The sequence below is a fragment of the Grampus griseus genome (assembly GCF_964374135.1).
Source record: "Grampus griseus genome assembly, chromosome: 6".
Classification (NCBI taxonomy): domain Eukaryota; kingdom Metazoa; phylum Chordata; class Mammalia; order Artiodactyla; family Delphinidae; genus Grampus; species Grampus griseus.
Genome location: NC_139000.1, coordinates 47,237,378 through 47,381,556, shown reverse-complemented (window position 1 = coordinate 47,381,556; position 144,179 = coordinate 47,237,378). Strand labels below are relative to the sequence as shown.

Here is a 144,179-nt window from a genome sequence, read left to right as displayed (position 1 = left end):
ATTGGACATGATAGTGACAAGGGAATGTCCTTGCATGCCCTCTTACTTTATTCACCAACTGAGCTGAAGCATGGCAATAGGAGAAAATGTAGTCTCGGTACTGTTCCTACCACATGCTTTTTAAAACATACTCTTTGAGGGGCCCAAATTTTAATCAGTTAATTAACTAATTTATTTTTAACATTGATTTATTTATTTGGTTGTACCGGGTCTTAGTTGCAGGAGGCGGGCTCCTTAGTTGCAGCAGGCATCCTCCTCAGTTGCGGCAGGCAGCCTCCTTAGTTGTGGCATGCATGTGGGATCTAGTTCCCTGACCAGGGATCAAACCCCGGCCTGCTGCATTGGGAGCACAGGGTCTTATCCACTGCACCACCAGGGAAGTCCCTTAATCAGTTAATTTAAATAAACAAAGCTGGCTAGCCCTGCCCTACCAACACAGCTGTGTCAGAACAGGTTGGACTCTGTTTAACCTCACGATGAATCAACAAATCAGTTAGTTATTTCCTGATACAAGAGATTTCACTTTTCACCATGAGATAATAAACATGGATTATTTGGTGGTTAGTGTTTATTTTTATTTTCCAAGTTAGAATGATATAACAACTTGGTAAAATTTTCTGTTGTTGACTTAGAAGATTTTAAATGAGATTCAAATGAAAGAGAAAGAGAGGAAAGTGAAGGAATAAAGGGAGAGATAAGAGGTAAAATTAAAAATAAGACATATTTTTTCATGTGTTTCAAGGGGAAAGAAAACAGCTATAGAGAATAATATAGTACCTAAGTCAAAACTTTTTTGATACAAATTTAGAGTTTCTAGCAGCAAAAATATGTTTCTCTTTTTTTCTGATTAAAAAGCATCAATGAATCTTTTTTAACATGCATTTGAAATAGCTGAATAATCCAAATACAAAACAAATCAACACACTTGCTTGTAACATAGAGGTGAAAACATTAAAAAGGCTATCTGCAAAATAATTTGTAAAAGCCCCATTCCTTCCTGCTTCCTCTCCAATCACGATGTAAACTAGGTTCTGTAAACACCTATCTCTGTCTCTAAAACAGAGGGAGTGATTTGGGGCAAAAGCTTATTTTTCAGATTTGCATCTGCGTTTTCCTGCATGATTTATGGTAGAAATTTGACTATTTTCTTGTAAACTTTGAGAATGAACTCTTTAGGAGAAATTCAATCTTCTCCGAATTACCCACTTTGGGGTAATTACTCAAGATTACCCTTGTCTGGATTATTCCCACTTTTTCTATGGATGTCCTGTAGCGGATGATAAATCAGATCATTGTTTTCCTGCCTTCATGTGCTATTAGATGCTATGTCCTCATGGTGCACTATCAGCCTCAAGTGAAGTGGCATTAGGAAGGTAAATCATTTGCCCAATTTATATCTTTATAGTTTTAATTTTCTTCTCGTTTTATTTGTTTTTCTTTAAATTCTTGAACATATTTACAGTAACTTTTATATCCCTTGTTAGCTATTTCCATCATTTCTGTTATTTTTGGCTTATGATTTTTCTCCTGGTAACGGGCCAGATTTTTTTTTACATGTCTAGTAATGTTTGATTGGATGCTGGACATTATAAATGTTATATTGTTGCTGTTGAGACTGTGTTGTTCTTTTTAACAAACGTATAAATTTGTTCTGGCTGGTAGTTAATTTACTAGCAGCTCACCTTGATTCTATTGAGACTTGGTTTAAAGCTTTGTTACAGTGGGTCTAGCACTGCCTTTATTCTGGGGCCACTGTAGCCTTACTACTAAAGTGTGACCCTTCTCAGCTTTACTTTGATGGCCCCAGATGTTCAAAAAGGTCTCTCTGGACAACCCTCAGAATGGGAGAAAATATTTTCAAATGAAGCAACTGACAAGGATTAATCTCCAAAATATACAAAGAGCTCATGCAACTCACTATCAAAAAAACAAACAACTCAATCAAAAAATGGGCAGAAGACCTAAATAGACATTTCTCCAAAGAAGACATACAGATGTCCAACAAACACATGAAAAAATGCTCAACGTCACTAATTATTAGAGAAATGCAAATAAAAACTACAATGAGGTATCACTTCACACCGGTGAGAATGGCCATCATCACAAAACCTACAAACAATAAATGCTGGAGAGGGTGTGGAGAAAAGGGAACCCTCTTGCACTGTTGGTGGGAATGTAAATAATACAGCCACTATGGAGAACAGTATGTAGGTTCCTTAAAAAACTAAAAATTGAATTACCATATGACCCAGCAATCCCACTACTGGGCATATACCCAGAGAAAACCATAATTCAAAAAGACACATGCACCCTAATGTTCATTGCAGCACTATTTACAGTAGCTAGTTCATGGAAGCAGCCTAAATGCCCATTCACAGATGAATGGATAAAGAAGATGTGGTACATATATACAATGGAATATTACTCAGCCATAAAAAGGAACGAAATTGGGTCATTTGTAGAGATGTGGATGGATCTAGAGACTGTCATACAGAGTGAAGTAAGTCAGAAAGAGAAAAACAAATATCGTATATTAACACATATATGTGGAACCTAGAAACATGGTACAGATGAACTGGTTTGCAGGGCAGAAATAGAGACACAGATGTAGAGAACAAATGCGTGGACACCAACGGGGGAAAGTGGCGGAGGGGTGGTGGTGGTGTGATGAATTGGGAGATTGGGATTGACATGTACACACTGCTGTGTATAAAATGGATAACTAATAAGAACCTACCGTATAAAAAAATAAAATAAAATTCAAAAATTAAAAAAAATAATAAAAGATACATGCGCCACAATGTTCACCGCAGCACTATTTACAATAGCCAGGACATGGAAGCAACGTAAATGTCAATCAACAGAGGAATGGATAAAGAATATGTGGCACATATATACAGTGGAATATTACTCAGCCATAATAAGGAACAAAACTGGGTCATTTGTAGAGACGTGGATGGACCTAGAGACTGTCATACAGAGTGAAGTAAGTCAGAAAGAGAAAAATGAATATCATATATTTTTATGTATTTATTTTTAATTTTTAAAATTTTATTTATTTTTGGCTGCGTTGGCTCTTCATTGCTGTGCATGGGCTTTCTCTAGTTGTGGTGAGTGGGGTCTACTCTTCATTGTGGTGCACAGGCTTCTCATTGCGGTGGCTTCTCTTGTTGTGGAGCATGGGCTCTAGGTGTGCAGGCTTCAGTAGTTGTGGCACGCGGGCTCAGTAGTTGTGGCCCATGGGCTTAGTTGCTCTGCAGCATGTGGGATCTTCCCGGACCAGGGCTTGAACCCATATCCCCTGCATTGGCAGGCGGATTTTTAACTACTGAGCCACCAGGGAAGCCCCGAATATCATATATTAATACATGCATGTAGAATCTGGAAAAACTTGTATAGATGATCTTATTTACAATGCAGAAATAGAGACACAGACGTAGAGAACAAAGGTATGGATATCAAGGGGGAAGAGGGGGTGGGCTGAACTGGGAGATTGGGATTAACATATACACTATTGATACTATGTATAAAATAGATAACTAAGGAGAACCTACTGTGCTACTGTATAGCACAGGGAACTCTACTCAGTGCTCTGTGGTAACCTAAATGGGAAGGAAATCCAAAAAAAGGGGATATATGTATACCTATACCTGATTCACTTTGCTGTACAGTAGAAACTAACACAACATTGTAAAGCAACTATACTCCAACAAAAATTAAAAAAATAAAAAAGTCTCTCTGACCTGGATGGTTGGAATTCCAATGTTCCCAAGTCCTGTGTTAACTCCTCAGTCTGTTCTTCGCCTGGCCTTGTAGAATTTCGCTCTATGCGTACAAAGAGTAGTATTCAGCCAAGGAACCCAGGGAACCCTTGTGAAAATGTCTGGGGTGCTTTCCTTGTGCAGTTTGCTCCCTACACTATTCTGCCCTGCAAATTCCAGCCACCTCAGCCTCACCAAACTAGATTTCTGTCTCCTCATTCTAGTGAAATTAGCATGCTCCACTTGAGTTTTCTCCCTCTTTATTGTGGTTTAAAAATTGCCTCCAGGGGACTTCCCTGGTGGTCCAGTGGTTAAGACTCCTTGCTTCCACCACACGGGGCGCGGGTCAGATCCATGGTCCAGGAACTAAGATTCCATGTGTGGCGCGCCAAAATGTAAAAAAAAAAAAAAAATTGCCTCCAGGTAGGGTTGCTGGATTTAACAAATAAAATCCAATATTACATTTTTATACATATTTATACTAAGAAATTATTCTTTATGTATCTGAAATTCAAATTTAACTAGACATTCCATACTTTACCTGGCAACCTTACATCCAGGCAGAAAGCCAGGAGAAGTGAGGGCTCACTTCAATTGTTTCTCTTCTCTTGGAACCACAATCTTGAGTACACTGTGGTCCCAATGTCTGAAAACAGTTGTTTCATATATGTTGTCCAGTTTTCTAGCTGTTTACAGTGGGAGGGCCATTCTGTACCAGTTACTCCTTCTTGGCGAGAAATGGACACTCATAGTGCATCTTTAAGCAAGCAGGCAAACAAACAAATAGGACGGCTGCCCTATCTGGAATTGTTCAAGGGAATCATTAAGAAACAGTAATAGAATCTAAACAACAACAACAAAATAACAAAAAAAAATGGTCATGAAGAACCTAGGGGCAAGACGGGAATAAAGACGCAGACCTACTAGAGAATGGACTTGAGGATATGGGGAGGGGGAAGGATAAGCTGGGACAAAGTGAGAGAGTGGCATGGACATATATACACTACCAAACGTAAAATAGATAGCTAGTGGGAAGCAGCCGCATAGCACAGGGAGATCAGCTCGGTGCTTTGCGACCACCTAGAGGGGTGGGATAGGGAGGGTGGGAGGGAGGGAGACGCAAGAGGAAAGAGGTATGGGGACATGTATGTGTATAACTGATTCACTTTGTTATAAAGCAGAAACTAACACACCATTGTAAAGCAGTTATACTCCAATAAAGATGTTAAAAAAAAAAAAAAGAAAGAAACAGTAAATAAACGTGTCACTTTTACCCATCCTGGAGTATGTTACAGAGAGTTGCTTACGTGAGAAAGAACTCAATTATAATTCAGAGCATCTGCCTTTCATTCAAGATTCTTATTTGAAATTCCCATTTCTCTTCTGCTTTATGGTCTCCACAGGCTTTTTTTTTTTTTTAATATTTATTTTTTTGGTTGCACCAGGTAGCACATGGGCTCCTTACTTGTGACATGTGAACGCTTAGTTGCGGCATGTGAACTCTTAGTTGCGGCATGCATGTGGGATCTAGTTCCCTGACCAGGGATCGAACTCAGGCCCCCTGCATTGGGACCAGGGAGTCTCATCCACTGCGCCACCAGGGAAGTCCCTCCACAGGCTTTAAATTTACCTCAGTCTTAGCTGCTCCAGACCATGTCAACCTATCCCTTTGGGACATCACAAGGGTCCTGTAAGGTGAATTCTGGGCACTTCACACATTCTGTATTCTTAGAAAGACCATTTCAAATATAGCCTCAAAAGCAGTGAGAGGCTATGCAGCCATCGTCATATGAGAGAGTTCATTTTATTTACACAGATTACAACGACTGTCATTTCTTGGGAAGTTCAAAGAGATAGTGTTCATGAAACCGTAGTTACACAGATAGTAGAAGGAACTTGTGCCTTGTGAGGATGAGAGGGCAACTAATACTTATTGAGTGTCTATTATATGCCAAGTGTTCCGTATTCAGTGGTTTGCTGGAGCCAGCCTGTGACAGCTCATATGCGCTTGTGAGAGGCAATTGTTAAATATTCAGGAATCTTGCCAGCCAGTTTTTAAACTGTTGAAATCTTGAGATTGACAACAGGAGGAATATTTATACCATGGAAATCATCAAATGCTACAAATTCTGGCTCCTCCATCAACTCCAAGAGTTAACCGTTACGCATTTACCAGCACAGCACTGTAATCTCATTTTTCATTTCATCTTATCTTTGGAACAACTCTGTAAGGTATTTATTAGAATGTGAAGTTTAAAGATGGAAAGAAGACTGAGGTTACATAAATAATAATGTCCCAATTTTCCCAGAAAACAAGTACAAAACCAATTCTGCATAACTTTACGTCCTCTGCTTACAGCTCCACAGCTCTGAGCCAGGAGACTTAAACAGAGTTGTTGCCTTAACACTAATTGACTTTATGATCTTGGACCAGTACCTGACCTCTCTGGATTACCACTTGTTCATCTGTGAGGTTGGGAGCATTGACCTAATTAATACCCAAGGTCTCTTTTGGATGTAATTGTGTCTGTCGTCTACTAATTCTACCCCTGCCCAATTGTGTCAGAAACACTAAAAACTCCTACCAAATGGCTGCCAGAAAAAGAAAAAAAAACGCTTGTATCACTAGGGGCTTCCTGAGACTTAAAGCGATGATACTACCACATTTTCTTTGCTCAAATGTCTACCATCAAGGAAATGTAATAAAGAAAATGTGTTTAGCAAGTTCATTTATTAAAAATTTGGTAGGGCAAAGTAACCTACTGTAAAAGTACCTGTCTTGTTTTTCTTAGCCTTTGATTATTACCTGCCAGTGTCACTGGCAAAGCCCATTAACAATTCCTGGGAAATATTGAATCTGGGTGATAAAATAAAGTCCTACCTTTTTTTTTCCTTTGTGCTTAGTCTAGTTTCACTTGCTCATGGGATACTGTGTGCAGAAGCCTTGCACCTGGCACTTCAGACCAGAGTTCCTAGTGCAAAATGGCTGCACTCATCCCCCTTCCCTGCTGACAAGAACCCTAAAAAGCAGCCCCACCAATGGCCTGTAGGACAGAGTGTGTACTCTAGAGCGCAAGCTTGCACCTCTCCATTCATTGCTCAAAGAATAAAGATTTCCTTTGCTTGTGAACTGAACTTGGTCTTGTTCTATTGGCTCAAAAGACACCAGGCAGAAGGACCCTTGTTGAGGACCGACTCAGGAGGGTCGGTAGCAAAATTTGGTGACTACAAAAGGGTGGACCTTCTGCCTGCACCCACCCACAGGGCTCCAGGTTCACTCTGGCTCCAGGGGGAGGACACCAGAAGGTTAGGGAGGTTTGAAGGTTAGGTGAGAATGATTGACTCTCACCTTTGAGTACACTCTGATGGGGTAGAACGGCAGCAGCTTTGATCCAAATCCAAAGCAATTCTGCCAAGCAACCTGAAGACCCTGTGTGGTGCACACGCAGCATAGCCCCCAGAGTAATCTGGACTGCACCCCATTGAAGGAATTACTGTGACATCATTGGGGATCGAGGGCTGTAACTAACACATCTCTACCCACTGCCTCCGGCTGGCCTTCTTGCAGTACTGGATACCCGAGGATGGTGGCGTACTGTGGACAAGACAGAGCCAGTACCATCCTCTTGACCCCTGTACAAGGCAGTAACAGCTGCACCAGGGCTTTTTGCCTTCCTCCCCGACCAACAGTAGCATTCTCCATAGTCACTTTCGGTTTAGTAAAGGAAAGTGGCCAGCCCCGTGGGCCAAGAGGCGAGACCAGGAAAAAACCCAGGTAATAAGGACCTCCTTGACAAAACGGAATGAGGATACTCAATCCAAGTTCAGGAAAAGGCACTGGGGAAGCCCAAGTGCAGAAGGATCCCAAGGTAGGTACGCAACTGGTGACCTGACCTCTTCCAGTCAGCGCTAGTTGCTCTGAAGTGTTACGGGGGGCCGTGTGAGCCACTCACAAGACCAGGAACCTGAGTGGCAGGAAGATGTGTGAGCTGTTGGCAAGAACACGCAACACCCACTGCCTGATCCTTCCTCCTTCCTCTGCTTGTGCGGTGAAGCCTGGGTGAGTCTTCATCGACTGAGATTCCACGGGCTCTCCACAGCAAACTGGTGAGTATCCCATGGGGATCCCTCATGCTTTTAGCTCTCACCCACCACGAAATCCAAAAACTTCTCCTTTTTGGCCAAAAGGAGGAAAGAGAAGATTCCCACCTCACAGAGCTGTGCCTCTCCCTAATGGACCAAGTTGGTCAGGAACTAACGTGGCTAAGCTGCTCTGGCCCGGAGGTGGTCCTGTCCAACCTCCTGTGGGATGGTCTGACTGAGGAGAGACTGTCTCAAGCATGGCTGTTACAAATTCAAGGGGACCCCCCCAGTTATATCAGAGCCCACGCCATTTGGACACCTCCTATTTTGGTCTTTTGAGGAATCCATTAACACTTTAGTGCTGGTTCCAAATTTCCTGAACGGGAAACCTTATTTGGGTAAAATCTTGTGCATTTGCGTGCCAATGAATCACTCCAATCACCCCCCTCAGTAGTTTGAAACAAGTCCAAAACAGAACATCTAAGGTATGGGAAATCAAACATTCACCATACCAAACGAGCCCATTAGTGTACATTCTGCAGAACCGGAAGTTTTTCAGGTATCACCTCCAACCCTAAAACATTTAATCTTCCTATGTAATACAGCCTAGCTCCAACACCAGCTGGGACATTGGGAAAGTTGGCCAGTTAATGGGTCTCTAAATTAAAACACCATTTTACAATTGGGCCTGCTATGCTGGAGACAAAAGAAATGGGATGAAATTCCCTCTGTTCAGTTTTTTGTGGCAATACATTAGAACAAAGGCCTTCAAAATGGTTGTGGTAATCCAAGGACCCTCCAGGAAAAGTACTCCCTTTGAGGCAGGTCCCTGGATAAAGGAGGGCTCATCCAGGTACATGTCCCATTTGCACTTCTGATCTATATAACTGGAAAAATCATGGTAAGGGGTTGAGGGAAGATCCAAAGGGGTTCCTGAATTAGGGGAACATTTCAGACCCATGACCCCATCTGGGCTGACATCCAGAGCCTCCTCGATGTACACTTAACAGGGGAGGAAAAGTCAAAAGCCTGGGAGGAAGCAGACAAAGAGAACAGAAACAATGCAGGTCATGCTATTTTCGGAACAAGGAATCAAGTGGTCCCAGATTACAAACCCAACTGGGATCACCAGGACCATGGGTAAGGGGTGGGAAGACAGAGGCTGACCAATTATAAAAATATCATCCTAAAGGGAATCCAGGCAGCAGGAAACAAACCTGCCAATTGGCATAAGATAAAGGAAATCTATCAGAAGCCAAAAGAAAACTGTTCAGCATTCCTACAGCCTCAGGGAATGCCTCCAAATCTATATTAGCCCTGACCCTGAGTCACTGGAAGGGAATGCAGTCCTGAGTTCATTTTCAATTCCTAAAGTGCTCCCGACATTAGGTATAAACTCAGAAACTGGAAATAAAACCAGATACCCCTACCTATCTCTTGCCTGGTCAAGGTTGTCTACTGGTGTTTAATAACCGAGATATAGAGGAAAAGTCAGAGGATAAAACGGCCCAGAGGCAAACCTACCTACTAGCTGTTGCCCTCCAATGTCAAACAGTTGGCAAAGGGATCTGTACTAACTGCCCACAGAGACTCGCTTCATTCTCACAGAAAGTCAGAGAAACCTACCCCAGGAAAGGGAAGAAGCCATTTGCAGCCTCACCCCTCCTAAAACTGCAAGACAGTTTAGGGGGTTTCCCGGGGATGGCTGGGTTTTGCCACTTCTGGATGCCTACCTATGGTCTAATAGGTAGGCCCCTATATGAAAAGTTGAAAGGAAAGGATGATGATCCTTTTGAATGGAATTCAGAATGCAAAAGGGCCTTTCAAGAATTGAAAAAGCAATTACTTCAGGTCCCTGCCCTGGCCCCCCCAGATCTAGCTAAACCCTTTGATCTTTACATTCAGGAGAGAAGGGGAATTGCCCTTGGTATATTAGCTCAAAAGCCGAGACCACTTACTCAGGTGATTGCTTATTTCTCTCAACAATTAGATCAAACTGCTAAGGAGTTGGCTTCTTGCCTGCAGGCAGTAGCAGCTACTGCAGTCCTGCTAAAAGAGGCCAAACAGACAACATTTGGTCAGCCAATCACTATATGGACTCCACACCAGGTTCAGGCTTTAGTAAGTTCTAATAGATATCAGAATAACTGTCCCCTGGAAGGTCGATTCAAGTTTAGGCTATGCTTTTAGACAACCCAGTGGCTGCCATAAAAACCTGCCATATGCTAAATCCTACCACCCTGCTCCCCACAGAAATGGCGTCCCTGGAGCATGACTGTATAGAAACCATAGACATGATCTATTCCAGTCGCCCTGACCTAGGAAGTGAGCCTCTCCCAAATGCTGAAGAGGAATGGTTCACAGATGGGAGAGGGGAAAAGGCTAGTGGGATACATAGTGAGGTCTCAGACTCAAGTCACTGAAGCAAGAAGCCTACCCCCAGGGACTTCTTCCCCAAAGATGAAACTGACAGCCCTCACCCCAGCCTTGAAGGTCAGGGAAGATCTTAAATGTTTGCACAGATTCCTTATGCATATGCCCTCCTACACGCAGAGAGAGGTATGCTGACTGCAGAGAATAAACAGGTGAAACATGGCTTAAACATGTTGAGGCTCTTAGGAACAGTACAGCTTCCAAAAAGACTGGCAGTGATTCATTGTAAGGGTCACCAAAAGGGGGATGCAGAGGAAATAAAGGGAAACAACAAGGTGGACACAACTGCCAAAAGGACACGGCCTTAGAACAAGTAACTTGGATACTACTCCTCATAGCCTGAAGGCAGATCCATCTAATAATTCTCCAATATACACAAAGGAAGAATTAGACAAAGCCCCAAAATGGGGCTTCAGTAGAGATCTAGGAGGCCATGGGTGGCTAGCTGATGAACATTCTCCCCAAACTGCAGCTTGTTAAGCCCATCAGGGAGGCTCATTAAGGAACTCACTACAGGAGAGAAGCCCTATATAATTGATTAGTTGAGGTCATGGTAACTCCTGGCATGAAAAGTGTAATCAGTCAGGTAGTTGAGACATGCCCCAACTGCACAATGAACAACCCCCAAACCAGACCCTTCAGAGGCCCCCAGAGAAGGCCCATGTAGACCAGAGAGATATATCCTGGAGAAGACTGTTAGACTGATTTCACTGTCCTACCGAAAGTACTGGGCAATTTCAGATATCTCTTGGTACTAGTAGACACATTTTCTGGGTGGATAGAAGCATTCCCAGCTAGAACTGAAATAGCAGCTGAAGTAGCTAAGGCATTACTAAAAGAAATAAGCCCCAGGTTTGAGCTCCCAGGATCCTACAAAGCGTTAATGGTCCAGCATTTGTGTCTCAAGTGATAAAGGGGATAACAAGTACCCTGGGCATAAAACGGACCTTGCTCTCAGCCTGGAGACCTCAACCATCCATCGGGGAAAGTGGAGAGATCCAATCAGACCTTGAAATGGGCCTTAGCCAAGCTATGTCAGGAAACTCAAGAACATTGGATTAAGTTGCTTCTGACTGCCCTTTTCTGCAAGCGGTTAGCCCTAAGGGATAAGTTAAAGTTAAGTGCATTTGAACTCGTGTATGGTAGACCCATTCCCCAAGCCTGAGAAAAGGGACACCTTAACCCACTTGAAATGGAACAACTCAACTATGCCCTCCAGGCAGGAGAAACGTTGAAAGCTCTCACGGAACATGGTGACCAGGTGCTGCCTGCACCCACGACCTGGCCCTATACCCCTTCTGGCCAGGAGACTGAGTGAACCTAAAAACATGGAAAACTGGCAGCCCGAAAGACCAGCGCATCCCTAAGTGGAATGGAACAGAAGTAGTAACAGAAGACGGACCTGAGCCCCTCAGTGCCCTTCAAGAATGAGGAGCAACACAGAGGAGGGATTTGTCTCTGGCAAAGCCCATTAACAATTCCAGGGGAATAAAAATAGAATATGGGTAATAAAGTCTAACCTTTTTTTCTTTTCCTTTGTGCTTAGTCTAGTTTCAGTTGCTCACAGGGTGCTGCATACAGAGGCTTCACACTTGGCACTTCAGACCAGAGCTCCTGGTGCAAAACAGCTGCGGCCAACACCTCACCTCAGCCGACTGTGCGCAGAAGTGCTGGGCACGACACTGCAATTCAAGATGGCGGCGGCAGGCCAGGAGTCACGCCGATGCAGCCTCTGGCATCGCGATAGCCTGAGCCGCACAAATGTGCCTGCCCAGGGAGAACTCGGCCCCCTCCCCTCCCCACTGAGGAGATCCCTGTAAAGGAGCCCCGCCCACAGCCTGTCCGGGGAGTGTGTGCTCTAGAGTGAGAACTCCTACCTCTCCATTCTTTGATCAGAGAATAACGCTTTCCTTTGCTTCTGAACTGAATTCGGTCTCGAAGGACACCAGGCAGGAGGCCGCTTGTTGGGGACTGACTCAGGAGGGTCCGTAACACCAGCACCCTCTGATTCCAGGACAGCCAAGCCTTTGTGCCATTGATGGGCTTATCCCTGAGGACAGCTACATGGATCTTTGTTTTTAAAGAATTCATTAAGGAGACTAAATGTGGGAGAAAATGAAGGAAGTGTACTTCAAAGGTAGAAGAGGAAAATAATCTTATTTTAGAAGATGGATATAGTCCTAAAAACTGGGAGAAGAATTGCAGGTTTGTAAGGTTCAGAAGACTAAGTTTATGGGTTGTTTATGGGAAGGACTGCTGGGTTGTCCATAGGAGCTAGGCACTAAGAACCTTGGCCTAAGGGCTCCAGCAAAGTTTCTAATAATTGGGCACCAGCAGAATGAGCCTCTAGAACCACCACTAGCTCTTTTTTTTTTTTTAATTATTTATCTGTTTACTTTTGGCCGTGCCGCGTGGCATGTGGGATCTTAGTTCCCTGATCAGGGATCGAACCTTTGCCCCCTGCAGTGGAAGTGTGGAGTCTTAACCACTGGACCACCAGGGAAGTCCCAAGAACCACCACTAGCTTTGCATGGCCCGAAAAACGACTTCTGAAGCAAGTATAGACAGAAGCTGCTAATTTAGCTTCGGAGAGAGGAGTAAGGTCTGAAGATTGGCTGTTACTTGACTTTGGTGATTGGGCATTAAACTGGGTTTAATCTGGTTGTCATGGACAAATGAAATCTGTTATATACAAATACATATAATTCATAATATCCAAATATCATCAGCTGTTGGAGGATGTCATCAAGAAAGTGTGACTGCCAGTTTGACCTGATTGGTCGACTTTACCCCCTTCCATGTCCTTGGAACGTGTACTCTGATTGCCTTCCCCGTCCTAGAAGCTGCCCAAGGACACAGCCTGACAAAAATGATGTGGTATTGAAACCATCAGGACTGGGTCCATGACTGAATACAGTTAAAGTTTCTACAGAAACTTTCAAGATTTGGAGGGCGGGTGCAGAGATCTCATCTTTCAGTGGCCCAAGACAGGCCTGGTAAATAAGTTCCCTTGCTTATTGAAACTGCCGCCTTCCAATCAAGAGTGGTCGGCCTCTTTCTTCAGTCTCTTCCTGCCCTCTGCATATGGGGGGGTGGTTTCAGATTTTACCCAGGAAGCTCTGGAGGGGGTTCATGAACCAACATCAGCAAAGAGATTCCAGGATTATACCTATGTAGCAGAATGGAGAAAAATGATGATCTTAAATGCTGGTACCATACATAGTTCTTTTTAAGGAGTATCTTAGTTCAGGTCTTCCAAGAAGCAGATGAAATTACATGTGCAATAGATTTACTGGGGAGAAAGACATGAAGTATAAGGGGGAGATGGTCAGAGTAGGCAAGGAGAGCCTTCAGATTGTGATGATCTGATAACTGTGAGAGGAGACCAGAAGGAATAATTTGTAGGATGAGCCTCCTACTGCAGCACAGTTCCGAGAAAGTCTTGGCCAGGTCAACGGGGGCATTCCTTAGCAAATTTCTTGGGAATTGAGAAGTCCCATGTCAGGCAAGAATCGCTCGCTCTAATAGCCTCACTGTGCACTCACTGGCTGGGGGCATCTTAGGGGAAGCATAGCCTCAGTGTGTGTAGGGTGTCTGTGTGTGTGTGTGTGTGTGTGTGTGTGTGTGTGTGTAAATCAAGGAAAAAAGCTGACTTCCATCTCTGGATCAACAAGATGTGAAACAGAGGTGCTGTGCATGGCAAAGAAAGACAATCTATAACTGAGTCAATTCTGAAGAAAGAGGAGTTCAGAGCCAGGGTGGTCACTAGAGAGCATAATCTCCCAGAATTCACAGAAACCTTGAGGCAAGCATTGGAAATTCCACAGATTGTGCAGTGAGAGCACTGGATGAATATTGTCTAGCTCTACCACGGTCAAGGAACATTGACTGCAAAGGTAAGGTCCTCATGCTTAGCCACTGCCAGAACAAGTATGAGATGTGAAAGACTGGTAAGATTAAAGAAGAGAAGCCAGGACTTCCCTGGTGGCCCAGTGGTTAAGAATCCACGTGCCAATGCAGGGGACATGGGTTTGAGCCCTGGTCCGGGAAGATCCCACATGCAGTGGAGCAACTAAGCCTGTGCGCCACAACTACTGAGCCTGTGCTCTAGAGCCCGTGAGCCACAACTACTGAGCCCACGTGCCACAACTACTGAAGCCTGTACACCTAGAGCCCGTGCTCCGCACGCACCTAGAGCCTGTGCTCTGCACACAACAAGAGAAGCCACCGCAATGAGAAGCCTGTGCACTGCAACAAAGAGTAGCCCCCACTCGCCGCAACTAGAGCAAGCCCGTGCGCAGCAATGAAGATCCAGTGCAGCCAAAAATGAATAAATAAAATAAATTTATTAAAAAAAAATAAAGTACTGTACATTATTTTTCCCAGTCTGCCAACAAGTTCTTTGTTTTAAATCTAGCTGGTCTGTTAGCACTATCCCACAAGGAACCACCTGCCACAGACCTGGATTGCCTTCTTTCCTCACTTATTCCAATTTCAACTGGTGTTTTGAAGTTTTCCTGAATTAAAAATTACAACAATAATAATCTTTGTATGAATATCTATCTATCTATCTATCTATCCATCTCTCCATCTATCTATCCTTTCATGTGTATTATCTTATTAGATTCTTGAGAAGACCCAGTAAAGAAAGCTGGTCAGCAGTTATGTTGCAACCACTTACAGATGAGGACATTGAGGTTTAGAGAGGATTGCACAAAGTCACACAGCTAGTAAAATCATTTTAATGTGGCTATTTCTTTGTCCAAAGTCCTCCTCCTTTCCATCGTACAACTTTTCTATAGTTCCTTCCATGTAGGTGATTTCCAAGATTCAGTGACTCTAGGAGCTACAAGTATATTTTGAGCAATGGCAGTATCTTTTTAGGAATACCTAAAAGTAGAAGTAGACTCTGAGACAAAAAATTGAGTGCAAGTAGTTTATTTTGGGGGATGAAGGAGACCCTGGAGGGGAATAAGGAAGTGAGACAGGGGGGAAAATATAGCCAATAAAGTCTATGAAATCATGCCAGCTAGGACTGTGGTGACTGGAGTTTAATCCCTTAATCCCTCTGTGGAAATTCTGGGAGCCTGTGTAGGACACACAGCTCAGAGTTATCCTACCTGGAGGGCAAGGCAACTGGAGTGTGCCCAAGCTCTGGTTAGTCTTTGGGTTGAGGGCTGCTTCTAGCCAATTGGATAGCAACCTTGGCTCAGGTAGCAAGAGAAAGCCCTCAAGGAAATAAATACAAGTGCTGGTAGTTGGCAATTGAGCCTGTGTGCACTGAAGTGGTAGGGTGAGATCATATGGGTGAGGCATCAACAGCATCTTATTGGAAGCATCAATGGAGTATTTTATACACAGTCATCATACTCACTTTTCTCTAATCATCATCATCAGAATGGATATAGCACAATAAACTTAAAAGCTCTTTCACATATTATCAAATACTTCTTTGATGTAAGCAGCATTGTGCAGATGGAAAATCTAGGTATAAAAAGTAACTTTGTCAATTCTATTGAACACCTTAGGATGAATACATTTTATCTCCTTCTTGAGAATTTCTCATAATTTAAAAAATGCTTCTTTTCTTATACCGAGTTGATTATTCCAAGTTCCAGTTTTCCTTATTTTGTGAATTTGCACAGCTTTTTTTGATGGGACAGGCATGGAAGCAGGAAAATTCAGGAGGTGTGGGGGATGGAGAACATTTTTGGACGCCCCAGTCTAAAAACCTCTGAGAAATAAGCTAGAACAGCACATTAGAACCTCATTTAAAACAAACAAATAAACAAAAAAAAGATATCAATTGTAATTGGAAAAGATAAGCCATGTATAGAGTTTAAATCAAATAAAATTTGTTCATTTATGCTATGTCACATTATGTAATAGAAGAAATATTTGCTTCATTAAATAGTTTAAATCAAAGTGTTCCTCCTTCCCCCTTCTACAAGTTCTGGTGAGATGAGCTTATTTCAAAGAAGTCACCACTGAGAAGCATTGGGAGAACTCTAGGGCAGCCGAAAGAAGATTTTGTATTTATTAGCTTGTGTTTCAGGGTAGCTAAGTGAACAGTAACTCTGCCTGGACAACCCTTTTAATGGGATTGTCACTTCTGGGTTGAACTGCTCTTTCAAAAAATTATTGCATTCAAATCCACTTGTTCTTGGATAATGCAAAGGAGTGACCCTGCTGCCAACACATTATAATGAGAAAGCAAAGGACACAGATTATAAGATCTGTGTCTAAGAACTTGCAGGGACTTCCCTGGTGACGCAGTGGTTAAGAACCCGCCTGCCAATGCAGGGAACACGGGTTCGAGCCCTGGGTCCGGGGAGATCCCACATGCCACGGAGTAACTAAGCCCGTGCACCACAACTACTGAGCCTGCGCTCTAGAGCCCACGAGCCACAACTACTGAGCCTCTGTTCTGCAACTACTGAAGCCTGTGCACCTAGAGCCTGTGCTCCACAGCAAGAGAAGCCACCGCAATGAGAAGCCCGTGCACTGCAATGAAGAGTAGCCCCCGCTTGCAGCAACTAGAGAAAGCCCGCGTGCAGCAACAAAGACCCAATGCAGACAAAAATAAATAAGTAAATAAATTAAAAAAAAAAAAGAACTTGCAGAGTTTCTTGTAAGTCATATTTTTGTTTCCTTATAAAGGGAAATATAATATTATGTTTAGAAATTAGAGGGTTTATATTTCAATCCTCCATAAAAGAGATTAAATCTTATTGTTTATTAACATGCTAGTAATTTATTAAATCTTTAAAGTTAAACATCAAACCACTAGCAAATTAAATTTGAATAATTTTTATATCAGTGGAGAAGCACTGTGATTAAAAAGATGTATCAGGATTTTTTTTTTTTAAAGTGAGCACTAAGAATTTACCATTATGGAGTAAATCTTTTCCAAAATCATGAGATTTCTATTTCAGCTGACCCAGTGTTATTTGTCTTGCCTCCAGCCTTTCTAGTTTAACTCTCAAAACTAAGAACACAAAGGCAGCATGTTTGGGGACAATAGGACACTTTGGAGCCAAAGTGTCACAAGAGCAGGGAAGGATTGGAGGAGACAAAAGGTACATTTGCTCCCGTTTGCTATGGTTCATCCAGCTGTTGCTGCCTTCCTGGTAGGACCATTATTTTAAGGCGCAACAGACAGTAATTTTGGTTGCTTTAGATTCTGTCATATAAATATGACCAAAGTAAGACATGAGCCAGCTTTTATCACAGAGTTGCACAGACTCAGATTGCTCGCTGCAAATTCATTTGTAAATTGGCATATTATCAAGAATAAAAACTCCCTAAAAATTATCTAAAAGTAGTTCATGGCCTGACCCTCTTCATTTCTAGATAGAGATCCACTTTTAGAACATAACCTTTTATACTTTTATATTCCTCTAGAGCACTAAAAATATTCCCACTTAGGATTATCATTTAATCTTCACAGTAAACCTCCAAGGTCAACAGAGTGAATACTATTAATATCCCCTTTAACTGATGATGAAACTGTGGCTCCAAGAGATTCATTAGTATGTCTGAGTTTTCAAAACCTACCTACCCTCTCTTCTCCCCTTGTACTGTTAATTTTGCTATTTTCTTCTCTAATATAATAATTTAAAGAAACAGAAAATATGAAGTCACAGCTCTGAATTATGAGGCTATTCTATAAAACTTTCAAATGAAGAAAAGGAAAAGTCTTACCTCCTTGGAACATTTTCTTCCTTTATATTAATTTAGGTGTCAGGGAGCTTTTAGTTACCAAGAAAGGTAAAGATATATAAAAAGGGGAAGATACATTCTCTGCCTTTCAGAGATTTTCAATCTAACAGATTAAGAAGGTAGCAGATAGCTTCTTGGAAGGCACATCTGTCTCTCTGGGAATCTTTTTTTTTTTTTATGCGGTACACGGGCCTCTCACTGTTGTGGCCTCTCCCGTTGTGGAGCACAGGCTCCGGACGCGCAGGCCCAGCGGCCATGGCTCACGGGCCCAGCCGCTCTGTGGCATGTGGGATCTTCCCTGAGAGGGCACGAACCCATGTCCCCTGCATCAGCAGGCACACCCTCAACCACTGCGCCACCAGGGAAGCCCAATCTTCTTTTTTTTTAAACAATGCTCTGCATAACACCCCGTTTAGAGAACTACCTAGAACTGGTAGGATCAAAAGGGATAGTACAGTGTCCAATAGCTCTTCTGTCTTACTCTAAGCGTTCTTGGAGAGGGGCTTCGAGTAGACGACTTCTGGGAAACATTGGAAAGGATCTGAAACAATGGTGCAGCCACAACAGCTACTGTTAGCTTTCCTTACGAGTCCTTTTACATTCTTTTAATCATTATTTTTGCTTATTTCTCTTAGGCTCTGAAGCACAAAAATACAGAGACAAAATGTGACCAAAATAAGGGCTTAATGAGTGCTAAGGAGGCAAAACGAATTCCTAATCACACTCCCCCCCATTTTAGCCTGTTTCCAGCATCTTGAAACCAGTTCTACACTATTTACTCATATTCAAATTAACTTTTTTTTTTTTTTTAATTCAAGACCCATTTATTTTCTAGTTCTGCCCACATGGAGACACCCTCCTTGAAAAGGCGTTGAATCCTTCCGTTCACTTTAACACCTTGTGCTGAAAACATGTGTTCCGAGGTTTCAACTATGAGATCCACATTCTTAAAGCACTAATTCTTAAACCTCATCTAGATTTCTCCCCTTGGATGGGGGGAGATGACCCAAACACAGAGAAGAACAGCTCAGGACTGTGGGCTCTGCTCACCCAGAAGACTTTGCAGCTCCCCTGACCACCCGGCTGGAGCCAGGATTAGGGCCCTGAGACAAGGGGCACCTGCTGGGCTGCCACCTGCTGGGCTGCTGCCACTGCCACCAGCCCCCTAACTCCTGTCCTCTTCACTAGGCTGGCTGTCACCTCTAGTTTCCCTGGAGTTTGGGGATTCCAGACGGTCTCTGCTCACACTTCTGTATCACGCCTGCTGCCTCAGAACTGCCGATCCACACCAAGGGGGAAAAGCACACAGAACTGCTTTTCAGCACACCAACGTTCCACACAAAAGTTATTCTATAAACCTGCAGGTTCTTTTTCATCAGAGGACATTCCCAAGGCCATGACTTCCCCCGGCTCCCCACTGCCCTTACCAGCAGACTGGACTTGCGTGGCCGCCGTGCTGAGTCGGGCACACACACCCCGCACCCCCCCCCCACCCCCCACCGCCACCCCGGCTCCACTCCAGCACACTCTCCTGGAGAACTGAGGACGGTGCCCTGGCCTCATCAGCAGGATCTGTCCCGAAGCCAGTCCTAGAGTGTCAAGAGCCACACCTGCAGGTCTATTCCACTGACCAGCCGCACAGGACCGAGCTGGGCCTACGGACCTTGGTCTGGGTTGTGTTGGCTGGTCGTTCTTGCCTAGGTTCACAGGCCAACAGCCGCCGTCCTTCCTTCCCTGCTCATCACCGCACCAGCGGCTCACTCCTACCTGCTGCCGTCACACGCCTGGCAACCTCGTGTTCGGGGCCAGCCAAGAACTGAGACCCCAGCAGGCCCCTAGTTCCCAGCAGGCAAACTCCCCATTAAACTACTGCTGCCTAGCCGTGTTCTGGAGGCTTCAGAGCCGGGAAAGTGCGGAGAGCATAGCAGGCCGCGGCGGCCCTGCCCCGGACCCGTGATGCTCCGCGGAGGTGCCGGATCCTCGCCGCACCACCACCCGCAACACAAGCGACCTCTGCGCCCGCCTGTCCCGCGGCCCCGGGCGCACCTCTGGCCACCGCGACCCTGGACGGGGACGCGGGCGCAGGGCTCGGACGGCGACGGGCGCTGGGTTGGGCGGGGACACGGGCAACGGCCCAGAGGCCGCGCGGACCCGCCAGGCCCTCCCCCGTCCCCGCCGCCCGGAAAAGCTGAAATTAACTATTAACCGAGTCTTTTTCTTTCTTTTTTTCAACGTTGTTCTTTAAGTATCTCATGAATTGCAAAATATTCCTTAATTGGCAAGGTGTTTGGACTCATACTTACCCTGCCTTGCTCTGATTATGTAGCTTTGTTTGGAAGGATACCGGACTCTTAATCGCCCTGCCCACCATGTTGCGCTGGTTACGAAATTCCTGAGCCCACTTGGGCGACGCCCACCTGGGCCATGGGACCTGTCCCAAATTAGAAAAGGCATCTGGCCAGTCCCACTCCCACCCTATAGAAGGAAGGTATATGTGCCTCAACTAATCAGTAAACGAAATTTTCACCTCGGACCATTCCTTTGTTTTCTGGCTATAAAAACTGATCAATAGCACATGTTTGGGCTCACTCTCCCAGACTACTAGGAAATCTGCCCGCAGTTCTGGCAGCGACCTTTCCCTCTAATAAATTCTATCTTCTTTACATTCTGCCTTGTGTCTGGAAATTCTTTTCCAACTCGCGTTAGGACCACGACAGTTCTATTCCATGTTCGTTGATGTTTGCAATAGCTCAACCTTTCGTCTTCAGGATTCTAAAGAGAGCACTTTCAAATCCATCATTCCAGTCAATGATGGCTATTAATTAGTGCTAAGCTCAAGGCTGGTTGATGCATGCTACCACTTCACATGTTCTCTTCGGTTTCTCAGGTTGGTAGTAAGTCATTTAGAAGCTACTGTTTCAACATTGGCAAAAGTTGGAAATGGTATGTTGCTCTGTTTCTTGAAAATTCATGACTTTAAAAAAAAAAGAAACATAGAAGATAACAGCAGTAACATTCACCAGAGAGCAAGCTCCTAGCAGCCAGCCCTAGAAATCCAGATCTTCTGGATAGAATCCGATCCGTTGGGCAGCCAGAAACTAATTCTTATCTCAGGGTGGGGGTAGCTTTGGTCTTGGCTGTCTGGCTGTAGGTCATAGCAGAGTCAGGGCCTTAAGCGGAGCCACGTTGCTCTTAATTTAGACATAATTTAATAAGTTCAGTTTTCTGGTATCCTAGATCATCTGAATAGAAACACAGAAACAGCAAGTTAGAGCAGAAAAAACAAGCTCACAGTAGCATGTAGTGACAGTTAAGACAGTGAAAGGACAACAGAGGAAATTGGAAAGCAAACATAAAAATCTAAAAAGTAAAGCAGCCTGGGGCTCGTTAACATAAGAGCAGATGACTAATTCTGTAATCTTTGCAGCCCTGGAACTGAGAGTACCAGGAGAGGACAGAAAGAAAAAAAACTTTTGAAAAATGGCAAAAACTTCTCAAATTTATTGAAGAACAATAACCTACACATCCAGGAAACTCAACAAGCTCCAAGTATAAATGCAAAGAGATCACAAATAGGCACATCATAATACAAAACACTAAAAGGCAAAGACAAGGAGAAAATCTTGAAAAAACCTAGAGAAAAACATTGCATCACTTAAAAGGAAACAGCTCACTTCTGGCTTATTAAGAAAATCATAAGGAAGAGAAAATACATGTACAGTACTGTACTGTCTTTATTGATACCACAGGTTTATATTGTCAGTTTACAAGATGAATCATCTCTCTGCCAATACTTATATCAGTATTGTCTTATATGACACAAAACACTGTAGATGTTATATGTATTACTAACACTAAATATCAAAACTGAAAAGATAATGTGAGAAAGAAATTTGTATTTATTTACAGGTATAACGATTCATGCATTGATAACAAAGAAGCAGCAATATGTTTGCTTTATGGTAGCCTAGTGTAATCGCTACAGTTGCTTCAAGGTAGACTAGCCTATACACAAATGAGTGAACTGTTATCAAAATTGTTATGGTATACAGTATTATGGTCCTATTCATAATACAGTATTGGAAACAGTTATATTAAAAAAAACCCACTTACCTGTGATGATAAGCTGATATGTATTTTCTCCAAATATGAGAGAGAGAAGCATACTGTACAGTAGTGTAATTCTTTGAAAGCAAAGTCATAAAACAGTAAGAAAACTAACACATTATTAATTTTATATTAAATATTACTCACCTTATGCCTATGTAAGGATAGGCTATCCACTTCAATACAAGTCTTGCACACGATGTTCTATATGATGGATACTCAGGCAATGATAATGATGACAAAAAAACGTCTCATACAGTTCTTGTCATACAGTTATTAGACTTTCACATGAAGACACTCATACACAACAGATAAGTTTTTTAACTATATGGCGTAATGATTATTTACGATTCACTAAGAGGAAGTGAATCATCATAAAGATCTTCATCTGCATCTTCTTCATTTTGGGTAGGCTGAGGAGGAAGAGGAGAGGTTGGTCTTGTTTTTTCAGGGGTGACAGAGGCAAAAGAGGTGGAGGAGGTGTGAGGGGAGGCAGGAAAGGGAGGCGCACTTGGTGTAACTTTCTGCAAATACACTGTAATTTCTTTCTGATTTTTGCTTTTTCATTTCTTTAAAAATGTTTCCATATGGTACCAATCCTTCCTCCACCATTTGCTTTAGTTTCAGTGCCCATATCATAGAAGGTCCATGTCATAAAAGAAGTCAAAAGCAGTCATGAATAATCAGAACCCTTCTGCCAGTTGTCTAGTGTCAGTTTGTTTTCTGGCACTGCTTCCTCTACATCTTCTTCCTCATTGTCTGGTACTGGTTCGGAAGCACTCTGCCTGCCCTATCAAATTGTCTTCTGTTAATTCCCCGGGTGTGGTGTCTATTAGCTCTTGAATTTTTCTAATATCCATATCTTGAAATTCTTCACCCTCACTTTTTTGCCATATTCACAGTGTCTTTCATGATTTCCTTGACTGCTTCTGTCGTAAATTCTGTGAAGTCATGCACAACATCTGAACAGTTTTCTCCAGCAGGAACTTATTGTTTTGGGCTTGATGACTTTCACAGCTTTTTCCATAATGATGGCATCTTTAATGGTGTAATCTTTCCAGACTTTCATGATGCGCTCTCTATCAGGGTTCTCTTCCATAGTGTTGACAATCCTTTTCCATAGAGTACCATGTGTAATGAGCATTAAAAGTCCTTACGACTCTCTGATCTAAAGGCTGAATAAGACGTTGTGTTTGGGGGCAAGTAGACCACTTTGACACCTTCAAGCGTTGAAATCATTGGGTTCTGGATGGCCAGGGGCATTGTCCAATATCAAAAGAATTTTAAAAGGCAGTTCCTTACTGGCAAGGTACTCCCTGAATTCAGGGACGAAGCATCAATAAAACCAGTCTAGAAAAACAGTTCTCATTGTTCAGGCTTTCTTGTAGTGCAATCAAAGGACTGGCAGCTGGTATCTATATTTTCCCTTCAAGGCTTGGGGGTTAGCAGCTTTATAGACAAAGGCAGTCTGGAACATAAACCCAACTGCATTTGCACAAAACAGTAACCTATCCCTTCTTGTCTTAAATCCTGGTGCTCATTTTTCCTCCTTACTAATAAATGTCCTTTGTGGCATTTTTTCTTTCTCCTCAATGATATTGGTATTCTTTCTCCTCAATGATTTTCTTAATGGCATCTGGGAACTTGTTTGCTGCCTCTTGGTTGGGAGGAGCTGCTTCTCCTGTTATCTTGGCATTTTTAAAGCCAAACTTCTTTCTAAAAATTATCAAACTATCCCTGGTGGCGCAGTGGTTCAGAGTCCACCTGCCGATGCAGGGGACACGGGCTCGTGCCCCGGTCCAGGAAGATCCCACACGCCGCGGAACGGCTGGGCCCGTGAGCCCCGCGTACCGCAAACAGACAAACAAAAACATAGCAACATAAAAAGTTACCTTTCTAAGGAAAGGAAAAAACTCACCCACAATCCTATTACCTTCAACACAATAATTTTTCTTTGTATTTATTCCAGAGGAATTTACATTTTATTTTATGTAGGTATAACCCTTTATATTTTTATTTTTTCAGTTGATATTACACTGGATACTTCAGTAAGTTTAATTATCATTTTTGATAGCATCACATATATTCAGAGATATATAAGCTATTTTCTCATGTCTCGCTCCCATCTGCCCATTCTATTTTCTATTGGAGGACTTAGAAGGCTCAAGATTTTCAGATTCAAACAAGCTAGGAAAATATAGCAAAATGTAAAACTTCGGTGAAGTAATATAGCCTCTTACTTTACCAAAGCTTTAAAACTGAACTTACACAATTTGAAATTAAGTGTTTAAATATAAATACAAGTTTTATCTGAATAAGATGTTTTTTCATCTAATATTTATAATGTAAAATGCTATTAGAAGTTGAAAGTTTTGATTTATAGTCTATGAATCCACCATACTCTGCAGGTAATCTGAAAAAGAGCAGTACATTTAAAATGTTTGATTCAGATAGCCCTATATTCATAAAGCTACCTGCTACCTTTATTACCTCAACTAATATACTGCATTAAGCAGTAATTTTGGAAAAAGAAAGTTCAACTCTGAATTAATCAAGTAGTACAATAGTTGACATTTGCATTTTTATCAGCACGTACAAAATATCACAAATTATTTTAAAACAGCTTTTCTCCCAATTTTTCTAATATAAGTATGTCATTTCTTAAAGCATACTATTAAATTTTTTTTCTAGGAGTGTTATAGTTGTATTATGCAAGTTCAGTACGTGGCCTACAGGAGGAAATAGAGGGAGAAAAATAATTTAAGGTCCATCTGGCTTCTAATGTGATAACCAGTTTAACAGACTGTAGCTCACTGATATTTATAAAAGACTCTATGCTTTACTTCCTGTTCTCCCCCCATCCCACCCCGGCCAAACTCTGTCAAGTGGGTCACTTCCAGGATAGAGGTATTTGCTTCCTTCCTTAGCATTACTCAACCAATTCAGCCAGAGGCATAACCATTTATAGATGCAGTAGAGACCTCTCCGTTCTGCAAATTATAACTCAGTTCCAGCTATCATATGCATAATTCCTTTTTTGGTTACTGGACATTTGGGATATACATTATTGTTAGAACGCAACATGCTGTCATGTATTTAAACATACTGCCTGTTTTAAACCAAAACAACACACTTAAAGCCCATCCATCACCAACTAGTAACAACCGCTTTGATGCTTTTTTTCAACATAACTGCTTATTCTTGGCATGCTATAATTTGTAGTAAATGTGCTGCTGAAGTAAACATTTGATTGTTTATTCATGTGACTATAGTTACCATCTTCACTAGGTTTTAACACACCAAATAGCTGTTACTGAGTCTTGTAAAATGGATTAGTGTTAAATACTTTAAATATAGAAATAATTTGAGAAATGTTAAAGATACAACCTATCAATTTGCTATTCAATGAATAACTAGCTGATACGGAGAACTCTAGGAGCCATTTAAAAAATACTTATGATTAATGTTGGAGAGCAAATAAGTTTATGCTGTATTATAGCTCAAAATGATCATTGATATATTAGTCCAGATAAATTTGGTTAAGAGAAGATAATGAGAGATAGTACAACTCTTGACAATTAGATTGTAGACCTTGGCAAAGTAACTTCTCGTTTGGGCTTCCTCACTTGTAAAATGAAGGGATTAGGCTTCATTGTCTAAAGTTTTTACGATTTAAGAGTTTATCTGACTTCCCATAATAGCTGTTTTTGAAGTTAAGTTTTTGCCATATAGAATGTCTGCTTGCACCAAGAACATCCTATTTACATGACAATTGATCTCAGTTTACAATTAAAAATTCATTTTCATTTATTAAGCTTTCTTAAAGTGAGCAAAACGTATATATTTATAGAAATCACCAAGAAAAAAACTACTGTGGAATATATTCTTAGCTGGAATATAGAACTGGTGATTTTTATTAAGTTAGAAGTCTGGGGAAAGTGTGAAGATGATAAATCAATTTATTTAAGTTCTTATTCTGCTCATTTTAAGATATTGTAGGAGTTATGTACACTGCTGACCCTTATCCCAGGATTAACATTGCTATTCAAATTGCACAATGATGGTATGCACAAAAGCCACATATTGAAAAATATTATTGGGGCTACTCTAGTCAAGGAAGGTTAAAAACTAATGAGTCATTACATATGAGTGGGGCTGAGATTTTCACATTACATTAAAAATGTAAGGGATTAATCAGTTCCATCTTTTCATTTCTAGTAGGAAGTTGTGGTCCAAAGAAGTGAATTGCCAAGGTCACAGATCTAATTACTGTCAGTTGAGAAGAGTGCCCAGATCCGATTGCCAGTTCTACATCATACTGTCCTTCTCCTAGATGCCAGAGCAGGCAATCCTTTGATTAGGTATAACTCCAAATGGAATATAAAATCTTAAAGGCACTTTAAAGATGGTCCATGTAGCTCAACTTCTCATTTAAATCTGAAATTTCTTCTGTAGCACCGTGTCAGATGTCATTCAGCTTCTACTCCAGCAGTTAACATACTCATTTATCCTTCAGAGGTGATCCCTTTCCTTGATGGACAAAGAGCCATAAATTCTCTTTGAGCTCTAATCTGCCATTTTGCAACTTTCACCTAGTTCCACCAAGCCAAAAAGGGTAAATTGTACATACCTGTCAAATATGTGAAAACAGCTATCATTCCTTAGTGATAATAAGCCTTCAGTTATTCTTTGGGTTTCAGTTTATGGGATTCTTCCCAACTTGGTAAAACATCCCAGGATTTGCTCTAATTTGTGAATATCCTGTCACTGCATCCTGAAATTATTGCAGATGTGGTTTGACCAGCACTTTGTATATAAGATTTATTTCCCCATGATCAATTTTTCATCACCATCATCTTACTTCAGGTTGTAAACAATTGGCTCAAATATTATTTCCAGCAAGTTAAAATCTCTAGATATTTTTCTTCTTTTTTCCTTAAATTATGCTTTTGCTCCATAGTTTTTTAAAAAAAAATTGATTAACTTATTTTTGGCTGTGTTGGGTCTTCATTGCTGCGTGCAGGTTTTCTCTAGTTGTAGCAAGCGGGGTCTACTCTTCCTTGTGCTGGGCGGGATTCTCATTGCGGTGGCTTCTGTTGTTGCAGAGAACGGGCTCTAGGCGCACACACTTCAGTAGTTGTGGCTCATGGGCTTAGTTGCTCCATGGCATGTGGGACCTTCCTGGACCAGGTATCGAACCTGTGTCCCCTGCATTGCAGGTGGATTCTTAACCCCTGCACCACCAGGGAAGTCCCCAGATATTTTTCATCTATAAGCTCTTGACAAGTGTAGTTTCATATTTTTTTCAACGGTTTTCTACTATTTCTAGAATGATGATACCATATGTGATTGTGCCGCTAACTAGCTTGTCAGCCACCACCCTCATCCCTCTGCCATCATTTCCCCTTGACCTCTGACCAGTGTTCTTAATTTCAAACGCACCATCCTTCCTCTAGGCTTCCACATACTGTTCCTCTCAGACCACCCAGGCCCAGTGTTTTCTTAGTCATCCTTCAAAGCTCAGTTCAAATACCACTTCTTTGTGGGACTCCTCCTTGCCCTTCTTCCCGTGTTCCCTCAAGAGCACCTTTTACCTATTATAATACCCTACAAAGCTCCTTCAGCCTTATACAAACAGTAATAATACTTGTGCAATAAGGTGTCTGTCTCAGTTATACTGTGAAGGCTGTGAGGACAAGGTTGATGTCTATCTTTATCTGGCATAGGGTTTTGAATGATTTAAACATTCAATAAGTATCTGTTGAATGAATGAGTGAATACTGAATTAGTGTGATCAATATTTTGATTTTCCCAGGTGATCAAAGAAAACAGTTAAACTCTAGGGTGTATGTTGTACAAAGAAGGAAACGTATAGGCTTTAAGACAATCTTGAGAAGGAAAAACGTCTCTAAAAGAAAGAAGGAATAATAAAATTTAGGAAACTATAGATCTATGTACTATAAAGATGAATGGTATATTTTTTTTTTAGTCCTTGTACTAAGTAGGGAGTGAGGAGCATGGAAGAAGAAAAACAAGCACAGCTGAGTGGCATATTTTTGTTTTACTGTTAATTTGACACATCTGAACCAAAGCATTCACAATACTTGATATACTTTGAAGAGAGTCATACACTATAGTCTTAGACATAACCACAGAACAAGCAGAACAATTAAAACTACATAAGGCCTTAAAATATATCCACAGTGTGTATTATTTCAATATTCATTCATTTACAAATTAGACTACATACCATTAATTTTATTTTTATTTTTCTTTCATTGTTTTATTCAAGCAGGATTCATTCAAGGAAAGGCAACTTAGTTTTTGTGTGAGCTTTATTTTTTTCACTACATTCGTTAATATAAAAGTTATGATGTTTTCTTATCTCCTGCATCCAGGAGTAAATCCATGAAATTCTCAGACAGTAATCCAAAACAACAGGTCCTATTCTTAAAAATAGTCAAAGTGAAAAGGGATCAAATAGCCAGTCTGTTTGTGGTCTTAAAGAACATCTAATGGACTTTCAGGTTTTCTAACAGTGACAGTATTGCATTTCTACGAGATTAGTCAAAATTTAAAACAACATTGCGTACAAAATTATTCTTGAAGCTCTAAATGCCTTTTAAATTACTAAAATGAAAATTTTAAGTAGTTGCCTCACAGTACCAAACTTATAAATCAAAACTCGTTAAAATTCAGTGCTATTGTGACTTTATCATTTACAAGGTAACTAGTGGGTAAATTAACAAATGGCATAAAGATTAAGACTTACATCTTTTTTTTTAAAGGAGAAAATGTATGATAACCAGGGAATACAGAAAATTCAATGTATTTTACAATAAAATAACCTTTAAATCTCTATCCCTGTACAACAGGGTTTAGGTCATCTTTAGTGAACTTGCATGTTTTCATATGGTTTATTCTGAGTACTTTAATTGTTCAAGATATACAGCTTTTTATTGAAAGAATATTACATTTGTATACCAGGATAAGATTTAGTACATTGAGATGTTTTAAAAATATTTATAAATTTGTTTCTGATATGCAAAAGCATTTGGCAATACTTTCATAGCGTTTGATCTTACAGAATTAAAATTTCATACAGTACTCATCTTGATGTTTAAAAAAAAAATTCACAGAAAAAATATAAATTACATAGCCTGACTGCATGATATTGTTATTTCCAGTTTCTAGTTTGGTAATTAAAACCTTCATTAAGTCTGTTAACAAATCATTACCTGTACATTTATGAAGGCAACTGACATGATTTGCAAACAAAACCTTCAGGTTTTATGTTATTTACCAAAGAGTGCAGTTCAGCAAGAAAGAAAACCCAGTATGCAAATTTTCAGAATATTTTACAAATTTACCAGTTCCTGTGACACAAACTGTTTCAATCTTTCAAGATACTGTCCATAAAGTTCCACATCATTGTGACCTGCCCCTTCAACCCACAGAGGCTCCACAGGTCTTTGGCAACGCTCAAACAATGCGAGGCCGTGTGAGAAGTCAATGACTTCATCTTCAGTCCCATGAATTATTAATACTGGAGAGGTAATCTTAGAGATTTTGTCAATGCTGTAGGGAAAGAGGAGGAAAGAAGTCAACAAATTAAGTATGAAAAGGAAACAAAAAAAATTTTCTTGTGCTATATTAGATAATTTAAATATCAGAACCATCTTTGAATCAATTCAGAAGAGATAGATACCTCTTGGATTTCAAATATGATTCAAAAGTCATCTTTACATTACTCCCTACCTTAAGATTATCTGAGAACGTTAACTTCATGCACTTCTGTTTTGAGGGAATCACTCAATCATTATAGTCATCCTACTTCGCCTTTCTACAATGTTGATATTTTAGCACAGAAACTTAGGTTGCAAGGAGAGGAAGAAACCAAGGACCATTTCAGCTATGTGCTAACTTCATACCTCTCTGCATTCATATTTTTTTCTCCCTCCCAATATCCTACTAAAATGATAAGCAAAATATTTTTTTTGTTTTGGGTATTTACTACAAAAATAGGAAGAATAAAATAAAACATAACATTTTGGAGCTGGAAAGCAGATGAATATGTGAGATAACAGATTAAAAGTATAGGAGAAAACATAATTTTTAAGAGGACAGAAGGGTAAAGTGAAGAACCAATCCAATTTATATCATGGAATACCCCCAGAAGGCTAGGAACTGACATGCAGATAAAGGCGGGTGATTCAAATCTACAGAATTTGTTCAAAGTCTGTTTAAGAAATAGTGTCCTGCACCCCTGCCCCACCCCCCCAGTTCTTTTCTTTCCTCCCTTTTGCAGCTGGGTAAATGCCCTCTACCTAAAACTGGAGGGTTTGTGGACTAGGGGATTGCCGGACAGTTTAAGGCAGAGGTACCAAATAGCAAGTAAACATATACATGTTGTCTGCTATGAACCCATTTTCCCTACTGGGCTCCCAGAATGCTGGCAGCCAAGCCTCCACCTTTTAAGAGATAGTTGTAGTCAGAGTCTTCTTTGGAGACTATCTATCTGCCTTAAGAGGAAAGATAAATACTGACATCGGGGTGGGATCCCCAACTAACTGGCTTGGCCAGATCACTGGATAGTGAAACTCACAGTCAACAAGTCTTAATTCCCCACACTTCAGCTCAGCTCTTTAGTTCCTTACTCTTCCATATGAGCACACAAATAAGAATTATCAGACATCAGAGGAGATGTCACTTTACATATAAGACAAGGATCAAAATAAACAGTAAAAAAGGGCAACTTGGAAGAGACAATACAAAGAAAAAACCTTACGAAGAACAAGTTTTAAAAATTTTCTGATAGAAAGAGGCACAAGGCATAACTACAAAATGAGGACAGAATCTTGAAAAAGAAGAAAATCATCAATGAAATAATTCAAGGCAGCATTTGGTAAGGAAAAAATGCTTGGGTATATTATTTGCTGTCAACTCTTCAATAGTAGAGGAATTAAATAAAAAAGGAAACGTATGATCTTTTTCAAACAGTTTACTGTTAGTGCTGCATACTCTGTTGGTGCAGCTGAAATGAAAGAGGGAGCTAAACAGAGATGTAACTTGGCAATAGTTTACCCCAATTGTCTCCCTATCATTCCTACCATTCAGCTACAAAGTATAATGCACATACCTTCCAATCTACCATTTTCTAAAACAAAAACAAACCCCCAATAGATTTAAAAACCAAAAACCTCCCACAGCCTGCTCTGGTGATAATAGCATATGCTCCCATACGCTTCCCTAAGAAAGTAACCCCTTACTGGCTAAAGAAGAAAAAATTTGTTTTTGAAATGACCCTTCCTGTTCTTATAAAGAATCACGTGGTGACTTGGCCTTTGGCCTATCATTCACAAAGAATCTTTGTATTGCTACCAATTTGGGAAAGGAAATAACGACTGAAATTTGCTACCCTGTCACTTCTTCCCTTCCTTTCTTTGAGAAAAACAGGCCGTCAATTTTTTTTTAACAATGAAGAAGAGCTAGTGGGAACTACCATCCTGTGTTGAGAAGCATGAGGAAAAGTAGCCCTTCTTTTAAATTTGTCTAACACTTACGTTTGCAGACTTTGTGGGGGCAGTAATTATTCTGGCTCATTTAAGACTCAACATTTTCACAATTCACTTCTTTTGTAAATCAGATATCACTAATTAGACATCATTCATTCATTTCTGGCTCATTTAAGACTCAACATTTTCACAATTCACTTCTTTTGTAAATCAGATATCACTAATTAGACATCATTCATTCATTTTTACAGAAGATTTTAAAAATTTTTATTTATTTTATTTTTGGCTGTGTTGGGTCTTCGTTGTTGAGTGTGGGCTTTTCTCTGGTTGCCGCGAGTGGGGACTACTCTTTGTTGCTGTGTACAGGCTTCTCACTGCGGTGGCTTTTCTTGTTGTGGAGCACGGGCTCTAGGCGCACGGGCTTCAGTAGCTGTGGCACGCAGGCTCAGCACTTGTGGCTTGCAGGCTCTAGAGCACAGGGTCAGTAGTTGTGGCACACAGGCTTAGTTGCTGCACGGCATGTGGGATCTTCCCAGACTAGGGCTCGAACCCGTGTCCCCTGCATTGGCAGGCGGATTCTTAACCACTGCGCCACCAGGGAAGCCCCGTTCATTCATATTTTATGCACATGTGTCTCATTTTCCCTCTACTTGTTCCTCTCCTCCAGTATTATGCACCTCACTGGATGGTACTATCGTCCATTAGCAGCTCAAGTCAGAAACCTGGGAATTATATTCAAATTCTTTTGTTTAGCATCCTATATACAGTCTGACATTCAGTTCTATCAATTTTTTCTCAAATTCACTCTCTTATCTCCAATACTAGTGCCACCATCTGGGGTATAAGGCTCTCAGCACTTTTCACTTGGCTTACTATTGCTCAAACACTTCAGCCTTCTGACAGACGTCCTGCCACCACCTTCCTCACAAAGTAATTTTTCCACAATTTCTAAAATATATGTAAAATAGGAGCTCATGGCTGAGTGAACTGTATCATGAATACCTTAAGTGATGGAAAAAAATTCCCTCAAAAGTTTCTTCGAATTAAACTATTTGAATATTAATACTTACTTTGGGAATGCATCAAAACAGTAGGTCTTCTTGGTATCAGGAAAAGCGACTCGCATTCCTGAGGTCAAAGGAGAATGAAGAATAACAGCAGCACTCTCATACCGAGCAGCAAGATCCACAGATGGTACTGTCCCTATACTTTGGCCATATATAATCACATTTTCAGGGCGAATGCCATATCTACAGAGTCCAGAAGTTTAAAAAAAAAAAAAGAGTTGGAGAGTCAGACTGGTATGAAGTGTTCAATCACTACTAAGGACTTACTCTTAAAAAAGAATGAAAGAATGAGACAATGTCAATAAATTTATATTTAAAACTTAAGTTTCTTAGTCATCACTAACATATTTAATGCCACAATAAAATCTATACTATTTCATCTGTTTCAAGTCTATCTTTTGGAAAAATAATGGCTGAGGTCTCTTAAAATTTTAATCTTAAGGAATGAATTTATTAAATCATTTATGCAATTCAATGTAGCATATTATTGACTATATTTGGAACATACTATGTCACTAATATTTTAATGGACTGATGTTTAATGGAGATTTAGTGTTTATTTTCCATTCAATGTAAAAAAGGTTCTTTATTTCTCTAGGCATTAAAAGTGGTTCATTTTATTTTCTGAAGTTGGTCATAGTGATGAAAATGCAACATATAGTTACAGTATGGAATGATGAATAAAATATATGTATTGTTTTAGCCAAGAGCAAATTACTTATTTTTCTTGAGATTTGCATTTATTTACCCATAGAAATGGACTAATGATTGGAAAGATCAATAGATGAATGAGAATTCCAAAAGCCACATGGGCCAGTGATTTATGAATACTTCCTTTAAAAATGATTCAGATTTAAATATATGAACTCACTAACTCAATTATATTGGGTATATACTATGTTCCAGGCATTGTTACTTGTGTACAGTATAACTGTCTTAACTATAAACTACTGCAAGTGTAAGTGAGGTACTATAGGAGCTAATTACCTCTCCATAGTTTCTTCAAATCAGTCTTACAGAAGAATTTGGACCATGTCCCAAAGATTGGGTTCCATCTACTACAGACTGACTCTAAATGTAACTAAACTCAGAAAAGCTTTTTTTGCACTTCCCTTGTGATGCACTGTTTAAGAATACGCCTGCCAACACAGGGGACATAGGTTTGATCCCTGGTCTGGGAAGATCCCACATGCCGCAGAGCAACTAAGCCCATGTGCCACAACTACTGAGCCTGCACTCTAGAGCCTGTGAGCCACAACTACTGAAGCCCGTGCGCCTAGAACCCATGCTCCGCAACGAGAAGCCACCACAATGAGAAGCCCACGCACAACAACTAAGAGTAGCCCCTGCTCGCCCCAACTAGAGAAGGCCCGCGCGCAGCAATGAAGACCCAACGCAGCCAAAATATATAAATAAATAAATAAATTCTCTACACAGAATCTTAATTAAAAAAAGAAAAGGTTTTTTCTTTGCAACAGACCTAGCTTCATAGGAATGAAGAAATTAGTAAAATGAACATTTGCAGCATCGCATCAGCATAACGCTTGGGGCTGCATCGATGCTGTTTAGCTGAACAGCAGAACTGTGGGTAGCAACGATGGGTTTTAGGCTAAAGCTAGCAATGGCAAGGCTCCAGAGTAGCTGAAGCATCTGCCAATTTACTATCAGAGGACTCAAAGCAGTAACAGAATTTCAGAATAGTACACATTAGAAAGGACTTCAGAGACCATCTAATCTAGGTTGGCTGCTTACTGAGTAGATGTTCAAAGTCAGAGTAAGTTAATGACAGACCTGTAATTAGAACCCAGGTATCCTGACTCCAGGTCCAGTGCCTTTTCTATTACAGCAAACAGATAATGAGCTCAAATACTGTGGGGGAAAGGCTGCATAGTGAATATTCATACTTTATTTTCTGTTGATCCATCAGAAGTTCAGAAACATGGTTACTATAGATATTCAATTATCCTTAAAGGGAAGTTATTCAAATAATAATTATTTAAGTTCATTATTTTTTCCCTTCCTGGTTACTTAAGCTCTTTTTTACTTTAATCAAGTAAACTAAATGAAAGGCATGAATTCTAATTACACACATTTTATTAGATGACAGAATTCAAGAACTGGAAAGAATCTTGGAGATCATTTAACTCAAGCGCTTCATTAAATAGACTAAGAAACAGAGGCTCAGAAAAATTAAATAAAATTTCCCAAGACTTCCTAACCTTACTAACTCTTCCAACCATATTTAGAGTTCAACATAAGAGAAATTTTAAGTCTGAAATTCTATGCTAAACTAGTATGTGGGACTAGGTAGCAATCTATCTGTTCTACTCCTAGTCTTCATTCATACCGGTCGAGTGTATAAAAAGCTTAATTAACCCAGACTAGAAATCACTGAAGAAAGTTTCCTGTAAATTGATATCTGATAAGATTTAAAAAAAATAATAAAGCTGACCACTTACAAGAGGGGATTCTTTTACATAAACATAGAAAGAACACTTAACTGGATACTAACATGTTTTGCTTGAATAATTTATACTTTTGTGCTACTTGGAAGCACTAATAATGAAGGTTATCTGCTTTTGGCACCTTTAGATGCTATACTAATTCACTGAAGTTGATTTATAGTATGTGAATTATATTGCAATAAATCTGTTATTAAAAAATTATCATATTTTCCTGACAGGTATTATATATACTATATTCAACTGGTTGAATCTGAAAGGGGGAACTCAGTTTTGTTTGCGGGCCTGAGGGGACTGACAGGAGTATAACCGAAGCATATTTTGACTGTGGTCATTTAAGGTAGCTTTTAAGTTTATAAATTTTTACCGCTCTGTGTGTGCCTCCCTCCCACTCCTAAACTCCATAATTACTACTTACCATCTATTTTTTTTCTTACTTGTCAGAAATTTGTTTTCATATCATTTCAATTGACTTAAGAATCCCTTTTATACAGAATTCTGCTATGGAACTATAGTTTTACTACACATCTTGGAGGGGTAAATGTTTCTAAAGATTTTTCTAAAAAAGATTATATCTACTAATGAAATTGAGAAAGTTCTTCCCAACTAACTGAAACCATTAATATTTAAATTAAATTAGGAATGTTAGATTTTCTTTATGTACTCTAGCTTCAGTCTAAAATCCTCTGGAGGGATTTCCCTGGTGATGCAGTGGTTAAGAATCCGCCTGCCAATGCAGGGGACACGGGTTCGAGCCTTGGTCCGGGAAGATCCCACATGCTGCGGAGCAACTAAGCCCGTGCGCCACAACTACCGAGCCTGCTCTCTAGAGCTGGAGAGCCACAACTACTGAGCCCGCGTGCCACAACTACTGAAGCTTGCGTGCCTAGAGCCCGTGCTCCGCAACAAGAGAAGCCACCGCAGTGAGAAGCCCGCGCACTGCAACGAAGAGTAGCCCCTGCTCACCGCAACTAGAGAAAGCCCGCGCACAGCAACGAAGACCCAACGCAGGCAAAAAACAAACAAACAAACAAACAAAAAAACACCTCTGGAAGTCAGGCAGCTTATTAATGTACAATGAAGAATAATTTGTATTGAGGTATCTTTCTGTTTAGTGTACATTAACTGATGAGAAAATACACTGAAGTATACAAAATTGCAATCTTTTTCAAGAAAAATTTATAAGTATTTTTGTGACTAGCAAAGATTAATGTTATTTCTATTTATTAATTTTTAATTATTAATTATATAAAATGATGCAAACCCTGCCTTAGGATTTTAACAATCTAGCCTCTTACTCTGTTAATGACAGATCAAGAGAATGATTAGCTAAATCACTGTTTTCTCTCATTCCCTTGAAATGTTGCAACTTTGAATAAACATTTTTATACCACAATCCAGTAAGTTTCTAAAACCAAACATTTTTCACTGGCTTACATTTTTAGGAAAATCACACACACACACACAAGCTGTCAAACTCTTTTATGCTATTATACAAAATTTAAAATTACAATCTAAAAGTGTAACTCTTCATAGGTTTATACTGGTAAATATAATCTTTATTTAGTACTTCAAGATGTGTTACAAAAACAGATTTTATTCTATTCTTATACAAGACAATTTTATCAGCCATCACAAATGTGGAAAACAATTCCCAATCACCATTTACCTTGTCCTAAGAGCAAGCCAAGCAGCTTCTATATCTGCATAGAGGTTCTTCTCTGTCGGTTTCCCAGAACTTGCACCATATCCAGAATAATCATATGAAAATATATTACAATTAATCCGTGATCCCAGTCCTATGTAAAAACTGCTCATCTGACCAAGATCAACAGCATTTCCGTGTGAAAAGAGTAAAGTGTATTTGGCATTGGGTGAGCAACGCACAAACATGCAGGCAATTCTGTTGCCTTTACTGGTTCTAGTCATGAAACACTCAATAGCATCTTTTTCTCTAGAAGAATATTGCCAGTCTGCTCGTTCTGATAGGTGTAACGTCCAGCGGCTTCCACTTTCATCACACATCAGCGTGTAAGTTGGATCAGGTGGCAAAAATGCTAATTTTGAAGCAATTTTCCCTGGACAAGGTGGACAGCAGAAGAGGCAACATAGCTCACTAAATGAAAGATTATTCATCTTCTGAAAAAGAAAAGAATAGTCATGTTTTAATCACTGAATGTCCATTCTGCATTTGCATACAATAAAAGTTAAAACAAAGACACCAGTAAATTCTACTACTGGACAGTGTCTACTACTATTATATGAAGTATGCTTTCCCAAATAGATTTTTGGCATCTTTCTAGAAACACTTGAAATCATGAGGTGAGACAAATATTCCTGACCAGGAAACGGACTCAAATACTATGTGACATGTTGCAAATAGTAGTTGAATTTTTTTTTTTTTTGCAGTACGTGGGCCTCTCACTGTTGTGGCCTCTCCCGTTGCAGAGCACAGGCTCCGGACGCGCAGGCTCAGCGGCCATGGCTCACGGGCCCAGCCGCTCCGCGGCATGCGGGATCCTCCCGGACCGGGGCACAAACCCGTTTCCCCTGCATCGGCAGGTGGACTCTCAACCACTGCACCACCAGGGAAGCCCAGTAGTTGATATTTTATAATACTTAACCAAAATATGAAAAATGATACTCTTACCAGAGAGTAGAGGTATAAATTTGTTATTTCTCTACAAATAACAACATAGTAGGTATGAAATATCTTTAGTTAGCTTTTAATTTCTGTGTAACTCAGTGAAAATTCTCAGAATCTCGTGAGAAGCTAGGGATTTAACATAATATAGTAAATATATAATAATAGCACTTACTATTTGTCAGGCATTGTGCTAAGGGTTCTATGCATATCAGCATGTTTAATCCTCTAAGCAACTCTGTATGGTAGTCTGAGAAAAGAAACCTGCACAAGTTGAGGAAGTGAGGGAGCCAGGATTTGACACCAGGCTCAGTCATCATCCTACATCACTGGGCTACATACACTGCTTCAAGGGCTCAAAATACTATTTGTCTCAGAAGCTTATTATTTTAGCCATATTTGTCTCAGAAGCCTATTATGTTAGCCATAGTGCCAATGGCCTAAATAACCTGTAAAACATTAAAATGTATATATGAATATATGTATGTATGAAATTATTGCCCAAATTAAGAAGGCATTATTATTATGGAAAAAAGATCTGCTCAAGGAAAATTTCGTAAATGGTTAGATGGAAATGAGCATAAGGTTTGAAGTCAGAGAGAGTTGTGGTAGCACTTACTAGCCGTGTGCCCTTGGGCAAATTATTTACCTTTTTGACCCTCACTGTTTTCATAAGTAAATGAGGCCAGTGCCTACAATGAACACAGTGGTTGTGAAGAACAAATATAATGATATCGTTAAGGCACTTAACATAGTAATGGCCATAGAGCTGACACACTCAGAAATGGTCCACTTTCTCCTATGCCCTTTTCATCAATATTTTAAAAGTATCCACAGCTCATATTAACTCAGAAACAAAATAAAGTACTACTTGTTTGCCCTACCAGCATTTCCTTCTAATTATCCTTTCTCAAATTCCTATCTCTTTTTAGCAGTAGACCATTGCTTAGGTTCCAGGAAGAAGGCATTCAAAACAAACACCTTCCAGAGGGTTGGTGGCACCTAATTTTCTCCAAAAAAATCTAAATAAAAGGATAGGGAAAAAAAGAACTTCATCCTACCAAAAAATGAGAAACTATCACCTCAGAAGAGTGACTAAAGTGTTGAGTACATATGGAAAGAAATGAATGCCTTTTTCATTAATTACTGATTCAAAATCTAGTTTATTTTGCTTAATACAAATGTGTTAATTTCCCAGTGTAAACTAATTAGGTAGAAAGAAGAAGCAGAAACAGCAGAGAGAGAAGAGTAGGAGTGACATGAAAGGCTTTAAAAGATGAGTAAGGGAAGGGCAGAAAAATGTCTCTGGGCTAATGGGAAGCACCTTTACTTGTTATTCTATTTTTATTCCCTTTCGACCTTCAAAATGAATATAGCCTGAATAAGTTAATGTCTTACTCTGGTTGGAACAAGAGTCAGATAGAACAAAAATGACAACTAGCTGTCATCCTTAGTGCTAACTCTAATTGGCTCCATGACATGTTGTACTGAGGAGGATTCTGAGAGCATGCCCCGGGCTTAGCAGGCAAAGAATGTGTGATAAATTAGCAAAGTCTACTACAGAATTTGGCTACAAATCTATTATCCTGGTCAGGAGGACAAAGGATCTGGTGAAGATGGCAGAGAAGGGAGTTCAAAAGGTCAGTTCCAAAGAAGGAGATGATCCCCAAAACAAAAACAAACAAACAAAAAAACCTAAAAACAAAGAAGGAGATAACCTGGAAAAAGAAGATGAGGTAGAAGGTACAATATATCAGTGCTATCCATTTAATAATCTACCTATGGTCATTTCTTACCCCCAATTACCTTACACGCCATCAACTGCTGACCCTGAAGAGCATATTAAAAGCTTGATTAAGTAAACTGTATATAGCTATACTATGTTCCTGTAAATTACCACTTGAACGTGAAGACTTTTATGTACTATATAATAAAGTAATTTTGAAATAAACTGGCTGACCGAACATATATAATGCTGCAGAGACGATTCTGAAGATGAACACCAAAGGAAAAAATTAGACGAGAAAAAGCTGCAATGCCAGGGTCAAGTCAAATGAAAGACAATCTGACCTTCTTAATGGTGGCAGAAGAAATTATTCCCACCTCCACTGCCTCAAACCTAGACAACTGGTATCCACTTAATAAGATAAACTTGGAAATTATCACTTTCCTAATGATAGGTCTGATATAGGGCAGCAACATAGACTTGCTTAAAAAAGTTATTCTCTCCTTTTCTATAAATGTGAAAATTTTCACAATAGAAAATATAAATAAAACAAATAAACCTATGTTTTAGTATGATCAGAGCAGAGCTGGGCAAATTACTGAGGGAGAATATCTTATTCTTGATAAATCACTGAAATCTTGTTAAATTTAGATAATTTAAATCCAATTTGTTTCATATAACTCACCTGAATATAAACATTTTATTTACTAGTTATTTCTTGACAACAAAATCTTGAGGCGACAAGGCAGTGAGTAATCACAGATGGAAAACAGAGTTATGAGAGTACACAAAGGTCATACAACAAATTGAATAATTTGTAGCTGAATTTTTGGACAAGACAAAACAAGGATTTAAACTAAGTTATAATAAACCTATTTAAAAAGAGAGAGAGAGGGGCTTCCCAGGTGGCACAGTGGCTGAGAGTCCGCCTGCCGATGCGGGGACACGGGTTTGTGCCCCGTTCCGGGGAGATCCCACATGCCGCGGAGCGGCTGGGCCCGTGAGCCATGGCCGCTGAGCCTGCGCGTCCGAGCCTGTGCTCCGCAACGGGAGAGGCCATGATAGTGAGAGGCCCGCGCACCAAAGAAAAAAAAAAAAAAGAGAGAGAGAGAGAGAGAGAAAGAGAGAAGGAGGGAGTGAGAGAGAGAGAAAACTTAAAGATGAAGCAGAAAAAAGTGTCAGAAAGAAAAGTTCAACTGGAATCCCTGGTATAAAAAAATCAGTATCTGAAATAAAGAATTAAACTGATGGGTTGGGTACAAATATTGATAACAGTTGAAGAACACATTAGTGAGCTGGAAAATCAGGCTGAAGAATTCCCAGGTATGGAATTTTTCAGGGGGATGAAGAGATGGAAAATATAGAAGAAAATTTAAGGAGGATTTCAGTAGAAATACCAATATCACTATAGGAGTCCCCTCCAAAAAAAGAGAGGAGAAAATAAAGACAATCTAATAATTTTTCAGAATTAAAGAGAGAAAATTCAGATTGAAATAGCTCAGAATGCCAAATAGGTATTTAAGAAAACTTTCACAGCTAGACAAATTACAGTAAATATTAAAACTGCCAGAAACAAAAATCTGAACGTTTCCAAAAGGGAAGAACAGATTACTTACAAAGGAACAAGAATCAGATGAACATCTAACGTTTGAATAGCAACACTAGAAACCAGAAGACACTGAAGGGGTAAGTTTAAAGTAAGGAAAAAGCTTTGAAGCTAGAATTTCACACAGATAAAATACCAATTTAGGGCTTCCCTGGTGGCGCAGTGGTTGAGCGTCCGCCTGCCGATGCAGGGGACACGGGTTCGTGCCCCGGTCCAGGAAGATCCCACATACCGCGGAGCGGCTGGGCCCATGAGCCATGGCCGCTGAGCCTGCGCGTCCGGAGCCTGTGCTCCACAGCGGGAGAGGCCACAGCAGTGAGAGGCCAGCGTACCGCAAAAAACAAAAAATAAAAAAAATACCCATTTAATATAAGGATAAAATAAGGATATCTGCAGGCACACAAAAACTGAGAAGGTTTACTAAGTCAAGACCCTCTTTGAAAAACTCCAGCAAGGAGGAAAAGAAATGCAAGAAAAGTCTGAGATATCTGAGATATGACAAATAAATAATAGTTAATATAATGTCTTTTTTGGTAAGTAAGCAATGGAGGAAAAGAAAAAGCAGCAAAGTACATCCCTAATAATCCAGAATCAAAACTTTGGAGAATACCAATGTGGAGGGGACTGGAATAAGAGTTAGGAAATATTTAAGAAGTAAAAATGTGCCAGGGCACCGGTCACTTGAATTGTTGGGAATATTAATACTGATAAGATTAAGACACAGAATAAAGGCATGAATATGACTCTTATTTATTTTGGCTGCACCAAGCAGCACAGGAGATCTTAGTTCCCTGACCAGGGAATGCACCCATGCCCCCTGCAGTGGAAGCATGGAGTCCTAATCACTGGGTCACCAGGGAATTCCCATTATGACTCTTAATAAGTCAGACATAACCAGCATAAAAATGATACTATGATACACCTGAAGAGTAGTTATAGTTTTCATTACAAATGTCTAGCCTTGAGTATTTATCAGCATGTTAAAACTCAAGAAGGAGTGTAAACACAAAGAAATAAGAAATTAATGGTAGATATCAACAAAATAGAGAACAAAATGCAACAGAAAAAGAGGTCATTCTGGACCTCTAGTGCCATGCAGAGTATCTAACACATAAAGAGGTTTCTAATTATTTTTTAGATGAATGAGTTAGTAAATTATTAAGATTAATTCAACCCTCTGCACCTCAGAAGCCCCCACAAAAGAAGGAAAAAAGTTTACAAATCACATGTTAAGAAAGAAATTCAACATATTTTGTGACAATTACTTAGGTTTCTTTTATGGGTCAGAATAGAAGCAATCAAATAAAAACGTATGAACCTGAATGAGGGAGGGTTCAGGCAGGAAAAGCATTGCTAGTTACTGAAATCATTCAGTGTGTTATAAAGCACAGAACAGAACAGTCGTCCAGGGAGAAGGAAATCTTGCCCCTTTGGAAATCAATTCACAAAATGAAAGGTCAGCTCAATGTTAAACAGATGGCCCATTGTGAAAATTAAGGTTTTCCTTTTGGCAGGGGACTCAGAGTTACTTCATTTATATAGCAGGAGGAAGTTCCTAAAATTGCATGAAATAATAATTTAAGAACTTGCTTCTCCTCGTAATTTTTTCCTGCTCAATGACAAAGGAAAAGAGATGAACACCTGAGTCCTTTCTCAGCAAAACAGGAAGACTACTGTTAAATAATGTCCTTAAATAAAATGACATACTATAATCTCCTTCCCTTTTTTTTTTTTTTGCGGTACGCTGGCCTCTCACTGTTGTGGCCTCTCCCGTTGCAGAGCACAGGCTCCGGACGCGCAGGCTCAGCGGCCATGGCTCACGGGCCCAGCAGCTCCGCGGCATGTGGGAACCTCCTGGACCGGGGCACGAGCCTGTGTCCCCTGCATTGGCAGGCGGACTCTCAACCACTGGGCCACCAGGGAAGCCCCTCCTCTCTCTCTTTTTTTTTTAAAAATTTATTTATTTTTGGCTGAGTTGGGTCTTCGTTGCTACGCATGGGCTTTCTCTAGTTGCGGTGAGCGGTGGTGGTGGGGGGCTACTCTTTGTTTTGGTGCACAGGCTTCTCATTGCGATGGCTTCTCTTGTTGCGGAGCACAGGCCCTAGGCGCATGGGCTTCAGTAGTTGCGGCATGCAGGCTCAGTAGCTGTGGCTCATGGGCTCTAGAGCGCAGGCTCAGTAGTTGCGGCACACGGGTTTAGTTGCTCTGCAGCATGCGGGATCTTCCCGGACCAGGGATCGTACCCGTGTCCCCTGTATTGGCAGGTGGATTCTCAACCACTGCACCACCAGGGAAGCCCCTCCTTCCTCTCTTCTACAGGGGATCGTACCCGTGTCCCCTGTATTGGCAGGTGGATTCTCAACCACTGCACCACCAGGGAAGCCCCTTCTTCCTCTCTTCCAGAAGAAATAACTGAAACGACTTCTGTTAATTCCTGATGTAATAACATTTACTGAAAAAAAATCTCCCTTTCAACTCTTTTGTAATAATTTCTTGGTAATGCAGATTGACTCATGTTACTACCATCTACGAAGGACAATTGATTGATTCTTTTAGGGTTCAAGATTTTGTCCTGATGAACAGTAGTAGTACTCAATAGTCTTTTAAAAAAGGTTTTAGAGAAAACATTTTAAAAGTATCAATACTTATAACTTTTCTTCATTTTGTGTGGTATTTTGACAATTTCACTCTAAATAGTATCTGAGCTGATTTAAAGTCTTACCCAATTTAGAGTGTAGTCAGTAAACTGCTTAAATTTTGATATACTAGATTTCATGTTAAGAACTACATTCTAAAATCCAAGATGAATTTCTTTGAATTTGGCTTCATGCATGGAAATCTGGGGAAGTAATATTACATATTCTGTTTTGTAGAATGTCAGAATTTGTTACCTAGAGAATCTGCGATTACTACTTTCAGTTAGTTATACGTCTATCTATTTAGCAATCAGGTTTCAAGAAGTCCCAGTGATTCTGAATAACAGCAACGCTTCCCAGAGATTAATTTTTTAAGATAAATAAATATCTGAGCATTCAAAGACAAAAAATAAGTAAAAAAGGGAAGACTGCACAAAATGTAAAGACTGGTCTGTTTGCTACTGTAAAAACAACCCATTTTTGATGCTTATCTTTGGTTATAAAAATTAAAGCTTGATGTTTTTTAAACTGACAGAAGAAACCAGAAAAAATAAAAATAAAAATAGATTTATAGCAAAGCCTGCCTAACACCAGAAATGGATAAACGAGGTAGATGTTTGATTATTAAGAGCAAGAGGTAGCAAAGATCAGAATGAAGTTCGAAGCGATGGCACAGAAGATACTCAACTATGAAAAAGCAGGAAAAAAAAAATCAGATTTTAGGTTAGTTCTGTACAAGGGGGCCATGAGCCCAACACATCCCAGCTGACTAATCCAAAGGAAATCACCATAATACTACTATACAAAGGGGGTCAATCACATACAGCTCAGTAGCCTAGGGGTGTATCTAAATCAAATTAAGCTCAGTTCAGTATCCTTGGAGGGCACCAAGGGAGTTAGGTACTGCCACCCTAATATCCAGCATGTAATCTGTAGTAGCATTTACCAAAGTACAGCAACAAGTGAAACCACATGCGTTACTGTTTTCAGAGAGCTATATGTATTACAGAGTTCAACGTATACAGAGAAGCTGAATAATCACCATTAAAGAAGTTTGGCACCAGCCTTATTTTTCACTCAAGACAGAGTATTCCAAATACTCATAATGATCAAAATTTCTGCTAAATGTTACTTAGAAACTAGGTGTTTAGTACATGTCACTTTAACACATTTTCTTATTTGTATATGTCTTATGTAGAAATACAGCTTATGTAGCCCTTATCTCTTTGGGGTAGGTTGTATTTATTTCTTTTAGATCATTATAAGAATCAGCAGCAGAAGTACTCCACTGTCTGTGAGATCAAAGGACTTGATTGGCTGATTTTGCTAGGAAAACTTGGAAGACAGAACGCATGGGTTGTGTTACATAGGAATGGAAACTTAATAACTCAGGAAAAGTTTTTTTAAAGGCACTATATTTTTTGTATTTCAAATTGGAAGGAGAAATTTGGTAAAACTATTTTCTTTTAAAGAGTCATGTCAGTTACTTTTAAAGATAGTTATAATTTTTAAATACTAATAAGATTCTAGAGATACTTAGTAACTGGGCCAATGTATCACTTGAAAACACCTATGAAACGTGGCTTTTGTTGGTAAATTGAACAGATGCCTTAATAATTGCGAGTTTTATAAAATTTAGAGGAGTTTCTCAAACAGGCAAAACATAATGGGTATGTCAAAATAAGTTTCCTTTCCCGCTGGTGAGAAAAGTTGGGGTTAGACACATGAAGAAAGTTGAGGTCTACCAGAGGTACCAAAATAGTCCCAATCCTAGTGTTAGTATGAAGTTATTTATTTATTTTTTCTTCAGTAAAAGAAAGTTAAACAGTAAGAATCAGAAGTGAGGAAACTGGATTTATGACAAGATTATAGAAGATGGAAATTAAGGCTGAAGAGCCTATACGCTAGGCCAAGCAAACTAATTTGGCTCAGCACTCCTACATAGGTCAATGTAGCCATTTCTACAGTACTAATGTTTTCCCCTAGTTTCTTAATTCTTACTGCACTAATACAGGAGGCACTAACCACATACGGCTACTTAAAGTAATTAAAATTAAATATTCAGTTCCTCAGCCACACTAGCCATATGTTGACTAGTGGCTACCAAATTGCACAGTGTAGAAGCAGCATTTCCATCACTGCAGAAAGTCCTTATTGGGCAGTGCTGAACTAAAAGCTTTTAAACCCAGGCAATGCAGAACCAAAACTTACATGCTTCATACTAGATTTAAATGTTGGAGCTCCTTCCTCTCCAGTCTTTCCATCATAGTACATATAAGCTATTTTTATAGGTCCTGTTGAACAATGTAACCACCCAGAACTAAATGAGTTTACCTATACAATACTGTTTTAGAAGACTACTATCTTGACAAAAATATTACATCAAGCCCAACCTTAACGTAAAGCCATTTTATTTAAAAGGAGGAATGCAAATCAATCAGACTATCCATACATTTTAATGCATGGTTTTAAGGTGTCAAAGGAATTCAATATTCTTTTTTGCGGTACGCGGGCCTCTCACTGTTGTGGCCTCTCCCGTTGCGGAGCACAGGCTCGGACGCGCAGGCTCAGCGGCCATGGCTCATGGGCCCAGCCGCTCCGCGGCATGTGGGATCCTCCCGGACCGGAGCACGAACCCGCATCCTCTGCGTTGGCAGGCGGACTCTCAACCACTGCGCCACCAGGCAAGCCCTCCATTTCTTGTTCCATCAACTTTAGGAAGTTTCCACTGGCTTCCTATGTAATCAAATACCATTATAATTGGCTATACAATTACCTTCACATTAAGTTTTATATCATTTGCAGTTTGTTTTATAATTATAAAATTTTTGTTTTATCTATAGGTTGATTTTTTTAAACTGGGTAACAAAAAGTATTTACAATGTTATCCACTGCCATCCAAGTAGTGGGATATTTTATGTCACTAAATTCCAAGTGTGAAGGTGTTTATAACTCTGATAACTGCTCAAAAATAAGGCACATTTCAGTTTGTTTCATATTTGACTTTCTGAAGAGCCTTTAGTTTTCCTAGAGCTGCTGCCTTTTTTTAATTTTCAGAAAGTTCATAAGCTTTTATCACATATAATATATTCCAACTTCTTATTCTTCGAATTTGTGCAACAGAATCTGTGTTTCTGAAGATGTTCTTAGTCCCCAGTGAGTTATTTTAAACTGAAACAATTAAGTTCTGGGACAGTTCAAAGCCCAGGGGTCTGTCTAGCTAGGATTTCTTTTCATCATCCTTCTGTTGTTTCATAATCTCATGTTTTAATTCTTCTGTGGGATTATTTTTTGTTTGGTTTTGCTAGAATACATCTCCAAGCATTTGCCCTCCCTCCCTCACAAGGGCCTAGGGGAAATAAAGCATATTTGAATGTACAATTTTAAAAAGTTCTTACTTTGGGACTTCCCTAGTGGCGCAGTGGTTAAGATCCCACATGCCTCAGTGCAACTACTGAGCCTACGCTCTGGAGCCCGTGAGCCACAACTACTGAGGCCCGTGCGCCTAGAGCCCGTGCTCCACAACAAGAGAAGCCACCACAATGAGAAGCCCGCGCACCTCCACGAAGAGTAGCCCCCGCTCACCTCAACTAGAGAAAGCCCGCGCACAGCAACCAAGACCCAACGCAGCCAAAAATATTTATTTAAAAACAAAGTTCTTACTTAGATTTCACAAATGGCAAACTAGGCATGCTTTAGAATTACAAGTTTTTAAAGAAATTTCCACCCCAGTTTAAATCATTGGCCCACATCTTCTAGCATCCAATGTTGACTCCTAATACCAATCTGATTTGTTTTTTGAAGTAATTCCCATCTCTCTTCCACAAAAAAAAAAACCTGAGATTTTTCTTTATCCTGAGCTCTGAAATTTTATGAGACTATATCTAAATGTGTTTTCATTCTTTCTGTTGTGTATTTAACAAGTCATTTTGATCTAAAGCCTCAAGACTTTTCTTTAGCTCAAAGAATTTTTCTTCTGTTTTTTAATTCCCTCTCCACCTCTTTCTCTATCAGGAATTCCTATTTAGGAATCCTAGGACTATTATACTTACAAATTTTCTTTCCTTTTCCCTTCTCTTTCTGCTCTATTTCCTAGGTAATTTCTTCTAGTTTATCTCACAGATCGCTACTTTGGTATTCTAGAGTATAAAATCAATTTTAACATTAAAACTTTTTGGTTGGGCTTCCCTGGTCGCGCAGTGGTTAGAATCTGCCTGTCAATGCAGGGGACACAGGTTCAAGCTCTGGTCCAGGAAGATCCCACATGCCGCGGAGCAACTAAGCCCGTGCGCCACAACTACTGAGCCTGTGCTCTAGAGCCCAAGAGCCACAACTACTGAGCCCACGAGACACATCTACTGAAGCCCACCCGCCTAGAGCCTGTGCTCTGCAACGAGAAGCCACTGCAATGAGAAGCCCGCGCACCACAGCGAAGAGTAGTTGCTGCTCGCTGCAACTAGAGAAAGCCTGCGCACAGCAACGAAGACCCAACACAGCCAAAAAACCCCCCAAAAAAACCCCAAAACAAAAAAACCCCCAACTTTTATGGGTGCAATATCCTCTTAAATCTTTCTTAGAGTAGCAAGTGAGCCAAATTTTTGTTGTTCTGTCCATCTGTGTTTTTCAGATGTTTGTTCCTTCTGTTTGTTCATCTTTGATTTTCATGCTGTTAGACTGCTTCTTCACTGACTGTTCATATTTATGAGCAAAGAATTAAATTGAGTATCCTTTATATTTGTGTAAGCATGCTGTTCAGCAGACTTCTAGTCTGAATAGGACTAACTGGCTGCAGTCTTACAACTCCTATAACTATGAAAATAAAGAGGATTTCTGGGGATAGGGTACTTTACTTGAGTCAGTCTCAAGTCTATCAGTCTCTCCCATATCCATCCATCCACCTCTGCCTATGGAAAAAAAAAGTGTGTTCTATTTACCGTTTTCAATGGGAACAGAAGATACCTTACAAATATTCAAGAACATGGTACAGCTTTAACTATTTGGTCCAGTAATGCAATTAGGGATTCTACCCAGTAAATTATTCAAACGAGTACAGTATAGTCCAGAAACTATAAGGTTGGTGACTTTAGGGAAGTCAATCCCTTTAAATCTAATTCTCCTTTTAAATAAAATGAGAAGTTTGAACTAGATATTAAGATTTCTTCTAGTTCTAAAACTTTACAATTAAGCTTCATTTACGGTCAAAAGCTTCAATTCACTCAATCTTCCTTAGCATGTAAAAGAGTGAAGAAATACATAATTTGAAAAACTTCAGAGATTTTCAAAGTTTCCCCCACCACTAAAAAAGTACCTAAACAAGCATGTTAATTTATATTTTGCAAATTATAGTTAATGAGTTGTAATTTGGGGGAGGGGGATAGGCTAGTGACAATGTGGGGAGGGGGAGTGCAGGTATTCCTGAGGGGGGTGAAAGATTCCTATTTTACACAGTTGCTTTTCAAAATGAGTGATCTCTGTGTCTCCTGGCCACTCCGGGGGAAACAATGTGCTTTTTTAAAATTGTGGTAAAATATACATAACATAAAATTGATCATTTAAAGCATTTTTAAGTGTACAATTCTGTAGCATTAGGTACATTTATACTGTTAGGCAATCACCACTACCAGTCTTCTTCAGAACATTTTCATCTTCCCCAACTGGAAGTTTGTACTACTAAGCAATGATTCCCTTATTCCCTCCTTCCCCCAGCCCCTCCCAATCATCATCCTACTTTTTGTCTCTATGAATTTGACTACTCTAGTGGAATCATATAGTATTCGTCCTTTTGTGACTGGCTTATTTCACTTAGCACATCTTCAAGGTTCATCATGTTGCAGTATGCGTCAGACTTTCCTTCCTTTTAAAGGCTGAATAATAGTCCATTTTATGTACATATCACATTTAGTTTATCCATTAATCAATCTGCTGGACACTTTTGGCTACTGTGAATAATGCTTCTATGAACATGGGTGAACAAACATCTGTTCAAGTCCTTGCTTTCATTTCTTTTGGGGGAGAAACAATGTTTCAAAAAGTATAAAAATATTTTTAGCTTCATTCTAATGTAGATTTATTTTGTTTGAATTATTTCTCACTTCCCATCTATCAGAAACAAAATAAAGAAATGCTGTATCTAGCAAGCTGTATATTTAAATAAAATAAAACAAAACTAGGTTAACAATTCAAAGTTAATTTTTAAAATATGGGTTAAATATACTTTAAATTTTAATATGTTGAATATGAAAATTATACAGTCAAATATTTAAAATATTTTATATTCCTAAAATAAAACTTTCTTATTTCAATTTTTCAAGAAATTTAAATTTTAGTATATACTCTGCAAACTCCTAAACTTCAAAATTTTTAGACATTTTATATCTGCACTACTCAGTGAATTATCACTAAAAAATTAAATTCCAGTCTGTATAGATTATTAAAAGGTATCTTCTAAAAGCATGGAAATGTATATGAGGGGCCCACGAAGTCCCGTTCCAAAAGGAGCCAGACATTTTGGGCTTAAAAATGTTTTTTCTTTATTGTACAATTAATCAGCTGAACCACTTTGTAAATTACCAACTATTTACTAACCACAAGGACATTTCTGTCCTTATTGTTTTGAATCATATCTGACACATACCCTTCATTGCATATACTCAACATTCAAGTATACCTACTTCTAGCAATGGCTGCCACACAGAAGTCGCTCAAAAGCCAATGATAGCTGAGCTAGTTTGTAAAACAAAATAAATCAAACATTAGTATCACTTTTTTTTTTTTTTTTTTTTTTTTTTTTGCGGTACGCGGGCCTCTCACTATTGTGGCCTCTCCCGCTGCGGAGCACAGGCTCTGGACACGCAAGCTCAGCGGCCATGGCTCACGGGCCCAGCCGCTCCGCGGCATGTGGGATCTTCCCGGACCGGGGCATGAACCTGCATCTCCTGCATCGGCAGGCGGACTCTCAACCACTGCGCCACCAGGGAAGCCCTAATATCACTTTTGACATTCAGAAATCTAAACCTGCAGGTATGATATTTTGCTAGGTTACAAAAGCCAAGTTAGTGTTTATTTATCAAAATACTTATATAGCTAGATCTTGTAAAAAAAAAAAAAAAAAAAAAACTTCATAAATAATCCCTATAACAACCCTATGAAAGAGATGCCATTATCCTCCCCACCAGCCCAATTTACAGATGAGAAAACCGAGAAGTTTAGTTTCCCCCGGATCACTGTAGTGAAGCCAGGACTGATACTTAGCAGTTTGACCCAGAGTCCATGCTTTTAATCATTGAGTTAAGATTAGTATTGGGAATGAAATGTTTCGCTATGGTGTGGATATGGAGAGTATATAACGAGTCCAGTGGAGAAAGAAGAACAAGGATGAAAGACCTTCCCATTTCATACACAAGAACAAACTAAAGCCAAACCAAATAAAATTTAAAAATCTAAGACTACATGAAAAAAAAAAAGTTTGTCTGGGTGTTCAGAATATGAGACTATGTACCTGGGGCAAGAGGAAGGAAGTGGTCTTGGCCACCAGGTGGCAAAAAAGTAAGTAAAACCTAGACTGGCATTTATAAATTCACAGCTTTGATGTTCTTTTCTGAGGATTATGAAGTCACTGTTTAAAACAGGCAAATTGTACTTGTTACATGGAAGAAAGTGATATATTTCAGTGGCCTTCAAGTATGCAAGGATTCTGGAAGTCTTTGGATATATGCTTTAATATTGTCAAATTTCTATTTCTTAAAATGTATCCAAAATGGACTGCCAAACTGCTCTCAAAGGTGGCATCAGTTTCCAGTAACAACTATACAACCACCTGATGGGGATTTGTCATTTGGATTAACTTTGATACTTGATATTCTCTGGGATGTTGATGAGTGGCACTGAATCTAGAAATCAATTTGGGAAGAACTGAAATCTCTGAGTGTTTGTATTCCTGTATTCTCTATTTAACCTTTTTAAAAATACCATGTTCTAATTCTTTGTTAATGTATAGAAATGTAATATGTTTTTGTGTACTGACAGTATACAACAACAAGCTAGGAATATTCCTTAATGCCCAGGTTGAAGGCATATTCCAAGGTCAGGAAGTCGCCACCAAAATTGTAATCTGGATTGTGTGCACTGCCAAAAGGGAAAAAGGAAATTGAAGTCAGGAGAATATAGAGCTGGGAATATTAACCATACAGAAGTGAAGTTTGGGACAAAATGAGCATTTACAGAATCAAAGTATAGGTAGGTTAGTTAATAAGACTTAAGAAGCATAAAATGACTATGTAACAGAAATTCTAACTCAAGAACCACCAGATATTTTAGAAGAGAGTTTTCAGGTCACTCTGTTATTAAATGTTTTGGATCCTTTTTTCTAAAAATTTTGCATATAGTTTCAGGGTTCATAGAACCACACATATCCTTAATAGTGCTGTTGGTATCTAATGTAATTTTCAGATTTGACACCCAAGCTGATAGCACAGTAACTGCTTTTGCATGGAATTGATTAAATAGTACCTAGCTCTGAACCATCCTGCTAAGTGTTTGTCCAATGTCAATTCTTGAGAGAAATACATTATTACGTTATCCTGATACACTGCCATTTTGGGGTAGAAGATGTTAATAAGAAACAATTCTAAGCATTAGAACACTGACAAGATGGCATTACAGAAGCCGAGATCTTGGCACATTCTTCCCATTGAAAATGGAAGTAGTCCAAACTTGCATATATATATTAAACATCAATTCTCAAAATAACAGGCTCTTCCACTAGACCAGCTCTGAGATTTAACCTCTTAAAAAAATGTTTATTTGGTGAAGGAGTGAAATTTAGGTTATTTAAATTAAGTCAGTTTTATCCTACCATTATTTAATAAAGCAGTACATAGAAGTGAAACATATAAATCTGTTTAAGCAGGCAACAAAAAAACACAAAACCACACGGCTTCAGGGTGGATCAGGGTACAATTTCAAGTGTTCTATAGATATGATTTTGAAAGAGGTATTTTCATTAAGCATTGGGACAAAAGAACCACAGAACTGCATAAGCAGCATACAAGTATATTCCTCATAACAATCCCTTCTCCATATTTTTAGTAGGGATATGGGGGGAATGCTGGCACTTATGAGGCCTTAATATAAGTACAACATTCCTTAACAAGTATCATTGCCTCTCTTATATAGATTGTGTAACAAGCCAATCAATTCTTACTAATATGGCCTTCAGTTTGTCTATCAACACAACATAAACTGCCATCTCCACCACTTCCTTTTTCTCCTGGTTGCCAGCTGCTTTTCCTTAGCTATACTCACCTGTTAAGTAAAGGTCTGAAGAAATACTACCACTCCTAGAAAGTGTGTTATAAATCCTCATGACTGTAACTTGTGCTTAATACCTTTCCTGGCCTCAACAAATCAACATTTTGCCATCATTTCTTCAAACATGGAAGTTTTGTGCAAATTTTCTCCAGGAGTGCCTGATAAGAACTAGAATAACTATTTCAAAGAAGAAAGGTTTAAATGCCCAATTAAAGAAAATAAGAACAACATATTTAACAGACTAAAAGTCAGTTTTAATTCTTTAAGACCTCGGGCAAGTAATTTAACTCTTATATTTCTTCATTTGAAAAAATAAGGTAATTGGCGTAACATTCATTCAAGTCTCTCTTAATTCTTAAATTCATGTGTTCTTTTGTAAATTGGCTGTCAGTATTTTAAATGTATTATAATGAATGAATATGTATTATTAATAAATTAATGCTCTACAGGCTCTTTTCATCTTATAAAAAATTAAATGCTATGTAATACAGGGTAGACTTTAAGTTTCAGAAATCAGACAAAAGTAGATAACACTTAGGAAAGACCTTATGAAGGAGTTAGAACTAAAAAGTCAGTAAATACGACTTCCAAAAGCAGAGGGAAAACCCTCCAGGCTAGGAGAATAATACATGTAAAAGTATGACAGTTGAGAAAGAACTAAGGCAAAGGTATATGGTAGAAAGGAAGAAAAAAAAACAGGGAAAGGGGAGGATTAGATAAATGAGAAATTTAAAAATAAATCTGTTTAACAATGTATAGAAAACCATTGTAGTTCTTTTACACATGGAATAAAGAATGATGCAGTCATTTAGGCAACTGCATATAAGCCTGCACTGACTTGGAATTACATTAGAATCTGATAGTACTGATGATTTTAGAGCACAGTAACTTGGTAACTTGTGTACTACTGAAGAACTTTATTTATTTAAATCTTAAGCTTTCAAAAACAAACCTCAAACAGGCATACTCTTCAACCTGCTACATGGAGGTACATCAAACACACATTATTTAGAAAGCAGAAGATTTAACAAATGGCTATATGGTGCACAATGTATAAACCACATCCTTTAATTAAATATCAACACATGACTACATTTAAAGGTAATTGTTTCTCCAAATTAGTAACACATAAAACTTTCTCCCACACAAAATAAACTAAAGGTAATCTTGATTTACTGGATATTTTAGTTAATAAAAATTGTCTTAAATTTTCCTTTTAATGAGGCAAGTAGCAAACAAAGTAAATACTGCAGCCATTTTTTTGTTTGTTTGTTTTCTTTTAGAGACAATTTCTAGAATAGGTCTGAAAAGTATTTTAGTAAAAGCTGATACAGAACAATGATGTTTCTGATGCTGTATGCCCAGTGATGCAACTGGAGAAAAGTGGGATGGTGGGAAGGGGAACAGAAGATTGCAAAAACAGTTGAGGCAAATCCTTGATACTTGATTTGAGAAGAATCTGAGAGCTAGTTTTAGATACATGTCTTGTGTATCTCTGGTGTAAATACTTGTTTGGGAGGAGGAAGAAAACAAGCATTAAAGATGGGTAGTCCACTCATCCTTTCAACTGTCATCAACTGGGTTACTAAATATCATCTTAGGCATGAAATATTAAATTCATCTAATGATTTTTGGTATTGCATACAATTTTTACCTTTTGAAGAAGTCTTGTTTCACATTATATGTACCTCATTTTTATAAAGTAAAGGAATGGTAGAAACAGCACCAGCTGAGGAGTTAGGGAACTCAGGTTCTAGTTACAACTCTATTTAAATGAGCTCTTATGCCCCCAACTACCTCAATTTTAATGTGAGAAGATTCAATTATAACATCTAGAGCTTTTCCAGCAAGAATATTTTATTATGCTAAATCCTAATTCTCCTCTGTAATCTGCCTGGATTTGGGGGGCATTGTATCCTATGTTCACAATGTTGCTCTTTATACAACTGGATCTAATTCCCTTCCTCTCCTTGACCCTATAGAAATTTGATTGTTTATTCTATTAAAAATACCAAGAATATAAAAATAGCCTCTGAAGTATAACATTTTAAAGAGAACAAAAATTGTGAAACCTGTGGGAACATTATTGAAATTAAGTTAAAACAGTATCAAACAGGTAGTTTTCAATGACCTCGACCTCAATATTGTAAAGTCTAAATAAATACTAAACGGAGAGTTCAATTTGGAAAAACAATTTCTTTCATCCTTTATTACAGGTGAGAACACATGCAATTCCTTTGATTTACTGAGGTTACCTTTTCCACTCTTTTATAGTAATTCCTGGCTTTTACAAATAAAGGAGTGACCAGGGTTATGTAGAATAACACAGCAGAAGGAACAACGTAGAATGTGTGAGTAAACGAACAAATGGAAAATATTTGAGAGTAAATGTGAATTTCTTCCATTCATATGTTCTCCTAACTTACAATTTCTTTTCTACATAGCCTACAAAGTAATCTGCTCAAGAACTCCTTGATAGCTTCCCGCTGTACCTGTAATAAAATCTAACTTCTCCACAGGTCCTTAAAGGCCTTGTGTGACCTGGCCTTTGCTTACGCCTCCAAACTTATCTTGATACTTTCACCTCTATGATTGCAGACTCCCTCACTCACCCTCTTTCAGTTTCTTGAAAGCTGTTTCCAAGTCAGGATTTGCACACTTGCCTCATTTGCTCCCTCTGACCTCTCAATATTCCAGTCTCAAATGCCACTTTTCCCAGACGTCTTAAAAGCCTCAAATCTAAATTGTTATTCTTCCTCATAGCACCCAGTTCTTTTCATTTACAGTTGAATATTGTGATCCCTGCCATGTGTGCTTAATTGATTAATGCCTACTGTCTTTACTATGACGTTAGTGACCATGTGTTTTCTTCAGCAGTATACAGGCAGCACCTGATCAATAATAATTTACTAATGAAATGAAAGAGAGTAAAGAAAATAAGAACTTTCAGTTATACCTAAAGACCTGACAGAACATAAACTGAGATAGATAATGCTAAATATAATTAAAATAGGTTTTGTTTTGTTATTCTGAACCAGGATTCACAACACTAATGTGTGTAATTTATGGCTTGACTCTTCCTGGAAACCATAATAATTAACAAATTATGCTTCTATTTACATTGCACTCTATGCATTAAAAAAAACACCTTCTGATATACTTAAAATCCTTAAGAAAGGTAGTTAAATAAGCAGACCAGTAAGTTAAGGATAATTACCACATGTACATTTTACTAATGTGCTAATTGGGGATGTTTTATCTGGCTAATACCCATTAACTGCAATAGCAAATCCATTTTCCTGATTATAAAGCTATAATACTATATTTTTCTTTATTAAGTTATATCACGAGTATCTTCTGACAAGGCTAGAAAATCCTTTTTTAAAAGTTATTTGAATGGTGGCAAAAAGAAAAAAAGTTGAAATTCTTCCAAGTTGATTAATTTGGGAGCCATTTTAGCGAGCCTTGTACTCATGAGTTACTTTGAAGAGTTAATTTAAATTTTGTATTGGCAAAAACTGAACATTCTCTGCTACTGACAGTTTCTTTTGGGATGAAATGTGTGCTAGTGGGAAGAATTTATATTCTTAAAGCATTCACTTTTAAATGATTTGGGCACTTAAAATAACTAACTGAGTGATTCACTCCTGCAGCCCTCAGGTGGAGCATATTGTCCCTAAGTGATAAGTTATCAGTCAGTGCCCCACTGTAAGCCCCTGAACAGTGATTTTTCCCCCCTGTATTACTAGTACTACTTTCCAGTGCCATCACAGGCAGAAGCAGAACTTCAAACTTAAAGAAGATGGAACTAAGTCAGTTCTTCATTTTGATAGGAACTCTAAAAAAATAAGATACACATGTGTTGATTAAAGATGTACTGTTATAGTTGGTTAGGCAATATTTACACTTCTATAAGCAAATAAGTTTATGTATCCAGGATAATATTCCCAAAGTGGGACAAGGTAGGGTAGTAAGCAATGGTACAAAATATCTGTTAGAGCAATTTGATTTTCTATTTCTGAAAGTATTTAGATTTATAGCGGCTTTCAGCAATTTAAAAAATAAGCCATAATACACAAAACCCAGAAGTATCTAAGAAATTTACAAAAGGAAACAGTTTGTGAATCAATGCTTTGAATTTCTAGGAGTTGCTTTTGTTTATCATTTTATTAATTTCTTACAAGTTTGGTAATGAGAACACTTAGAAATCAATTTGCAGCAAAACAAAATATGAAAGAAGTTTCTAACATGGGGGAAATACAATATTTAGTTTTTTTGAACACAATAAAATATTCAGCTATAACAACTGAAGTTTGTTATACAATGGTAACAATGTACTATATTTTTGTATATATATAAGTTTCATTTCATGAATCTTTGTTGGCATGGGTGGTTTGAGGGCTGGTACTGGCCTATAATCAAGTTTTTACCATTCTTCAGCAAAATGAGAAAAGTTATGGACAAAAGTAGTGAGTTAATAAATTTAAAGGTTTGCCCTCTATTTGGAGATTATATCCTTTCAACAGTTTTCTAACATTAAAATATATCTTTTTTTGTGAAAAATGAAACTCTTGTAAGAAACTAAGAAATGGTAATAGGTACTAAGTTTTTATTTTTGAAGTGATTGTACTGGGCAAAACTTCAATTGGTAGCCTCTCATTATCCTTCCCCCTTTTTGGAAATTTCACTGTTCCCCTCAAAAATAAAAAATTTTAGAACTACTGGGCTTTGAAACTAGATATAAATGCAATCAAATCACAGCTCAGTTACCTTCTAAGTTGTGTCGGCTTTAGACAAATCACAGTACTTCTCTGAGCCTCAATCTTATTTGTAAACTGTGCAGAGTTACTGGGAACATGAAATGAGACATCTAAATTCCTGCCATACTAGATGCAGAAAAGATGTTCTTTTTACTTGGAAAATGCAGGCATGTATTTTATAATCCCTTTCTGGACCCTCGAAATCAGTCAAATCCTGACTGTGCGAAGTGTCACTCCCTCAGGACCGACTCCTCCACACATATTCTGGAGGGTTCCAATGCCTCTAGCATCTTCAGAGACCCTGCCTAACCAGTTATCCTCTCTGATGTTTCCTGTATCTTCAGCCTCTCCTGCTCTTCTGATCCATCTCTGCTGTTTATAAACATATTCAAGAGTCTCCTCTTTAAAAAAAAAAAAGTGTATATATCTAGATTCTACTACCTTCTCTGACTATCTTTCAAAATCAAACTTCTTTACTTCTCATTTTCCACTGTTCCCCATGAATGAATTGTGATCTAACATCTATCATGAAGTTGTTGATCCATTTAGGATTACCGGTAACCTCATAATTTCAAGTGCATTGGGTATTTCTTAGTCTTCCTTTTACACAATCACTTGTGGAATTAAACACCATCATCCTCTCCTTTCCTTCTTGAAACTAACTTCCAATCTAGGTTTTTCTGGTGATCTTTTCAAAGGTTATACTATTATTATTATTATTTACAAATTGCCCTTTATTGTCCTCTTATCTTTTGTTTAACTCGCCCAAACCTATGCTTTAGCTACAACTTTGGTCTTTTGCCTTCCTGTCTTTTGTTCTCAGCCATACCCCTGGCTTTAACTACCATTTATACACTGATGGTGTCTAAATCTAAAAAACTAAACCTAAATCTCTAGCACAGACCTCTCCCTTAAGCTATAGACCCTGAATATCTAAATCTGTATTTCCTTCCCTCCTCCTCCCTCCCTCTCTCTTCAGTTTTCTCATTCAATCAAGGCCTAACTCCTAGGTACCTCTCCATCCCCTCAGCCACATCTTAGCTCAACCACTTTTCAACTTATTAAAAAGTCACTCAGTAGTATCTATCTCATACCCCTCTAATGCACATTCTACACTGTTGCCAAGTGATTTCATTTTTTTGTTTAAAATCTTTCAATAGGTCTTATATCCCTCTTGGATTAATCTAAACTCTTTAACATGTCATACATGATTCCCCCACCCTCTTCCCTTCTTGGCATCTATCCTTATTTCTGAGTACTTCCTTTTCCATTCATTCTACTGAGCATTTAGATAATCTTAGGTGCAACATTATTTTGTGTGTGCATATGCATGTATTAGGTCATGAAAGCAAAACTTCTTATGGATTTTAACAAATGAAAAATTGAAAGCAACTACCCTAGGGAATTCTATCAGAATGTCTTCCAAGCATAATTTTTAAAGGTCTTCCTCACTCCCATTAACTTAACCGCCCTAAATCTTCATTAATAAAAGTGACAGTGAGGTCTGTTAAAAAGCTGTGAATGAAATGTAAGCTTGCCAAACCAAGTTACCGAATGGCATTATTTTCTCGTTAATAGCTGATGTGTGGAGAATAATTTTTACTTTTTAGGGGTGGAGATGGCAAAGCTAAAGAGTGAAAAATTATAAGTACACCAAGCAGGATACTAATCAGAAACAAAAAATCTAGGCTACAGTTTGCTGATGGAATGTGGGGGGGGTTAGTTTATTACAGGAATTATTTCAACTGCTTTTAATTTTCAAAACACATTTAAGAATAATGTAAATTCAGAAGCCAAACAAATTTGTTGCACTAGATAAACTGATAATGTCTTCTACTTTTGTTCCTGGAGGCGTTTTCTTTTATTTCAGGTTTGTTGGGATTGGAATGGAGACTTGCCTACACCAAGTTAATGAGGTTATTTCAACCTCTCTTTCTTCTTCATCCTGACCTACATCAAGCATATACTTATTCTCTTAATCCTATTCTTTCACTGTGGCTACATTCTAAAAATAAATCTTAGTTAAATATGCTAAGACAGACATAATGAAAAGAATTTCTTTAGCAGTATGTATTTTTAAGGGTAAAGACCCCTATCTCTATTGCCATAAAAATAAAGTACAGAGTGCTACATGAAACTACATGGCAGGGGGCTGGGGCAGGGAGGGAAGGAGGTAGGGGCTTTTACTTGTTATCTCCTTTAATCTTAATAATACTTTTCTCAGGTTATCATCCCTTTACATATGAAGAAATCAAGGCTTCAGGTTAAGTCAATCAACTTGTCCAAGTTCACACAACTTATTAAATGGGAGAGCCAGGAACATAGGTTTAACTTGACTATATTCTGTCCACTCTTCCAAGATTATCCACATGGTTAATGCCCTCACTGCACATTGTGCTCATTCTCCCCTTCTCAAAAGGGAGACCTATTTAATAGGTCAAAACTTCCTCGTTTGATTTCCTCCTTACCATTCTCTACCTTTTCTTTAGAAGTTATTTATCGCTTTCTAACATATTAGATATTTATTGTGCATATTGTGTATGGTCCTCTGCTAGGTGGTAAGCTCTAGAAGGTTAGGGATCTTTGTTTATTTTGTTTACAGATGCACCCCTCAAACCTAGAAGAGTAACTGATAGTAGACACCGGCCCATTCTTCCTTTCCCACTTTTCATCTTTAACTGTACAAGGACTTGTTTAACCATTTTCACCTTTAATTCCTGGGAAAACAAAACAGGACCTACATCTGAGCCAAATTAACATTAAAATACTTGAATTTAGTCTGAAATTCTGTTAAAAAATTAGGATAATAAGTATCATTTTTAAAATTCTAGGCAGAATAAAAAGTGATGACAAGACACATAAAACAAACTGTAAAATGTGGAGATGCAAATGATGAAAGATTAGTACCTTAGAGTACCTGCTCACTTTCTGTGATGTTTTAGAGGCCGAATGTGAGACACAGATGAAAAAAGGAATCAGAGTACTCTAAAAGCAGTGGTTCCCAAACCTTTTATTAAAAAAGTCAAATTGGGGACTTCCCTGGCGGGCCAGTGATTAAGACTTTGCCTTTCAATGCAGAGCGTGTGTGTTCGATCCAAATTAAAAAAAAAAAATTGGAATGACAAAAGAGTTAACAAGTTTTAATTTTGCCACAAAGGGGTGTTACAAACTAAATATAATATACTATCACTATAATTTCATAAGCACACATTAACATAAAAATAATTTCAGTATAAAGGGTAGTCATTTTTACTGAGTAAATTTAGATTCACAAACACCTCATTTATAAAAATAGCTCCATGTGTATTTAAGATTTACATGTGAAAAAGTAAAACTTTTAAAACAAACTATAACAGAATCTTTATAATCTCAAGATAGAGAAGATTTCCTTTAAAGAGAAAAAGCATAATCATAGAAGAATTTGACATTAAAATTAAGAACATCTAGTTACCAAAAGATACCATACTTAAAGTGAAAAGGCATGCAAATGACTAGAAAATATCTGTAAAGCCTACCAAGCATTGCTATCCAGAATACATAAAAAGCATTTACAAATCAATAAAATAAACCCGTAGAAAAACAGAATAGGCAATTCATAGAAGGAACATGAATAGCCAAAAAATAAATGAAAGTGTTCTCAACAGTGTGATGAAACCTACAATGAAGTAACATTTCATACTCCTCATAATGTCAAAACTTAACAAGTCTAAAGTATCTGGAAGGTGAGAAAACAGACCCTTTAATCCATTACTGATACAAACACTCTGGAGAGAAAACTGGTAGTTATCAAATCAAGTTGAAGAAGCAGCTCCTACCCTGTGTTCTAGCAATCTACTACTAGATTTGTATCCCAGTGCAATCTTTCTCAATAATGGCTTTTTAGTTGTTGTAACGAATGGGGTACTACTGTATAGATACCAGGGACACAAGGCACACTTGGTGTGTAAAGATAATGCTGTGACACGTCCCATGACTTTTGAACATTCTGCTGGACAATCATTTAAGGGAACAGAAGGAAAAAATAAGGTCAAATATTAATAAATAGGATTTAACACAAAGTATATTTGTATTGTTTTAATATAGGTGAAGATTTTAAAGAATGCAACCCTTGCGTAAAGAGAGAAGACTGCACTTTTATTTTTGTTCCAACGTTACTGAAATTAGTTATTTCAGAAACTCCCTTATCAGTATCAGTGCCTCTGTTGGTATTTGAATGGCCAATTCAACACACCTGTTTAATCTGCTTTAGCAGCTGTCCTATTCATGGTGATCCTATCCGTGCAAAGTATCTACTACTACTATTTCTTCTAGCAGTGCTTCTTAGACTTTAAGGTGCACTCAACTCACCTGGGAATCTTGTTAATATTCAGCACCTGAATCACTAGGGTAGGGCCTGAGGTTCTGATTTCTAACAAGCTCCCAGAATTCTAATGTTACTGGTCTACTATCACACTTGGTAGCAAGATTACAGTGTGGTTGAGCCTGAGCATTGACACAGTGCAATATATTACTTTGTTATAAATTACTTCTTTATTTTAGTCAGGGCATTACTTTATTTAAAATATGAATGTAAGTTTATTATTATGAATTTCATTTTAACAGTAATGAGGAAGTTGTAAAATATTACTTTAAAAATGGGATATAGGTTCAAGAACCACTACCCTAGAGGAAGCCTTGCACATGCACCTAAGTAAACATACACCGGAATATTCCCTACGCACTGTTTAATAAGCAAACAATTGGAAACAACTAAAATGACCAACAGAAACCTGATACAGTCACATAATGAAACACACACCATATGACAGTAAAAATAAACTAGAGCTACCTGAATAAACATAGATAAATCTTGGCATGATCAGTGAAGAAAGCAAGCTACAGATACAAAATTCATATTTAAATAGTCTTAAAACCAATCAAAGAAAAACCATATAGGGTTCATGGATATAAAGGAATGTAGTAAAGTATAAACGGAAGGATGCATGTTAGCAGTTGGGAGTGGGGAAAAGAGGGAATAGGATTTAAGAGGGGTACCAAGTACAGAGGAAGCTTTGTTTTGTAGTTTTAACTTTCCAACTGGGTAATGAGTGCATGAATATTCATTATATTGTATATTATCAATACTTACATTGCTATATTATTTCTCATTTCACCTCAGTTGGCGAAAACTGTTGGGCCTAGACAGATGTTTGGAAAACACTGCTCCAAAGCAAAGATTCAGGACTAGAAGTCAGAAGACCCAGATTCAAGTCTCAGTTCTGGTTCTTACAAATTGTGTAGCTTTAGGCAATTCAAATAACAAACTTCTCTAGGCTTTATTTCATCTGTAATAAAGTCATAAAGCATCATTTTTCCTCTCCAACTCACAAGGCTGGGTTTGAGAGCCATATTGCTATGTGAGAAATCTTTAACAGGATAGGAAAGGTAGGAGTAGGTAGGAGTAATTTTTGAGAATTAAGAGCAAAACCTTGGATATATTAGAAATAAAATCTATCAGTAAACAAACCAAGCAAGTCAATCTGTCACTCTATTTTCTTGTCATCACTGATTCTAAAGATATGACACCAAATTATATTTTCTTAACAATGGAGAAATTTTGAGTTTATCACTTCCTAAGTGATGGCATATGGATAGACAGTCTCCCTATTATAACTATGTTTCTTTATCGTAATTCTTCACCAAGGAACTGAAATTCATGATACCAAAACAAAATTGCATTAAAAAGTACTCTTATTAACTAAAACAATCAATGTCACATAACCAGAGGAACTGTTGGTTCTCACTGCCCTTTCTACATAGTGAGCAAATGCACATTTTATTAGTCCTATATTACAGATGGAGAAACTGACTCAGATGTGGGATAGCTTGCCTGGAGCTGTAGACCAATTCAGCGACAAAACTTGGAACAGACACTAACTGCCTAGTTCTTCTGTGTTCATTAAACTACCAAAAACATTACTTTGCCATAATGCTTTATGGCAATTCTGTATGTCACAGGAAATAGAAAATTCTTTGTCAGATGTCATGCACGTTTCAAAATGGGCAAAGATACTCAAGGAAACAAGCCACTTATCAACTACAGTACTGCACAGCAAGTGACAAGATTAAAACTGCCTAGGCGTGCTAAAACTCTAATCCTATCCTTGACAATTAACCTTATTAATTCTACAGCAAGAGAAAAGAGAGGTCAAAATATAGGTGAGGGTTTCCTCCTGGATCTCAAGTAATATAGCAATTATTGCACAACAGGGACCTTATTTCTTTTATAAGGTGAAACATGTCTATCTCCACTGCTCTTCTTTAAGTAAGCCTCCACCCCTACTCCCAACCAAAGAGTTGGGCACCCAAATTAGAACACTGGCAATTATGATAATTATCAAAATATTGGCTCTGATTAGATATTAGATAAATCACCCAAATGAGTTTATGCTATAAACGTATGAGACAAACTCTTCATAGAGAAAAGTTCATTTTATTTTAAGTCTTTTTGTTAATGTAAACAGATGAATGATCTTACACCATGTACCTGACTTTTTACTCAGACTCATTACCTAATGACTAGTAGTTTTAAATGACGCGAGATTTCCAAACTTTTTATTTATTGAAGCCTTAAAAAGAATTCAATGAATTATCTTACGGATCAAGTACTGCATATTACAGAAAAGTTTTAAACATGAATACCTTTTTGTAAGCTAACAGCCAAAATTTAAAGGTCACCCTCCCTGTATTCCGTTACTCATCCTTCTGCTTAACAAATCCACTTCACGCTGACTTAAATCTATGAGTCATTTAAAAAAGTTATATCCTGGCGTTGGCAGAAATCTCCACGGATCAAAGCTCTGAACATTTCTTTCTTTTTTTTTTTTTGAATAAGAAGCCAGGGTTAAACTCTCTTCTTTACAAAAGCCCTTCACAACAGTACAATCTAACTTTTCGTTTCAGGGTTAAAAAAAATTCCAAAGAAAACTTCTAATTTTTCAATTCAAAAACAATTCCTGATGAGCCTACCCTAGAGTTCGAAAACAAGTAGAGTTCAACCATCGAGAGAAAACCACCCTACGGCGGCGGACCAGAATACACAAATCACCAAGCGCGGTGCACAAACGAGCTAAAGTCTAGGCTGGCACACACGAGGACATCCAGGAGACAGCCTTCAGGCGTCGCGACTCTCACAATGAGCCAGGGAGCGAAAAGTGAACCTGGACCCATCTTTCCGTCCACAGGGAGAATAGCAAAGGAATGAAATGAGGCCCTTCTTTGCAAGAAGGACCCAAGACCTTTGCCAGTCCGTCTGTCCGTCCCTCTCCCGCCCCCAGACTCCCGCAGCCTCACCGACTACGAAGACTTTCCTACCTCTCCCCTTCACCGAACCAACAGAGAATCTTCTCAAAAACCCAGACGCGATCGGGAGTGGCTTCTCCGCCTTTGCCGGCGCCGAGAGGCATCCCAGTCGCCAACAACAAAGACGCCTCCAGCTCCCCTCCCCCCGCCCGGCCCGGGCTCGTCCCTCCCGCGCTGCTGCTCCGGGCCTAGCGCCCCCTCCCCGAGCCCAGCCGCAGCGCCCCGGCCCCCCGTGGCCCCACGCACCTGCACCTGAGGGCCGCAGGCAAGGCGTCAGGCAGAAAAGGCCAGGAGAGAACCTCTGCCGCCGCGCTGTCCTCTACGAGGCGCGATCCGCGCTGCTGCCGCCGCCGCCCGACTCTCCCGGCCTGCGGGCGGGCCCGGCCAAAGAGGGGGGACGAGGGCGGCAGCCCCCGGCGCCGGGACGAGCAAGAACGGCGGCGCCCGAGGGGGCCGGCTCGCGCTCCCGAGTCTCGCCTCGCGACGGCCCTGCTCCTCCACACGGGTTCGCGTTCTGCTGACTAACGGCCTCGGCGCGAGGCGCTGGAGCGGCCGCCTCCGCCGCCGCCGTCGGCTGCTGTTGGGCCTCACGTCCCGCGCGGCCGTGGTCGCTGCTGCCGCAGCCGCCGCCACCTCCCTTTCTGGCACTGCAGACACCACCCAGACCCAGTCAGGTCTTTCTTCTTTTTAATCCTCCTTTCTTTGCTCCCCTTCGGCCTGCCGGCAGCGGGGTTCGCTCTCGTGGCGGGAAGGAGGCTGGAAGGGAACCCAGGGGCTAGCAGAGTGCTCACTAAGCTAGGACTTGGTCACTGACTGAACGAAAGCGCCAAGGCTGACCCGGACTCCAGCCTGCGAGCGGGCCGGGGGTTGGACGGAGTCCAGTTTAGCCCGACTTCCACCAATCACAAGCCGCCCAGAGGAGTAGGGCGCCCGGAGAGGCCGAGCTGAGTCGGCAGGAGGCGGGGATTGCGGAAAAGAAGAGCCAATAGGAGCAAAGTTTTCCCTCCCCTTCACTTGGGCGGACTGCCACATTCGGACCAATGGGGGAATTCTCGCTTCGAAGAAAGTGGGATTTTTCGCCGGGTTTGAGAAAGAGGCTTCGCGGATGGGGAGGGGTAGAGATTGGGCTGAGTAAAAGACCCTTGCTGGAGCTGCAGGGCCGAAAGGTGTCCTTTGACCTCCGCGAGGAGTCACGTGGGATGCCGGAGGCGGAGGCAGAAATGCTGGTTAAGTTCCTTCCGGGTCGGAGGCAGAAGCGTGAACTCCGTGGAGATAGTTCCTGGTACCCTAGGCTTGGGTGCATCTTCCTTGTCCCAGCTCGAGGTGGTTGTGGTTTCGGCGATGAGCTCCCAGAAGGGGAACGTGGCTCGTTCCAGGCCTCAGAGGCACCAGAATACGTTTAGCTTCAAAAATGACAAGTTTGATAAGAGTGTTCAGACCAAGGTAGGAGCCTGCCTATTACACTAAATCTGACTCCAGGGAGGAATGGTTCAGTGGAAGTGAGAGGAGTTGGCTCTCAGGAAGTGAGAGGAGTTGGCCAGGGCAAATGTGGACCGCAGCCCAGAGTTAGTTTTGGCTGCAGTGTAGCCTTTTCTTTGACCTGGATGTGTTGTCTCCTTGTAAATATATTTGGCGGTGAACATTTGACTAATTGTACTGAATGAACGGGACCCTCATCAAACCTAAAATGCAAAGGGAAAATTGAGTCGTTGAACGCTCCCATTTGGATTACATATTTGCAGTAGGAAAACGAGCATTATGACGCTAGTGTCTTTTTCAAATGTTGCACCAGGTTTATGCAGTCACTGTTTCTTTTTGGAAAATCCCAGGCCCATAGGTTTGTAGGGAGAATGTGAAAGCTCTTAAGCCCTCTTAGCCCCAGTGTCCACACCAACATAATGGGAATTTCTCTCTCGTTTGTAAGATTGTTTTGAGAATCAAATTATTTGATGAATGCAAAACTGCTTGTGTTGCTGTTTATATTTATTTAGCAGATTTATTTAAGCTGGAAGGAAATTCAGACTGTATAGATAGCCAGAGGTCTTGGGTTGTATACAGCTACTAATTTGCTGTTAAGTATTTCTCTCTCCTCACTTAGCTGTATGGAGGGGAGATAATTGAAGACAAGAGCAGCTTGGGGGCAGCCGCCATCATATCAGATAAACCTGACGTTAACGTAAACTGGAGCTCAAATTTTCTAGGTGTGTGGCTTAAGCAAGTTATTAAATATTTAATTTCTCTGAGTCTTACTTTGGTCTCAAATGAGAAACCCGCCTGTATTGTTGAGAGGTTAAATGATATATATAAATGATCTGGATCATTAGTGTCCAACAAGTGATAAATTTCCCAACATTGGCTACGCAAGAAAAGTAACTTTTTTTTTTTTTTTTGGCTGCGTTGGGTCTTTGTTGCTGAGTGCGGGCTTTCTCTAGTTGCAGCGAGCCGGGCTACGCTTCGTTGCGGTGCGTGGGCTTCTCATTGCGGAGCACGGGCTGTAGGCGCGTGGGCTCAGTAGTTGTGGCTTGCGGGCTCTAGAGCGCAGGCTCAGTAGTTGTGGCGCATGGGCTTAGTTGCTCCGCGGCATGTGGGATCTTCCAGGTCTGACGATCGAACCCGTGTCCTCTGCATTGGCAGGCGGATTCTTAACCACTGCATCACCAGGGAAGTCCCAAAGTGACAGTTCATTGTAACCAGTGACTTCCTTTTTCTTTCCTTTCTGTCTTCACTATACAGATATATAATGAACATCTTTCATGTACAGGGTCCCATGTGCATGTGTATACAGTGTTCAAAAGAGTTGACTCTGCCTTCAAGGAACTTATGGTTTTCTGGGTCATGGGACAATAAGCACAGAGATATATAATTATAAATTATGATGAAGGGAATCACAGTTGAGTAAAGAAGAATAAGGAGGGATATTTTCAATTGGGCGCTCAGAGGACCTCTCCTTTCCCTTAATTAGGTTCAGATTCAGAAGGAAAACCTGGAGCAACGTTTGGGAAGACTTTCCCAAGTTTGTGCCTGTCATCAATAGGTAAACCAGAGTAAAAAAGCTGTGCTATTCCAAATAGATGTCTATCTTGCCCTGTATTCTTACTCTAAGTCTTTTCACAAGCATTTACTGCTGATTGTTTTTCATCAGGTGATAAAAAGCAGTTTTAATAAGTATTTAGGTACAGTGTTGCTTACTGTTCTTGTTGTCCTTTTAAGTACAGGACTTCTTGAACTTGTACTTCTTGTTCTAGTACTTCGTCCTAGACTTCCTGTACTTTTCATCGTGTATTTTCTGGTGTTATCTAACAACCATGTCATTATGGTCTGAAATGTTTTCATGAGTCTCAAGTTCAGTTCCTGAGTTTCATTTTGTTTATCACTGTTATCATTAATTCCTTTGTCTCTTTTAAATAGTGAGGAAGTCTCATTCGTCCATTGGTAGAACCACCAGGTGCTTTGTTATTGGAGGTTCTAACAAAAACAGCAAGAAATATTTTACTGAGGAAGATCATTAGGTTGATTGTTCATCTGTCTGATGGAGGACTAATAATTGGCTGCATTCATGGCAAATTCTTGAACCATCTATGTGTAGCTGTCTAAAGCCAAGATTTTGTCAGAAGCATCTGACCCTGTCTTCATTCCTGTGCTTTATACCAGAAAGATGTTTTATTCAGCAACATCTAATAAAGGAGTGGTAAGATGTGCATGATTCTCTGTAACTCTCCTTGAAGGATTGTAGTAACAATTGACTACTTGTACCTCATTATTTTGACATAGTCTTACATGATGGTTCTCCGTCTCCTCGTCTGCCAAGCAGTTTGTCAGCACTGAAAGTAGAAGTTGGATAATGACAGCTGTTTTATTGGAAAGTTTATCTAAGTAAAGCACCCACTCCCAAAAAGACACAGGTGATAACTGTCTTCATATACTTGAATATATTCCAGAAGAGGAGAGAAGCTTCGCATTCCAAATGGCCAAACTTGAACCAACGGGTCAAAGTAAAAGAGATAGGTTTCAGCTCAATATAAGGGAATTGTCTTAATAGTGAGGAGCATGCACTAGAATTTTGTAACCTCCCTGTCACTGGGGTTATTAAAAGAAGCCTCTATGGCCATTGGCCTGCAGTGCCCTCTCATGACTTGCAGAGGTGAGGTGGAGAGGGGAGTAGGTTTAAATCTCTTCTAGTCATTTGGTACTAAAATATTGATTGTATCAAGCTTGTGTCCCCTATTGGAAAGGCAATAATGTGTAGTGGAAGGAACACTGGACCAAGAAAAAGCCACATTTTAGCCCCAGTTCTGTTGGGTTTTTTTGCTTTGTGGAAGCATAAAGCATATGATAATTTATGTGGACTTGCAGTTGCTCAAAGCTTAAAAAATTAATTAGAAAAGAAATACATGTTTGTTGAAGAATATTGAAACAACAGAGAAATGTATAAAGTGTAAAAGTGAAAGTACCTTTTTCCAGGCCTGTTCCTCTTCAGATGTAGTCACTGTTAAGAGTTAGATGTGTATGTTTTTAGACATCTATGCACAATATAGTACATATGAAATAAAATGCATTTTCCCTTTCTCATTTAGAAAATTGAGTATGTCAGAACATAGAGATTAAGCTCATTCTTTTTAATGGGTGTATAATATTCTATAATATATATGTAGAGTAGCTTATTTAATTACTTTCCTATTAATAAACATTTGAGTTGTTTTCAATTTTTCACTATGACAAATAAAGTTGCAGTGAATTCTTGTATTCACATATTTGTTCCATATCAGTTATTTGGTACCAGACATTGTGGTAGATACTAGGGGTATAAGGTTGAGCATAATATACAGCCATGCCTTTAATTGAAGCTTATAGTTTGGTGGGCAAGGTGACAGGCATTAATCAAATAATCTTTTTGAGTATGTTAATACAAATGGCAGTAAGAGCTAGGAAGGAAAAGTCTAAGGGAACCTTGAGAGTATCTAGCAGGAAGTCTTGAGTAAGTTTGGAGGGTTTAAGAAGGCTTCCCTGAGGTGTGAAGGATGGATAGCATTTAACTAAATGAAATGGGAAGAGCATATATTATCTTCTTAAGGATGCTGTTTGTTTCATATGTGTAGTCAGCATTGTTTTTACTAGCATGTCTGAAAGTGTTAGAGCCACAGGATCACATGATTTTGTTAGGGCAGAAGTCAATTTCGTGGTCAATACTAGATCTCACTTTTAGGGGGTCATAGTGTATATTAGCATAAAACACTTAGATGTTTTGCAGTTTAAAAAAAAATTATTTAGCCAAAACTTCCCTGGCTGTAGACTTTGGTTTACATAATACCAGTTAAATGTGAATTAATTTTGGGGGGAACACACTCATTTTGGGCAACTCTTGTTACTACCTTGAAATGGAGAAGGAAAAGGAAAATCTGAGGTTATACTCTCTAAATAGTTTTGGAAATAAAGTTTTGTTAATAATAGCTAATGCTATGTACTTAAGTATGTTAGCATCTGTGAATACTTGATATGTATTATCTAATTTGATCTTCAAAAATAACCCTAAGACAAGTGCTACCGTTATCCCATTTTGCATCTTGGGAAATTAGGACTCAGAGGTGAATGATGTGCCCAAAGTTATATTAATAGCATGTGGCTGGCTATGCATTGATTAGGTGTAGCCTGTGCTGGGAGACCTTAAAGAACGGGTAAATTAAAAGTTCCTTTTTGTGTCTGTGTGTTGGTTGTTGTTTTTGAATACTGTGTTTTTGTCTATAATAGAAGCAATGTGATACCAGATTAGGGTTGGAACAGAGATGAGCTTTATTGACACTACCCCTAAACACTACCTGTTTGAAATGTTCGGGGGAAAGAGTCTATTCTCATAAAGTGTGGCCCCCTGGAGTGTCACATATCACAGATACGGGCTGGTTGGAGCAGGTCCCATCTAATCAGCCAGGGCTCTGGAGCAGGGGTGGGGCTCCTCACTCATTTTGTGTGAAAGCCGATGCTAATTCCTTCAAGACCCTCAGCTCCTAGTTTAGGCAGAAAGCTGTCTTAAGTTTAAGGTGATATGATTACATTTATACAGCAGAACAGGATTCTGTGTTTACAAGTACCTTTATTCACAATAGCCAAAAAAACAAAACAAAACAAAAAACAAACAAAACCCCCCACAAATATCCTTCAACAGAGAATAGATAAACAGATTGTGTCAATCATATAATGAAATACTCTGCTATTTAAAAAAAAAGCTACTGATACATGCAAGCATGTAGGTAAATCTCAAAAATATCGTGTGGAAGGAAAGAAGTCAGGTGTTTCTCACATCTATAGAAATCTGAACAGTAGTTGCCTTGGGTGGTGGGGGAATTGACTGGAAGGGGTTCAGGACAACTTTCTGGAGTGACGGAAACATGAAGGTCACAAGCATTTATTGAAACTCATTGAATTGAGCATTTAAGGTCTGTGCATGACACTGATATAAATTTTACCTCAATTATAAACAGATATGACCGCAGAATGACTGATTAACTACTCAGATGTCATGAAGTTCTGTTTTTGTTGTTTGCTTTTTGTTTGGGGAAGTTGTAGGAATACTACCTATTATCAGTATGTTTTAAAAAGAAAACTATTTTTTTAACTTCTCCAGAAAGAAAACAAATGACAGGTTGACATTCTGTCATATTGAATATGTTAGCTAACCATAAGTCAAATTAATTCTAATAGTTGTCTTCTAATATTTTCCCATTTTTTAAGCTTTTATCTACAAACTCCAGTCATGACCCTTAAGTTAAATATTGTCTCTCTGTAAGAGAAATACAGATGGTCGTTACAAAGTGGATCTTGGGAACTCCTTGGTGGTCCAGCGGTTAGGACTCTGTGCTTTCACCACTGAGGGCGTGGGTTCGATCCCTGGTTAGGGAACTAAGATACCACAAGCCATGTGGTGTGGCAAAAAATAAAAAACAAAGAAAAAACAAAGTGGATCTTGTTCATAAGATTATTGAGCCCGGGGCTTCCCTGGTGGCGCAGTGGTTGAGAGTCTACCTGCCGATGCAGGGGACACGGGTTCGTGCCCCGGTCCGGGAAGATCCCACGTGCCGCGGAGCGGCTGGGCCCGTGAGCCATGGCCGCTGAGCCCGCGCGTCCGGAGCCTGTGCTCCGCAACGGGAGAGGCCACAACAGTGAGAGGCCCACGTACAACAACAACAACAACAACAAAAAGATTACTGAGCTTGGATCTTACTTTTCCTAGATTGACTCCAGGATAGAGTCATAATAATTTAGTTGGCCATGATGCCTGACACTGTAAGATGAATGAATAAAACATTGCTATGGAAAAGATACTATTGGTAAGGCTCATTTTGTTCAGGTAGCTTGGAATCAAGTCATATGGGATCTTTGTCCTATCTCCTCGAGCCCAAAGATGTTGTAATTTAGGAAATGGTCTCAGATTGGTTTGTGTTATCTCTGATGTGAGTAATTTTGGTATGAGTTATGAAGTGCCAGTCATGGGAATAAGTGTTATTTCTTAATCAATGCATTTCAACAATTAAGGTTTAAATGAGTGAGTAGCCATTAAACAAATCTGCAGCTGGGCAGAAATAGATTCCACTGTAGTTTCAAGGTAACCATCTTTGGCATTCTGGAGATCACCTGGGACCCCCTTTGATCTTTCTTCCAGATTGGGAAGTGCTCTTTGATATATTTCACCAAGGCTGTCTATTACATGGATTGAAATTAAATGTATCCTCCCCCCAATTGACTTCTTATTAAATTCAACATACTTTTTCAATTGACAAGGTGATTTAATCTATGGTGTGCGGGGCATTATGATACATAAGAGTATTGTACTAAATAAAAGTCATAGTGCTAGTGAATATTCACTACTTTGAATGTTTTGAAGTATAGTATTCCCTGTCTTTTACACAAAATAATCTCATCCATGTTTTGGGATATTTCATTATACCTACATTCCCAAGGTGCTTCCACTTGAAGCCAATAAATTGATTTTGCATGTTTCTTATTTTTGATGCCTGCTACAGTTGGTTTTTTCTACATCAACCGTATGTTGTAGACATTTCATTTTATGTACAATGAATGACAACTGAAATTAATTTGTCTTGATTTGGTCTATGTGTTAAGGAATACTACCATACTCACTGTTGGATTATAAAATTTTATAATTACATTGTCAACACTTGTTTCTACATAAAGTTAAATACTACCCTGTTAGAAATAAAGTATTCTCAGAATTCTTCATCTAGGTAAATTAGTTCACCTGAGAGAGAGAAAGTCGTAATGTATATTAACTCTTCCCCAAATGGGTTATTTTCCGTTTGGAGAAACACTGTGTAGTACGGAGTGGCGCAGTTGGACAAGGAACCTCAGGGATGACAGTTACAGACTGCTGCGGCATTTGTTATTTTAAGCTATAGGACTCTCCACACCTGCACAAGTGTTTTTGTGAGGTCACAGGCAGGTGTACAGAGAATTGTGTTTGTCCTCAGAGCAACCCTGCTGCCCGCTCACTCCAGCCTAATTGTTATTGAACTTTTTCTCACCATTGACTTTTGTGAAAGGAAGAAATGAAATGAGAAAGGGGATAAACGGATAGCTAACATGCCTAAGATTCCTTTCTGAGATTTTCCTTATCACTCCAGGCCAAATAGCACTTAAATATACTGAATGAATTGAATAAACATTCCTCTTCTGAACTTGTCTATGTATGCAAGGCCCTCTACATGCAGGTGATTATCATTAGGATTCTTTAGTTGCTAACTTAAGCAAAAAGGGAATTTATTGGAAAGATACTGAACTGCTCTCATGAAGCTTAGAAAAGGTGTTTGTTAATTTGTTTCGGTTGCATTTTTAGTGTCGAGGATTCCCAAGTTGGCCATTTTTGCTGGGAAATTTTATACTCATTTGCTTTATGTAGATCCTAACTTCATACAATCCTTGAACTTTTCAATGTCCCCTTCCCCTAACCCTTCCAATTTGCCTCCTGGAACTGATAGTTTACTATCATCAAACAGACATAGTGTTGAAAATAAAATTTCGTTCACTTTCTTGCCCTGACTATTCCTGGGAACTCTTGTTTCCCTATAGTCTTTAAGTAATGATGTTTTTTTCACCCCACATCTTCAACCCCTCATTTAGAACCCTTTCTCCCATTTGTTGCTTTAGTCCATTTTTTCCTTGCTCAGAACCCCAGCTCTTCTGAAATGCATGCCATCAGACTATTTTTCCCTCCAGATCCATCCTTACCTCCTCGTTACTACCCGGCTCACTGCTTTTCCACAGTTTTCCTGTCATTAGACTTAGTGATTGCTACAGCCACATGGATAATCAAACATCTGATCTCACAGCTTTTAGATCCCCCCACCTCAGAAATCTATTCCCATGGTCAAATGTTAAACCTCATTGCTGGTAACTGCTCCTCTTATAAACTTAAAACAAGCAAACAAACAAAAAGAACAACAAAAAAACCCACTGTCTACTTACCTGGTTTCCTTATTCCTCAAATAATTTTTAACTCCACTGGGTGCTCATGTACATTAAGTTTTCCACTTTCCACTGCACCTCATTCATGTCCTTTTTTCCCTCATCTAGCTTGGAGACCATGTTCTATCAGCACAACTGCTCTTTTGCATGTACTTCAAATCCCTTATCCTTCTTTCCTTCTGTGGTACTTACCTGACAGAATCCTAACCTTGCTTAGATCCAGCTTTCTATCCACCATCATATCTACCAAACTACCTGCATCTGTACCCATTGTAAGGTCGGATCTTAACAAACGGCACCGCGAAACAGGAAAGCTTCAAGTGAGCTTTATTAGGGAGCGCTCCCGGGCGAGGTTCACTGGTCCGAGAGAAAGGGGCCAGAGAAGTCGCACCCGGGCGAGGGTTGGGCAAGATTTTATAGGGGAAGAAGGGAAAGGGGTGTGGTGAATCTGGGAGGGCGCAGCGTATTCCTTATTTGGTGGTCTTTTCGGGTATCCTAGGGGACCGTTAGTCCCGCCCCTCGAAAGGCGGGAAGGCTGGGCCGGGTGCAAAGTCCCCAGGTCAGTTCCTGGAACTGGGTGGTCCGGAATGTCTCCAGGGCAGTTTCTGGAACTGGGTGGTCCGGAGAATTTCGGTCTGATGAAACCTGTGAATCTGATTGTGTTCCCCTGCCTCGGGCCAGTTGGCCTTACACCCATACACTCTCCTTCCTGTTACAGTGGATGAAGTGCCTGTCTCTGCATAAGACTGGTCCCTTTCCTTGCACCCTAGAGCTCATTTCTTCTGGCCTACCTTAGGACTTAAAGGCTTAAGAATTCTCATTTGTCCATGTTCTGTTGCATCATCAATCTTTCCATCTGTAATGGGTTATTTCAATTAAAAAAAAAATCCTCCTTAGATAAAACCCATGTTCTTTTCTGGCCCCACCCTACTTCTTTCTTCTTTATAAGAAAAGCTCCTGGATCTCCCATTTCTTTACCTCCCATTTTGTTCTATCCCTATTTAAATAATTTTTGTACATACCATTCCACTAAAAGCACCCTTGTCAAGGTCATCGATCTCTGTGTTGCCAAATCTTTGTTAATGCTCAGTACTCATCTCACTCAGTTGATCAGCATTTGCCTCTCCAGCACTGTCTTGAAATAATTTTTTTCATTCAGCTCAGTCCATGACTTTACCATCTTTATGCTGATACCTTCCAAATCTGGAACTCCAGGCCAACCTCTCTCCTAAGCTGCAAAGTTGTATATTTAACTACCTACTTGACCTCTATTCTTAAATATCAAAAAGGTTTCTTAAGCTTAACATGGCAAAGAAAGAACTCTTAATTTTTCTCTTTCAAACCTTTTCCTCCTCCTGTGCTTCCCAACTCTGTAAACAACTCCACTATTTACCCAGTTCCTCAAACCAAAATGTAGGAATTACCCTTGATTCTTGGCCTTTTCTCACATTCTGTGTTTCAGTTTGTCAGCAAGACTGTCAACTGTTAAATTATCTTAATTTTCATAACCTCATTATTTTGGTAGTCGGCTTTTTGTTAGAAGACTATGGTTGACTGAGACCTTTTTACCAAAAAGGATAGTCGAATAGGTTGATCTCAAGCTGTGAATTAGAATTCCAAAACTGTCAATTTAGGCCATCATTCCTATACATAGATGTGGTCTGTTTTGTTTTGGTTTTGATCCAGTTACTTTGAAGAATAAAAATATTTTGAAGTGCATCCATTGGGTAGGAAAAATTTTTTTTTATCAGTTTTTGTCAGATTTCAGATTTGGATTTTTGGCCACAGATATCAAGCTCTTATTCAAGACAGTGGCAGCATGGTGTGGTAGAAAGACATTGATCTTGGAGTGAAAAGATTTAGGTCAAATTCTCTAGTATGTACTGGCTCTGTGATCTTAGATAAATTTCTTAACTAGTCAAGATCTTAGTGGGTTTAGCTATATTGTGAAAGTTAAGTAAGGTTTATGAAAATGCTCACATGGTACCTGACGTGCAGTGTTAAGTATTCTGTAAATGCTGGTCCATTCCTTCATCTTACTAAGACGTTCATCATGCTTGTACTACGCCCTCAGTAATGCCCTTCCTGGTTAATCCCACTGGAATGTCTCACTCCTTCCCTGTGGCATTTATTGCTCTCACCACACATATAATGCATGTCTTATTAGTTATTAGTATATATGTCTTGGCTTCTTTCTCTCTCTTACGTGTACATACACAAATGCCATCTACCTCTGGCGGGAGGGGCTCAAGCATTTTTTTTTTTAACTACTCATGGTGTACTACGTAATATGTAGCAGCAGTTCAGTGCTCTGGAATGAAGGAATGCAAATCAAGTAGTTCTTATTGACATTGTATAATTGATTGTTGGTCTTTGTTAATTCATCTGTCTTTATTGACATGACATCTGTCTTATTGTTATGTAGCAAGCATTTGCAAAAGATGAGTATGGTATGTATCCTTCATTCAGGAATCTCAGACTAGTAACTACTCTAAAAAGTGAAAAAAGGTAAATATGGAGCATTTTCATTTATTAAACTTTTGTTGAAGTATAACATACAACATATAGAAAGTGCAAAAATCATAATAGAGTTCAATGAAGTTTCACAAACTGAACCCAGTCAACTCAGATCAAGAGAATGTCACTGACCTCTACTATTCACCACAACTCTCTCCTCTAATAACCATTATCTTGATGAATATGAAGTATTTTTAAATAACCTTAAAGTCACGGCTTTTGGAGTCAAAGGAGAGAGAGTTATAGGTGCCTGGATGACCAGCCTTTCTTTACAGAAATAGTATTAGTGGATGTAGGCAAGCATCCTGATGGATCATCTTAACTGCTTAAATGTACAACACGACTTGATATAATCCTTCTTTGGGATGAAAGAAATTGGTGTGATTTGATTTTCCAAGTGATTGATTTGGTCTCTTTAGGATTTTTGACTTCTAAAACTATCAAGAGTAAATTTGAACTTTCCTTTAGCTTTGGAGTTGATTCAACCTCAGTCCTAAATGTCTTCCAATTTATCTACTTATGAGGTTGAATTACATTTTTAGAACTTTATGGTGCATATTTTCTTAGATATTTTATCAAGTTCATTTCTAACTGGAATAGTTAGATTTATATTCTAAAGTTAATGTAATTATTCAAATTGTCCTTACGGAACGGAGTTGTATGACACATTTTCTTTTTTGTTTTTGCTTTGGCAGAGTTATATGTTATTAACAAAGAAGTATTTCTTCTTGTAGGTGATAGAAGTATACATGTATAATAATTTTTAGTGATGGCCCATCAGCATTAGAATTCTGTTGTAGCTTTATATTAATTGCACCTGGTTTTGAAGGCCGTTTACAACACGCATATGAAATACCAAGCTACACTAGGGATTATTTTAAATGCTTTGTTGTTCTGTAAAGATTTATATATTACTAAATGCTCAGCCCTGTCTTACCAGGTGGCTGACTTGTTTGTTTTGAAATTACTCATGTTCCTGAAGTCATCAAATTGAATAATATACCTGACATCATAGTATATACTTGTATTTGTGAATGTTCTATATACCATCATTAGCCCTTATCACAAGACATTATAGTAATATGATATCATGTTTCCTGTAAATGTGAATGCTTGTAGGACATAATGCTAGATCTAATTTTTAATAAAGTTAGAATAGTCATATGGGATAAGTTGTCATTTATCATCCATATGAAAGAATATTATGGTTACTTTTACATATGTGATGCTGTTGCTCTAATTTAAACTCCTTATTATTGAACCATGGATGGTTCTTTGACCCTCATATGATGATTTCGTTGGCTGTTCCCTGGTATATTTAAATAAAAATCCTGGTTTATCTTGGTAGTTAACACTCATCTTAGGGATTCTCTAGAGACACCTTTATTAATGCCTACTTTTTGCTACCCAGTAAGAAAAAATCAGTCAAATTTTACTAAGGCTTCTTCTTCTTTTTTAAAAAAAATCATTTCCTACAATTATTATTATTATTTAATATAAATTTATTTATTTATGGCTGTGTTGGGTCTTCATTGCTGCGCGCACGCTTTCTCTGGTTGCAGCAAGCAGGGGCTAAGCTTTGTTGCAGTGCGTGGGCATCTCACTGCGTTGGCTTCTATTGTTGCGGAGCACAGGCTCTAGGCGCGCGGGCTTAAGTAGTTGCGGCACGCCGGCTGAGTAGCTGTGGCTGGCGGGCCCTAGAGCGCAGGCTCAGTAGTTGTGGCGCACGGGCTTAGTTGCTCCGCGGCATGCGGGATCTTCGCGGAGAAGAACTCGAACTCGTGTCTCCTGCATTGGCAGGTGGATTATTAACCACTGCGCCACCAGGAAGTCCCCATCATTAAAGTTTTAAAGTCTAAGTGCCCATTATTTAGTGTCTGTGCTAAGCAATAAGGAGATGAAAATAAGACCTTGTTCTGGCCTTCATGGTGTTGTAGTATAGCTGGGGAGTTAAGACCAGTGTACAAGAAGTAAGAGCAAACTAGGAATTTTATTGACACCTTCAGGAAAGGCCGAAAAATATGGGCTGTGTGATCATCTGTACATAGTCTCTCCTGCTTCTACTTGTGGATAAATCCCACTTCTGGTTTTAACACTTGACTGGTAGAAGTACAAAGAAGGTATGAAAGAAGATGAATTGCTGCTGTTTTAAATTAAACCCGTGTGTCACGTTAGGCTTTGATCTGCAACCTTTTGAGGACTTATTTTACAAGATTAACAATGGTCTTTGAAAACATAAGATGTCTTCCCCATTCTGTGACACCTTTGCAAATTTGTCATTGAGTAGTAGAGATAGATAACTCCCTCTCTTTGTCCCATTGGGTTGGGACTGAATGAAACAATAGAGTTTTTAAATCTGCAAGGCTACCAGTCAGCCTTGAATCTCCAGTGACTCCCCTACCCCTCAATCCAAATCCTTCCAAAAGCCCAGTTTGAAGAAGCTAACAGTTAATCTATTGTTTTAAACACTATTTTAACTCTTAACAATACTATTGCTTACTATTCACATTTCCTTCATGCCCATTACTTTTGTCTCAACTAGATGTGAAGCACTGTGAGGAAAGAACTGTGTATTGTAAATCTTCTGAATCCTTGCGATGCCTAGCATAGTACTGAGTACACACTAGCTTGTACTTTTTTCGAATTGTTCCTGTAGACAGCAGAGAGATGGTCACGGTACATGGTGTACTTACTTCTAACCTGTGATACATTTTATAATTTGACTGTTGGAAGGAGTCCTAAACTTGGAGTCAGGGCAAAGCAGGAGTAGACTCTTCAGATTCCTTCCTGTATGGCTACTGAGTCACTCTCTGTAACCATAGGTAAGTTATATCAATTCTCTACAAATTAGAATAACAATAAATAACAATACTACTTTCTTCCTTCCACACAGGGATGATGTGAGAATAAAATAAGAACTATAGGACTACTTCAGATTTTAAAAAAACTATGGAAATAAAATGTAGTAGCGTTTTGTTACAGGTGATTTGCATCCTTCACTTCAGAACACACCTTAATTTTATCCCTTAGTTTTTTTATATTCTTGTCATCAAAAATATCTTTCTTTTTTAAGAATGAGAAAATGCTCTCAACTGAAGTTAGGTAAGTCACATGTGAATACTGCGCTCTAGACTAAACGAATCATGGCACAAACCTAATTTTTTGTGACTTGACTCCTCAATCAATTGTCAGCATATACAGGCTATTCTTAATGATATATTAGTGTGACCAGAACAAGGCAACTATCTTTGAAGAAATTAACTAGCTTCAGTGTGGCAGTTGTCCTTGTATACCTGTACCCAAGTAAATGACATGCAATGCTGATTTATTTTAAAAGATAAAATCATTTGGTTTGTGGACATTGCCAGTTATTATGCTTGGAAGAGTTAAATCCATAAATTCCTAAAATATGCTATTAGAAGGAAATGAATATCATTGTTCTTTTTTGTTTAATACATGCTAAACAATGGTTGGTCAATAGTTTGTCTCTTAAGATCACTAACTTGGGGCATACCATACTGGTTGGACAGGATCTCAAATTGTGACTAACTTTTAATGAGTGCTTTTAAAAACACGTGTTGCCTCATGACACTACACAATTGCTGCTTGAGTAGGGCTTTTTGCATTCCAATTGGATTATACATAGTTGGCCTATGTAGCTCACTACTTTAGTTTACACTTTATTTTTTAGGTGTCAGTGTGTTGAAAATCTGTGAAGAACATTGTAGAAAAGTAAATCCTCCTCTTTTAGAACATTGCTTAGCAAAGGTAATATTTTCTTTCTTAAATGAATTTTTCTAACTTTCGAATTTTGTTTTGTGCCTTTTAAGCAAATAACATATAATACTGCTAGGTTACCTTAGGAACAAGCCAGCAGGTTTGGCCCTATTTGCAAAACAATGAACATACCAGTGTTAGAATTTGAGTCAAAACATAGGACAAAAACATAGACAGAATTTTACTCTGCAAAATGTTGTGCTTTTCTTTTTTTCTTTTTTCCTTTACTATTTAGAAAACCTTGAAAGCTATAGGGGAACACTTTCTACTTGTAACTTTAATAGAATGCCCTAAACTAAAAGACATCTTTTTATGGGTTCTGCCTCTGCTGTCCTGATTAATTGTGTGACCTCAGGCAAATCTCTTAATTCTCTGAGCCTCAGGTTTCTCATCTGCAAAATGAAGATAATTATGCCTGCCCCTAGCCACAGGAATGTGGCTAAGAATAGCAGCAGGGAGAATTTTTATAAAGGATTAGGCATGTGGTTTATAGATTTATGATAGCAGTCTTTTACATAAAAATTATTTAGTTTGCTATTATTTTTATAGTGAAAACCAAAAAGACCTGTTTTATAATAAACCATGTAAATAAATAACCTTTCCCTAAGCATGCTTTGTCTAGACACCTGATCAAAGTACAGACATGTCCCATAGATATGAAATCACTCAAGGACTTGCATAAGCAAAAGAACATTGACCAGAACTGTAAACAACCGAGCAGGGAGTTAAATGATAAGTACAGTAGAAGATTTCTCGAGAAGCTAGAAATACATGTATTTAGCTCTATCTCCTCTAGTTTTGAGAGACATCCTCTGTTGGAAAAGAATGTATCAGGACCTCTCTTCCCTGTGCTTCCCCCAAATACTCATTAACTCTCCTGTTAATTAAGTTGTACTATTTTCTGTATTTGATGATGAGAGTAACATGGGGTTGTGAACAGTAGAGGGAGAAACAAAGGTTGAGTATCACTGATCTGGAAATTACCCAGATTTCCTAGCATGTTCCTAATCTTAGATTCCATAGCTAATTGAGATTTGGTCTGACGTTTGACCTTTTAACTAAGGCAGGGTTAAAACATAGGGAAGAGTGAAGAAGTAATTCCCCAGCTTTCAGAGTGTTTAGATTTGGCCTAAATTCCAGGAATAGGAATAAAGGCCATAAACTATTTCTATAAATTCTATTTTTCCTGACCATGAGAAAGTCAGAGTAGAAAACAGATGGTTTCTATACAGTGCAATACCACTGTGAACCATGTCTGAATTAAGGGACTTTAGACATACAGACTGAAAATCTAGGATTAATTACATTTAGGGGTGATATCTTTTGATATTAAACTTTGGAAAAGCTTCTTAAGTAATAGCTCTTCTGGACTCTTGACCTATGTCTCTAACATAGGTTTTCCTGTCAGTTCTGAGGTTATTCTGGACAACACTGTACGTTTCAACAAACACTGTATGTTTCAAAGATTTCTCTAAGTTACTCGATTGGAAATCAAAGTGCATCTTCCCAAGTAATGATGCTTTCAACGGGGAAACTAGAAATCAGACTGAGATTTAGTTTCTTTTTCTTTTAAATTTATTTATTTATTATTTTTGGCTGTGTTGGGTCTTCATTGCTGCACGCGGGCTTTCTCTAGTTGTGGCGAGCAGGGGCTACTCTGTTGCGGTGCGCGGGCCTCTCATTATGGTGGCTTCTCTTGTTGTGGAGCTCGGGCTCTAGAGTGCGGGGGCTTCAGTAGATGCGGCACGTGGGCGCAGTAGTTGTGGCTCGTGGGCTCTAGAGCACAGGCTCAGTAGTTGTGGCACACGGGCTTAGTTGCTCTGCGGCGTGTGGGATCTTCCCAGACCAGGGTTTGAACCCGTGTCCCCTGCATTGGTAGGCGGATTCTTAACCACTGTGCCACCAGGGAAGCCCTGAGATTTAGTTTCTAAAAGAGAGACAGTATGGAATGGTGGGGCAAAATATGGAATTTGGAGTCAGCATGCTCTTGAGCCCTGGTTGTATGACTTTGTAGTTGTGTGATTGTAGGCAGATTGTTAAACCTGTCTGGATTTGTTCCTTCATCTGTAAAATAGGAATAATACTATTTATCCCTAAGATAGTCATGAGGAAATGATATGATTAACTGTGAATATTGATTTTTAAGATTATACTGTATAAATGTCATTATTATTATTACCATTATTGTTATTATTTCTTCTCACACTAACCAGTGGTGTTTCAACTATAGTAATCAACTTTCTTTCTAAGGAAAAGTGTATCACCTCCTTGGTAGACATCTAAGTTGAAGGAGAGAAAAAGACAGAGAGAGAGTGGGCAGGTGAGTGAGTGAGTTGATGACTAAATATTGAGGAATGTATAATTTTAAGGGGTAATCAGAGGAAGAGGTATTAGCAAAGGATCTTAAGAAGGAGCAAATGGAGTTTGGGGTACAATCCTACATTGTAAGGCGGGTCTTTTTTCAGGAACGACACAGATTATCCCTAGATAAAATCATTGACATTTTGACCATTTACAGCAAAATTTTGAGGGAGAAAAAACTTACTTCCTGTTAAACTGCTCTGACAATAATGCTATTTCCTCTTAGAGAAGTTATTCTTGGGTTATTTGTTTACTAAAAACGTCCCATAGTTAATGATGAAGATGGCTTAAATATAATTGAAAGCACATTATCTTAAAATACTAAATTCCCAATGTTTTAATTGTTGTAAGGCAAAATTTCTCTTGTCCTCAGGAGATTATTCTATGTTCTGCTTATACTTTGTTCTTAGCATTGCATTTTGGGTCCTTCTATGGAAATATTTTTTAACATTCATAACATGTCCTCCTGAACTGTTCCTTTTAGAACAAGATGGAGAGAATTAAAAATCTTCATACCAGAGTGCTCTTTGTTCCAACTGACCACACCTTTTAAAGATGTGATTGGTTTATCAGTGCAGTGATTTGGTTGTTAGAATCCTTCAGAAATATTTGCTTGTTAAAATTTACAGCGCCAATTTATTTTAATTTTTCCTTAAAAGTAAATGAGTGAAATATACTTTGGAAAAAAAAATTGCTTTCTTAATAGGTTTTGCTACTGCCAGAAAATATTGCAACAGCATGTTTCTGCCTGTAGGCAGGTGTGGCTTCTTTTAAGTGTCTGTCTGCATTCAGCTTGTCAGTGAAAATCTGAGTAGTTTGCATGGCTGCTGAAATAAATCAGTAGGTAGTTTGTACATAGACCCTCTCTGTATAATTGCAACTGACAATAGCTCTACCCACTTTTTGAGAGAATAGTCCTCTGTTTAGGATGATCAGAACTCATTTTATATTCAGTCTTTGGATGAAAATGCAATTGTTTATTTTTGCAGATGTCATTTGTTAAACATTTCAGTAGTAAAAAAAAAAAAAGTGGGAGAGGGAATCCAATATTATTTCGTGACTAGAAAAGCTAGTATTGTAAATATGTTGAACAAGAGGAGAATTTTGAGTATTTCTAGTATATATTTTCACTTTCCTCTGCTTGGTATTGGTGTTTTAAGGACTTAAGATGAATACAGAGTGAATGAGAGGAAGATGGACTAGACTTCAGGGAGTAAAATTAATTATTTTAACTTACAGTAGAAAGATACCTCATTTTATGCCGTAGGTATCTTTTAATTAGAATTTTATATAGTGAAAAATCAAATATTGGTAACTGAAATGGTTATGTATTTGATGTATATATATATGTATGTCAAGTATTTTAGAACACTAAGGTAATATTTTGCTTACGAATGTTGAGAGCTAATCTCTAATTAGCTACATTAAACCAATGTAGTTTCCTAAAAAGAAGTAAGCGTATAGTAACTTTGGTCTTCTATTTATCCTTAAATGACAATAAAACCAATTTTATTAGGAGAACTCACTTCAAAAGTATTTCTGGTCTATTTATATAACTAGCTCATTTTGTGAAATAATAAAATACATAAAAATAGTAAGACTCAGTAACTTATCCAAATAAGGTATTTCTGAGAGTAATAGACATTCAGACTATTACTTCTTATTACATTAAAAAAGAGTTTGTACATTTTAAAGTTTTAAGAGACTAGAATCAGTATTAATATTCTGGATCATGTAATAGTGGTGTCCTATCTATAGTAATTGTGGTATTGTTGATTATAGCAAGAATGCTTTTTTTTGGGGGGGGGGGGCTGTCCTGAGAGGCTTGCGGGATCTTAATTCCTTGACCAGGGATTGAACCTGGGCCCTTGGCAGTGAAAGAGCCGAGTCCTAACCACTGGACCGCCAGGGAATTCCCAGCAAGAATGATTTTTAATTCCCTTTTTGAAAAGGAAAGTGGCAATGTCTTCTATTCTTTTTAACTTTTTAACTGCCAGGATAAAAAAAACAAAGCAAATTTTTATAGACAATATTAGGAAACATTTGCTTTAATGTCCAAATAATTATGTACTTGATTTAAGAAAGGGACAGTTATTCTTTACTACGAGTTTTTACCTCTGATAAAATTCCTGTTATTTTTACTCTTTTGTTGAAATGAGATAAGAACTTGTTTTGTGTAAATGAGAATTTGCATGTTCATTAAAAGTTTTCTGATATTTATAACATAGTACATTTAAAAATATACGTATTCAGTCAGAAGTTGGAAACAAGCAAACTCTCAAGAGAATAGGTTAAGTAAATGAAAGTATTACTCTGAGAGAATAAAATACAGCCAATGAAAACATGTTTTAAAAGTATATATACTCTTATGAAAAAAATTGATAAGTTATAAAGCAATGCATACATTAAAAAGTGCAAATTTCTATAAATATATATGCTTGAAATGCTGGAAAGTATAGAATCTCTGAGTGATAAGACTTGTCTTTTTCTCTTTATCTGTATTTTTATAAAAATTTCTACAATGTGAATATTTATATATAAGTGCTCATATTGTTTTAAATCTATAAAATTGATCAGTAAAGTTATTTTTCATTTACAAAAGTAATAAATTCTTGTCATAAGAAAATTATACAATATAGTATACCATTGTTAATACACAGTGGGGAAAAAAAGCATTAAAAGGAAAGAACTAGTTGTAAAACCAAATGAGGTGGTAGGAGATGAACAAAATTTACAGACTACTGGACAGAATACAAAAGAGATTTCTACGTGAAGCTTGAACTCTGTTTTTTCCCCTTCCCTGTATATATTTATTGAGTGATAAATTTGATTTCCTAAAGTGTTATATAATATGATAAACCAAAGGCTAGCTATAAGAAATTGAACTCCATCTAGTTAGGATAAACTTTTTCTTGGTTTGTAACCAAAAAAACACTTTTAACATATAAATGTACTTTTAAACGTTTAAAAATAAGGACTTGAGCTTATTCTACAAGACTTTTAATATTCTAGTGTTCTTCTAAGATATATAAAATCTTTACTTCTATTTTAAGTCCTTTTAACCCTTTTATATGAATCCTCTAGCAGCTGAACTAAACACCAAAACCAGAGACGTTATTAAAACAAATGAACAGGGCTTCCCTGGTGGCGCAGTGGTTGAGAGTTCGCCTGCTGATGCAGAGGACGCGGGTTCGTGCCCCGGTCCGGGAAGATCCCACGTGCAGCGGAGCAGCTGGGCCCTTGAGCCGTGGCCGCTGAGCCTGCGCGTCTGGAGCCTGTGCTCAGCAATGGGGGAGGCCACAGCAGTGAGAGGCCCGCGTAACGCAAAAAACAACAACAACAACAACAAAAAATGAACAAACAACTATGGACCAATATCCCTCTTTGAACATAAACACAAAAATCTTCAGTGAAATATTAGCATATTGTATTCACCAATAAGAAGGATAATATACCTCAGACAAATGAGGTTTATCCCAGGAATGCAATGGTGATGGATTGGAATAGTCAGAATTGTTAAGATGTCAATTCTCCCTCAAATTTATTTATGGTTTCAATATAATCCTAATTGCAATCATAGCAGGCTTTTTAAAAAAAATTTTTTTAACATCTTTATTATAGTATAATTGCTTTACAATGGTATGTCAGTTTCTGCTTTATAACAAAGTGAATCAGTTATACATATACATATGTCCCCATATCTCTTCCCTCTTGCATCTCCTTCCCTCCCACCCTCCCTATCCCACCCCTCCAGGCGGTCACAAAGCACTGAGCTGATCTCCCTGTGCTATGAGGCTGCTTCCCACTAGCTATCTATTTTATGTTTCGTAATGTATATATGTCCATGCCACTCTCTCACTTTGTCCCAGCTTACCCTTCCCCCTCCCCGTGTCCTCAAGTCCATTCTCTAGTAGGTCCATAGCAGGCTTTTTTTGTTACAATTAAGAAATTGATCCTAAAATGTATACAGAAAAGTAGAGGAACTAGAATAGCCAAAGCAATTTTGAAAAAGAACAAATTTGGAGGAGACACAGTACTGACTTCAAGACCTTAAAGCTCCAGTAATCAAGACAGGGTGGTACTGAAGAAAGAGTAGACACAGATTAATGTGATGGAATATTGAGTCCAAAATAGACTCACACATACTTAACTTTTGACAAAGATAGAAACACAATTCAGTGATGCTAGAACTTGGATGCCCATAGATAATTTATAAATTTATTTATTTATTTACTTATTTTTGGCTGCATTGGGTCTTCGTTGCTGCGCACGGGCTTTCTCTAGTTGCGGTGAGCGGGGGCTACTCTTTGCGGTGCGCGGGCTTCTCATTGCGGTGGCTTCTCTTGTTGCAGAGCACGGGCTCTAGGTGCACGGGCTTCAGTAGTTGTGGCTAGCGGGCTCTAGAGCACAGGCTTAGTAGTTGTGGCACACGGGCTTAGTTGCTCTGCGGCATGTGGGATTTTCCTGGACCAGGGATCGAGCCTATGGTCCCTGCATTGGCAGGCGTATTCTTAACCACTGCACCACCAGGAAGTCTCGCCCATAGATAATTTAAAAAGAACCTCCTACCAGTATTTTGCACCATGTACAAAAATGAGCTCAAAATAGATCATAGACTAAATGTAAGGCCTAAAATTACTGAACTTCCAGAAGAAAACGTAGGTAAAAATCATGATTCTTCAAAGACTTCTTAGATTTGACACTAAAAGCATAGTCCGTAAAAGAAAAAATCGAAACATTGTTCTTTGAAATTTAAAAGATTTTATCTTAGAAAAACGCTGTTAAGATAATGAAAATAAAAGCACAGATTGGGGGCTTCCCTGGTGGCGCAGTGATTGAGAGTCCACCTGTCGATGCAGGGGACACGGGTTAGTGCCCTGGTCCGGGAAGATCCCACATGCCATGGAGCGGCTGGGCCCGTGAGCCATGGCTGCTGAGCCTGCGCGTATATATTTGCAAAGTATGTATCAGTAAAGGCCAGGTATCTAGAATATATACAGAACCTCACATCAAAATAATGAGAAAACAAACAAAACAATACAATTAAAAGAAAAAAAAACGGCAAAAGATTTGAACAGACACTTCAGTAAAGAAAATACATGATAGCGTGTAAGTGCATGAAAAGATATTCAGCATTATCAGTTATTAAGGAGATGCAAATTAAAAGCATAAATAGATTACTCTATCCACCTATTCAAATGGCTAAAATAAAAAAAAATATTTACAATTTCAAGCACTGGAAAGGATGTGGAAAAACTGGATCTTCATGCATGGCTAGTGGAAATGCAAAATGGTATAGCCACTTTGAAAAATTGTTAGTTTCTTAGAAAGTTAAGCATAAAATTATCATACAACCCAACGATACCATTCTTAAATAGTAAATCAAGAGAAATAAAAACATTTCCACACAGAAATTTGTATGTAAATATTCATTAGCACCCCAAACTAGAAGCAACTCAAAATGTCCTTCAAGGGCTTCCCTGGTGGCGCAGTGGTTGAGAGTCCGCCTGCCGATACAGGGGACACGGGTTCGTGCCCCGGACCGGGAAGATCCCACATATCACGGAGCGGCTGGGCCCGTGAGCCATGGCCGCTGAGCCTGCGTGTCAGGAGCCTGTGCTCCACAGCGGGAGAAGCCACAACAGTGAGAGGCCCGCGTACCGCAAAAAAAAAAAAAAAAAAAGTCCTTCAAATGGTGAATGAATAAACATTATAGCACATCTATGCAATGGAATACCATTCACCAATAAAAAGGAATGAGCTCCTCAAATAGTTATATACTTGATCATTTCATTTATATGACATTATGGAAAAGGCAACACTGTAAGAGCAGACTGAAAATTAGTGTTGTCTGGGGGTTGACAACAAAGGGGCATGAGGGAACTTTTTAGAAGGATGGAAATGTTCTATATTTTGATTGTCAGATTCACGGAACTATACACCTAAATTGGGTGAATTTTACTCTATATGTATTATACCTCAAAACTGACTTAAGCTGTCAACCTTTTTTTAAAAAAAATTAATGTAGAAAGAATTATAGAGTTAGCATTTAAAATGATTGATTCAGACAAAGAACCTTGAATGGATGCTAAAACCATGAAGCGAAATGTTATTGTGGAACAGCATATTGACATGACCCCTATACATTATTGCTAATCTTTGTAATTTGATCTGGACAGTCACTACCTTAACCAAGTGATCAGTCAAATTTCTCATCACTGACTAGGTGAGAACTGGACATCTTGTGCCTCCTGACTTGGAGTAATATGGAGTACATAGCAGCAGCACAAATGAACTGTTCTTGTCAAAAAAATCTTAAACCTGGGTCTAATCAAGTCTTTAAACCTAACTTCCACCTTGCAAAACTATAGGACATAAAGCAATGAGTTAAATTACACCAAGAGAAAACAATCTTACACATACAGAATGTGGAATATTCTCAAAGACAACTTGCCTGGTATTTTCAAAAACATCAGTGTACATGTATAACTGATTCACTTTGCTGTATACCTGAAATTAACACAACATTGTAAATCAACAATACTCCAATAAAAATTTTTTTAAAAATAATTGAAAAAAAATCAGTGTAATAGAGGGTAAAAGAGGAAAACCCTTCTAGATCAAAAGAGAGATAACAAACAACTTGAATACTGATTTGGGGGGGCAGGGCAGCAGTTGAGGACATTTCAGTGTAGACGGGTTACATTCAATGATATTAGAGAATTATTTTTCATTTTTCTGAGGTGTGGTAATGGTATTGTGGTTAAGTAGGAGAAAGTCTATTTCCAGGATATATATGATTGACAGGTGAATTGTCTCGATGTTTGCAACTTATTTTAAGTGTACACACACATAAAATGTTAACAGTTGTCTCTAGATAGTGTATATGGCTATGCGTTAGTATTATTGTTTTAACTTTTTTCTGCATGTTTGAATTTTTCGTAATAGAGGTGAATGTTTTTAGAACTCATTTGGGAGAAAGTATTTATTGAAGATGGCCTTATGATTTGCAGTGCATTTCTATAGATCTTATGAATATCAGGCCTCTGTATCTACTTTGCACACCCGAAAATAACTTTTTTACTACATTGTGTTTGGCGTGCTATAACACCGGCCTACTTTGAGAACTAGGGTAGAAAACAGCTCTGTGAAATACTTTGAATTATAAGGATTTTTTTTTTTTTTTTTTTTTTTTTTTTGCCGTACACGGGCCTCTCACTGCTGTGGCCTCTCCCGTTGCGGAGCACAGGCTCCAGACGCGCAGGCTCAGCGGCCATGGCTCACGGGCCCAGCAGCTCCGCGGCATGTGGGATCTTCCCGGACCGGGGCACGAACCCGCGTCCCCTGCATTGGCAGGCAGACTCTCAACCACTGCGCCACCAGGGAAGCCCTGTAAGGATGTTTTTGAGAGCATTGTTTACTGTATTATATGGTGTCCTTTTTGGGAAAATGAAACTTTGGATTTCAATGACAAGAATAGTTGTGCTGCTTCTGAGAAACTGGATTTTTGGCATGTTACAAACATTGAATCAGGTAGGTGAGCAGAGCTCATGTTTTTTTGACTGCTAGAAAACTCACATCTCACTTGTGGCCGATTTCTAGCAAGTGCACTTCCCAGCTGTACTCCTGACTGCTTTGTAATTTTCGCTACCAACTCTCATTATTCCCTCAATCTGACTCCCTCATCTATTTTTGGTTGTATTTATTTTATAAGATACTTTATGCCCAACAATGTTCTAGCCATATTAAAAGGATTTAAAATAATACAGTTTATGATTTGAAAGTCACAACCTAAAATACAGATTTTCACATTATTATTATTAGTCATATAATATCTTACTCCTAAATTCAGAGATCCTTTATCCTCTAACCAAATTTAGAATAAAGGAGTGTTACTAGAAAATTTAAAAATATATACTTTTAAATATAGTTAAAATATAAAATTCCTATTTTCTGAAATAACACTGTTGTAGCTATATTGGCAGCAAATACCTTATTTTGGTAAGGCAGGGGAGAGAACAAGGCCATTCCATTCCATTCCATGGAAATTAAGCTGCCATTAGAATTGGCATTTTTCTTGAGAATTTGATTTTTTTTTTCCATTAATGAAGGGAAGTAAAATATGCCATTGTTTTACCTTTAGCATTTCTGAAAGAATTTTGATGTGCAGAAAATCCTAACGAAAGATTATATTAGTTGCTCTTGAATGTTATTCAGATTCTTGCCCCCCAACATAGTAGTGCCTTCCTTCTGTTAAATGATACTTTATATTTTATAAAATATTTTTCAGCATCAGCATATTGATACAGATGTTATATTTACAATTTGCTCTTGCTGCCTTCTTGGGGTTGTAGTCCTCACCCAGTTTTCTTTTGGGGATTGCTGTGTTATTTTACCACTGATGCATTGTGGGATAACAACGTTTAACAGGGATAACAGCACTTACTATAAAACGTGTTGTATGAATTAATAATGGCTTAGACAGTTTTTAAGACTATGTGTGTGAAGTAGGAGTGTCTTCTGATACATCTTAAGTCTATTCTAATTTTTAAAAGAAGTATTCATTGATAAAGAAGGTTTTCTTTTTTTAGCTAAGATTCTTAAGTCCAGTGGAATCTTCCACTGATGATTTTTTTCCTTTAGATATCTGGATAGTAGCTTGTTAAACTAAATGATCTTTAAAGGGTTTTGTACTTATAAAACTAAGTTTTGATTTTATATTTGAACATGCTTAAATCTTAACCTTAAATAACCTATTATCTTCTACCATGAGGGACATGCCAAAATTAACTGCCAAAACAGGGTTAGTTGTAAACATAGGTGTAAGGTAAGATTGCCATCTCCTTTGCTCCAGGCAGAGTGATTCCTAGAACTAGGATTTGGCTTTCTTTGCTCAGTTGTCTGGAATTCACTTTTTCTAGTTTGCCAAAAGACAGTAAAGCAAGGTACACTGTTTTCTTTCTGCAATTATTTTTAAGTGAAAGTACTGTTCATTCTCATTCATTCATTTCTTTTCTCATTCATTTCTTAACGCATGAAAATCAAAGTTTAATTTTGTAGTAGTGCCTGCTGGTCATGTGGATGCTGTACAACGTCTCCATTTATACTGCTTCACACATCACATACAGGACAAGTTCCCACAAAGACCTGTTTTGTTCTACTCTCGATCCACCCTAAAGAAACCAGTTTCCAAACTATGCACAGCTTTGTAAATCAAGATGAAATGGTCGGAAATTGGAACAGAAACAAGCAAGAAACCAAATAATCCTTCCTAGTTAACAAGTAGCGTGTGTTGTATATAATAAAATTGCAGGTAACAAAATGGTGTGCATTCTAAGAACATTCTAATTTGAAAGTTTATATCACATTCATATTATAATCATAGATCAAGTCATTAGTTTGTTTCTATTGTTGTTAGAGTTAGGAAGATATAAGCAATGCTTTCGGTAAGATATTCTAGGCAACAGAGGGCAGTGAGAATCAAAGATGAAATGTGAACCTTAGTTCTGGATATTTCTTAGCAAGCCCTGTATGCAATAACTAAGTGCCAAGGTTGATAAGAAGAGGAGTCTGGTGTTAGGCACAGACTTCCTTCTTTCTGGCAACAGTCAGTGGACCACAGAAAAGAGGGAATATAGTGGCATGCAGAATTTATCTTCCCAGGGACTCTCCTTCTAGGTCAGGAAGAAAAGAATCCCCACACACAATTCATAAGTAATAGAATATGTTTTTCACCACAGCGTTAAATTCACTCATAATGTATTCACAGCTTAATTTATGGTTTTTGAAAATACCCTTGAAATATCTCTTTGAATAAACGTTTTGTCATTATCTTACCTTCTTGTTTAGAACTTTAAAGAATATCAAATGCTGTTTAGAAGTTTTGTCTTCTTTCAGATGATTTCTAAATATTGTGATTTTAACTCAGTATCAAATAACCTTCCAAAGAATCTGCATCTTTTGGGATGCTTTTTTTTCTCCTTTTGAGAAATTAAAAAAGGAAACAAAGGAAGCGAACTTAAAATGTCCTTTCTTCATTATTCCAACAATAGGCAAAGACCAGGCTTCCACAACCAAAGTAAGTTAGAGAATTCCCAGAGTACTTAGTGAAAATATATAGTCTAGGTCCTGAGTCAAATAGATGTGTTATAAAATACAAAGCTGTTGTGAGAACACATGACACATTTAAAAATTTTCCTTCCTCATTTCGCAACACATTTTGAGACTCATATTATAATAAAAATGTTTATTTTCTTCATAAAGCCCCTTTTCTACCACAGTCACATGCACATATTTATTTTCTGTTTTGAAGAAACCAGGTTAGCAAGGTAACTTTTCTAAGACATCTTTACATGAGAATACAAAAGGTTTAAATTGAATAATTAAATACCTTCTTGCTTCCAGCTGCTTCTCCCTGGCTCTCCTTTCTCAAGTTTCTTAGTCTCTGCTGTCCCCTGCAGACTGACAATTCAGGACTGTCTAATTTCTCAGTTTAATTTCTCATTTCTCAGTGGTAAGATTTGAATTGTCAAAACAGTAGTCTTAAAATATGAATTAGACTTTCTTTTTTATTACTACCTGTTTTTGAGATATAATGTACATACAGTAAAATGCATATATCTTAACTATACAGTTTGAGTTGTAAAATAAATATGCATCAGAATCAATGGGAATGTGCTTAAAATACTCCTTCCAGGAAATTAAAAAGCTCCCTAGATGATTCTGAGCTACAGCCAGTTAAGGATCTTTGCCTTTGTAAAGAGCCAAATTGATAATGTACATCGAAATACATAGTATACCATAAAATGTTAACCCAGGTTGAAGTTAGGTTGCTATTTAAAAAAACACTTAGGCCTTCCCTAGTGGCACAGTGGTTAAGAATCCGCCTGCCAATGCAGGGTACATGGGTTTGAGCCTTGGTCTGGGAAGATCCCACATGCCATGAAGCAGCTAAGCCCGCGCTCCACAACTACTGAGGCTGTGCTCTAGAGCCCGCAAGCTGCAACTACTGAGCCCACGTGCCACAGCTGCTGAAGCCCACACGCCTAAAGTCCGTGCTCTGCAACGAGAGTAGCCACCGCAATGAGAAGCCCGTGCACCACAACAAGGAGTAGCCCCCACTTACTGCAACTAGAGAAAGGTCGCGTAGCAACAAAGATCCAACGCGGCCAAAAGTAAATAAATTTATAAAAATAAATAAATAAAATTAAAATTAAAAAAACCTTAAATTTCTCATGTACCTTTTGGGGTTTGTAATGCTGGCTCACAAGTGAAATTCTCAATTTGTTTTTCTGTTTCTTTTTAAGAAAATTAATGCAAAACTTCATGATGGAGTATGTCAGCGTTGTAAAGAAGTTCTTGAGTGGCGTGTAAAATACAGCAAGTACAAACCCTTATCAAAGCCTAAAAAATGGTAAGTTAAGTTTCTTAATTACCTCACCAGTACTATCAGTATCATAGTATATGACTTCATTCCCTGATTTTCAAAATCGTGTCCAGATAAATATTAAGGTGAATAGAGAAAAAATTTCCATTCCCTGCAGAATAGAATTTCATCTTACATGCTGAATCCTAGCTTGTGAAGGCAAATAGATTGAAAGGGTGGATTCACCATTCCTTTCTCCCCATTCTCCCCTAAATAAATAATGCACCATTTTTATAGCATCTTGTTCATAAAATGAGACTAGGCTTAAGACAGAGAAGGGAAAGTTTGTTTTGCAAAATTCTATCTCCCACTGATGAGATAATAATGTTTACTATTTAATTTACTAAATTAAATAATATTTTTTACCAAAGGGGGTCTTAAAAAGGGTCTGACCTTTTAATTTGACCCATGAAGATTACTGAAATGCCTTAGATTGAGTATCATAAATAAATCACTAGATTGATAATTTATAATTTCATTCCTTTGAAGTTTTGGGTCTACATGAAGAGACACTGGACTTTGTTTCTCACCTCTCTGTCCTTTACCCTTCCTCTGTAATTTTGGCATTCTGTTTTATCAGCTTTATGTACATCCTGGTGCAGCTCCCTTACATCCTTTGGCTCAGCTGAGTAAGGGCCATATTGGAGGGTAATTGCTGCCTAAAAGAGAAAACTGATTATTTTACATATAAAAATTAGCATTAATATGTACAATATTATTTTTACAATTATGAGTTTTAATTTGGTAGTCTATATAGTAGCTATTTAGAATACATTTGTTCATTGTTGCTTTATTTTACTTTTAGCTATTCAGTAGTAGCAACTTCCTTAAATGTATTCCCTCTCCCTTTTTGGGAGGAAATTTTAATTAAAGTTTGGAAGTCAGTCTAAATAATAAATATGGGGCTTCCCTGGTGGCGCAGTGGTTGAGAGTCCGCCTGCCGATGCAGGGGACGCGGGTTCGTGCCCCGGTCCGGGAAGATCCCACATGCCGTGGAGCTGCTGGGCCCGTGAGCCATGGCCGCTGAGCCTGCGCGTCTGGAGCCTGTGTTCCACAACGGGAGAGGCCACGGCACTGAGAGGCCCGTGTACCACACACACACACACAAATAATAATAGTAATAAATAAATATGATATAACCTTTGCTGTTTATTTCTATTGAAAAATTATGTCAGCTTTTTTGTGGATCTTTAACTCAAGCTATGGGGTAATTTGTTTATTTGAGAATTTTAATAGCTTTGAATGTTTGGGCATTTTAGTTTGCTTAAGATGCTTCTTTTTTTTTTTTTTTTTTGCGGTACGCGGGCCTCTCACTGTTGTGGCCTCTCCCGTTGCGGAGCACAGGCTCCGGGTGCGCAGGCCTAGCAGCCATGGCTCATGGGCCCAGCCACTCCGCGGCATGTGGGATCTTCCCGGACTGGGGCACGAACCTGTGTCCCCTGCATCGGCAGGCGGACTCTCAACCACTGCGCCACCAGGGAAGCCCAAGATGCTTCTTTTTAGTGCTGAAAGGTTAAAAACCTCAAGTAAAGATAGACTAACTTCAGCTTTTTATTTCTGTATTGCTTTTTCAGAGCAAATTTTTAGTATTTATTACAGGTACAGCTGACCCCCTTTTAAATAGCTATACAAGTTTCTGTCTCCTGTCTTCCAGTCTTTTCTTTGTATTCTCTAGCATTTCCTCCCCAAAGAAAACACTGATAAAGAAAATTTTAAAGTTTTATGCTCATTGGCCCAAATTAGCAGTAGGGAAATTTGGCAACTGTTTGTACTGTTCAGTGCTGGATTTCCATGAATGGATTGACTCTGTTTCCTACCACAAAAATTAGATGCTGATTCACTATAAACTGTGTAGTTTTAGTTAATAGGCCTAATACAAGATTTGTAATTTTTTGAATATTTTCAACAGGTCTTTCTTTTTATAAAGGTATTTTGAGATTTCATCACCAGTCTCCACTTTTCTCTTGGTAGTGCTAGTTCCTAAAAGAATTTTTATAGGTAGTAAGTATTTATGTAACTGTAGAGTTTTAGTAGATTCATGATATAACAAAGGAAATAATTTAAAAACATTTGTGCCTTATCCATTATCTGCAATTTAATCTCTTATCTTTAATTTGTGCTGCCTCCTTTATGTTTATCTTCATTGAATGTGCCAGTATATAAAAGATCATATCAATTATTATACATTTTCCAGATGCTGTGATTTGCTAGAGAATTTCTTTTTTTCAAAAAGTTTTTATTGAATTTGTTACAATATTGCTTCTGCTTTATGTTTTGGTTTTTTGGCCCCAAAGCATGTGGGATCTTAGCTCCCCAACCAGGGATCAAACCCACACCCCCCACATTGGAAGGCAAAGTCTTAACCACTGGACCGCCAGGGAAGTCCCATGCCATAGAATTTCTGAACTTAGTTATTTTAGACAGCTCTTGAATTTTTATTCTTTTTGTGTATTACTTATGGCCTTAATATTTTTATGGTTCCAGAAGAACTTGTATACTATAATTCCTAGAAGAACAGATATTTTATTCAGATAGAAAGACTCTGTTAAAAACAAAAGGAAACAGTAACAAATCTTATGTTTAGTTCCAGAAAACTTATAACACAACAACCTAAGAATGGTTGAATGTGGACACATGGACCCAAAGGTCAGCAACTCTGTCCTGTCTTGGAGTCATTGAAGTCCTTGGAGTCAGGGAAGCTCATGGTGATGTTGCCAATAGCCGGTAGTATGTGACTCAGAGGTCTTCGAAATGAGAGCTAGAAGAGGACCTCAGGAGCTGCTGTTCTATATCACCCTGAAGCAGATGAGGTTAGCCATAGAATAGCTCCCACTGAATGCAAAATGAAGGAAATATATTATACAAATATCAAAGTACAGGTAACAAGACATTAAAGCCTAAAGGAAGATCTCTAGTAATAAAGAAGCCCAAACTAATACAAAAATGATAGCTTATGAGAGACTAAGAAACTGCTAGTTAAAACAAGTCTGAACACGTTATTTAGGAGGTCAACTTGCCTGGCCAGAATATCATGAATTTCAGGCTACGTTAGAATTTTAGATTACATTAGGCATTTTAGAAAGCCTAGCTTTCAAACTCCAAACCAAGATTGAGTGTTATAGAAAGCATAAATCACCTATGTACACTTTGCTGTCTCTGCATATCAAAACTTGACCAATGCTATAAGGTTTTTAAATCCATTGATGAACAGTGCTTAAAGTAGCGTAGCTTGTTTTGAAATTTTAAATGTTTTGTTCAAGCTAATCACTTATAAATTAAATTTGTCCTTTGTTAGGATTTGTATAAGAAGTTTACTTTGACACTAGATGTGTCTTTTGTGTAAAGATTCATTTTCCAGCACCCTGAATGTTACTTTTGGTAAAAACGCTGAGCATTGTTTCATTTGTCTGTCTCATGCCACAAATTATGTAACCAAATGATGTACATAAAGAAAAGTTCAGCAGAACATAAAATGGAGGAGGAAGTACTGGTTATAAGTGACATTTCTTTTGGAATGAGATAATATTCTGAATATTGGGAAAATTAATGCCTTTTCTCCCATTTGTTTGGCGTGTGAATCACCAAAAACCACGCACATCTAGCAAATTTCCATTGTCCATGGGATCTGATACCAAACAGTTAGATCCAAGAAACAGAGGTTGACATCTAAACTCTTCAAACTTCTTCATTCAACCATGGGAAGCAAAAATTGTACGGTGTTTGTAAGTGGCAGAAAATATTTTCATGTTTCTCTTTTTCCTTCAGTAAGGTGATGTGCTACAGGATTTTTATAAGCATGTTCTTTATGACAATTTCTTCCAATAACTGAAAACAACCATGGACCATTCCCAGAGACTTTTAAGAAAAGAATAGACGTCCTAACTTTAGCTGAAAGAGAGAAGAGTTGAAAACTGTTTTTGCTAGAGAGGGATGGGATGATGGCTGTGAGGGGAAGGGGATAAAATGCATGTCACGTATTAGTGATGTGTGAACAATGAGATATGGTATGATACTACCCTTTTATATGATCAGATAATTTAAATGTCATTGAGTATGCAAAGCTGTAGGTCTTTATAGAAATAAAATGAAAGGCTCATAAACATAATGCTTAGTTTTTTACAGCTTCTCATCTCTGTAAAAGTGCTAAGATGAGCTGCCATCCTTATTTTCCACTGTCACTTAATCAGAGGTCAGCGTAGTTGTACCAGGATTTCCCCATCATTTTGGCTCGTGTTTTTTTATTTGAAGGCGAGAAATCGCTACTCCCTGGTGGAGGGCTGTTGTGGTGCTATGACAGACATCTCCCTTGACCCCTGAATGGTATAATCATTATTAAGATTACTGCTAGATGTTGAATTGTGGTTCAGGACGAGTCTAAATCTTTTTGTATAAAACCTCATTTTTCAAGGGGAATTACCTGGTGGTCCAGTGGTTAGGACTCTGCACTTTCAGCGCTTTCACTGTGAAGGGTGGGGTTCGGTCCCTGGTTGGGGAACTAAGATCCCTGCAAGTCACGCAGCGAGGCCAAAAAAAACCCCAAAAACCCCTCATTTTTCAAGTGCCTTGTTTTTTTTTTTTTTTTAACATCTTTATTGGAGTATAATTGCTCTACAATGGTGTGTTAGTTTCTGTCAAGTGTCTTGTTTTTGACTTTTGAGGGGAAAAAAAAAAACCCAAAGATAAATTAAAACCATTCATTACCATTCCTGGTCAATCACAAGCCATTCATGAACACTGTAAATAATTTTAGGTGTGGAGCTGAAAATTATTGGAAAAGCAAGAAATCTTAAAAATATAAAGTGATTTGTATAACTCTTAAAAGAAGAAAGGAATCTTGATATTTTTCACTTAAAACTCATTTATAGACATTTATATTATTTTCTGGGTGCTAGAAATACAGATGGTTAAAAGACTGTCCCCTTCCTCAAGCAATGTAAGGAAATGAAATGGGCTGTTTTCTTTCTTTCTTTTTTTTTATTCTGGGCTCAGAGGGATTAAATGTCTTACCAAGATAAGAAAGTAAAGCAAATGGAGTTAAGATTCAGATGCAAATTGTCTTATTGCAAAGCTCTGTTTTTCCACTTTCCCACAGTGATTTCTGTGTTTTATTATTCATTCAAAAAGTCCTTTTTCCCTCTTCACCTGAGCCTAATACTATATTAATTTTTATAAGTCACCTGTCTTGTTTATGGAAGTTTCCTACTGCTGAGTAGTATATATAGTCCTGCTTTTTTTTTTTTTTTTTTGAAATGCCTGTATCTAGACAAATTTTACTTGTAGGTCCTGAAATGCCTAAGGCATAGAAACTTCATATGCCTTGTGTTTCAGGTAACCAAGCAACCTTTTTCTCCTGTCAATTTTGAAATGTAGTAGGCAAATACCCACATATCTGTTAGAGTCTCTAGCCTGTTTGTTTTCTCTTCCTACCCATTAAAAAGAAATCACCAATAATATAGTGTTAGCTCATGTTTAACATAACCATTAGAAGAGAAAGGAGAAGCTAGTATAAAATAGCAACAGACCACAAACAGATTAGAGTCTGGGAGGGGAGGATTTTGCCTCCCAGGGGATATTTGGCAGTGTCTGGAGACTTTTTGGTTGTCATGACTAGAGAATTTGGGAGGGATGCTACTGGCATCTAGGAGGTAGAGGCCCAGGTGTAGGCTAAACATCCCACAGCGCCCAGGATAGCCCTTACAACGAAGCTATAGCCGCCTGACCTGGCTGTAGTGTCGTGGTTGAGGAACCGTGTTGCATACAAAATAGGTGGATACCCACAGGGTCAAGTCACTGAAATGTCATACGTATTTGGTTCAGTGGTTTTCAAACTTTGCAGCTGTAGAGTTTTTGAATAAAACAAAAGGTTACCCAGGAGTCCACTGAATGCTACAGACCAAAATGGAGCTGCCCTGAATGGAGAGAAGACCTTAAATGCCAAAGGAAGATGTTGATTGAAAGTAGATTTCATCCGAAACATATTTCAAGTGAAGAGGAGAAGAACTGGTGTACCATACCTTGGAACCACATTGCTCTAGGGATGTCTGGCCAGTTTCATGACTTGTGGGTGCTTTATGCCTAAAACAATGTTTGCTTTTCATTAAACAAAGTCACTCCCCCTGGTCCTCACATCCAGCTATTCACTTCTTTTTTAATTTATTTATTTATTTTTGGCTGCGTTGGGTCTTCATTGCTGCGCACGGGCTTTATCTAGTTGCGGCAAGCGGGGGCTACTCTCAGTTGCGGTGTGCGGGCTTCTCATTGCAGTGACTTTTCTTGTCGCAGAGCATGGACTCTAGGCACGCGGGCTTCAGCAGTTGTGATCCGTGTGCTCAGTAGTTGTGGCCTACGGGCTCTAGAGCGCAGGCTCAGTAGTTGTGGAGCATGGGCTTAGTTGCTCTGCAGCACATGGGATCTTCCTGGACCAGGGATCGAACCCATGTCTCCTGCATTGGCAGGCAGATTCTTAACCACTGCGCCACCAGGGAAGTCCCCAGGTATTGCACTTCTTACTTGACAATTTTAAAACGTGTTGCCTCTTAATTTTTATCTCCACTGACTGCCCTGGTACAACCCTTATCTCTTCACACGTCATTGCATTAAATAAATAATTCTCCCCTATCTCATCTCTACTCCCTTGGCTCAGATGAATAAAATAGTGTTTTTAAAAAGGCTTATTTCACATGAATGTTTCAAGTACACTTGTGGGGAAGAGTTGGGTCTCCAGCAGCAGGCAGGTAAGTGGAACTTTGTCCCCCCAGAAGTTTTGCTTTTGTATGTTTACTGTAGTGTGCTGGGGGAATGGATGGGGGTGGTCTTCTAAACTGTGGGAGAAAACAAAACGTAGTACTATTGGGGAGAAAGTGAGGTGTTGCTCAACAGGTCATGCTACCCTATTGCTTACCTCTCTAACCAGATGTTTGCTCCATCTTTACTAAAAGCTTTTTTTTTTTTTAATTAGCCAAACTAAATCCTTAAAGATAATCTTTTATAGACCAACTGTGTTCTTTTTTTAAGTTGTTTATCTATCTATCTATCTATTTATTTTTGTTGTGGTGGTGAAAAACACATAACATAAAATTTGCCATCTCAGCCATTTAAAAGTGTACAGTTCGGTAGTGTTATGTATAATCACATGTGCAGTAGATCTCCAGAGCTTTTTCATCTTGCAAGTTTGAAGCTGTATAACCCATTTAACAACAACTCCCCTCTTCTTCTTTCCTTAGTTCTTGGTAAACACCATTCTACTTTCTGTTGTTTTGAATTTGACTACTTTAAATACCTTATATAAATGCAATCATACAGTGTATGTCTTTTTTTTTACTTTCATTTCACTTAGCATGATGTCTTCAAGGATCATTGTGCTGCAGCATGTGACAGAATTTCCTTCCATTTTAAACCTGAATAATAATTGTGTGTGTGTGTGTGTGTGTGTATGTATCACATTTTGTTTATCCACTCATCCATTGATGGACCTCTAGGTGGCTCCCACCTCTTGGCTATTTTGAATACTGCTATGAACATTGTTGGGCAGATATCTCTTCGAGACTCTGTTTTCAGTTCTTTGCATGTATACGCAGAAGAGGGATTGGTGGATCATATGGTAGTTCTGTTTTCATGAGGCTTCTCCATACTTTTTTCTATAGTGATCACACTATTTTATAATCCTATCAGTGGTGCACAAGGGTTCAAATTTCTCTACATACTTGCCAAAATATGTTAACTCCCTTTTTTTAAAGGGAAGAAGTATTGTACTCTTAAAATTCTGCCTAATAAAGAGTACCACTGCCCTCACTTTTCAAAGAAAGCAAATGAATGCACAGAAAGCACCAGGTATATCCACCAGCTAATGGTTAAATCATGATAGTACCTTGCACTCATTCCTTGGTGCTGAATTATTTTATTTGTCCATGAGTTGGCATTCATTACTTGTATTTGTTCATTGCTCAAACACTGTAACGTGAATCTCCTTGAACGAGTTATAATCACATTTTAGATAGATAGATTCTATTCATAAGTATCCAAGGTGTACTTGCTTTCAGTGCTTAGGAACTGAGCATACTACTTACTTCACTGTGAGATACCTGAAAAATAATGTTTGCAATATGCCGTGACCAGTCCAAATTGAGCCCTTATTCCTCCATATAATCTGAGTTTATAGCGTCTGAGTGAAGACCCATTGTTTAGGTGGCTAATTCTACAATCCACATGTTTTGAACATTTTGACTTGCCTCCCTTTTGATGTATTGTAAAACTGAGCACATTTATCAGCTCTTTGCATTCTAGAAGCACAGCTTCTGTTATTAAAATACACCTTTGAGGGGTCCCTGAGCCATTATGGGCCTAAAGCTATATTGCATGCATGGGAAAGATAAACAGATTCAAGTGAAAAGGAAAAATAAATGGATTTTTAAATAAATTATTAGAGAAAGAATTTTTCCTTTTTTAAATTTGAAGAAAATATTTGTGTCAGGACATCTGAAAATTAAATGCCTTGTTTATTGTAGACTCTTCTAATAGAAAAATTGTCTCAGTGCTAATAAACATTGGTGCTTAACGAAATTAATTGGGATGGAAATGCAAAAGCTTTATATTTTATAAATATTATATTTCATAGCCAGAGAAGGCTGTTGACTTGGTGATATTTTATATAGTGAAATGGCTACAGATTAACGAACAAAGTTGAATTCCTTAAAAACTGGTAAAAATTGGGGACTTCCCTGGCCGTCCAGTGGTTAAGACTTGGCCTTCCAATGCAGGGGGTGCAGGTTGGATCCCTGGTCTGGGAGCTAGGATCCCACATGCCTCTCGGCCAAAAAACCAAAACATAAAATGGAAGCAATATTGTAACAAATTCAATGAAGACTTTAAAAATGGTCCACATCAACCCATGATGCTCGCACCATCCGCTACTCTGATCCCCTCATCAAGGTGAATGACACCATTCAAATTGATTTGGAGACTGGCAAGATTACTGATTTCTTCAAATTTGACACTGGTAACCTGTGAATTGTGGCTGGAGGTGCTAACCTGGGAAGAATTGGTATGATCACTCACCAGGAGAGACATCCTGGTTCTTTTGATGTAGTTTATGTGAAAGATGCCAATGGCAATAGCTTTGCCACCCGGCTCTCCAACATTTTCATTATTGGCAAAGGCAACAAACCATGGATCTCTGTTCCTTGTGGAAAGGGTATCTGCCTTACCATTGCTGAGGAGAGAGACAAGAGACTGGCAGCCAAACAGAGCAGTGGATAAAATGATCTCTAAGTGACGTGATTGGGAAAGTCTTTGTACTTATAGATAATACTACATACTTAATAGCCTCTTTAGTGTTAAAAAAAAAAAAAATGGTCCACATCAAAAAAAATCTTAAAAAAAAAAAACTGGTAAAAATTGGATGCTTAATTTATGGGTTTATTGCCTGACAACTGGCTTTTATTCCCTTCCTTCCTTCCTGTTTTTCTATTTTTCTTTCTTTCTATTTTTCTTTTTTTCTTTCTTTTGCTGGCACCATGTATTATATATATTGTATATACCTGTATATAGCATATATATATTATTGTGGTAAATAAAGACTGGCTTTCTATACATTCTTTTATTTTTACCATTTAAAATAAACATAGCAGTTGGATTGTTTATCTGGTTTATAGATTTTTAGGCTCTTTCTAATCTTACCTCCCAAACCCCATCATTTTTATTATTAACTTAGGGTATTAGACTGGGTGGAAATAGAAGGTGAAGTTTATACCAGTTGTGTTCATTACATTTTACAAATTTTATTGGCTTGGCAAAAAGGGTTGGAATTTATTTTTTATTTTTTATTTTGCGGTACGCGGGCCTCTCACTGTTGTGGCCTCTCCCGTTGCAGAGCGCAGGCTCAGCGGCCATGGCGCACGAGCCCAGCCGCTCCGCGGCATGTGGGATCTTCCCGGACCGGGGCACGAACCCGTGTCCCCTGCATCGGCAGGCGGACTCTCAACCACTGCGCCACCAGGGAAGCACAAAGGGTTGGAATTTTTAAGTGGTGAATTAAATTTTACACCAGGTCTAGGCAACATCCCAATCAATTTCATTGAAATAAATACATTATTAAATATCACGTTTCCAGACCAGTGAAAAATTGATTACTTACTGTTGCAAAGAATGTAATAAATTAGGAAGAAAAATTGTTCTAAAATAAAATAGGAGAAAAGGATATTTAATGATTAAACCTTCATTGTCAGTCAGGTCCTCTCTCTAGATGTGTGTGTACCTATATGCAGTTTATTTGGAAATTCAAGTAAGTTTGTGATGGCAGAGGTGATTGGGATGAAGATAGTTTAACAGTGTATGCTATCTGCCAGAATCCAAGCAGAATTAAAAGATAGTAAAGACTCAACTGTAGTTTGACTCTTTCTTTTCCTTTCCCTTCCTGCCTTCATCCCCCATCAACCTGGGAAAGGTGTACTGTAAATAGCTGGGGAAACCCCTGCAGTTGAGTGCCTTTTTCCTTTCAGACAGCATGACTTTCATGAATAGGAACTGGGAGTGGCATTGCAGAGACTACGTCTTAGATAAGTAAAGTACTTTTAGTACTCTGGGATGCAGAAATAGCTTTGTTATTATAGAACCTTCTCCTTTACTGGTATTTTAGAAATCCAATTTTACTTTTTTGTTTGTTTTTTTGCGATACGCGGGCCTCTCACTGTTGTGGCCTCTCCCGTTGCGGAGCACAGGCTCCAGACGCAGAGGCTCAGCGGCCATGGCTCACGGGCCCAGCCGCTCCGCGGCATGTGGGATCTTCCCAGACCGGGGCACGAACCCGTGTCCCCTGCATCGGCAGGCAGACTCTCAACCACTGCGCCACCAGGGAAGCCCCCAATTTTACTTTTACTGTTTGGGCACTGAAATGATGTATTCTTTCTGATTTGGATGTTAATTGTAGAAGGTAGAAGCCAGAAAGCTAAGAAATCCCTTAAAAGTAGAAATTATATTCTGTTGGTGAGACTTGGGAGAATTTATTGCTGGAATTCTTCAGAGAATTATCAGGAACTTGATACTGTTTGAGGAATCATGGTAAAAGGAAAGGAAAAGATCTCAAATACTTAGAGCTGGCCTAAGATCACGTAAAGCTAGATTTCACTTTAACCCTAGTACTATACGTTTTTCCATTTTTCTGATAGTGTCTTAAGCAAGTAGATAATTAAGATATTTGTACTGAACTTTGCATGTCTTCAAAGCTTTGTTATATATATTGGCTTCTAGTAAGAACCCTATGGAGGTAGGAGCAGCAGATGAAAAAGTGGCCTTAGAAAAATTAGGCGACTTACCGTAGGCACAGCTAGTAAACAGCAGATTCAAAATTAGAATGCAGAGGTTTTTTTGTTTGTTTTTTCATAATCTCTCATTCCTGGCTTTCATTTTAATGTCAGATCCCTAAGGTTTGACTCAAAGTCATCCACTATGACTTGAACCATTTCTATACCTTAAATTAACGAACACAAAATTTTCACTTGTAGAATGAAAACATATCTGTTAAAAAACTTTATTTTGTATAACCAGATTTTCCTTACTTAACCTACAAGAACCAAGAAACCTGCCCTGTATTTGAAAGATAATTTAGTGTAATCTACATGTTTTGTTAGGAACAAAATTGTCTCTAGGAAGAGTCCAGGGTAGTGATGGAGGATATTATCCCAAACATAGCTATTTTCTGACAAAGAAATGGGATTGCTAGGGATAACAGATAAAAAATTTGGTTCAGTTTGCAATTATTTTTTTAAATAAATTTATTTATTTATTTGTTTTTATTATTGGCTGTGTTGGGGTCTTTGTTGCTGCATGTGGGCTTTCTCTAGTTGCGGGAGCAGGGGCTACTCTTCATTGGGGTGTGCGGGCTTCTCATTGCGGTGGCTTCTCTTGTGGAGCACGGGCTCCAGGCATGCGGGCTTCAGTAGTTGCGGCATGCGGGCTCATTAGTTGTGGTTCGTGGGCTCTCTAGAGTGCAGGTTCAGTAGTTGTGGCACATGGGCTTAGTTGCTCCACGACATGTGGGATCTTTCCGGACCAGGGCTTGAACCCATGTCCCCTGCCTTGGCAGGTGGATTCTTAACCACTGTGCCACCAGGGAAGCCCTGCAATTATTTTAAATAGCATCTTCAATGTACAAGACACTGTGCTATGTATTACAGAAGATACCAAAATGACTGTGACACCAAGGAATTTACAGTCTGTTAGGAGAGGTGGGCCCACAGGTAACTCTGTTGGCAGGTCGCAAGAAGTGCTAGTTGTAAGTAAAAGGAGACAGAGACCCAAAGGGCACAAGTTAAGCCTGCAGAGGAATAATAAGATGAAGATAGGAAAGACAGATCTAGAAAAGGTAGTAGAGTGCTGTAAACAATGTTTACAGGAAACCCTATGAGGAAGGCACCAGGGAATGGAGGGAAAATGAGCAAGAATCCCCTGTTCTCTTTGATGGACAATGCAGGTACTCTCAAACTGTCTCTATATGTATTGTCTTTGGGTTCTACATAAGTTGTCATTTGTTCATTCATTTGCTCTTATTTTTTCTTTCCTCTTGTTACATAATCTTGGTGATTCATAAACATTAATCAATGTTCCTTGTCAAAAAGATCTGCTTTGAGTATACATTTAACAAAGAGAAAACAAGACAGAATTTTGGTTTAGCGGTTAGATTTCTAGCCTTAAAAAAAGTGTATTGATCACTAATTTTTTTTGATCTTTTATCAAACAAAAGTAAACATTGTTATATACTACAGTATGATCAGTCCTTCCATGTATACCAGTGTGTGACAATAAACTATATATGAGAGAAAGACAGTGAGTGCCAGTTTGGCCTCTTTGGTTTAGCTCTTCAACTCCAGAATTTCTTAGAATATTTTGAGGCTCTGATGGTTAATCAGTGATATGAGAGTCACATCACCACATTCCAGGAGTATTAAAATGTCCTAGAGTGGAGTTTTAGTCACAGGCCACTCTGCATCATATTATAGTATACAGTGACTGTAAACCCTGACCTTATTCTTGCCCAGAACTTTGGTCTTTAATACTTAAAGGTAAAAGTGAAGAGTTTTCATTACTATCATCACTAGTGCATCTGTACATAAAGCCTACTTTTTGACATTAATATTGATTGATACAGCAAGCTTTGATTTTAAATTACCTGCTCCAAGTAATAGTTTTGAGCAGTAGGTTCCATTTTCTCTTTTTTTTTTCTAAACTACTCTTGGTCAAAGGTGAATATTTTGTAATCTTTTAAGAATTATTCTAATCAAATCTACTGCAATAAGAAGAGGTAAAATCTCTCCACGTATTTTCAAATACATCATTTAGGGACACAGGGAAGTGAACTGAACTTCTACTCAAAGTTCTTGGAATTTGGGGACATTGTTTCCTTAAAAACATTTCCTAAGTAGCATATGATATAATTCCTTAGTATGGATTCTGGATCTTTCTGTGTTAGCACAGGTTACTTGGAGCCACTGTAGGAAATGTCACTTTATAGAACTCTGTTAATGTGAGTTTCTATTATTTGTACACCAAGAGTGGAGTATCACAGCTCACTGTTTACAAAAGCACCTAGCTGTCACCTGTCAGAATATTACAAGTGGAGCTGAACTGTGATAAAGGTTAAAGTGTAATAATATAACCAGGAAATGAAGGCAGTACCAGAAAAGTTGTGGCAGAGTAAAATGAGTCTTTTACTTATAGAAGTTACTGAAAATATCAGATCAGTTCTTTTCCCATTGGTATTTATTGTCCAGATCAGTACTTCTCAGAGCTTTTGTTCTCAGGACCTCTTTATACTGTTAAAAATTACTGAGGGGCTTCACTGGTGGTACAGTGGTTGAGAGTCCGCCTGCCGATGCAGGGGACCATGGGTTTGTGCCCCGGTCCGGGAAGATCCCACATGCCGCGGAGCGGCTAGGCCCGTGAGCCATGGCCGCTGAGCCTGCGATCCGCAGCAGGAGAGGCCACAACAGTGAGAGGCCCGCATACCACAAAAAAAAAAAAAAAAAAAAAAAAAAAAAAATTTACTGAGGAGCTCAGATAGCTTGTTTTTTAAAAATTAATTATTTGTTTATTTTTGGCTGCGTTGGGTCTTTGTTGCTGCGCGCGGGCTTTCTCTAGTTGTGGTGAGCAGGCTTCTCATTGCGGTGGCTTCTCTTGTTGCAGAGCACGGGCTCTAGGCGGGCGGGCTTCAGTAGTTGTGGCTCGCAGGCTCTAGAGTGCAGGCTCAGTAGTTGTGGCGCGTGGGCTTAGTTGCTCCGCAACATGTGGGATCTTCCCAGACCAGGGATCGAACCCGTGTCCCCTGCATTGGCAGGCGGGATTCTTAACCACTGTGCCACAAGGGAAGCCCTGATAGCTTGGTTTATATTGGCTTTTATGGGTTATATCTAATGATATTTATTAGATATAATGATATTTATTGTATTAGATATGAAAACTGAGACATTTTAAAATAATTATTTAATAAATAATATGAATGTAAGCAACATGCCCATTAAGTGTTAATACTAATAACTTTTTATGAAAAAATAACTTTTGAAACAAAAATATTAGTGAGACAAGTGGCATTGTTTTATATTTCTATGAATTTCATTAGTGTCTGACTAGTAGAAGGAAAAGGAAACAGTACATTTCAAAAAGAGTATGAGTAAATTTTAATAACCTTTTCCAGATAATTGCAGAAATTCATCTTTGATACCATACCAGATCTCAGAAGGGTAATTTCCTAAAGGTTTGTTATGGTATAGAATCTGAAACCACATCAGAGAACACTTTGTTATACTAAAATCCATTGGTCTGTCTTGCAATTGAATGGATCTTTCACTCATGCATGCTTTTGTAACATCATGCATTTGCTCATTTGGAAAATATTAGTTCATTGAATTATACAGATCTTCCAAATGTTGCTATGTTTTATTATACAATAGAAAATGTGTTAATACTACAAGAATGTCATTAGAAAGTCTGTGGGTTTTTCATTTTTGTTATTTAGCTATGAATTTGTGGAGGTGACAAATACAGTGATTACTAGTACAATTTGGTGCTGCTGTCTTTGTTCATGCTAAGTTGCCCGGACTTTTAGTACCCATTGTAAAGAATGAGACTCAAAGAAGTTAAAGTGACTTTCAATGATTATGTGGCAAGGATATCAGGATATCCCAAATCAGTGCTATTTTCAAAATACATAATATTTTCTAGTATTTACAGTGGTCCTCAAAGTCAAATTTTGTCTCTGATTTTTATCCTTAAATAGGTAGTGAACATTGTTTAGCTTTTAATTACTTTTTCTTTACTTTTGTGTTTTTCATTATAAAAAAAGTAAATATAATAACATTTTAAAAAAGTGTATTACTGTCTCCTTTGTTAGTAAACGTGGTTCACAGGAGTAACCTGTGCTTTTTTTTTGAGCACAGTTTCCACTAAAATGATTAGTTGTGGTATATGCATGGTCAAGATTGATTATTTCTGGGAATTGTATTTCATGGAGCAATGAAAAGAAGGCAAAATCACCATTATTTTAACATCTCTGGAGTTCTCTTGGTAATGAACTCACAAAATATTCAAAATGTAGCTATTTTCAGGGGAAATTAGGTAAAATTTGTATTTAGGTGAATTTCAAGTTTTTCCTTACTACACATTTTGCAAGAAAAAAATACTCAGGAGTGATTAAATAATTTACAGCTATTTTTAAAGATGTTTCAAGATACTGCACAAGTTTTATTACAACTTGGAATGTATATCTCTTATCATTAAAATAATGTCTAAACCATTTCATGCTTAAGATCAAGATTCTTTGGCTAGACGAATGTGATGTATTTAGGTGAGAAAAAGAGGCTGAAACTCAATTACTTTCAGGTCTTCTCTCACTGTATTCCCCATGAAGACATAAAGCCTAGGTTAAGAGATTTGAAATTGAAGGCGCACAAAGATCTCACTTCTGTGACAGAGAAACTGGAGGGTTGTAAACGTCTAAAAATGTATATAATTTACCTTTTAACAAACATTTCACGTTTATAAAAAGGAAACGTGTCATTTGAAAAATGTGTATGTGTGTGTATCTCCTTATAAGATAGGTATATTTATACTCAGAGCTACTAGCCTAATACAACCTGTTTTTCTGAGTGGATTTAAATTTGAAAAGAGCATAATTGCTTTCAGCAAAAAAATTCCTTCTCTTCTCAACCATATTGAAGGATATTGAAAGACCCCCCTATCTAGGCAGTAGTACTTTGATCTGGTCAAGAGTTCTCCAGTGGTAATGTGCTTAAGAATTTCTTTAAGAGTTTATTAACAGACAGATTCTTGGAACCCATCCCCAAAATTCTGATTATATAAATAATGGGTGGAGGCCAGAGATCTGCATTTTAATAAGCTATACAGGTGTTTGAGCCAGTGATAAAAGTCACTGTTTTGAGGATTAGATGTGCTAGAAAATGTAGAATCTGGTATCTTTTAACTCTGCATTCCAAAACAGGATATCCCATTTTTGAGCCTATTTTACATGTAAATTTTAACATTAACAGTTCTACAAATACAGTTTTATCCCCGAATTAGCAATTTGAATACTTAAGGATTAGTTTACCCCAGGAGTCCCTGTTATAAAACAACGTATTAATAGAAATGAATTTCTTTGAAGCCTCAGAAATCTAACCAAAACAGACTTCCTTTAAAATTATTTAAAAAAAAGAAATTGAAGCCAAAAAACACTGAAATTTTTCCTAGTCCATTTGTATTATTAGAATTTTGTGTGTATTCTAATGGCATAATATTTTAATCTAATTTTTATTGCAAAGTAATTAAGTAAAGCTTTTTGGAAAGTCAAAACACAAAACATACCAAATTATTTAACAAAAAAATTTTCATAATTATTTTCGCTTCGATTGTGAAGTTTTTTTTTAAAATTCTGATTCATTTTTCCTAATCAAGTCTCTTACATGCAGTAAAATGTACCCTTTATAGTGTACAGTGTTAGAAAAACAAAATTCAACTGAGTGAATTTTCGAGATCTTATTGACTTTATCCGATTTAGCAGATGGAAAGGAGCTCTGAGGAACTGTAGAAAATAGAAGAGTTTTGTAGGCAGAAGGGTGTGGGAACAAGAAAGTCACACTAGACAAAAAAGCAGATTGGTTACTGCAAGGTCACTTTCCTTTAGGGGGTGGCAAGGGCCTATCAGGCAGAGTACTTAGCTTGTGCTGATTAGATGAGTCCTGATTGGTTTAAAATTCCATTTCTGGGAAAACCAAAACGGAAATTGTCTCAATTTGGTGATTTGGGCCTTAGCTTAAGTGACTCTGTTTTGGGGGCAGTTGTTTTGTTTTTAACAACAGTTTTATAAGTTTTGACAAATGAATATAGTTGTGAGACAAACACCACAATTAAGATATAGGACGGTTCTATTACCCGCAAACATTCCTTTATGCCACTTTGTAGTTCCTCCTACCTCACTCCCAGTCCCTGGCAGACACTGATCTGTTTTCTTTCCCCATACTTTTACCTTATTGCAGAATGTCATATTTATGGAGTCACACAGTATATGGTCTTTTGAGGCTGACTTCTTTAACTTAACATAGTGGATTTGAGATTCATCTGCACTGTTGTGTGGATCAGTGGTTAGGTCGGTTTTATTGCTGAGTAGTATTCAATCAGGATGTATCACCGACTGTTCATCCATTCACTGGTTGATAGACATTTAGGTTTGCTAGTTTTTGGTGATTGTGAACTATGCTGCCATAAATATTTCATGTACAGAGTTTTGTGTGAATGTATGGTGAAGATCTGTTTAATTTATCAGGATTTATTGATGATGGTTTTGTTGTAGTTAAGAAATCTTTGCCTAGGGTTACAAATATTTTTTCCTTTGTTTTCCTCTACAAGTTATGTAATTCTTGGTTTTATATTGGGTTTATGATCCATTTCCTGTTAATTTTATGGATATCCAACTGTTCCATGGTTATTTGTTGAAAAATCTGTACTTTCTCCATTGAATTCCCTTTGTGTACTGTGTTGAAAATCAGTTGAGTTATGTGTAAGAGTCTATTCTGTCCCATTGATGTATGTATCTATCTTTCACCAATACCATACTGCCTTCCTTGATTACTACAGCTTTAAGATAAGTCTTGAAATCCAGGCTTAAGAAAGTCTTCCAACCTTGTTTTTCTTTCAAAATAGTTTTGGCTAATATATTTACTTTGCTTTTTCTTATAACTTTTAGAATCAGCTTGTCAATTTTATTTTTTTTTAATTTATTTATTTTTTTATACAGCAGGTTCTTATTAGTTATCCATTTTATACATATTAATGTATATACCTCAATCCCAGTCTCCCAATTCATCCCACCCCCCCCCACCACCACTTTTCCCCCTTGGTGTCCATACGTTTGTTGTCTCCATCTGTGTCTCAATTTCTGCCCTGCAAACCAGTTCATCTGTAGCATGTTTCTAGGTTCCACATATATGCGTTAATATACGATATTTGTTTTTCTCTGTCTGACTTACTTCACTCTGTATGACAGTTTCTAGATCCATCCATGTCTCTACAAATGACCCAATTTCATTCCTTCTTATGGCTGAGTAATATTCCATTGTATATATGTACCACACCTTCTTTATCCATTCGTCTGTCAGTGGGCATTTAGGTTGCTTCCATGTCCTGGCTATTGTAAATAGTGCTGCGATGAACATTGGGGTGCATGTGTCTTTTTAAATTACGGTTTTCTCTGGGTATATGCCCAGTAGTGGGATTGCTGGGTCATATGGTAATTCTATTTTTAGTTTTTTAAGGAACCTCCTTACTGTTCTCCATAGTGGCTGTATTAAATTACATTCCCACCAACAGTGCAAGAGGGTTCCCTTTTCTCCACACCCTCTCCAGCATTTGTTGTTTCTAGATTTTGTGATGATGCCCATTCTGACTGGTGTGAGGTGATACCTCATTGTAGTGTTGATTTGCATTTCTCTAATAATTAGTGATGTTGAGCAGCTTTTCATGTGCGTCTTGGCCATTTGTATGTCTTCTTTGGAGAAATGTCTATTTAGGTCTTCTGCCCATTTTTGGATTGGGTTGTTTGTTTTTTTAATATTGAGCTGTATGAGCTGTTTATATATTTTGGAGATTAATCCTTTGTCCGTTGATTCGTTTGCAAATATTGTCTCCCATTCTGAGGGTTGTCTTTTTGTCTTGTTTGTAGTTTCCTTTGCTGTGCAAAAAGTTTCATTAGACCCCATTTGTTTATTTTTTATTTCCATTACTCTAGGAGGTGGATGAAAAAAGATCTTACTGTGATTTATGTCAAAGAGTGTTCTTTCTATGTTTTCCTGTAAGAGTTTTATAGTGTTCGGTCTTACATTTAGGTCTCTAATTCATTTTGAGTCTATTTTTGTGTATGGTGTTAGGGAGTGTACTAATTTCAATCTTTTACATATAGTTGTCCAGTTTTCCCAGCACCACTTATTGAAGAGACTGTCTTTTCTCCATTGTATATCCTTGCCTCCTTTGTCATAGATTACTTCACCATAGGTGCATGGGTTTATCTCTGGGCTTTCTATCTTGTTCCATTGATCTATTTCTGTTTTTGTGCCAGTACCATATTGTCTTGATTACTGTAGCTTTCTAGTATAGTCTAAAGTCAGGGACTCTGATTCCCCCAGTTCCGTTTTTTTCCCTCAAGACCGCTTTGGCTATTTGGGGTCTTTTGTGTCTCCATTACAAATTTTAAGGTTTTTTGTTGTAGTTCCATAAAAAACGCCATTGGTAATTTGATAGGGATTGCACTGAATCTGTAGATTGCTTTGGGTAGTATAGTCATTTTCGCAATATTAATTCTTGCAATCCAACAACATGGTATATCTCTCCATCTATTTGTATCATCTTTAATTTCTTTCACCAGTGTCTTATAGTTTTCTGCATACTGGTCTTTTGTCTCCTTAGGAAGACTTATTCCTAGGTATTTTATTCTTTTTGTTGCAGTGGTAAATGGGAGTGTTTCCTTAATTTCGCTTTCAGATTTTTCATCAGTAGTGTATAGGAATGCAAGAGATTTCTGTGCATTAATTTTGTAACCTGCTACTTTACCAAATTCATTGATTAGCTCTAGCAGTTTTCTGGTAGCATCTTTAGAATTCTCTTTGTATGGTATCATGTCACCTGCAAACAGTGACAGATTTACTTCTTCTTTTCCAGTTTGGATTCCTTTTATTTCTTTTTCTTCTCTGATTGCTGTGGCTAAAAGTTCCAAAACTATGTTGAATAACAGTGGTGAGAGTGGACAACCTTGTCTTGTTCCTGATCTTAGAGGAAATGGTTTCAGTTTTTCACTGTTGAGAACGATGTTGGCTGTGGGTTTGTCATATATGGCCTGTATTATGTTGAGGTAAGTTCCCTCTATGCCTACCTCCTGGAGGGTTGTTATCATAAATTGGTGTTGAATTTTGTCGAAAGCTTTTTCTGCATCTATTCAGATGATCCTATGGTTTCTCTTCTGCAATTTGCTAATATGGTGTATCACATTGATTGATTTGCGTATATTGAAGAATCCTTGCATCCCTGGGATAAATCCCAGTTGATCATGGTGCATGATCCTTTTAATGTGTTATTGGATTCTCTTTGCTAGTATTTTGTTGAGGATTTTTGCATCTATATTCATCAGTGATATTGGTCTGTCATTTTCTTTTCTTGTAGTATCTTTGTCTGTTTTTGGTATCAGGGTGATGGTGGCCTCGTAGAATGAATTTGGGTGTGTTCCTTCCTCTGCAATTTCTTGAGTTTGAGAAGAATGTGTGTTATCTATTCTCTAAATGTTTGATAGAATTCACCTGTGAAGCCATCTGGTCCTGGGCTTTGTTTGTTGGAAGATTTTTAATCACAGTTTCAATTTCATTACTTCTGATTGGTATGTTCATATTTTCTGTTTCTTCCTGGTTCAGTCTTGGAAGGTTATACCTTTCTAAGAATTTGTCCATTTCTTCCAGGTTGTCCATTTTATTGGCATAGAGTTGCTTTTAGTAGTCTCTTAGGGTGCTTTGTATTTCTACGGTGTCTGTTGTAACTTCTCCTTTTTCATTTCTAATTTTATTGATTTGAGTCCTCTCCCTCTTTTTCTTGATGAGTCTGGCAAATGGTTTATCAATTTTGTTTATCTTCTCAAAGAACCAGCTTTTAGTTTTATTGATCTTTGCTATTTTCTTTGTTTCTGTTTCATGTATTTCTGCTCTGATCTTTATGATTTTTTTCCTCTACTAACTTTGGGTTTTGTTTGTTCTTCTTTCTCTAGTTCCTTTAGGTATAAGGTTAGATTGTTTATTTGAGATGTTTGTTGTTTCTTGAGGAAGGATTGTATTGTGATAAACTTCCCTCTTAGAACTGCTTTTGCTGCATCCCATAGGTTTTGGATTGTTGTGTTTTCATTGTCATTTGTCTCTAAGTATTTTTTGATGCCTTCTTTGATTTCTTCAGTGATCTCTTGGTTATTGAGTAAGGTATTGTTTAGCCTCCATGTGTTTGTGCTTTTTACGTTTTTTCCCCTGTAATTGATTTCTAATCTCATAGCATTGTGGTCAGAAAAGATGCTTGATATGATTTCAATTTTCTTAAATTTACAGAGGCTTGATTTGTGACCCAAGATGTGATCTATCCTGGAGAATGTTCCGTGCGCACTTGAGAAGAAAGTGTAATCTGCTGTTTTTGTATGGAATGTCCTATAAATATCAATTAACTCTATCTTGTCTACTTTGTCATTTAAAGCTTGTGTTTCCTTATTAATTTTCTGTTTGGATGATCTGTCCATTGGTGTGAGGTGTTAAAGTCCCCCACTATTATTGTGTCACTGTCAGTTTCCTCTTTTATAGCAGTTAGCAGTTGCCTTATGTATTGAGGAGCTCCTATGTTGGGTGCATGTATACTTATACTTGTTATGTTTCTTCTTGGATTGATCCCTTGATCATTATGTAGTGTCCTTCCTTGTCTCTTATAACATTCTTTATTTTAAAGTCTATTTTATCTGATATGAGTATTGCTACTCCAGCTTTCTTTTGATTTCCATTTGCATGAATATCTTTTTCCATCCCCTCACTTTCAGTCTGTATGTGTCCCTAGGTCTGAAGTGGGTCTTTTGTAGACAGCATATATATGGGTCTAGTTTTTGTATCCATTCAGCGAGCCTGTGTCTTTTGGTTGGAGCATTTAATCCATTCACATTTAAGGTAATTATTGATATGTATGTTCTTATTACCATTTTCTTAATTGATTTAGGTTTGTTTTTGTAGGTCCTTTTCTTCTCCTGTGTTTCCCACTTAGAGAAGCTCCTTTAGCATTTGTTGTAGAGCTGGTTTGGTGGTGCTGAATTCTTTTAGCTTTTGCTTGTCTGTAAAGCTTTTGATTTCTCCGTTGAGTCTGAATGAGATCCTTGCTGGGTAGAGTAATCTTGGTTTTAGTTTCTTCCCTTTCATCACTTTAAATATGTCATGCCACTCCCTTCTGGCTTGTAGAATTTCTGCTGAGAAATCAGCTATTAACCTTATGGTAGTTCCCTTGTATGTTATTTGTCGTTTTTCTGTTGCTGCTTTCAATAATTTTTCTTTGTCTTTAATTTTTGCCAATTTGATTACTATGTGTCTTGGCGTGTTTCTCCTTGGGTTTATCCTGCCTGGGACTCTCTGTGCTTCCTGGACTTGGGTGGCTATTTCCTCTCCCATGTTAGGGAAGTTTTCGTGTATAATCTCTTCAAATATTTTCTCGGGTCCTTTCTCTCTGTTCTTCTGGGACCGCTATAATGCGAATGTTGTTGCATTTAATGTTGTCCCAAAGGCTGTCTTCATTTATTTTCATTCTTTTTTCTTTATTCTGTTCCACAGCAGTGAATTCCACCATTCTGTCTTCCAGGTCACTTATCCGTTCTTCTGCCTCAGTTATTCTGCTATTGATTCCTTCGTGTGTATTTTTCATTTCAGTTATTGTATTGTTCATCTCCGTTTGTTCTGTAATCCTTCTAGGTGTTTGTTAAACATTTCTTACATCTTCTCGATCTTTGCCTCCATTCTTTTTCCTAGGTCCTGGATCATCTTCACTATCATTATTCTGAATTCCTTTTCTGGAAGGTTGCCTGTCTCCACTTCATTTAGTTGTTTTTCTGGGGTTTTATCTTGTTCCTTCATCTGGTACATAGCCCTCTGCCTTTTCATCTTGTCTATCTTTCTGTGGATGTGGTTTTTGTTCCACCGGCTGCAGGATTGTAGTTCTTCTCACTTCCGATGCACAGTGCCTGCCACACGGCATCGATGTCATATAGAGGTTCTTCTCAGAGGGCTTGCCCAAGCTGATGCCATGGCCCGAGTAGTCATAGGAGAAGATGTTGCAGTTGATGCGTGAGCCGAGGCCGATGTAGAAGCTGCACATCTGGCCCAGGTCCATGGTGCTGCCATGGAGAAGAGCAGCATGTAGTGGCTGGAGGGTGCACAGTGCATGAACATGCAGCCGAGCCCCAATTGTATTTCTAACACTTTTTTTTGTATATTCTGTGATATTTTCTACATAGACAATTTTTTTTTTTTTTTTTTTTTTTTTTTTTTTTTTTTTTGGCAGTACGCGGGTCTCTCACTGTTGTGGCTTCTCTGTGTGAATTTTTTAAAAAATGAAGACATAGGAATTCCCTGGTGGTCCAGTGGTTAGGACTTGGCACTTTCACTGCCATGGTCACAGAACTAAGATCCCGCAAGCCATGCGGTGGGGGAAAAAAATAAAAAGATAAAAAATGAAGACAGTTTTATTTCTTGCTTTCCAGTCTGTATGACTTTTATTTCTATTTTGGCTTTATTTTACTGCCTAGGGCCTCCAGTATGTTTTTGAAAAGGAGTGATGAGGACAGATATTCTTACCCTGTTCCTGATCTTATGGGGAACATACCCAGTCTTTTATCCTTAAGTATATTAGCTGTAGATTCTTTTTAGATGCATTTTACTGGGTTGAGGAAGTTTCAGTTCATAGTTTGCTGAGAACTTATTTCATGAATAGATGTTAAATTTTGTCAAATAACTATTTCTGCACCTAGATGATCATATGGTTTTTCTTCGTTAGAACATTGATTTGATGAGTTATGTTTATTGATTTTAATATTGAATCAGACTTTCATGTCCCTAGATAAACCCCACTTGATCATGATGTGTAACCTTTTTACATATTGCTTGATTTGATTTGCTAACATTTTGTTACATTTTCTTGCATGTGTTCATTACCAATACTCGTTTGTAATTTTGTCTTTTTCTTATCTTGATGTTAGGGCCTCATCAAATGAGTTGGGAACTGTTTCTTTCTATTTTATTTTCTGGAAAGATTTGTGTAAATTTAGTATTATCTCTTAAATGTTTGGTAGAATTCGCCAATTCTAAAGCCATTTTGGCCTGGAGTTTTATTTGTTGGGAGAGTTTTTAACCATAACTAAATTTTTCTTTAATGGGTAGAGGAGTTTTTAGATTATCTATTTCATCTTAAGCAAGTTTTTATACTGGTCTTTCCAGAAATTTGTCCATTTCAATGAAGTGGTTGGATTTATAGGCATAGAGTTTTTAGTATATTTTTCTTATTATTCTTTAATATCTGTTGCATCTCTAGTATTGTTCCCTCTTTCTTTCCTGAAATTGATTATTTGTGGTCTCTCTTTTTTTATCTTGATCAGCCTGGCTATATGTTTATGAATTATATTAATCTTTGCAAAGAGCCTGCTTTGGATTTTATTGGTTTTCTCTTTTTCTGTTTTTCAATTTCATCAATTTCTGTTCACATTGATATTGCTTCCTCCCTTTTGTTTACTTTGAGTTTAATTTACTCTTCTTTTTCTTCTTTCTTAAGATGGATGTTTAGATAGTTCTTTTTGCTTAATATAAGCATTTATTTATATAAATTTACCAAGAGCATCTTTAGCTCCATTCCATAAATTTTGGTGCTGTGTTTTCATTATCATTCAATCGAAGTATTCTAATGGCCTTTGTGACTTCCTCTTTAACCTGTAGGTTATTTAGAATTGTTTTGCTTAATTTTTGAATATTTGGGCATTTTCCAGATGTTTTTCTGTTACTGATTTCTGGTTAATTTCATTGTGGTAAGAGAACATACTTTATATAAATTTTAGGCTTTTGTTTTTAATTTGTTAAGGTTGGTTTTATAGCTCAGAATATGGTTTATATTAGATTCTGTTCCATGTGTGCTTGAAGGGAATATATTGCTCTTGTTGGGTGGAGTGTTCTGTAAATGTCAGTTTGATTGATAGGCTTCTGTCAGTCAGGTGTTCTATATCTTTACTGATTTTTGTCTGCTTGTTTCTTCACTTACAGAGAGAGAAGTGTTGAAGTCCCCAGTTGTAATTGTGGATTTGTCTATTTCTCTTTTTAGTTCAATGCTTTTGCATCATTTATTTCAACACACTTTTTTGGTGCATAAATATTTAGGATTATTTCATGCTTTTGGAAAATTGATTCCTTCATTGTCATGTAATATCCTTTCTTTAAACCTGACAGTTTTCTTTGCTTTGAAGTCTATTTCAATAATAATGTAGCTTTCTTCTGATTAGTGTTTGCATTTTTTTTGTGTGTGTTTTTTTGCGGTACGCGGGCCTCTCACTGTTGTGGTCTCTTCCATTGCGGAGCACAGGCTCCGGACACGCAGGCTCAGCGGCCATGGCTCACGGGCCTAGTCGCTCCATGGCATGTGGAATCTTCCCAGACCGGGGCATGATCCCGTGTCCCCTGCATCGGCAGGCGGACTGTCAACCACTGCGCCAACAGGGAAGCCCTGCATTTGTTTTTTTTTCCTGCCCTTCTCCTTTTAACTCTCTACAGGCATATCTCAGAGATATTGTGGGTTTGATTCCAGGGCACCTCAGTAAAGCAAGCACTGCAGTAAAGTGAGTCACATGAATTTTTTGGTTTCCAGTGCATGTAGAACTTAGGCTTACACTATATTGTAGTCTATTAAGTATGCAATAGCATTATGTTTTAAAAAATCAATGTACATACCTTATTTAAAAAATATTGCTAGAAAATGCTAGCCATCATTGAGTCTTCAGCAAGTTGTAATCTTTTTGCAATAGTAACATCAAAGATTACTCATCACAGATAACTGTAACAAATATAATAATTTAAAAATTTGAAATATTGCAAGAATATTCAAAATGTGACACAGAGGCACAAAGTGAGCAAATGTTGGAAAAAATGACAACGATAGACTTGCTCAACACAGGGTTGCCACAAGCCTTCAATTTGTTTAAAAAAGAAAGAAAAAGCAATATCTGTAAAGTACAATAAAATGAGGTATGCCTGTTTATGTTTAAAGTAGATTTCTTGTGTCTTTCACTCCATGTCTTTCTTATTTCTAATATATTTCTATTTGGCTTTTTAAAAATATCTTTATTAAGATTCACGTACTATACTGTTCATCCATTTGAAGTGTACAGTTTAGCAGCTTTTAGTATTATATATCACAGAGTTTTGCAAACACATCAAATTTTGAACATTTTCATCATCTCAGAAAGAAACCTCATACCCATTAGGAGTCAATCTCCATTTCTCCCCCAAACATTCCCCCAACCCTTGCTTTCTCTTTCTATAGATTTACCTATTTTGGACATTTCATATAAACAGAATCATATAATATGTAGTCTTCTATGACTGCCTTCTTTCACTTAGCATATTTTTTTCAAGCATGTTGTAACATTTATCAGTGCTTAATTCTTTTTTATTAATAAGTAATACTCCATCGTATGGATATATATTGTTATTTACCCATTCATCAATTGATGGACATTTGGATTATTCCTACTTCTTTGGCTCTTACAAATAATGCTGCTGTGAACATTGATGTACAAGTTTTTGCGTGCATATGTGTTTTCAATTCTCTTGGGTATGTATCTAGAAGTAGAGTTTCTGGGTTAGGTGATACTTCTGTATTTATAATCTTTTGAGGAACTGCCAAATTGTTTTCAAAAGTGACCGTACCTTTTTACTTCCCACCAGCAATATGAGGATTCCAATTCCTCCACATCCTTACCAACACTTGTTATTGCCCTTCTTTTTGATACTAGTCATTCTAGTCATTATATGGTGGTTCCTTATCGTGGTTTTGATTTGCATTTCCCTGATGACTAAAGATGTTGATGATCTTTTCATGTGCTTATTGGCCATTTGTATATCTTTTTTGGGAAAATATCTATTCAGATTCTTTGTTTATTTGTAATTGTGTTATTTGTCTTTTTATTATTGAGTTATAGGAGTTTTTAGTATATTCTAGGTGCCAGTTCCTTATCAGATATGACTTCCAAGTATTTTCTCCCATTCAGCAGGGTTTTGTTTTCACTTTCTTGATAATGTCCTTTGATGCAGAAAAAATTTTAATTTTTTGAAAATTGAGATATAATTAACATATAACATTATGTTAGTTTCAAGTATACAACATAATGATTTGATATTTTTATACATTGCAAAATGATCACCACAATAAGTCTAGTTAACATGCATCACCATACATAGTCACAAAAATTTTTTTCTTATGATGAGAACTTTTAAGATTTACTTTCTTAGCAACTTTCAAATATGCAATACAGAATTATTAACCATAGTTACCATGATGTACATTACATCCCGATGACTTATTTATTTTATAGCTCAAAGTTTGTACCTTTTGACCCCCTTCACCCATTTTGCCCACCCCCTACCCCTTGCCTTTGACAACCACCAATCTGTTCTCTGTATCCATGAGCTACGTATTTTATTTATTTATTCATTCATTCATTCATTCAGATTTTACATAGAAGTGAGATTATATGGAATTTGCCTTTTTCTGTCTGACTTATTTCCCTTAGCATAATGCCCTCAGGGTCCATCCATGTTGTCACAAATGGCAAGATTTCCTTCTTTTTTAAAGACTGAATAATATTCCATTGTGTGTGTGTGTGTGTGTGTGTGTGTGTGTGTGTGTGTGTGTGTACGTATATATTACATTTTCTTTATCCATCCATCAATGGACACTTGGGTTGTTTCCATTTCTTTTCCATTGCAAATAATGCTGCAGTGAACATGGGGATGAATATATCTTTTCAAGTTAGTGTTTTTGTTTTCTTTGGAATAATACCCAGAAGTAGAATTGCTGGATCAAATGGTAGTTCCGTTTTTAATTTTTTGATTAACCTCTATAATGTTTCCCATAGTGGCTGCACTGATTTACATTCCCACTAACAGTGCATAAACTTTCCTTTTTTCCCCACATTCTCGCCAACACTTGTTATTTCTTGTCTTTTTGATAATAGCCATTCTGACAGGTGTGGAGTGATATCTCATTTTGGTTTAGATTTGAATTTCCCTGATTATTAGTGATGTTGAGCATCTTTTTATGTACCTGTTGGCCATCTGTATGTATTCTTTGGAAAAATGTCTATTCAGATCCTTTGCTCATTTATTTATTTATTTTGCAGTACGCGGACCTCTCACTGTTGTGGCCTCTCCCTTTGCGGAGCACAGGCTCCGGACGCACAGGCCCAGCAGCCATGGCTCATGGGCCCAGCCGCCCCGCGGCACGTGGGATCTTCTTGGACCAGGGCATGAACCCATGTCCCCTGCATCGGCAGGCGGACTCTCAACCACTGCGCCACCAGGGAAGCCCTGCCCATTTTTTAATCAGATTTTTTTTTTTTTTTTTTTTTTGCCTTTGGGGTATATGAGTTCTTTGTATATTTGAGTTATTAACCCCTTAACATATACATGATTTGCAAATATTTTCTCTCATTCTGTAGGTTGCCTTTTCATTTTGTTGGCGTTTTCCTTTGCTGTGAAGAAGCTTTTTAGTATGTTATAGTCCCACTTGTTTATTTTTTTTTTTGACTTTATTTCCAAAATGATTTCCAAAAAATTGCCAAGACTGATGTCAAGAGCTTACTGCCAGTTTTCTTCTAGGAGTTTTATGGTTTTAGGTCTTACATTCAAGTCTGTAACCCACTTTGAGTTAATTTTTTTGTATAGTGTAAGATAGTGGTGTAGTTCCATTCTTTTGCATGTGGCTGTCCAGTTTTTCCAATACCATTTATAGAAGAGACTGTTCTTTCCTTATTGTATATTCTTGGCTCCTTTTTATAAATTAATTGACCATATATGAATGGGTTTATTTCTGGGCTCTCTATTCTGTTCCATCAATCTATGTGTCTATTTTTATGCCAGTACCACTGTTTTGATTACTGTAGCTTTGTAATATAGTTTGAAATCAGGAAGTGTGCTGCTGTTACCTTTTTTCTTCTTTCTCAAGACTGCTTTGCTATTTGGGGTCTTTTGTGGTTCCATACAAATTTAGGATTGTTTGTTTTATTTCTGTGAAAAATGCCACTGAAATTTTGATAAGGACTGAATTGAATCTGTAGATTGCTTTTGTTAGTATGGCCTTTTAAACAATATTATATGGGTACATATGGAATATTCCAACCAAAAGCAACAAAATACGTACACTTCTCAAGTGTCCACGGAGCATTCTCCAGGATATATTTTATGTTAACCCACAAAGCAGTTCTGAGAAGGAAGTTCCTAGCAGTAAATGCTTACGTCAAGAAACAAAAAAAATCTTAAACAACCTAACTTTATTTATTTATTTTTACATCTTTATTGGAGTATAATTGCTTTACAATGGTGTGTTAGTTTCTGCTTTGTAACAAAGTGAATCAGTTATACATATGTTCCCATATCTCTTCCCTCTTGCGTCGTCTCCTTCCCTCCCACCCTCCCTATCCCACCCCTCCAGGCGGTCACAAAGCACCGAGCTGATCTCCCTGTGCTATGTGGCTGCTTCCCACTAGCTATCTACCTTACATTTGGTAGTGTATATATGTCCATGCCTCTCTCTCGCTTTGTCCCAGCTTACCCTTCCCCCTCCCCATATGCTCAAGTCCATTCTCTAGTAGGTCTGTGTCTTTATTCCTGTCTTACCCCTGGGTTCTTCATGACATGTTTTTTTTTTCTTAAATTCCATATATACGTTAAACAACCTAACTTTGTTCCTAAAGGAACTAGAAAAATAGATGAAGTCCAAAGTTAGAAGAAGGAAGGAAATAACAAAGTTCAGATTGGAAATAATCGAAATAGGAACTGAAAAGACAACAGGAAAGATCAATGAATCTCAGAACTGGTTATTTGTAAAGATAAACAAAATTGTCAGACCTTTAGCTAGAATCACCAAGAAAAAAGAGAACTCAAATAAATCAAATCAGAAATGAAAAAGGAGACATTGCAACAGATACCACAGAAATACAAAGAATTTTAAGAGACTTCGATGGACAATTGTATGCCAACACGTTTGACAACCTATAAGAAATGGGTAAATTCCTAGAAACATACACCCTACAAAGACTGAATCATGAAGAAGTAAAAATCTAAAAGTTCACTTACTAGTAAGGAGATTGAATTAGCAATCAAAAATCTCCCAACAAACAAAAGTCCAGGACCAGACAGCTTCACTGGTAAATTCTACCAAACATTCAAAGAAGAACTAATACCAATCCTTCTCAAACTCTTCCAAAAAAACAAAAAAACAAAAAACGAATACCAATCCTTCTCAGACTCTTCAAGAGGAGGGAATGCTTCCAAACTCATTTTATGAGGCCAGCATTACTCTGCTACCAAACCAGACAGGGATACCACAAGAAAAGAAAATTACAGGCCATTATCCCTGATGAACATAGATGCAAAAGTTCTCAACAAAATATTAGTAAACTGAATTCAACAATACATCAAAAGGACCATTCACCATGATCAAGTGGGGTTTATTCCAGGCATGCAAGAATGGTTCGATTTCCTCAAATCAATCAATATGATACAGCACATTAATAAAATGAAGGATAAAAATCATATGACCATCTCAATAGATGCAAAAAAAGCATTTCACACAATGATATGATAAAAACTCTCAACAAAGTGGGTATAGAGGGAAAGTTTCTCAACATAATAAAGGCCATATATGATAAATCCACAGCTAATGTTATACTCAGTGGTGAAAACTGAAAGCTTTCCCTCTAAGATCAGGATCAATACAAGGATGCCCACTGTTGCCACTTTTATTCAACATAGTGTTGGAAGTCCTAGCCAGAGCAATCAGATAAGGAAAAGAAATAAAAGGAATCCAAATTGAAAAGGAAGGAGTAAAATTGTTAATATTTGCAGATGACATTTTTTAAAAGCTTTAAGAATCTACTATTATTCTGAGCTGTACACTGTTCTCTAGAAATGCTATGTAATTAATCTAAATAACATATGAGAGTAATATCTGAGATTGAGGCTTATCAGCTATACACTTAGCCACACACCCCCTTATTTCATTAAATAAACCTTAGATAATGAGTAAAAAATTAAGATTTTATTTTCTTTTCTACTTTTAGTGTTAAATGTTTACAAAAGACAGTGAAGGATTCTTATCACATAATGTGTAGACCATGTGCCTGTGATCTTGAAGTTTGTGCCAAATGTGGAAAGAGAGAAGATGTTATTCCGTGAGTATTTCTTTTTATGTTTGCGATTTACTCTTTTAATTAATATGTGAATTTTCTTTTAAGGAAACATTCAGTTGCTCTGAGAGTCTTAAGATGCAGAATGTCACACTAATGTAGACGTTGTTCTACCCAACAGGAAGAACATCTTAATTAATTGTTAAATATTTCGTTATAATAAAAGTGAAACATCATTTTTAGAAAGTTAAAATATTTATGAGGTTCACATTTATTACACATTACAAAAGAATTACTCATTATATAACTTCTTTTCTTTAATGGACATCATGTGTTAATTTCTTTGATCATACTTTATTGACAACTGTATTATAATTGGTTGGCTCTTGAGTTAAGTCAATCTTCAAGGATCTTTTCCTCTTTATTTCATTAGGCTCCTATTAATCAAGAAATGTAGTGTAAAAGTCTTTTCAGTCTACAATGAAATCCTGAGAAATAAAGTTTTTTTCTTCCATCTTTAGGTTTAATATAGAACCAGAAAAGACAGAAAATGTTGAAAATAATCAACGTTCCAGCCACAGAAGAAGCTGCAGAAGAAATGAAGAAAGTGATGATTTAGATTTAGATTTTGATATTGATTTAGATGACACAGAAGAAGACAATCAGATGGATTGATATAACTATATTAAAAGATAGTTTGGAAGCATGAAATTCTGAACAACTTTAATTTTGAGGGTTTAAAAAAAAATACTGTGGAATACTAGTAAGGACATTGGAAAAACATATAGAAAATACATGGACAATATGAATTGTGTATGATATTTGAATAGTGATAAAGCTTTCATCCAGAGTTTTCTTATAATACATTTTTAAGTAGCATATGCTAGCATATCTGCCAAAATGAGTATTGGAGTATCGTATTGCAGTTCATGGGAATTATTTAGAAGAATATACTATCTAGTATCAAATTAAGCAAGATTCAGAATTGATGCTTGTATAGAAACTATCTCATGGAAAAATCAGATGACATTATTTTGTTGCTAGCCTCAAAAATTGGTCCTCAGGAGGTACCTTTTGACAGATTGATCTCAGGTTAATGTCCCACATAACAAAATCCCTCTTGCTTACGCTTGCTTGTTGTAAAGCAAAAAGTTTGTTTTTTAATAATAATGTTTAACAAGTATATAGCAGTTTTTCTTTGAAAATATTTTTATGTATCTTATCACATTATTTTTAACTTTTTTCGCTTATGAAATTTACATATAGAAAAAAATGCATAAAATCTATATGTATAGTTTAACACATAAAGAATAATCATACATTTATCACCCACGTGAATAAAATACTCCTAAACAATATAAGTTAGCTTTGTCTGATTTTTGAACATTTTTTCTATCTTTTTGTTTTGAAAAATCTCAAACCTAAAGAAAAGTAGCAGTGTAGTACAATGAACCTTTGTATGCTCTTCACTTAGATTCACAATTGTTAACATTTTGCCACATTTTCTTTATATTTGAATAGATATATGGATATATTTTTTATTTGCTGAACCATTTGAAAATAAGTGGCAGGCATTGGTTTCAAACTTTATATGAACAGACTTATACTGTGCATGTTAATTTGTATCTCTTCTTATTTCATTATTATGAAACTTGTGAAATTGATCCGTGTTGTTGCAAGAGCTCTAATTTGTTAAGATTACATTTTTATTCTACATTTTTTATTCTGTTTTGTTCTATTGTATTTACATACCAAAATTTATTTTTCCTCTCTAATACTGAGGGACATTTGAGTTATTTCAGAATTTTCCTATAACAAACAATACTAAGTGTTTCTTGGTATAAGTGTCTTATTTCTTGGTACATTTTCTGTTAGGTATGTAATAGAAGAAGATTGAAATGTTTCCTGGTGTACTTGTCTTGTTTCTTGCTACAGTTTCTGTTAGGTGTGTCTAGCAGTGGTAGAGGGCATCAGGTATATATGCATCTTCACTATTACTATGCACTATGTAATGCTGTCTTTCCGGAAGGATTGTTATCTCCCTTCCCCATAGCAATGTATTAGAGCTCCTGTGCTCTGCATCCTTTCCAACACTTGGTATCATACTTTTAAATTTCTGTCAGATATGTGTGCAACATATGTCTTTGTCTTATTAATTTGTATTTCTCTAATTACTAATGAGCCTGAGCCCCCTTTAATGTTTATTGACCATTGGTTTTTGGGTAATAGATGATATTAAGGAATAATTTTGCTTAGGTGTAATAATGTTATTTGAGAGATACATATTGAAATATTAAAGGGTGTATAGTCAATTTACTTTAAAATATTTTAAGCATAAAAAAGTAGAGATACAGGGCTTCCCTGGTGGCGCAGTGGTTGAGAGTCCACCTGCCGATGCAGGGGACGTGGGTTCGTGCCCCGGTCCGGGAAGATCCCACATGCCGCGGAGCGGCTAGGCCCGTGAGCCATGGCCCCTGAGCCTGTGCGTCCGGAGCCTGTGCTCCGCAACGGGAGAGGCCACAACAGTGAGAGGCCCACATACCGCAATAAATAAATAAATAAATATAAATAAATAAATAGAGAGAAATATCATGTTTATGATATAGAAACCTCTAAGTTTACAGTCTACAGAAAGCTTTTCTACCATAAATTCGTGTGGCTTACCTTTTTGTTTGTAAATTTGTTTTCTGAGCTATGTAACTTTTGTGGTTAATGAGCCAGCTTAATTATTATTAGACCTAGCATAAATTCTTCCCCATCTGAGTGAGTTATAATTCCTCAGATTACCTTACTAGGAGAGAAGTTTAATGAAGAGCATCACCTAGTGACATGTACTAATATCTGCATTTCATTCTTTAGTGCTAAGAGAGATTTTGTTTTGTTTTTTCAACAGACTGAAATTTAATTGTTACATTTAGCTCATTTACATATCTTTAGGTCTTATCCTTTCTCATCTAAAAATTATTTTTATTGGAACTCAGCATGGATCTAAGTCCTGGCTCTGCCAGTTACTAGCTGTGTGACTTGGTACAAATTAATATTTCTGTGCCAACTATGAGTGCACTAAATAACTGATATTATTATTGCTACTGTGATTTTGTGTGTATATATATATTAGTAATGAGTTAGTAATTATTAACTGGAAATGAAATAATTAGTAATTATTAGTAATGAAGATGTCAATTTGGTTGTTTGCCTATGTTCTTCAGAAGAACATATATATGTGTTTATATATGGAATGCAGAATGTTAGAAGGTGAAAAGTTCTGTGGGAAAAAAATAAGGCATGGTAGGGTGATTGGGAGTCTAAGGGTATGGATGGGGTGGGAATGAGTGTGCACAAGGGGATGGGAAGTGGTCTTTTTAAATAAGGTGCCTAGAGAGACATGTTGGGGAAGAATGTTCCAGGCAGAGGAAACAGCCACTACAAGGCCTCTAAAGCAAGATTGTGCCAGGTGTGTTCAAGGGACAGCAAGGAAGGGAGTGATTAAGTTGGAGAGTTGAAAGAGATAAGATCAGGAAGGTAATGGAAGGTCAGATGATGTGAAACCTGCTTTTAAGATGTTTTTTGTTTCTCTTTGGTTTTCAGCCATTTGACTGATTTCTAAGGTCTGAATTTCTTATTTATGCTACTTAAGGTTTTCTGAGTTTCTCATATCTGTTGGTCAATGTCCTTGAACAGACTTGGAAAGTCGTTAGCCATTATTTCTTCAAATATGCTTTTTCCTATTCTTTCCTCTCCTAGCACTCCCATTCTATATGCATAGGAGTGTGTCCCACGTCTTTCTCATGCTCTGCTTTCTTTTTTCTATTTGTTTTTGTGTTTGTTTGTTTATATGTTTTCTTTTGGCCTTTCTTTGCATTCATAATTCTGTCTTCTATATAGAAGGAGTAATGTGTTCAGTATGCTTTTATTTTTTAAATTTTATTGAAGTGTAGTTGATTTACACTGTTAATTTATGCTGTACAGCAAAGTGACTCAGTTATACATATATATATTATTTTTCATATTCTTCTCCATTATAGTTTACTACAGGATATTGAGTATAATTCCCTGTGAAAAGGGCGTGTATTTATTTATGTATTTATATTTATTTGTTTATTTTGGCCATGAGGCTCACGGGATCCTAGTTCCCCAACCAGTGATCAAACCTGTGCCCCCTGCTGTGGAAGCACGGAGTCTCAACCACTGGACCACCAGCCAGGCAATTCCTACTAGTATGCTTTTAAACCCGTCTAATACATTCTTAATTTCAGATACTGAATTTTGCAGTTCTAAAATGTTCATTTGATTCTTTTTTTTAAATAGATTTATCTCTGTTGAAATATTCTGTGCTACCTATCTTGTACATTTTTTCTCTATGTTTTTAATGTATTAATTACAGTTATTTTGAAGTTCTTGTTCACTTTTGTTTGCTTTTACTAATTATTTTATCTCTTGATTGTTGGTCACTACCCCTGGCTTTGCATATCTAATAACTTTTATTGTATGCTAGAAATTGTGGATGATACATTATAGAGACTTCCTCTGAAAAATAAATTACTGCAGATCACCTTGATCCTGTCAAAACTTGGGTTTAGGCTTGGGGTGGTCTATTTCAGTTTCATACTTATTCCTGGCTCTTACTCCTTGAGTATTGTTTTTATTCCTAAGCATGTATTTTCTGAGGTCTTAATGCCACTGGTGTTCACCAAGGAATCTCCCCTCTGGGTAAGCCCAGACTGCAACACTGGGTGACCTCTGAAGTCTCTGCCTACCTCTCAGCCTCACAGCAGCTGTTCTCTGCTAGGACTCCTGGAGTTGTGCCCTGCATGTGTGCAGTTTAGGAGACTAAGGAGTGACCAGAGAAGTAGGAGAACCAAGAAAGGGTGTCCTGAAAGGCAACAGGCACACATATTGAGTGCTTACTGTATTCTGACAGTGCTCTAAACTAAGCCCTTTACATGATAAACTCCTTGAATGTATATCATGGCCCTGCATAGTGATAACTATTGTTATCCACATTTACAGATGAGAAACTGAGATTAAATAAATTGACATACATCCACAAAGTGTTTAGGTCCAGGTTTTGAACCTACATGATCATCTGATCCCAAACCCCATTCTGCCTATTAGGGTTAGTATGCTTAAGAAAAATTTGTGAGTTGCTGACTGGATAACTCCACTATTTTTCATACTACTATTCCAGGGCTCTGTTGACAGTCATTTCCACTGCTACACTTTCATATTCCTTTATTTGAGAAAATTTAGAGCTTTTCTCTCTTTTTTCTGAAGAACTGTCCCAGGCATCACTGTAGAGAGCTTAAGTTTTTAGCCACTGCTGATATACCTGAATTCAAGTCACTTTTTTTGTACTCTCCTCCATGATTATTGATTTCCATATATGAATCATAATACCTGTGATCTTCCTAATTAGTGATGTCCTGTTATTGTGAGACCTACTTGCATAATGGAAGGAATATAGGTGTTTGCAAACAATTCTGGATATATCTAGTAGCTGTATTGGGAAGGTAAGTTGTGATTATCTCCTAATATGGTAATAATTATTAGGAGAGTAAAAAGTTGTTATATGTACTTGGTGCTTATATATATTTTTTCATTGTAAAAGATAAACAGCAATATTCTTAGTGTTCTCCATTCTTCAGGTGACTTACCTAAGGCTCGAGGTTAAGTAACTTGCCAAAGTCAAAAAGATAATAAGTAATAAACCTGAGGTTCAAACCAAGTCTATGTGGCTCCAAAGCCTATATTATTTCAACCACATTTGTGCAAAATTACAAATATTCCATGTTCCTAAACGCTTTTCTTCTTAAGTGAAATGTGTAACAACATTAACCTGAACACACCTCTGTCCTTTCCTTCTAGGTCTTTTCCCTCTCTCGTAACATTAGTCCTGTACTGAATGATTGCCCTGTTTAAAAGCTACATTTTTTAAAAGATAAAAAGATTATAGATATCCTCCATATAACTTGTGGCATAGAATTTTTGTCACTCATTATTTTCAAATTTGTCAGTAATGTTAAATGTTGCAAGATCGTTTTGCACAATTTTTACTGGCAAACTTATGGAGTCAGGGGAGTACGTTGGGATTACTTAGCTCTATGCTAATGAGCTGCACAATTTCATCAACAACTGTGGAAAAAATTATGCATCCCCAAATCTCTTAAATAAGACTAATTTTTAAGGAATTAAAATACCAGGCTTTCAAAAGATATCATTACATAAAACTACACATAAGGTTACATCAGTTACTTCTATATAATCTTAAAAGTAAAGAAAAATTTATAATCTTAAAAATGTTTCCTTTCAAATCAAATAGTTTGCATTATAAAATGTATAGTTGGTACTTGATGCTAATATGGAGGGTTTTAAAAAATATATTGGATATAAAATTACAAACAGTACCTTAGTGTTCAAAAGTTGACTAAGTGATACAATATTCCATCAAAATTTGGTTTAGAAGTTTTTGTAACCTCCAGAAATATTAATTTGTAGTATATAAATTAAATACAAATATTCAATATTTAAATTATATTATTTAAATAATATTTTAAAATAACTTTTTTCTATTTTCTAAGGCAAATCAAATGTCTTTGAATTGAACATAAACATTAATTTGTAATTAACATTTTAAAATTATACATTATCCGTGGATGGACCTCACAGATAATGATGAACAAAATAATCCAAACACGAGATTATATATTTTATGATTCCATTTGTATGAAGTTCAGAAATAATCAAAACTGGGAATTCCCTGGTGGTCCGGCAGTTAGGACTCAGAGCTTTCACTGCCAGGGTGCAGGTTCAATCCCTGGTTGGCGAATTAAGATGACACAGGCCGTCCGGCGTGGCCAAAAATAAAAAACCCCCAAATAACAAACAAAACCAAACAGAACAAAAATAGTCAAAACTAATGATGATAGACATCAGAATAGTGGCTACCTTTGAGAGTATGGTATTGACTAAGAAGGGACACAATGGAAACTTCTGGGGTGCTGGAATTGCCCTTATCCTGATCTAAGGATAGTTACAGAAGTATCTAAAAATATAAAGTTTTAACAGTTAGGATTTGTTCACTTTATTGTATCTAAATTTTATCTGAATTCAAAAGTAATTATAGTACTTAATTTAAAAAAATTAATAGATACCATTAGCAAATCCATTCCTTGAAATAAAGCAATGTGGATTTTGGTGTCAGGAAGAGTAGCAGGCAGAGAGACTTGGAGGCAGAAAGATCTGTTTGAACCCTAACCCTGCTCCTTCACTAGCTTTGTGACCCTTGGCCAATTTCCTTGTGAAGTTACCTTCTGTGCACTTTACCTAGTTGTAAAATGAAGACTGATTTCTACAGTATAAGATTGCTATTAGTTTAAATACAGTATCTAGAAAGCTCCTGGCCCATAGGTGCTCTATTCATAGAGCTTATAAATATTATTTTTTAAATTTTGGCTTAGACATTTTCTTTCAAATTATCCCAAGATGCTTTGTGTGGGTGAGACATAGGTAAACTGAAAATTCTTTGGTGGGGGAGAGAAAAGAAACCTTGATACAGAATTCCTGCATGCTGAAAGTAAGAGGCAAACCCTTCCATTTGTAATAAGACATGTCAGGCTTGCTATCGGCTATTTTTAGTATTTGTGAGGGATAGACCCTTCAATAACAACATCCAGGGACTTCACTGGTGGCACAGTGGTTAAGAGGCCACCTGCCAATGCAGGAGACACGGGTTCAAGCCCTGGTCTGGGAAGATCCCACATGCCTCGGAGCAACTAAGCCCGCGAGCCACAACTACTGAGCCCGCGTGCCTGGAGCCCGAGCTCCGCAACAAGAGAAGCCACCGCAATGAGAAGCCCGTGCACTGCAACGAAACGTAACCCCTGCTCGCTGCAACTAGACAAAGCCCGCATGCAGCTACAAAGACCCAATGCAGCCGTAAATAAATAAATAAATTTATTTAAAAAAAAATAACATCCATAAATTTGTGAGTACAATAGTGAGCTTTAGAAAAAATATTTCTGACAGTAACAACTTTATAAACTGACCTTCATTTCTTTGTTAAAACTAAGTAATACCATATTGCCAACCGTAATTAATATCACACAGACACAGGAACTGAGAAACTTTAGTAAATCAAATGATCAAAAAATTTATATTTTTAAAATTAGCTAATGAATTAAAAATACAAAATAAATTAGAAAAACATATTCCGTTACACTGAACTTTTATTTAAATTATAAGCTTGCATATTTAAATTACAAACAACATTATTTGTGTAGTTGTTTGTAATTGTTATTGTTTATTCTACTTTTTATTTTCACTTATTTAATCTAGTCACAATTTATTTGTGGGGTATATTTTCTTTAATCTGTAAAAGTTATTTTTTTCTCTTAGTGTTATGAAGAAAAATCACAGTAACGTGGAGAACAATGACCTAAATGGCTGATACAGGAAATGAATTGGCCCTGGGGAAATTGCCAGGACCAGCTGAGGTTAGGAAAGATGATCTTCTACGGGACAAAACTGACGTCCCTTAGAAGAGGATATTACAGCATGTCCACGAAATTTGGAAACATAAACTGACTTAAATTATGTTATTTACACTTTCAAATAGTATACTCAGTACATTTCCTGATGAAGTGCTCTGAATTTAAAGCAATAGGTCCAATTGTTATTCTAGAAAAATATATAATCGATACACTACAGAGTGTCCAGAACATCTGGAAACACAGGGAGAATAGTGAATTTATTATACTTCATCCAAGAGCATACTGAACATACTATTTGGAAGTACAACTGAATAGTTACACACTGTTTTAAAAAATAAGTTTCTCCGATGTTTCTCGCCTTTGCAACATTTGTGACTACCAGCTGAACAAGGCAGGTGCAGCAAGAGCGGCTGCTAGTGGACAGTGACAAAAACAAGACTTGCTGAAACAAACAAGTGTTTCTTATAAATAATTTGGAAACAGTTTTGGAATCCATTTCTTGGCAATGAAAATAGTACATTTCAGATCCTATTAAGTGATTGATTTATATGTGGGAAGCCCTCAACTGGTAGTTCTGGAAATATTTAATGACGTTATGCCACTGTCTGTAAAGTTGAGAGGATATCCTACAGAAAATGAAAATCCCAGAGGAAGGAAGACATGTGGGAGTATGCTGTCTCTGCATGGTCATGATCACCTAATACAAGGTTTGTGCTGGAGAACTGTAGTGACACGACTGGTTACAACTGAAATGGGCCCTGGGGATGGACTGGAGACAAAACAGGAATCCACAAAACAGTTCCATTGTAAGTTTGAACAAGCATCCAACCAGCCAAACTTTCTGTATTTTTCCAGTCATACGACTTCTCTTTTTCCATGATCCACTTAAGTACATTTTGCCCCCATGTGGGACTACAGAGATGACTAAAACACCATGGAACTGAACTTAAAGTAGTAAATTTGCTTTTTTTTGGTTCAGTGCTGCATTAGGAGATGAAAATATTTCGAAGAAGTTTCAAGTCAGGGGCTACTGACCCCACCAGTATTCAAGAAGCCTATGAACCCACATGTGCACTCAGCATTGACAGTAGACTGAATAAATAATACATCTTACATATGTATCTACTATTTTTATGTGTAGATGTGATTAGTTAAATGCAAATTCAATTAAAATTATTACTGAGTTCACAGTATTCTTGAAATTATGTTTCCTCAATTTATACCAGATGTTCAATTCATATATATATAAATATGCAGGGCTGTCACTATTTTTGCTGTTAAAAAAGGATTCTAGTCCTGGAAATGGTTGAGAATCACTGCTAAAAGTATCAGTCTTCACTGTGCTATAAATTCTGTAAAATTCTATAAAAGCTTTTCATACAACATAGTGATAATTCCATCTCTATACTTTTTAAATACTTTATTGAGGTATAATTTATATGCCATAAAATTTACTTAAGTGTTTAATTTTATGATTTGGTAAGTTTACAGTGTTGTACAATTATCACCACAATCTAGTTTTAGTCCATTCCCATCACCTCAGAAGGATCCATCATGCCCAGTGTTTAGTCACTCCCCATTCCTATTCCCAGCCCCAGGCAACTAATCTCCTTTCTGTGTCTATAAAATTGCTTTTTATGAACCTTTCAGATAAGTGAAATCACAAAATATGTAGTCGGTAAGTCTGGGTTTTTTCATCGAACATAACATTTTCGAGATAGATTCATGTTGTAACATGTATCAGTAGTTCATCATTCTCTTTTTCCTTTTTGCTAAATAATTTCCCATTGTATGGCCATACTAATTTTGTTTACCCATTCCAATCTTTATTGGTTCCACTTTATGGCTATTATGAGTAATGCTGTTGTGAACATCTGCATTGTGTTTGTGTGGACATATGTTTTCATTTTTCTTGAGTGTATGTATACCTAGGAGTGAGATTGATGGATCCTATGGTAAATTTACATTTAATTTTTAAGAAGCTACCAAGTTTTTTCTGTTTTTCAGGGTGGCTGCACCATTTATAATCCTGCCATCGGTGTTGAGGGGTTCTCATTGAGGAGGTTCCACATCCTCACCAATATTTGTAATTGTTGATCCATTTTGATGATCACCATTCTAGTGGGTGTGAAGTTTATTATGGTTTTAATTTGTATATTCCTAATGAATAATGATGTTGACTTAGCATCTCTTCATGTGCTTATCAGCCAATGGTATATCTTCTTAGGTAATATGTCTATTCAGATATTTTGCCTACTTTTGTTTATTTATTTATTTATTTTTGCGGTACGTGGGCCTCTCACTGCTGTGGCCTCTCCTGTTGCGGAGCACAGGCTCCGGACGCGCAGGCTCAGTGGCCATGGCTCATGGGCCCAGCCGCTCCGCAGCATGTGGGATCTTTCCGGACCGGGGCATGAACCCGTGTCCCCTGCATCGGCAGGCGGACTCTCAACCACTGTGCCACAAGGGAAGCCCCTGCCTATTTTTAAAATGGGGTTGTTTTCTTACAAATCCTTTATCTGATATAACTTGGAAATATTTTTCTGCCAGTCTGTGGCAGATATATAAATGTAACTCAATTTAAAAATAGTATCCTTCACATTAAGAAATTACCAGTGTAGAGACATAATAACCCCTCTGGTAGCTATGGATGTTTGCAGTCCTGAAGCCTGGCTAACTGTCCACTGCCCCTCCCAGCTACATGCTACATCATTTATGAAAATTTTAGAGTAACCATTGCGCATGCAGTCTTGTTTGTTTGGGTAGATTTCTAGAATTGGAAGACAGAGAGCATGTAGTCCAGCACATTGCCCCAGTAAGTTAGTATGAAATTTCCTGTTAGGAATTTTTGTTCTCTTCTGTGGTGGGTATACTGTGGGCATGTCCAGTATGACTAGGGAGTGGGGGCGGAGGGGAGCAGCATCTCTTGAGAATGTGAAGAAATGGCTTTCATTATCTTTAAGTCAAAGTAGTATTTCTGTATTTCAGTATGTGTATAAAGGTATGTGTGTGTGTATGTCTGTGTGTGTAAATAAACAAACATGGCTGGAGGAGGTGGTTCAACCACGTACTGCAGGAAGGGCACAAAAGAATAACTGGATCTACCTTCAATAATGAAAACTGTGTATACAACAAACCATAAAAGCCAAATGTAGATTCTCATATTAGCCTCTGGTTCTTCCTAAGAAAATGGTGTATAGCCATTGTAGTAGCAGGAATCATTTTGGTCCATCTAGAGCCTCTTTTTTATTTTGTAGTTTTATTTTCAAGGTTGCTCTTGTCCACCACTGGACCGGCAGCCTTTTGCTCCACATCAGAGAGTCATTAAGTCTTTGCTTATGTTCTCATTCAAAAATGAGTCTGGGGCTTCCCTGGTGCCGCAGTGGTTAAGAATCCACCTGCCAATGCAGGGGACACAGGTTTGAGCCCTGGTCCGGGAATATCCCACATGCTGCGGAGCAACTAAGTCCATGGGCCACAGCTACTGAGCCTGCGCTCTAGAGCCCGTGTGCCACAACTACTGAAGCCCGTGTACCTAGATCCCTTGCTCTGCAACAAGAGAAGCCACCGCCATGAGAAGCCTGTGCACTGCAAGGAAGAGTAGCCCCCGCTCGCCGCAACCAGAGGAAGCCCGTGCGCAGCAACAAAGACCCAATGCGGCCAAAAATAAATAAATTAAAAAATAAAATGAGTCTGCATCAGTTTTCTATAAGAAAACATTTTAAAATATCTCATATAAAAATGCCCTGTGGGACTTCCCTGGCAGTCCGGTGGTTAAGACTCCGAGCATCCACTGCATGTGGCTTGGGTTTGATCCCTGGTCAGGGAACTAAGATCCTGCATGCCGCGCAGCATGGCCAAATTAAAAAAAAAAAAAGCCCATCACTTGCAGTCTCTGTCTGAGGCAGTTTCTTTTCTCTTCTCTCTTCCCATTTGGTGGAACGAATTTGTTCCTGTTTGAAACTGAAAATATTTTCTCCACTGCCCAAAAGTGTGGACACTAAGATCACTGTACAGTGCCATTAACCCCCTCAAAAAACCCCCAGCAACTGAGATATCATATTGGGCAGTGGTCCCCAGACCTGGGTGTACATCAAAATCACCTGTGATGTGCATTTAAACTACTGATCCTCCGGCCCCTTAGGCAAAGCTCTTCTGCAAAGTTGATACCAGCTAGTATGGGGAGCCAGTAGGGAAGGCTGAAATGGCTCAGCAGGCCAAGGTCCAAGCTGTCGCTGCATTGTGTCATTGCAGTATATTTAGCACAGCTAGAAGGATGGACTCACCCTGCTGGACAGCCTGGTACTACAGACCCTCAGGCACAGGGCTGTGCCTTAGGTGTGGGTCATAACTGATGGGGACAAGCTGGCCATATTTGGAAAAATTCTATTGTAAGGGGCAAATGTGGGTGAGATTTAGGAGCCATAGGGAAATATAGCAGGACAGATTAAATCTTGTGCTATGCGAGAGATGTGGGAGAAACTAACTATTGGCAGAGGAAATATAATCCCTGGTACAAGGCAGCATTGTGATTATTCAGATTATCACTGTGTGGGCATGAGATGAAGTACAGGAAGAGGATAAGGCATTGGGGAATCAAGTAGCTGTAGCATTCAGTCATTATGCTGATAATAAATGATTCTATAGATCATGGAGCCACCTGGCTTCTTTTGACAGCCTTAGAGGGTGTATGAAAGATAAAGGAGAAATGAAACAGTGAGTTTCCAACTGTAAGTGGATAATCCGAAAGCCTTTTGAAGCTTCTGAAGTTGTCAGATTTTGAAAGATGAGAGCATCTCCTGTAGTTATGGAGCAGATGTCATTGTGGTTACTATTATAGAAAGGGTAAAGTGAAAACACTGGAGCTACACAGCTCTCCCCATCAAGATAGTAAGCCAAAAGCGATGCTCTGTTTCCAGAGAAATGGCAGAGGTTGGTGCCACCATCAAACACTTGAGAGATGCAGTGGTGTGGTTCTATCATATCCCCTTTCGAGTTGCTTGTTTGGCTAGTATAAAAGTCAGATGGTTTATGGAGATGTTACTGAAAACTTAAACAGATGGTGATGACAGTCATAACCATGGCCTGACTGGAGTACCATTACTAGAACAAATCAGTATAGTCCTACATATCTGTTTACCTGACAATTTACCTACATAGCTGTTGACCTGACAAATGCTTTTTTCCATTCTCATCATTAATAAAAATCAGAAGCATCTTGAAGTCGTTTGCCTTTTCAAGGCAGGGCAATGTATACCTTTCCTGATTTGTCTCTAGGCCGTGTGAACCCTCTTGCTCTGTTATAAAACAGTCCAAAGGGAATTTGATCATCTTGATAGTCTACATAGCATCAGGGTAATCCACTACAATAATGACACAATGCTAATAGGAACTGGGGAACAGGAAGTAGCATGTATCCTAGATGCCTTAGTAAGGCGCATTCATCCTAGAAGGGGACAAAAGTCTATGAAAGTTCAAGGGCCTTCCACATGTGTGATGTTTTGATGTGTGCAACAGGCTGAGGCATGTCTCTCTAAAGTGGGAGGCAAGTTGCTGCACCTTGCATTGACTACCACAAAGAAGCACAAAGTATGTTGGGTTTCTTTGGATTTTGGAGGCAGCATATGCCACATTTGAGCATAATGTTCCAACCCACTTACCTAGTAAGCTGTGAAGCTGACAGTTTTTTTTTGGTTTTTTTTTTTGCGGTACGCGGGCCTCTCACTGTTGTGGCCTCTCCCGTTGTGGAGCACAGGCTCTGGACGCGCAGGCTCAGCGGCCATGGCTTACGGGCCTAGCCGCTCCGCGGCATGTGGGATCTTCCCAGACCAGGGCACGAACCCGTGTCCCCTGCAACGGCAGGCGGACTCTCAACCACTGTGCCACCAGGGAAGCCCAAGCTGACAGTTTTGAGTGAGCTCCAGCGCAAGAAAGCATTCTGAAACAGGTGCAGGCTGAGGTGCAAGCTGCCCTGCCACTTGAGCCTTATGACCCAGTAGACCCAATCATACCCCAAATATCTGTGACCGACAGAATGTCTTATGAAACCTCTGGCAATCCCCAGTAGGAGATTGTTCATGGCAACTTTAGAGCCAAAACCTGGGAGAAAAAATCTAAATGTTCATCAACTGGTGAATGGATAAATAAATTGTGATATTTCAATAGAATACTACTTAGCCAAAAAAGGAACAAATTATTGATATGTGCAACGATAAAGATGAATCTCAAATAATTATGCTAAATGAAAGAAGTGATATAAAAAAGCATAGTTGCTGTATGATTTCATTTATATACAGTTTTAGAAGAGGCCAACTAATCTATAGTGACAGAAAGTAGATCAGTGATTGCCTGGGGCAGGAGGGGAATTGGGAGGGTTGACAGGAGGGACCACAAACTTTTGGTGATGACAAGTATGTCTATTATCTCAATTGAGGTGATGGCTTCATGGGTTTAGAGATGTATATTTAAACCCAAGAAATTGTACATTTTAAAAAATGCAAGTTATAGTATGTCTATTATACCTAGTAAAGCTGTTTCTTTATATTTCTTTATATTTATAACCCAATCCCGGAAGAAATTGCCTGGGTTTAATTAAATATGTAGTATAGGAGTTTCAACAGAGAAATAGATCATAGAAATCCCGCACAGTTAGGAAGATGAGAGGAAAAGGGAAAGGAAGAAAGGATGCTTGTGTGGTCAGTACCTTACTAGGGTTTTGGGGTTTTAGTTTGTACTTCATCTCATGTAATCTTCATGACAATCCTAAGAGAGGGTAATATATTGATTGTAGAAATAAGGAAACTCTAACTCAGAGAGGAAAAGAAACCTAAATCCATCTAAATCTACTTCATATTCTTCTGCCTATACCGTGCTGTCTTTCTTTCTCACACCAGAAATTGAAATGGGCCTCCTATAACAGATATAAGTGAAAGTAAAGATTTGGGGAAATAGATTCCAAAAGGTTAGAAGCAACTCTACCAATGGCAGCAGGAACAACTGTGTTTGAAAAACAGTGGGCAGGCTAGTTTGAGAGAGGAAAGGTATCCTTTGGGGAAAGCAAAGGCAGAAACACTTATAATGGTGAGCAATAGTCAGATTTTTGAAGGCTCTGAATTTCTGTATAGAAAGTTGGGACTTTGTCCCACAGCCTGTGGAACTTAGTGAACAACAGGATTCACTTACCCCTTAAGCAGTAGGCACAGTGCCTAGGACTCATGATATTTTCAGGAACCCACAACAGTGTTTGAATTTTAATTTATCTCAAAATGAGAAAAAAAAGATATATAAAATGAATCCAGTCTGGATTGTATCCATCTTTATAACCATACAGTTATAAAATTTTATTATATATATACATATATATGTAAGAGGATGATTCAGGAACGTCTTTTTAAAAAAAATTTATTGAAGTATAGTTGATTTACAATGTTGTGTTAATTTCTGCTGTACAGCAAAGTGATTCAGCTATACATTGTATATATATTCTTTTTCATATTCTTTTCCATTATGGTTTATGACAGGATATTGAATATATTTCCCTGTGCTATGCAGTAGGACCTTGTTGTTTATCCATCCTATATATGATAGTTTGTATCTGCTAACCCCAAACTCCCAATACTCCCCTCCCCACTCCCTTGGCAACCACAAGTCTGTTCTCTATGTCTGTGAGTCTGTTTCTGGCTCATAGATATGTTCATTTGTGTAGTATTTTAGATTCCACATATAAGTGATTTCATATGGTATTTGTCCTTTTGTTTCTGACTTACTTCACTTAGTATGATAATCTCTAGGTCCAACCATGTTGCTGCAAATGGCATTGTTTCATTCTTTTTAATGGCTCTAATATTCCACTGTATGTGTACATATATATATACCACATCTTCTTTATCCATTCATCTGTTGATGGACATTTAGGTTGTTTCCGTGTCTTGGCTATTGTAAATAGTGCTGCAATGGACATAGGGATGCATGTATCTTTTTGAATTATATTTTTTTCTGGGTATATGCCCAGGAGTGAGATTGCTGGATCATATGACAACTCTATTTTTAGTTTTTTGAGGAACCTCCGTACTGTTTTCCATAGTGGCTGCACCAATTTACAAGGAATGACTTTAAAGTTTAGAAACTGAAAAGGTTAAACAGAAAGGCTAAAAGTGTCATGGCCTGAGATGGCAAAATCAGGAAAAGCTGGTTTTTGGGAAATACTGATGCTCTGCTGAGTTGGAGGCTGATGCTCAAATTCTGGTATGAAGTGATAAGGATTTTGATCTGGTGGTGGCTTTGAGAAGAGGACAGTGTCTTTGAATTGGTGTCTAATTGGATTGGGAAGAGAGGGTTCAGTATGGGAAACCACCCCTGGAATTTCCCACCTCTCTATCTGCTAGATGACCCCAGGCTTTCCTCTTACTGCCATAACAGGAAGACAGAGGTTGAGAGGTTCCTCTCACCAAAGGCTGTACTGGGTCACAGCCTCCCATGCCATTAACTCTAACCTCTTTCATGTCTCCTGCACCCCACCTTGTTCTCTGTGGTCCTATATACTTATGTAGATTATTGTATCATTTACATTTGAAATTACCTATAATGTGAAGAGCACAACGTCATTGTAATATCAGCAATCACAATTTTTATTTGTAGAATACCTTACAGGTGCAAAAGTGTTTTCTAGGAAGTGCTTTATAGCATACGACACCCCCAAGAGAGAGAAAGGGCAGATTTCCTAGTCTACAAATAAAAGCTTGTCCGGGGTCTCAGTCTTCGACAGAGCTGGGATTAAAAATCATATCCTTTGACTCTAATTCTCTTTCAACTTCACCATTAACAATCAGCCTAGATTTAGTTGAAAAAGTCAAAGTCTCACCACTTTGCAGGTTTCAATTCGATTTTAAAATACCAAAAACTTCTTTATGGAAAACCTCAGTCTCCTTGTCCACTCGTCTTGGAGGTGCCTTCTAGTCCCCAATAAAAGCCCTTAGTCCTAGGGTGTACTTCGCCTTGATTTATTTCATCTTTCTCCTTGGAGCCATTATTCTCTTGCTATTCTCCCTTCTTTATTCTTTCTGTTCTAACCCTCCCTGTCTTTGCCCCTGTACTCTCTATTCCCTCTCTTCTCTCTCCCTCTCTTCCTCTATCCACTTTCCCTCACTCCCCCTCCTTTTTTCTTTTTATTTTTCCTTTTTATGTTCATATCTTGGTACTATCTCCCCAATATTTGTCTTAGTGACATCATCATTCTGTCTCCTGAAACTAATTTAATTATCCATATCATCATATAGCCTTGTTATATTTCCTTCGTGCTTACAAAATAAACTTGCATTTATAAAGTAAATCCATAAACTTTTTACAAGTGTGTGTTCAAACAATATAATTAGAAAATGAGCAAAGGGCATGAAGAGACATTTCACTGAAGAGGATATATGCATGGCAGATAAAGACATGAAAAGACATTCAATGTCATTAGCTATTAGGGGGATGCAAATGAAAACCACACTGAGCT

At 38.0% G+C, this 144,179-nt stretch overlaps 2 protein-coding genes across 2 annotated transcripts; one reads left to right on the top strand and one right to left on the bottom strand.

Moving 5' to 3' along the window:
- Positions 1–28,159: 28,159 nt before the first annotated feature.
- Positions 28,160–65,474, bottom strand: ABHD17B (abhydrolase domain containing 17B, depalmitoylase). Its single transcript, XM_082656347.1, has 4 exons — positions 65,419–65,474; positions 36,820–37,289; positions 32,692–32,871; positions 28,160–29,684 (listed from the first exon to the last, which is right to left on the bottom strand). Exons 2-4 carry the CDS (start codon positions 37,284–37,286, stop codon positions 29,465–29,467), a joined length of 867 nt encoding a protein of 288 aa, XP_082512473.1. The 5' UTR covers positions 37,287–37,289; positions 65,419–65,474; the 3' UTR covers positions 28,160–29,464.
- Positions 65,475–66,343: 869 nt separating this feature from the next.
- Positions 66,344–127,858, top strand: LOC309823861 (uncharacterized protein C9orf85 homolog). Its single transcript, XM_082656478.1, has 4 exons — positions 66,344–66,615; positions 94,605–94,711; positions 126,129–126,239; positions 126,716–127,858. Exons 1-4 carry the CDS (start codon positions 66,514–66,516, stop codon positions 126,867–126,869), a joined length of 474 nt encoding a protein of 157 aa, XP_082512604.1. The 5' UTR covers positions 66,344–66,513; the 3' UTR covers positions 126,870–127,858.
- Positions 127,859–144,179: the final 16,321 nt, after the last annotated feature.

Bases quoted from the DNA above. Each gene is read 5' to 3' on its own strand.
- ABHD17B (XM_082656347.1), bottom strand. From the start codon at position 37,286: ATGAATAATCTTTCATTTAGTGAGCTATGTTGCCTCTTCTGCTGTCCA. The intron at 32,872-36,819 runs GTAAATGGTGAT...TGGACTCTGTAG, and splicing joins TGGCTTGCTCTTAGGACAAG to ATATGGCATTCGCCCTGAAA. The intron at 29,685-32,691 runs GTAAGTATTAAT...CTTTCCCTACAG, and splicing joins TGTTTTGATGCATTCCCAAA to CATTGACAAAATCTCTAAGA.
- LOC309823861 (XM_082656478.1), top strand. From the start codon at position 66,514: ATGAGCTCCCAGAAGGGGAACGTGGCTCGTTCCAGGCCTCAGAGGCAC. The intron at 66,616-94,604 runs GTAGGAGCCTGC...TTTCTTTTTAAG, and splicing joins ATAAGAGTGTTCAGACCAAG to AAAATTAATGCAAAACTTCA. The intron at 94,712-126,128 runs GTAAGTTAAGTT...TTCTACTTTTAG, and splicing joins TTATCAAAGCCTAAAAAATG to TGTTAAATGTTTACAAAAGA.